General features: G+C 47.7%; 1 protein-coding gene across 7 annotated transcripts; it reads left to right on the forward strand.

Moving 5' to 3' along the window:
- Positions 1–26457: 26457 nt before the first annotated feature.
- On the forward strand, positions 26458–100902 carry Zbtb40 (zinc finger and BTB domain containing 40). Of its 7 annotated transcripts, XM_052715822.1 has the most exons (20): positions 26459–26635; positions 58058–58194; positions 58733–59459; positions 60092–60225; positions 70379–70541; positions 71098–71240; positions 75443–75635; positions 75862–75945; positions 77275–77411; positions 78980–79181; positions 79698–79831; positions 82266–82434; positions 82747–83211; positions 83890–84096; positions 86698–86862; positions 89883–90097; positions 93274–93436; positions 94076–94162; positions 95479–95705; positions 97277–100902. In XM_052715822.1, exons 3-20 carry the CDS (start codon positions 58796–58798, stop codon positions 97469–97471), a joined length of 3747 nt encoding a protein of 1248 aa, XP_052571782.1. In that variant the 5' UTR covers positions 26459–26635; positions 58058–58194; positions 58733–58795; the 3' UTR covers positions 97472–100902. The 7 variants fall into 7 exon arrangements, with proteins under 7 accessions (XP_052571786.1, XP_052571782.1, XP_052571781.1 ...); XM_052715821.1 differs by lacking the exon at positions 58058–58194; XM_052715823.1 differs by lacking the exon at positions 58058–58194 and having other exon boundaries at positions 95479–95660.
- The last annotated feature ends 24369 nt before the right edge of the window (positions 100903–125271 follow it).

Genomic DNA, 125271 nt, shown 5'->3' on the forward strand with positions numbered 1-125271 from the left:
CTCCTGAATCCTTCCTAGCAAATAGACAGCGAGTGCAGAGTCTGTCATGGAAAGGGGGTCCTAGGTTCAAACTCTCAAGCTGTGTCTGTGTCTGCTGGAGAGAAGCCCACCCCCACCCCCAGGAAGAGACAGAGACTAAAGCTGTGTAGGAGGCTGGAGAGGAGCAGGTAGGGGCTGTGCAGGATCCTGGCAGGGCTCTGACGCCACTAGTCGTGGTTCCGGCCTGGATGCCTCCCAGGATGCCTGTGTTCAGCATTCACGCAACACTGGCTAAGGTTTTTATTTTGTTTTTGGCAGGGTCTCATGTACCTTTGGCCAAATTCTGATCCTCCTAACTCTGTCTCCTAACTGCTTGGATTATAGGTGTGTAACACTATGTCAACTCTAAAGTGTGTGTGTGTGTGTGTGTGTGTTGCACGTGTGCCGTGGTGTATGTGTGGAGGTCAGAGAACAGATTTTTGGAGTCAGCTCTCTTCTTCCACCCTGGGAGCCGGGATCAAATCCAGGCCAGCAAGCTTACCCAGCAAGCACTTTTACCTGCTGGGCCATCTCGCCAGCCCCAGACTTCTAATAACTGGGCCAGCTTCAGAAATGCGAGGTCACAGACACCACTGAAATGAAAGTGAAGCCCCTGAGGCCTGCTGCCTCTCATTGGCCACAGAATCTCACAACATCTGGCACACAGCAGGGGCTCAATAAATATCAGCGGAATGAATGTACAGTCGATGGGAAGATGGCCGACAGAAGGGGTCGTACAAATTAGGTTGATTACAGGGAGTGAGCTGGACAGAAAACTGTCTGCGATGGAGAGATGTGTGTACACCTCTTCACAGAGTGACGCATTCCTGATCTCAAGCAGACATGGACTGAGAGCAAGTTCTCTACTCCAGACACTGCTCCTGACATTCGGATAACGTGGTGAGCAGAGGAGACAAGGCCCCTGCTCTCAAGGGACTGACGTTCCCACCTGGGGAGGTGGATCATAAACAGATAGAGTCACACAGTGTGACATAAGGGGTGCTGTGAAGAGAAGAGAAGCGAGCCGGGGGTGGAGGGGATGGCCTAGCTGGTGAAGCACCTGCTGTAGAAGCCTGAGGACCTGAGGTCGGACCCCCAGTGCCCACATAAAAGGACGGCTGTGGTGTGCTGTGGGATGTTCTGTATGGCAAATGTGTTGCTGATTAGTCAATAAATAAAATACTGATTGGCCATTGGCTAGGCAGGAAGTGTAGGCGGGACAAGGAGGAGAATAAAGCTGGGAAGTGGAAGGCTGAGTCAGAGAGACGCTGCCAGCCGCCACGATGAGAAACAGAATGTGAAGATACCGGTAAGCCACGAGCCATGTGGCAAGGTATAGATTAATGGAAATGGATTAATTTAAGCTGTAAGAACAGTTAGCAAGAAGCCTGCCACGGCCATACAGTTTGTAACCAGTATAAGTCTCTGTGTTTACTTGGTCGGGTCTGAGTGGCTGTGGGACTGGCGGGTGACAGAGATTTGTCCTGACTGTGGGCCAGGCAGGAAAACTCTAGCTACAAATGGCGTCCAACGTGGTGGCAAGAGTTTCCACCTAAAACCTGAGAAAAGATTCTAAAACGGAGCTAAAAACAGTTCCTAATTGTCTCTCTCAAATGAGCGGCAGCTGCTGGTTTGAGCTACTGGTGGGTTCCTAGCATGCATGCTCGACCTGCCTATGGCGGGAATGAGGCCTTTGCAAGTGGCACTTTGAGCTGCATGGTGGATTTAGCCTTTGCTGGTGCAGAGCAAAAGGGGAGGTTTCTGGGCTACACGCTGCTTGGCTAAAAGCATAGACCCCCGATAGCTCCCAGAGCTGGCCGTAAACCATGGCCATGTTGGGAAGCTGAGGTGGGTGGAGCCAGCAGCCACAGCTGCTGCAGTTTAAGGCAATAGATTCACAATAAGACAGATTCAGATGTAATAGTTTACAATGTGTGTAAAAGATACGTAGGCTTGAAAGAGACAAAAAAGATGATATATAGAGTTATAGAAACAAATACATAGTTTTAAAAAATAAAGTCTTTAAAGAGACAGTAAAGGTAGTATGAAATATAAGCCATGTAAAAATGGATATTACACAGAGAATCTGCATTGTGTTGTCTTTGGGACTTGTAACTGCAGAAAAACATTTGATTGTAAAAGCTGTTGAGTTATGCCAAAATGTATATTTTAAAGGTACCTTGACTTCAAAATTTGAATATAAGGATATGTTACTTTGGAAAGGAGACTCTGCTTTTGTTCCCACAGAAAGCAAGAGGCTATGGATTTGTTCAAGATTAAGATACATCAGGTTTGACCAGCCAAGACCCCCTGAAAGGTCTCCGATGACACCATGGCCCAGATGACCCAACATCCGGAATGGTTTCAAGGCAACTGGCTCAGATGATACACCCTCATGGACTATTCTATAATTCTAAAATTTTCTTTGTATCCCCATAAGATACAGCGCCCCCCTCCAGCAGGAAGTAGTAAGAGAAGCTACGCCCAAATTCCCAAATTACATGTAATTTTACTTTGTTAAGGTTAAAACCTTCCTTTTTGAAAAAAAAAATGGGGGAAGTGCTGTGGGATGTTCTGTATGGCAAATGTGTTGCTGATTGGTCAATAAATAAATCACTGATTGGCCCGTGGCCAGGCAGGAAGTGTAGGCGGGACAAGGAGGAGAATAAAGCTGGGAAGTGGAAGGCTGAGTCAGAGAGACGCTGCCAGCCGCCACGATGAGAAACAGAATGTGAAGATACCGGTAAGCCACGAGCCATGTGGCAAGGTATAGATTAATGGAAATGGATTAATTTAAGCTGTAAGAACAGTTAGCAAGAAGCCTGCCACGGCCATACAGTTTGTAACCAGTATAAGTCTCTGTGTTTACTTGGTCGGGTCTGAGTGGCTGTGGGACTGGCGGGTGACAGAGATTTGTCCTGACTGTGGGCCAGGCAGGAAAACTCTAGCTACAGTGGTGAGTGCCTGCCTTCCTAGTGCTGGAAGGGGGCGGGGCAGGAGGAGCCCTGACACTTACTGGCCAGCCAGTCTAGCCAAACCGGCAGGTTTCAGGTTCATCAAGAAACCCTGTTTCAAAAAATATATAGTGGAGAGATATTGAGAAAGACACCCAGTGCTGACCTCTCACACAGACACACACACACAGACACACACACACACACACACGGAGAAAAAGAAAAAGAGAATGGAACAGGCTAAAATGGGTGGTGGGGCCATGGAGATGCTGTTATAGATGGTTAAAAGCCTCTCCAGAAGATGGTATTCAAGCCCGGTGTGGTGGCACCCACCCATAATCCAAGGACTTGGGAGACTGAGGCTAGAGGATTCAGAGTCCTAGGCCTGCCTGGAAGACAAAGTGAGATCCTAGCTTAAAAAAAATAAAAATGACATTGGGGCTGGAGGTGTAGCTCAGTGGTGGAGCACTTTTCTGGCATGTGCGAGGCCCTGGGCTCAAGCCCTGACACCCCAAAATAAAAAACGATGACATTCGAGCAGAGACATGAAGGAAGCCATGCAGATATCTGAGGCAGGAGATTTCCTCCACACTTGAAAGGAGCGCGAAGGCATTTCATCCGGTACCCAGGCCTCAAATTCAATCGGCTGAAACAAAATAAAGGCTCTTTGAGGAGCAGACCTGAAAGCGGAACAGAAATACACTCCACATGAAAGGCAAACCTTTGCTTAATCTGTTTTCGCTGCTATTGAAATCTTAAGTGCCTCCTTTATGGCAGATGGCTCAAACCTGCCGGGGAAAGCGATGCTTTAGAAATACAGCTCCAAATGAAAAACAAAACAACACTGAAGACGTCCATGATAATGGCCTTGCACAAAATAACTGGAGATTGTGAGCGCTCCGCTTGATGAGATTAAACAGTTGGAGGCAAATGATGCGGAGCCCTGTAGAGGAAAATATTCAGATAAATCATTGCAAGGGTCCCAAGTGGAAACACAACCCACTCAGAGATGTTCTTTTGTGGGGGAATAATCTGCTCATTCAGGAAATATTAGCTGGGCACAGTAGTGAATGCCTGTAATACCAGCACCTGCGATGCTGAGGCAGGAGGATTATGAGTTCCAGGTCAGTCTGGACTCCACGGCAAGACGCTCTCTCAGAAAAGGAACTATTATTGAGCAACCAGGTGTCTGCAACACTCCATGTTTGCTGACCTGAGAGTGTGAGGATGTGACTCAGTTAGTGGAGTGCACGCCCAGCATTCATGGGGCCCTGGTTCTGTCCTCAGCACTGGGTATGGTAGTGTGTGTCTGCAATTCCAGGGCTGGGGAGGTCAGAGCTAAAGGATCAGAAGATCAAGGTCATCCTCTGCTACACAGTGAGTTGGGCCTCTGCATGTAGCCTGGACTACCTGAGATCCTAGCTCAAAAAGATTAAAAAAAGAAAGATGAATGGAACTCATATCTGCTCTTACAAGGTTTCAGTCTGGTCCAGGCTTATCATTTGATTTAGTATTTTATTCTTCAATTTCATCTTGGACTATTTGTCTTTTATTTCCAGCCCCATCTCTCTTATCCCATAAGCATGATTGTCAGGCTCTCTGTCATTTTTGTCTATGCTTACAAATGCATTTACACTTTAAGCACACATAGCTACTTAGCTAAACAACTTACACACATTGTCTCATGTGTGTTTAGTGAACATAACTGAGATTTGGCTGTATTGGCCGTTCTCTGTCTTTGAGGTATGCTGATGTTGACTGGTGTGGATTTAGTCTTTTGGACAGTGACACTGAATTCTTCAGTCATGCAATTATGTTTTATTGAATAATTATCTAATGAAGAACATTGAAGCTGTATCCAAGTGTCTTGGTGTAACAATGCTGGGACTTATTTCTGTGAGTTTAGGTCAGATGTTTCCCTAAGGTTGGAACACAGCTGTCATCTCTGATATAAAAGTGGTCCATGACACTAGACAGCATGTCACCACACTGCTTTCCAAACTGGCTGGACCAATTTTCGCCCCTCACAGCAGTGCATTGTTTCAGCTCGTTTTCTCCCTGTGACAGGAACAGCTTGATCAGGGAAAGGTTTGTTTGGGTTCATGGTTTCAGAGGGATTGCAGCTTGTCTCAAAGGGGAAGCCACAACAGCAGATATGATTTGCTCTGTGGCAGCAGGAGCATGGGGAGGTGGTGTGGATCAGGAAGCTGAGAATGGGATGCAAAGCAGGGCCAGTGTCTTAGTTAGAGTTAATATTGCTGTGATGAAACACCACAACCAAAAGCAACTTGAAGAGGGAAGGGTTTATTTGGCTTACTCTTACACACCACTGTTCATCATCAAAGGAAGCTAGAAAAGTAACTCAAGCAAGGCAGGAAGCTGCCTCCAGGTTGATGCAGAGACCATGGAGGAGTGCTGCTTACTGGCTTGCTCTCCATTCAGGCTGATTTCTTTTTTTTTTTTTTTTTTTTTTTTTTGGTTTTTTCGAGACAGGGTTTCTCTGTGTAGCTTTGCGCCTTTCCTGGAACTCACTTGGTAGTCCAGGCTGGCCTCGAACTCACAGAGATCCGCCTGGCTCTGCCTCCCGAGTGCTGGGATTAAAGGCGTGCGCCACCACCGCCCGGCCAGGCTGATTTCTTATAGAACCCAGGACCACCAGCCCAGGGGTGGTCCTACCCACAATGGACTGGGCCCTCCCTCATCAATCATTAATTAAGAAAATGCCCTAAAGACTTGCCAGAAGCTTGATATTATGAAGGCATTTTCTCAACTGAGGTTCCCTCTTCTCAGATGACTATAGCTTGTGCCAAGCTGACATGAAACGAGCCAGCACAGAAAGTCTATGACCCTTAAAGACCCATCTCTGGTGACACCTCCACCAGCCAGACCCTACCTCATATAGGTCCCACAGCCTCCCCAAACAGTGTCACTAGCTTGTGTCCTTACACATGGCAGGAGGGAGGGCTGTCACACTCACACCATAACATTCCACCCCAGTGCATAGCCATTGCACAATGCAAAGTGCATGCTCCCCAATTTAAAAAGTCCCCATGGTCCTAGGAGTCCCAACACCACTCAAAAGCTCACAGACACTTCCGAGAGCTAAGGCAAACTTTTAGCTGTGAGCCTCTGCAGTGCAGATCCTGAGAGACCAGCTCCCACGACCAGCTCAGGGTAATAAAAGGAATGCTCAGAGTAGCAAGGGAAATATTTTTATCTGAGGGTATTTAGGAGTAAGTTTTAGCCTATCTATGACTGGTGAAATGAAGAAACACATATGCTTTCTGTTGTTAAGAGTCTCTGACTCTTTCTGTCTCCACACAGCTACGTATCTCCACAATGCTGCACACAGCTACTTATCTTTACATACATACATCTTTTCACATGGCTACACATCTTTCTTTTACATACATTTCTCTTCAACATCTCTTTTCTATACAGCTTCATCTTCTTGCCTCCATACAGTTACAAATCTTCACACAGCCACAGCTAAACACCTCATTTACATAGCTCTCTCCCCAGACAGCACTTTACACAGTTCCTAGGCACAGCTCCTCTATGTAGCAGCAGCTCTTTCACTCGGCTCGCTCTCTCACACACACTCACTCATACATCTTTCTTTTACATTATTCACTCACTCTTTACTCACTCACTCTTTCACCCACTCACTCACACTTCCCTCATGCTTCTTCATCTTTCACTACACGCGCGCACGCGTGCACGCACACACACACACACACACACACACACACACACACACACACACACACACACACTCACATTCTGCAGCAGCTCTCACAGAGCTCTACACAGCTGTCTCTCCACACTACTGCTGCTGCTCTCACAGCCAAACTCTGGACAATTAAAAGTTACATTTTCCGGGCCCTACCCGTTCTCACAACACAAGACAAGTCACGTAGTTTCTTTTAGGCTAGTAATGTGGAATTGACCCATGCACGTAGCTCTGAGTTGGTGAGGGGTCCCAGACAGTAACCAATTGGCTGGACTTGAGCAGTCAGGGTATGTGCAGAAAGAGAGGTGCTGCAGGGAACCATACCTCAGTGTAAACTGCCTGGCTTGACTTAGCAATAAACAACATCTGGGAATTAGTCTTTGTGTATTTTCTGCAGGGGCAGTTTAGTCTGTTTTGGACTTGTTCTAAGGTCTTTACAAAATGTGTAAAAGGCTGTCTTTGAGACTGAGAATCCTGTTAATTTCCTGTGTCAGTAAAGAAGAATATCCTGGTATTCTTTCTATACATCAGAATTATACAGCTTAAACAGGAATCATAACCTGACCATCCACAACTGTAAGTATGCCCAAAGATGTAAAACACACTACCAATGGACTGTGGAAGGACCCCCACAGCTGTTCTTTATAGGGAGGCATAGCACTGGCACCTGAGAAAGTTACAGACAGAAAACAACCAGTCATTTGCAGTCAATAACCCCATGGCTTTGCCAAGTAGGGCCCCCCAAGAGGGAATACTGTGTCTGGTGGGGTGACTTGCCAAACACTAGCTGTCACTTGCTGTATACTCCCATGGCCCTCGGCACCCCTGTAAAAATTTAAAACTTTCCCAATGTACAATGGCACAGAGTAAACATTTCCACACCAGCAGTGAGGACTGAGAAACAACTCATGTAGCCAAAGTTGGTCATGAACTCTTGATCCTTCTGCCTCATCTTTCAAGTGCTGGGATTATAGGTGTGGACCACAACATCTGGCTGCAGTAAATTTTGGAGGATATTTTTGAGCGGGGGGGCTGTTTTTGAAACAGGGTCTCACTATGTATCCCTGACTGACCTCAGACTCACTGTAAAGATCAGGCTGGACTCAAACTCACTGAGATCCACCTACCTCTGCCTCCTGAGCATTGAATTTAAAAGGATATATCACTATACCCAGCTCCACTGTAGGCTTTTCTTAAAAATATCTATCTATCTATCTATCTATCTATCTATCTATCTATCTATCTATCTATCTATTTATTTTATGTATATGAGTGCTCTATAGACTTTATGACAGAAGAGAGCATCAGATCCCACTAGAGATGGTTGTGAGCCACCATGTGGTTGCTGGGAATTGAACTCAGGACCTCTGGAAGAACAGCCAGTGCTCTTAACCACTGAGCCATCTCTTTAGCCCCATGGGTTTTTGATAGAGAGAATGTATCAGGGTAAGAAAGCTACTTTAACCACAACTTGATGTTTTTCCTGTATCTGTTATAATTTTTCTCTAAAGAATCTTGGTAGATTTATCTGATTCTAAATAAACCCTGCTGTGATTTTTAATTGTGAATTTCCCATTTGTAGTTATAGGCTGGTTTATAACAGCCTTCACATACTGTACTGTACCTATTTAGTTATAATTTTAACTAAATTTAACAATCCATTGGGAGACTCTCTCCTTTATTCTTTGCAAAAACTTTGAAGAAATAGAAATGAGCCACTCTATAAAAGTTTGGTAGAATTTGCCTGCAAAATCTCCCTGGCCTGGTAACATTTTGATTAGGGGTGGGGATGGTTACTGACTATGCTTGAATTGAAATAGTGGCTAAAATTTAATACCCACTCAATAATTAAATTATTGAATGAGTGAAGAAAAGAATGTTTTATTCCACTTTTTTGCCTTGTACTAACTTTGGCATTGTACAATTCCCCCCCAAAGAATGTAGCCATTGTTTTAGATTTTCACAAAATGTTGGCACACTTCGTTCCTAACATGGGCAGCTGCCTCTCCTGAAGTTATTCCCACACCCTCCATCTTTCTTTACTCAGTCACACATTTCAGGGGAGACTTTGGCCCACCCAGTCCTGGAGAGGACCCCAGATTCAGCTTCTGTGGAAATGGTGGCCTCAGTGACAGGCTTAGATGTGAGTGTCAGATCCAAGGAAGCAGAAGACACGTGAAGGGGACGGATTTTGAAGAAAGGGGATTTTCTCTTAATTTTTATTTATTTTTGATTCTATGACAAAATAGGAAACCAGAAAAAAAAAAAGAGTCCCTTTTCTGGTAGTGACCATAGCTGTGATGATGTGAAGTCTGGAGCGCCTAGAGCCGTCTCATGTCTTAGAAGAGACCCGGTGTGCAAATTAAGACAAGACACTGAAGCCGGGCGGTGGTGGCACACGCCTTTAATCCCAGCACTCGGGAGGCAGAGCCAGGTGGATCTCTGTGAGTTCAAAGCCAGCCTGGTCTACAGAGCGAGTTCCAGGACAGGCTCCAAAGCTACACATAGAAACCCTGTCTCAAAAAAAAAAAAAAAAAAAAACCCAAAAAACAAAAAAAAAACTGAAGATGGAAAGAAACTTGGCTTTGATGACTTTAACACAAGTTCTTGAATTACATTACTTTGGAGCCTCTTGTTACCAGAGGGGGAAAAAGACTATTTTTAAAATTTAGTTTAGGTTAATTTCTATTTCTTCTTCTTCTCCTCCTCCTCCTCCTTCTTCTCCCTCTTCTCCTTATTTTTCCTCGTCCTCGTCATCATATCATCATGATCATCCCCATCATCTGTAGCTCAGAGCATCCTGCTGCAGCAAAGCTCTTGCTGTTGTGTACAAATGGTTTTATAGCAGCTACCTATTCCTTTTATTTTTTAAATGTATCTATACAGTGTGTGCTGTGTGTGAGCAGGTGCTGCAGGAGCCAGAGTCAGGTCCCTTGGAGCTGGAGCCACAGGAGTTTGGGTGTTGGGACTCAGCTGAGCCTTCTACAAGAGCAGATGTGCTCTTAACTGCTGAGCCACCTCTCCGGCCCCATCCTGTGCTTTATTTGCTCTCCCTTTGTCAATAAGTGGCATTCCTCCATGATCTCTGCATCAGTTCCTGTTTCCAGGTTCCTGCCTTGAATGTCTGTCCTGGCTTCTCCCAGTGATGAACTGGGAGAACCTGCAAGATGTAACATGCTCTTCACTTCTCTCTTAGTTAGGGTTTCTATTGCTGTGAAGAGACACCATAACCATGGCAACTCTTATAAAGGAAAATATTTAATTGTGGTGGCTTGCTTATGGTTCAGAGGTTCAGTCCATTATCATCATGGTGGGACATGGCAGCATGCAGGCAGACATGGTGATGGAGAGGTAGCTGAGAGTTCTACTTCTTGAAGACAGCAGAACTGTATCACTGGGCATGGCTTGAGCATATATGAGAGCTCAAAGCTGGTCTCCATAGTGACATACTTCCTCCAACAAGACCACACCTATTCCAACAAGGTCACACATCGCATTAGTGCAAAAATGCATTCAGTCCAACTTCAAAAGTCCCCATAGTCTATAACAGTCTCAAACTTATTTAAAAGTTTAAAGTTCAAAGTCTCTTCTGAGATTCATGCAATCTCTTAACTGTAATCCTCTATTAAATTAAAATAAAAAGCAGATCACATACTTCTAACATATAATGGCATGGAATATTCTTTACCATTCTAAAACATAGGGAAGGGAGCATAGTGAGGAAATACTGGACCAAAGTAATAGGTTTTCTGTCCCCCGATAATAGGTTTCTCCACCCACACAGTAGCCAGATCAAACTAAACTGAAAAAGTCTAACAATGGGTTTATTTGAGCAAAGCAACTCCAGGGCAGATTCTCCAGTCCCAAAGATTGAGGCCAGAGAAGCCATACGCCTGAACTAAAGCAGGAAGCTTATATAGGTTGTAGGCAAGGGCTGATGATGTGTCTGCCACAAGCTAGGTTTGTGCTCAAGTATAGCCAAAAGCTGACCACTTTAGGCAGGGCCTTGGGTGGCTGGCAACTTCGGGGAGGAAGTTGCCATAGCCACCAAGAATGCCGAACTGGGCTTTTTGGTGCCTTTCCTTTGTTCAGAGACTCTCTGAGTGGACAGGGTTTGGAGAGACAGGAATGGAGCTTCTCAGACCATGCAGGAGTGAGCTGGAGGTTCCAACCCAACACAAAGTAAGGCTGAAAAGCAGTGGGTAAACTCCAAACCCTGCATCTCATGTCTGATGTCAAAACGCTCTTCAGATCTCCAAGTCCTTTCAGCTTTGTTGACTGCAACCACTTCTTTCTCTTGGGCTGGTTCCACTCCCTGTTAGCATCTCTCCTCGGCAGGTATCCCATGGCTCTGGTGCCTACAACATCTTGGGGTCTCAAAGGCAGTCCAGGCTTCACTTTCGCAGCTTCAAGCAATGGTCCCTTTAGGCCTCCGTTCAGGAACACCTGACACATGCCTGGCCACAGAGGTTTTCCTTGGTCACAGATGGAGATTCCATAATAATGTCTTTTTTCTATCCTTGACCCTAAAGCCAGAACCATGTGGCCAAAGCTGCCAAGCTCTGCTGCTTACTGAGGCTGGAACATGGCCCCCCTTTTCAACTACATTTTCACCAGCTTTCTGGTTTTGATGGTTCCCTTCACTGCCTGAGCTTGGCTGTTCTGAAACTGGATCTGGAGAACAGACTGGTCTCAAACTCAGAGATCCCCCAGCTTCTGCCTTCCAAGAGCTGCGATTAAAGGCATGCACCACCACACCTGGCTTAAAGCTTTTCTTTAATTTTTTTTCACAAGTTGGAAACTTAGCTGGGTAGGATCTTGCCTGAGGTCACCACTCTCTTTATTCCATTTCTTTTTCTGTTTATTTCCTTGAACACAGGACTTAGCTTCATCCACTTCCTGGTGTTTCTTTTCTCCTCAAATTTCACATTTTGTTTTTTCCTTGCTCAGCTTGCTCCTTTTTATTATAAATCTTCATTACAGTTAACACTAATAACCACATGACCAAGTCTATACTAGGCTGTTTTGACATTTCCTCTGCCAACAGAATTAATTCAAAACTCTTCACTTTAGCCTCAGGCAGACTTTTCAGACAAGGGCGAAAAGTAGCCACATTCTTCACCAAAATACCACAAGACCGGTTTCTAGACCACACACTAACATTCTTCCCTCTGGCACCTCTTGAGCCAGGCCCACAGTTCATCAAATCACCCTCAGCACCACTGTCTTCCATGCTCCTACTAGTCTGGCCCATTAAGCAGCACTTAAAGCATTCAACTGCTTTTCTAATCTATAGTCCCAAGGTCCACATTCCTTCAAACAAAAGCATGGTCAGGCCTGTCACAACAATACCCCGGTCCCTGGTACCAACTTCTGCCTTAGTTAGGGTTTCTATTGCTTGAAGAACCAAAACACCCCCATTTCAAGCAATCCCCTTACCCTAGCTTGAAATAGGCCTGAGTTTCGAAATTCTCAGAGCTGCTGACATAGGTCCCAGGAACTAAAAAGTACAAAGTCAGGATGTTTGAAGGACTATCTGGTAGCAACTGATTAACCACAGAATGCCCCAGTGCCGGAGGTAGTCTATAAAGTTTGACAAACAACCGGTCAAAACTGCAAAGTAAGATAACACAGCCGGGTGATGGTGGCGCATGCCTTTAATCCCAGCACTTGGGAGGCAGAGCCAGGTGGATCTCTGTGAGTTCGAGGCCAGCCTGGGCTACCAAGTGAGTTCCAGGAAAGGCGCAAAGGTACACAGAGAAACCCTGTCTCGAAAAAAAAAAAAAAAAAAGATAACACAGAAATTTTGGAAAGCCCCTAAAACTTGAGCCAGTCCATACTAGCACCCCTAACTGATGTAACCTTGTGTTTTTTGCCTTTAAAAACTGAGTTTGCAGAGGGGTGGGCACCCCCTCTAGCCTCCACTGCATTGGTGTGCTCGATGAGGTCCCCACTGCACTGTTTGAATCACTCCAATAAACCTTGCTTTTGCATTTTGGTGAGTTCATGTCATTTTGGTGAGTTCGTGTCTCTGGTGGTCTCTTTGGGGGTCTCTCACCCAAGGCACAATATTGCTGTGAAGAGATACCATGACCACTGCAACTTTTATAAAGGGAAACATTTAATTGGGGTGGCTCTCTTACAATTCAGAGATTTAGTCCATTATCATCATGATGGGGAAGCAAGGCAGCATGCAGGTAGACATAGTGCTAGAGAAGGAGCTGAGAGTTCTTACATCTTGACTCACAGGCTACAGGAAATGGTCTGTCTTACTGCATGTGGCTTGAGCACATATGAGACCTCAAAGCCTGCTCCACAGTGACACACTTCCTCCAACAAGACCATACCCTACTCCAACAAGGCCACGCCTCCCATTGGTGCCACTGCCTTTGGGGGCCATTTTCTTTAAGCCACCACACCTCCACAAGCTGCTTTGGGTCATAGTGTTTTATCACAGCAGTGGAAAATAAACTAAACATCCACTGAAGCATTCTTTCATCAACAGACCTTTCTTTCAAAAACAACTCTATTAATCCTGTTTATTGCCCCTCCTCCATAACTGATAATGCCTTTAATTATACTGTTTACTATCTTCAATTCACTATGCTTTTCACTTCCTTTTAAAATTGACACATAAAAAGTGTATCATCTTATGTAGTATTTCTACCTTGTCTTTTTCTTTTATGCTTTTTTGAAACAAAGTCTGATCATGTAGCCCAGGCTGGCCTGGAACCCTCTGCAACCCTCCTGTCTTTACCTCCTGGCTTCTAAGAAATGCATTCAAAGGTATAATTTCCCCTATAAGAAAGGGCAGTGGTGGCACACGCCTTTAATCCCAGCACTCAGGAGGCAGAGCCAGGCGGATCTCTGTGAGTTCGAAGCCAGCCTGGTCTACAGAGCGAGATCCAGGACAGGCACCAAAACTACACAGAGAAACCCTGTCTCAAAAAACAAAACAAAACCAAACAAACAAAAAGCCTTGGTAACATTTTACTGTTTTCCGTGCATCTCTATCTTAGATATTAATTTTCCCATGACACCATCCTTGCCCCAGGGATTAGAGGCCTGACTCTGAGTTTCCAGACCCAGGCAGCTTTTAATTATTGATTCCTGCCTGACTTAGCTAATTGCTCAGAACTCTTCAACTCTTAGGAATTCCTTCATTCTTCTAGGGCTCAGTATGTGATCCCCCTCTGCAAATTTTGGGGATAGTCAGAGCTCTGGGCTCCTGTGGTTGGGGACAGTCAGGGCTCTGGGCTCCTGTGATTGAGGATAATCAGGGCTCTGGGCTCCTGTGATTGGGGACAGTCAGGGCTCTGGGCTCCTGAGACAGGGGACAGTCAGGGCTCTGGGCTCCTATAATTGGGGACAGTCAGGGCTCTGGGCTCCTGTGATTGGGGATAGTCAGGGCTCTAGGCTTGGGGTGAGTTTTTGTTTTTAATCTATTAGTTTATTTGGAGTGCTCAAACGCTCCATGCCTTTGCTTTTGCTCCCTGTCAGTTTCTGAGAGGAGGTGTTCCCATCTGTAGCTCCCTCTGCAAGTTCACCTCCCTTGCTGTGGAGGCCCACCAGTAGTCTAAGGTATTACTACTTTGGACCATCAGGCTCACCTGTGTTATCACAGCACCCTGTGTCCTCGGAGAAACCATTTTTTTAACCCTTTTTGAAAAAACTGTGCAATCCTTTGGGTTCATTTGGATGCATTGTCATGCTAGATTTCTCTTTGTTTTTATTTACTTGATATATATTTCTCATTGTATTTTTAATGCACCAAATAATATATGTTCACATGATTCAAACTTACAATAACATGGTAAGCTTTGATAAAGAGGACTTAACAGGTAGGGTAACCAGGTTTAGTAACTGTAGTAAGTGTTAGTAACAGCTCGTGAAGATGATGCTGAATGTCCTCCAAAGAAGGAAATGATACACTGTCACTTCATAGATAGGAGATAGATATGCTAGCTATCCTGATATAAGTATTATTCATACATATTGAAATATTGCACTAGACCCCATAAACATGTAAAATTGCTATATATCCATGTATCCACTTAAAGAAAGCCCAAAATAGCCGGGCGGTGGTGGCGCACGCCTTTAATCCCAGCACTCGGGAGGCAGAGCCAGGCGGATCTCTATGAGTTCGAGGCCAGCCTGGTCTCCAAAGCGAGTTCCAGGAAAGGCGCAAAGCTACACAGAGAAACCCTGTCTCGAAAAACCAAAAAAAAAAAAAAAAAAAAAAAAAAAAAAAGAAAGCCCAAAATAATACTAAAAACTATGCTGGAAGGGGCTGGAGAGATGGCATAGTAGTTAGAGCACTTGCTGCTCTTGCAGAGGACCTGGATTCTGTTCTCAGCACCCATATGGCTGTTCACATCCATTTATAACTCCAGTTCCAGGGGATCTGATGTCCTCTTTAGCCTCCAAGGACACCAGGCACATACATGATGCACAGACATACATGCAGGCAAACACTGAAACACATAAAAATAAACAAACTTACAAAAACCTCTTTCCCCCTATCTGACAGGCCTTTTTCTAGTTTCCTGACTTTCCCCTACTCATTTGCACATAAATGCACATGTAACAGTTCAAAGCTAGTATCTGCACAAAAGAGAGAACATAAGGTTTGTCTTTCTGAGGCTGGTTACCTATTAATGTAGTTCCCAGTTCCATCTATTTCCCTGCAATTTCATAATTGCAGGTTTTCTTTATTACTGAATGAAATTCCAGTGTGTGTGTGTGTGTGTGTGTGTGTGTGTGTGTGTGTGTGTGTGTGTGTCACATTTTCCTTATCAGTCCACCAGCTAGTGGACAGCTAGGCTGCTTCTATTTCCTTGTGAAAACAGCATGAATGAGTAGGATAGGCACACGTCTCTGAGGTAAGACCAGTCTTCTCTACACTGTCCTGAGACACTGAGCCTGAAGTACCTCTTGTTTTATAAGTCAAAGGCCTAAGGCAGCCTGGCCTTGAACAAGCCCGACAGCTCCACTTTCCCTACAGCTTGTGCATAATTTGGGTCTCAGAGTCATCTTTTGGCAAATAGTTCAAGCCTTTTCATTATTATTATATCTGTTATGGTGACCTTTGATGACTGACCTTTTAATGCTGCTATTTTAATTGTTTGGTGTTGCTATGGACCATGCCCAGAAAAGATAATGTGCTGAACCAAGGAATTTATGTGTCATCTGACTTCTCTATCCAAATACACTTGTTACTCCACTCTCTCTCCCCTCCAGCTTTCTTATTCACTAAGACAACACTGAAATCAGACCAAGTCATAACCCTATGTGGCCTCTAAGTGTTTAAGTCCAAGAAACAGCGAGAACTATGGCAGGCCAAATGTGGGCTTCTTGCCTTAGTACCTCAACTTGTATGAAGGAAATTATTAACACAACAACCCCTTCAGTAAGCAAGGAATAACAACAACAAAAAAGGCAGAAAACCTCACTGTTGATACAGAGGAATGTTTAATGGTCAGAGAAGTAACAACTTTCTCCAGAGCAGAGATGCAACAGACGTCTCTGTTGGGAAACTGTCTTAGCAGAGTGGAGCAGAGCTGAGCTGTGATGGCTCTCTTGGAGTGGAGCAGGATTGCTACATTCCTGCAGGGAAACTATCCCCCACTGGAACACAGCTAGAGGTATAGCCTAGCTCCGACAATCAGGATACCTTTCCCTTCAGAGCAGTAACACTTATAATGTAGAGACATCCTGTCTCACAAAGACAACAAGAAATATATATCTAACCAAAGAAGTGAAGTATTTCTACGACAAAAATTCAAGTTATTGAAAAAAATCACAGAAGATAGATACTAGATAATGGAAAAATATCCCATATTCCAGAATTGGCAGAATTAATATTGAAATAGCTATAACCAAAACCAATACACAGAATTAATGCAATACTTATCAAAATTCCCATGTCATATCTCACAGGTTTAGAAAAATTAATGTAGGAATTCAAATGGAACCACAAAATACCACAAATAGCCAAAGCAATCCTAAGGAGAAAGAATAATGCTGGGTGTAATTATACTACAGAGCTATAGTGATAAAGACAGACTGGCATAAAAATAAAAGAAGAGCTGGGTGATGGTGGCACACACCTTTAATCTCTACGTTTGAGAGGCAGAGGCTGAGTTCAAGGCCAGCCTGGTCTACAGAGCAAGTTCCATGACAGTCAGGGCTACACAGAGAAACCCTGTCTCAGACCAAAAAAAAAAAAAAAAAAAAAAAGATGAAGAGGAGAAGAAGAAAGGAAAGAAAGGAAGACCAATGGGACAGAATAGAGGCCCTGGAAATAAAATGGCAAATTCCCACCTAATTCATAACAAAGGCGGTAAAAACATACTTTGAAAAAAGATGCCCTGTTCAACCGAGGGCGCTGACAGAATGGATGTTGCCTGCAGGAGAATAAATTAGATTCTATTACCTTGTACAAAAACCAGTTCAAAGGCCGGGCGGTGGTGGCGCACGCCTTTAATCCCAGCACTCGGGAGGCAGAGCCAGGCGGATCTCTGTGAGTTCGAGGCCAGCCTGGGCTACCAAGTGAGTTCCAGGAAAGGCGCACAGCTACACAGAGAAACCCTGTCTCGAAATACCAAAAAAAAAAAAAAAAACCAGTTCAAAATAGATCAAAGACCTTAACCTAAAACTAGAAACATTGAAACTTATGGTAGAAAACACAATAGAGTACCCTTCAAGATACTGGGGTAGGCATAAACCATTTATTTGGTTTTTTGTCTGTTTTTGTTTTGTTTTGTTTTTTGGTTTTGTTTTTTTTGGGGTTTTTTTTTTTTTTTTTTTGGAGAGAGAGGGCTCCTCTCTGTAGCCCTGGCTGTCCTGGAACTCACTCTGTAGACCAGGCTGGCCTCGAACTTAAGATTAACCTGTCTCTGCCTCCTGAGTGCTGGGATAAAGGCATCAGCATGACAAGAACTTTTAAAATAGAACACCAACAGCACAGGCAGTAACCCCAGTATCAACAGATACACAAGTTTAAAAGTTTCTGTACAGAAATGGACACAAACAGCAGAGTTAACAGAAGCCCACAGAATAGGAGGAAATCTTAACTAGCTATACTTCAGGTGAGGGCTAAGGTGTAGAATTTACAAAGAATGCAGAAATTAAATACCAAGGTTGTATAAAACCGCCAATCAACACACGGGCAAGTGAACGAGAGAGAGAGAGAGAGAGAGAGAGAGAGAGAGAGAGAGAGAGAGAGAGAGAGAGAGAGGGAGAGAGGGAGGGAGGGAGGGAGGGAGGAAGGAAGGAAGGAAGGAAGGAAGGAAGGAAGGAAGGAAGGAAGGAAGGCAAATGGCTAACAGCTATTTTTAAAAGTATTCAATGCTGGATGGTTGGTGGCTCATGTCTTTAATCCCAGCACTCAGGAGGCAGAGGCAGGCAGATCTCATAGTTCAAGGACAGCCTGGTCTACAAAGTGAGTTCCAGGACAGCCAGAGCTACACAGAGAAACCCTGTCTCAAAAGAAAAAGGTGTTCAATATCCCTAGCCCCCAAGGAAAATGCAAATTAAGACTACTACTGTGAGACACCACCCCATTCTATCAGCATGGCTGTCATCAATAAATCTGATGACAAATGTTGGAGAAAACGTGGAAAGAATTGGAACCAACAGTTGTCCATCCGCACCCAGTGCGGGGTGTTTACACACCAACCCCACAGCTCCCCAGAGTTTTCTTGAGTGCGAGCAGCAGGAAATATTAGAGGATTTATATTGTGGAGATAAACAGATAGAAAATAAAGGACAGCCTCAAGAGGGCCTGGAACCTATTCCAACGGCTCTGACTGGCTCTGCCCTAGGGTATTTATAGAGACGCCAAGGGGTGGAGCAAAAGACCCCCTCCCTGCCCCCAGCATAGCCAAGTGCAGACCATCCCAGACACCTGCACTCAGGCCCATGGTCCAATCATCCTCTCTATGAGGACCTGCTGGGTAAAGCCAAGGGGAACCTGAAAACGGGCTCCCACAACCCAGATGAACGGATAAAGGGAATTTTGTACATATGTAAAAACGGGACACTTCTTAGCGCTAAAGAAAATGAAGTGAAAAACTTGGCAGGAAAATGGATGGGCTTGAATGTAAGATATTAAGCAAGATCACACAACCTCAGAAATAAACCACATGTCCTCATGTGTGGAATCTAGCCGTTAATACATGCATATGTGTAAGCAAATGCACATGCCGGTGCAGTATAACTTGAAGGGAATAAGAAATGAATAGAAGGAGATGAGGAAGAACCGGATGCAGGTAACGGACAGCGGTTATGAAGGAGGAGATAAAGACAACTGCTTTCCTAGTTCTAACTCCTAGAGTTTTTTGGTTTGGGTTTTAGTGGAGGATAAGAACATAAAATATATTTGACTCCAAATGTGGAAAATTTAAGGTGAAGTTCCACATCTGCTCTGAATGCCTACTCTAACTGTATAGATGTTCACTGAGTTGTATAGACTTTGGGTCTGGTTAATTGTGGTATGTGATGTTTTTATTTATTTGCAAGGATTTTTATAATAAAGTTTATAAACATAATTTTAAAAAGGATTATAAGAAATCTCTCCTCTGCTTGTTTGTAGGTACAGAATAAGCCTTGATGAGTGCACATCTGTTTTCAATGTGATTTACTGACTATTTTAAACCCTCTGTTGAAAGAAAAAAAAGACTCCTTTCAAAATACTGCTATTGGCAATGTATCTAGTTATGCAGGAGCTCTGTTGGAGACATATAATTAGATTAATGCTGTTTTGGTGTATATGTTGAAACGTTGGGCTATGATGTAATTCAGGCCCTTGTAAGTCAATCAGCTCACTGAAGGTCACTCTTTTAGAGTTACTATTGCTGTGATGAAACACCATGACCAAAAGAAACTTGGGGAGGAAAGGGTTTATTTTACTCATAGTTCTGTCTACCAATTCATCATGAAAATCAGTGAAGGCAGGAAATTAAGCAGGGCAAGAACCTGGAGGCAGAAGCTAATGCAGAGGGCATGGAGGGGTGCTACTAACTAGCTTGCTCATCATGGCTTGCCAATCACGGCTTGCTCAGCCTACTTTCTTACAGAACTCAAGACTGCCAGCCCAGGGGTAGCATCACCCACAATGGGTTTGGCCCTCACTCATCAATCACTAATTAAGAAAATACCCTACAGGCTTGCCTAAAGCCCAATCTTATTGAGGCATTTTCTTAGTTGAGGTTCCTTCCTCTCAGATGACTTTAGCTGTGTCAAGTTGACATCAAACTAGCCAGGTCAGTCACCATTGTCTTGTTCTAAAAAATTGCCAGTCACCCCAAGCGTCAGCAACTATCACCCTGATCAGTCCAGCAGCCATCAACACCAGGGCAAAACCCTACACTAGCAAAAAGATTATACTTTGAGTTGGAAGGTAGAGCTTGGAGCATGTGCTTGCTGCCTTGTTCCATCCCCAGCAACCCCTCCCCAGACAGATATATCACTGAAGGCTCAGATGATAAAAGAGATTTTAAACAATCTCTCTCCATGGGGGTTGGGGGAGAGAGAGAGAGAGAGAGAGAGAGAGAGAGAGAGAGAGAGAGAGAGAGTCTGTGAACTCGTGTACATGCCTGTGATGTTGGACATCAAATTGGAGGTAAAATCCACAGGCACTGATGACTGGTGGAAGGCTAGAAGGAGAAACGTTGAAGAGAATGGCGGATGGTGCTCATCATCTCTGAGCTGAAGGGAAGAAACAGGCTTGAGGGGAAAACCATCACTTGGGTTTGGGGTGAGACGAACATGAATTTCAGGGTCTGTGCTCTGTGTCAGCAGAGACACTGATTCAAGCGTTCTGAATGCAAGAGTGCCTTTGGCCTTGGGCCCAACAGTGACACTGAATTCATTTATAATGTATCACAGCAGGCGCAGGGCTCAAGAAGTGCTCCAGGCTGGGCATCGCAGCGAGAGCAAGACGATCGCCCTTTTGTCTTTTGTCTTCTAGGCCAGATGAGCAGCAGCTGACCTTTCTGAGGTATTTGGCAAATTCCAACAGCAGCACCATTTGGGACTGAGGTGGCCACTGGGCGTGATCTGAAGACTAGGCTTCCCAAGGACTGAAGACAAGGAAGGAGAAACTAACACTTGAAAAGGAAGGAAGGGGGACTTGAAGCCCCGATACCTGCTCAAACTAACACAAAGCACGTGTGCAGCCTGCAGCAGACTTTGATTCCACAAATAACACCACTGCCTTGGGGAGCAGCAGAGCCAGCTGACCCGACAGCAGCTGCATGGGAAACGCTATTTAAAGACTCAGCTTTTGCAGCGCAGGGCTCTGGGCTTGGGATTTGATTGGAAGGCAGCAACGCCGAGGAAGGGACCAGATTTGGGGAAAACATCAGCAGGTGGTTGGCTGCTGTGAACCCTGAATATGTCCAATGAGCTCATTTTAGTAAAATGATGTCTCTCCACCTCTCTCTGAGTAAATTAAGTATGTTGGTTCATGGAAAGTGCTTAGAATAATGCCCAGCACACAGCGATCAGTGGATAGAGGCTGTCATCAATTGTCATTATTATCTCCACAGCCACCTACTAATGTGAATATGTCCAGAGATGGAGAGATGCTCAGCTCTAATGGCAGGGTACAGCTAAGTGGCGGGATTTACAATCACTGGCCTCCTACTATCTCTGTGTTTTCCTGTAACCTTCCTATTCCTTACAGTGAACACATTCATTACATAAAAAATAAGTTAACATGCAGGGTTGAAGGATGTGCAGACTCTAAAGTCAGACCTCCTGGCTTAAGACTCAATTCCTTGAATTTGTGTGTTTGTAGGCAAATTATTTTCTTTCTTTGAGTCAGTTTCCTCTTTTTTAAAAAAGATTTAGCCGGGCGGTGGTGGCGCACGCCTTTAATCCCAGCACTCGGGAGGCAGAGCCAGGCGGATCTCTGTGAGTTCGAGGCCAGCCTGGGCTACCAAGTGAGTTCCAGGAAAGGCGCAAAGCTACACAGAGAAACCCTGTCTCGAAAAACCAAAAAAACAAAAAAAAAAAAATTAAAAAAGATTTATTTTTATTATGTGTCTATGTGTGTGTTGGGAGGCGGGGTATGTGCCCATGAGTACAGGTGCCCACAGAGGCCAGAAGAGGGCGTCATATTCCTTGGAGCTGGAGTTATAGGCGGTTGTGAAATGCCTGATATAAGTACTGGGAACCAAACTCAAGTCCTCTTCAAGAGCCATAATTGTTCTTGACTGCTGAGCTATCTTTCCAGCCTCACAATACTAAGATCATTGAGTGGTTACAGTTCAATGAGATACTCTGGACACTGTGTGGCATGGCATGTGGCAGGGAGGCGTAAAGAGATAAATGGCAAAAGCTCTCATTAGCAGTGAAATGCTGTGGCTGCTTTATCTCCCAGTTCAGTGTCCTTGGTATGTGTTCGGCACTGTGGAAATGGCAGCTTTTCATTTTGTTCATTTTTTGGTGATGGGGATCAAACAGGGCCACTTGAATAATAATCGAGTGCTCTAGCACTGACCTACATTCCTGAGACTCCACAGTGGATGGATGAACTGGAACCATCTCGGGTATCTTCCACAGGGTATCTTACATAGGGGTCTTACATAGGGCAGTGGTCCCAGAACCAACTCTATTAAGGTAGACAGAGTTGAAAAGTCCCTAAGTGACCTTCCTATCAAGGTCAAGCTTCTGCCAAAGGGAAGGCTCATGTTATTTTTACAAAAGCTGTTGCCACTCTCTGAGAAAGTGAGCCTACTGTATTAGAAGGTCCAGATACTGTTTTCTTATTCTTCCCTGGGGCAATCAGCCAGAAGGCTGGTGCAGTATACTCTCTAATGCTAGGCTTCCTCCATTCTCCACCCTTCTCCTTCCTGAGACAGGGTCCTCCTACGTTACCATACTGCCTCAAACCCCTGGGCTCAAGTGACCCAACTGCCTCAACCTTTTGAGTAGCTATGACTACAGACATGCGCCACTGTGCCCAGTCAGAGTTTTGCTGTTTTGAAATATAGGCTTACATGTAAGGGACTGTTCACCTGCAGATTGTCAAAAAGAGGTGCTTATCCCTATAACACCAAAATCAATTGCTAGAACGCCAATCCCCTATGCTTGTTTCCTCTATGATCAAACTAAAAAGGAACACTTTTCTCCCTTTCTGCATTGGGCAGCAGTCAATGCAGAGATGCAGAACTGGTCAAAGTGCTGGGAATAAGTGTCTACTGAACATTACATCAGACACACCTGCATCAACCCAGCCTCCAAAGCTCAGGGAACACCTCCAAAGAGAGATGGAAAGAATGTAAAAGCAAGAGGGTGTGTGTGTGTGTGTGTGTGTGTGTGTGTGTGTGTGTGTGTGTGTGTGTTCTGCCTACATGTACGCTGTGTTTAGGACATGACATGGCCATTGCACCCATGAAGTCATGGTTTCCTGCACAAGATCAAGCCAAAAAGATTAGTCTGGATTCCATCAGGCAGCACTAATTGGACTCAGCGGGTTACAAAATTTTTTTTAAAAGTCATGAAGGTTGGAGGGGGACTTTTTGAGGAGTGTCCAGAGGAGTAGGGGGTTGTTGGGGCACATATGGTCAAGACATTTGTTTATATCTACGAAATTGCCAAAGAACAAGCAAAAGATATTCTTCAAAATGTTTCATATGAGTATGGTTGGAACTAGAAATATTTTGGATTTCAGATTTTGGAATATTTGCCATACATATGAGAAATCATGGGGACTGGCTCAGAAAGTCATGAGTACTTCATGTACACCTTACATACATAGGCTGAAAGCTATATATAATCAGATTGTCAGTGTACCCGTTTGTATATATGTGTGTGTATGGGTGTTTCACCTGCATGTATGTCTGTGCATCATGTGGGTACCTGGTGCCTGAGGAGCTAGAAGGGGACATCAGATCCCCTGGGACAGGAGTTACAGTTGATTATAAGCCACCTTGTGGGTGCTGGAAATTGAATCCAGGTCCTCTGGAAGAGCAGCCAGGGCTCTTAACCACTCAACCATTGCTCTCTAGACCTTTCACCTATTTTAACTGCAATCTGCCACAGATTTGATGTGGAATTTTCTACCCATTATGTTGTATTACACTGGAAAGTCTTCTGAGTTTGAAGCATTTTGGATTTCAGACTCTTGAATTAGGGATACTCAATGTAAAACTTCAAGTAAATGTTACTGGGAAACTTGCAGGTAAGGCTCTGTGTGTGTGTGTGTGTGTGTGTGTGTGTGTGTGTACCAGGGAAGGCATTTCCTGTTACTCTAATTGAGGGTGTGTGGTTTTCAAGACGAGGTTTCTCTGTGTAGCCCTGGCTGTCCTGTAACTTGCTTTTTAGACCAGGTTGGCCCCAAACTCACAGAGATCTGCTTGCCTCTGCCTCCTGAGTGCTGGCATTAAAGGTGTGTGCCACCACTCCCAGCTATTATTCTAATTTTTTTTTTTTTTTTTTTTTTTTTTTTGGTTTTTCGAGACAGGGTTTCTCTGTGTAGCTTTGCGCCTTTCCTGGAACTCACTTGGTAGCCCAGGCTGGCCTCGAACTCACAGAGATCCGCCTGGCTCTGCCTCCCGAGTGCTGGGATTAAAGGCGTGTGCCACCACCGCCCGGCCTATTCTAATTTTTATTATTGATGTATGATGTGTATCTATGTGCGAGCACAGTGCACATATGTGGAGGTCAGAGGATAACTCTAGAGTTGGTTCTCTCTTTCTTTCCCCATGGGTTCTGGTGATTGATCTCAGGTTAGGCTTCTGACAAGAGCTTTTATTCACTGCCCCATCTCACTAGCCATGTAGTCTTTTTTATTACATGTATATTATTTATTTGTATATGGGTAGACATGTGCCACAGCATGTGTGGAGGTCAGAGGACAATCTGTGGGAGTCTGTTATTTTCTTTCAGCATGTGGGGTCCTGGGGATGGAACTCAGGTCATCAGCCTTGGTGACAAGCGACTTTACCTGCTGAAACATTTTGCCTGATCCCATGTATTCCTTTTAAAATAAGAAAAAAACTTTTTAAAATCCTATTCTTGGGATTGGGAGATGCAGCTCAGTGGTAGAGCCGCTGACTACCAAGAGCACTGTCATAGGTGTTTACTAAACCCAACAGGTCTACATTGTGGGGCTCCTGCTGTAAGTGAGCCCAAGATGCTGGGTGTGGGGGATCAGAAGTCACAGCAGCTGTAGGTGAAGCTCTAAAGGCTACACACGTGCTAAGTCTGATGCTGAAGGTGATTAGTGACCTGTGAGGATAACAGTGAGAGTGACTCAAAAGGTGACTAAGTACCAGGCAGGGGGCCTGTTAAATACTGGTTTAACTGTGGCAACAGCCGAGTGATGACAGTGAAAACAACTGTGACAACTGGTGTGATGTTTAGCTTTGTCAACTTGACACAACCTAGACTCATCTGCGAAGAATGTCTCACTAGTGGATTCTGTGTGTGTGTGTGTGTGTGTGTGTGTGTGTGTGTGTGTGTGTGTGTGTGTGTGTGTGCGGGTGTCTTGAGTCAACCAATGCCAGAAGACCCAGTCCACTGTGGTCAGCACCACTCCCCAGATGCGGGGTCCTGAAATGTGTGAGAAATCCAACTGAGCACAAGAGAATAAGCATGTGTGCATTCACTTCTCTCTGCTCTTGACCGTGGATGTGATGCGACTAGCTGTCCGAAGTCCTTATCCTGATCTGGCTTCTCTGGACTAACTTGCAATTGTAAACTGAAATAAATCTTTCTCTCCTTGCTCCTCCTCCTCCTCCTCCTCCTCCTCCTCCTCCTCCTCCTCCTCCTCCACCTCCTCCTCCACCTCCTCCTCCACCTCCTCCTCCTCCTCCACCTCCTTCTTCTTACTATGTAGCCCTGGCTCTCCTGGAACTCCTTCTGTAGACCAAGCTGGCCTCAGATTCACAGAGATGTGCCTGCTTCTGCCTCCAAAGCACTGGGATTAAAGGGTGGGCCACCAAGTCTGACTCACTATGTTGCTTTTTGTCAGGGTATTTTATCACAACGGAAATGAACTAGAACAGCTGGCTAGAGTGCTCTAATGAGCCGAACTGTTCGAAGTTTATGGGCCTGGCAGTGGGTGCAAACCGCACAGTGACAGTGAATACGACAGGCCAGGTGACCGCAGCAATTTGAGTGACAGCTCTGATCCATTAAAACGGCACTGCATTGAGTCAGGCTGACGGCGACAGTGCTGGGGACCCCTGAATATTGTTACTGCTGATGGACTGCTGTAATCACCGAGGGAGCTCGACACTGCAACGAGAAGCTTGGATCTGGGCGTCGGTAGTGGGCACAAAAAGGTGATGTGACGTGGGGACAGTATTCATGGGCCAGCGCCAACGGGACTTCTAATGTTAAGTGAAGCCGACACCCAAACGTTTGACCGCCAGGACGCCCGGATCGGGGTTCTAAACGAGCGTGTGCTGCTATGAGCAAAACGAGAGAGAACACGGGTAAAAGGATCGCTGCGAACACTCACGCCAAGCCCAGTCCAGAAATTAGTCCCGCCCCGCACGTGACCGTGTTTGTTGTTATGACCACGGAAAGAAACCTTTGCTGTCTCCTCGCCGCTAACCTCAGAGTTGCCTGGGGTAAGCGGCGACTACACCATGTAAACTTCTCCCTGGGAACTGGGCGCAGGTCAGAGGTCAAGAACAGACTACTCGCCAGCTTGTCCTGAGAGCCTACCATTGGTGGCGAGTGCTCACGTGACGCAGGCACCGCCTTCTCGCGAGACCGCCCCCAGCACGTGACTATAGCGAGAGCACATCCGGGCCTCTGCCCTCAGCGTCCCCGGCCCCAAGATGGCTACCTTTTGGCGTCTCTGGCGCTGTTGAATGGAGAAAGCTTTATTGTTCCCTTCGGGCAGGAGTGTTCGTGTCCTCTATGGCGCTGTCAATAAAGAACGGCAGTTTGAATCGGTACTGAACAGGTAACCATAGAAACGGCGCTGGGACTCCGCGTGGAGACCCCTGTTGCGGCGGAGGCCCGAGAGACTCCCTGAGCGAGGGGCACCCCGGGACCCTTGCGCACTGCGGGCTACGTACGTGGCGAGCTCCGTGGGGGCTCGCGTCGGTCACAGCCGCCGCTGTTCTCTGGACGTGGCCCGGGGAATGGCCCTCACCCCGGGCGTAGTCTCGGTCGTGGTCACCTGCGGGCGGACACGGGACCCCTGCCTGGCAACTGCGGGCTTTATTACCCAGCTCCCTGCGACGCGCCAGCCGACACCCGCACTCCCAGGGATCCCTCCCCGTCCCTGCTCTCAGCTTTGGTTTACTGCGAGACAAGGATGGTTTATCCGTTTTAAAATAGTTGTGGGGAAATAGAAGTCATATGAAATAAAACTTCAGCTCCCAGAAGTGAAGTTGCACCGAGACGCAGCCATGTTCATTGTTTATGTGTTGTCTGGCCGCCTCCCTGCCGCGGGGCGGGGGAGTGCTCGCAATTGCTTGGCTTCTACTCGGCTTTGATGGAAAGGCCCATAAAGCCGGAGTCATTTCTCTCTGGCGCTTTATAGAAGTTTGCCAACCCTGGCCCGAGGCACAAGTAGACTGATCTAGTGTTCAATTGACACAGTACCCTGGCTTCCATGACATGGTCAAGCTAGTAGTTTCTCATACTTTGCAATGTTACCATCTGCCCAGTGCGTGCAGTAGACCATCTACTTTATGTTTATATATAGCGTTGCAAATATTTTTCTTTTGCAAAAGAAGTGAAGTGTGATTAAGCTGTTTTAGGGTGTACTAGGTTATAGGGCTGGCAATTTGAGCCTGTCACTGGAAACCCCCTGTTGCCTAGGTCAGATTGCCTCAGACTGTTAAATTTTCTCCCTCTGGGAGTGTTATTCCTTGGAATTGTATCCAAATCTTGCTATGGGTTGTAGCTGTTTAAGCAATCTCAAAGTGCAAATTTTTGGTACGTGGCATAAATTATACCCACTGGTCATGGTGACATGGTTCTTCTGTGACGGTATTTCCCAACTTGTGTTTTGTTTGTTGAAACTTGGTCTCATGTAGCCCAGGCTGCCCTGGAACTATAGCCAAGGTTGGCCTTGAGCTCCTGATCCTCCTGCCTCTTCCTCCCAAGTGCTGAGATTACAGGCATGTGCCCCCTTCCCAGCCCCCTCACACATTTAACAGTTGTTTTTTGTTTTGTTTGTTTGTTTTAACACCTCAGGTTGCATAAGTGAGTTTAATCAGTAGTTCACTTCTACTGTGTGCAGATATAATATATTCCTGGAAATGTATTAGTGCACAAGATAACCATGACCTCTGTCTCTGTGGAATTTAAATTCTTCAGCGGGCTTGGGTGATAGACAGGTACACAGAAATAATTTTTCCTCCCTCTTTTGAAACAGGGTCTTGCTGTGCAGTCCAGGCTCACCTTTAACTGAGATCATCTTGCCTTAGCTTCCAAATGCTGGAACTATAGTTGTACATTTGCCTATCTGACAAAAATAATTTCAAACACCTATCTCGTAGCATCATAGCAATAAAATACTCATTGAGCGTTTCTTTGTGCCAGATACTGGCACTAAAGCTTAATATGAACTGTCACTTAGTTTTGACACAGATAGTGTTAGGATTAACATTTCCCCAGGGGAGAGATGGCCAGTTTACATGGCTTATGCATAGGGAGCATGGAGCTGAAGTAAACAGATCATGCCATGCTGTGTTCCATCTGCTGTCTTTCCTGCCAGCTTGTGAGGTCCACAAGAGTAATGCCACATCTTACTTTTGGGGCCTCAGCTGCTAGCCAGTGCCACAACTTGGTTTTCAGGAAAATAGTAAATATACAAATCTTGAACACCCATTGAGCAAATATTTGAAATTTGTTCTACACCAAGAGCGCTGGTAGAGCTGGGTGGCTTGGCACATTGCAGAGTTTTTGTCTCTTCTTACAGTGGGGCCTCCTCAAAAATCATTGCTTATTGAAGAAGAGAAAGTATCTTAATAGGTCCCGAGTTTTCTTTCCGAGATAGGGTCTTCTTGGTCTTGAACTGGTAATGTAGCCTATCCTCTTGCCCTAGTGTGGAGTGCTGGGGTACAGTGTGCTTACTATTGGATGTAATTATATTTAATTGGAAAGACTAACCCAAATTTTACCCCAGATGTATTAAATAATAGTGAAAATTCAGACATGTTACAAGCAAAGTGAGGGGCAAGAGGATGTGGTTTTCTGTCTTTTGGGGAGAGGAGGAGATAGATTTCTCTAGTGTTTAAGGGCATAGAGGGCAGCTTTCCCAAGTGGAACTTAATTGTTCTTTTAAATTATTTAAAAATTATAGTGTGTGTGTGTGTGTGTGTGTGTGTGTGTGTGTGTGTGTGTGTGTGTTGGGGGAGGAGAGTGTGGATGGGTGTAGGTGCCTGGATGCTGTAGTGTGATTGTGAAAGGAAGAAGACAATCTACAGGAGTTGGTTTTCTCCTACCACCATGTGGTTCCACCATGAGGGATTGAAGTCAGGTCACAGACTTGGCAGTGGGTACCTTTAGTCCACTGAGCCATTCCACCGACCCAGAGTTAAGTTTTTAAAACCAAGCTATACAATTATCTACACAGAAAGTTTTTCATCATTTTAGTGCTTTAAGCTTAGAACTGTTAGTGTTCTTCCATCAGAGATACCTGCATTTTGGGGGCATTGGGAATGGAACTGAGGTCTGCCCCACACCCAACATGTGCTCGGAGCCTGAGCTGCACCTTCAGCCCCAGTATCTGCACTTTCTTAAGGCTTTTTGAGGAAATGCTGGGTGGTGACTCTAGGGTGTGTTTGCAGTTGGTTGTGGGTTTCCTTTCTATGTCTTTTTAATAGTAGCATCCTTTAAGCCAAGTGTGGTGGCACACACCTTTAATCTGTGCATTCAGAAGGCAGAGGAGGGTGGATCTCTGTGAAGTCTGATGCCAGCCCACAAAAAAAGCAAGAATCATGAGGCTCTGTCTCAAAGAACAAAAGCATAGCATCTTTACCGTGGTGTGGAATACTTGAAAACACCTTTTGAATAGATGTGAATGGAGCAAGAGCATGAGAAACTATAGGCCATGCTCAATCGATGGGATGCTGGAGCTGTCAGATGGAAGGATGGATGACAAGTTTACTTTATGCTGTATGCAGTAACCATGTTAGGCATGTCATCAGAAGATGTCATCCAGGCCAGCAAATGGAGCTGGGAGCTGGCCACAGAGTGGCATGTTAATGCAGTATTGAACTGCAAGCCCAGAATTAAATTGCTATTTTGGGTTAGGGTGGGACCTTTCCATCTGAGCTTTGCTGTTTCTACTTTGTGATTTGGGTCTGTTGGGTTCCAGTAAAGAGTAGGTGGTAACGCCAGCTTTGAAGCATGGTATGAAACTGCAGGAGGAGCCAGGGCATACCAATTTGTTTTTCAATCTATTTTATTTCAGTTCAGAGCATCAGTGCAGACGGCAGCCCAGGAAAACAAGCTGCACTTTGGCAACACTCAGCTGCGTTTACAGATTGAGGAAGACTGAGGGTAACCCAAGAGCGGCTTGTTTTCCTGGGCTGTCCGTCTGAGATGATGCTCTGAACTGAAGGAGAATAGATTGAAAAACAAATTGGTATGCCCTGTTGCTTCATTCTCAGTACCCACGTTACCCCTCCCCAGCACACCTGGGGGAAGGCACTGGCCCCTGAGCCGTTCTCAGCCCTCAGCCCTGTGAGCATTTTGATTTTTCTGAGGAAATTGAATTGGGGTATGTACTTTTCTGAACTTCCAATAGCTTACCTTCCAAAGCCATCATCTGGATAATGTGGAGATGCAAGCTACTAACCACCCAGGAAGGAATTAAATATTAAGGACATTTAAGTTCAGAGATGAAGCTGTCATTTTCTTTACTCTGTGCAGAGGGTACAGTATTTCATTCACAGAGAGCACACAGTGTGAGGCCCTGGCAGCCCTCCAGGGAACAGAGGGCAAGGAAAGAAAGAGATTTTCCTTCTGTTTCCCTGACATTCCTAAACTTGGATCCTCAAAACCTTGACACCAAGTAACTCATTTCCTTACGCAGAGTAACTGGAGTGTAGATGATCCGTGAAAAACCGACATTGTTAATCTCCAGGGGAATGTTGACTCCCGATGGATCTATGAATCCTTTGAAGATGCCTACAAATCCTCGAGAATGCCATTCTTCCAGGAGAAGAGCCCATCACTTTAATCAGATCTCAGAGTCCTTGACCCCTCAAAAGGAGCATAGCTGATAATGAATGTCATATGTAACACCAGACTGAAGCCATGCAGTCGGTCACTGTACAGATCTGGGCCCTTGACCTGGGTTTTCAAAGTCCTTTTTTAGGTTTTGTTTCTCGTATGAAGTGGTCAGACATAATGGATAAACTTAAGAACATGCTTCAAAACGCCTTGTGAATGTTAGTGCTTTACAGAAGACTAATGAGATATGGATGGTGTCTCTTAGCGACCTTGTTAACACATCTGCCTGCCTGCCTGCATTGGATGGATTCAAGTGGCACAGGTTGGCCTTGAGTTCCCTGTGTCAACAAGGATGACCTTGAAATTCCTGATTCTCTTGCCTTTTCATTCCCAAGTACTAGGCTTACTGGAATGGGCCACCAAACTCAAATTGTTTCTTCTTTCTTAAATATTTGGTGTCTTTCTTTTCAGTGCCAGGGATTAAAATCAGAACCTTGCACATGCTCACCATGCACCCTATCACACAGCTTCATCACTGCTGCTAATTTTGTATTTAGATTGACCTGGTGTGATTTTTTTTTAATGTGTACACCATGGTGGTTGATTGTGTATTACATTGTATCACCTTGCAAAATGGTAAAGTCTAGTTGGGCTGCCTCTTTGGGTCAGCAGGAGATGGTGGTAGCAGCTGCTTTTCTGTTGGTCTCTGCTCCCCTTTCTCCCTCTCTGGTTAAAGCTACTATGACCTATGTGCTGGATGTTGCAACAGCCTTGTAGCATGTAATCAGATGCTCCATAGCTACCCTTTAAGCGTATTTCATCCCATGACGTTGCCCCCTCAAAGGCCCTTCTATTGTCTGTTTCCACCATTTCCTGTTCAGTACTTAGCACTCTGTCCTGTATTTAGGAAGCAGTCAGTATCCACCCACTAAATAGATGAACACACTAGAAAAGGGGAAATGAAAGAGGGTAACAGTGAGAGGCCTGGGAAGGTCTGCTGCTTCTACACCCAGGTACACCTCTATCTGCAGCTACTGGTGTCCAGAAATATCATAGCAGAATAGAAACTACTGTTGTTGAACACACACAAAGTGCCATGCACTGAACTAGGTGTTTTACATAACTGTGTAACTGTGTGCCCCTCATAGCCACTAGGCGTTGGATACTGTTAGCCCTACCCCCCCCCCCCCCCCCCCGCTTTGGTATATTCGCCTGAATATGGAGCTTTCACATATTTTATTTAGATTTTCACGTTTTCTGATTCTAACCAAAAGTGGAAGCCAGTGAGTACAGGTTTACTCAAGATGAGTAGGGTCATTCAAGTTTGCTCCAGTAAAAGTGTGCAGCCTGTGAGCCAATCCTCATTTCAAAGAAAATGCTGTACAGTAGCCCCTTGTCCATTGTACAAAATGACTTCAGCTTTTAGCTCTTTGGTACTGATTATTTGAGCATTTTGTTTTTGAGAATTTCATACACAAGTCCTATGTTTACATCATTTCCATGCCACAATCTCCCCTTTCCTGTTCTTCCCATGTCACCTGACTACCTCTCAACTTCATGACCTCTGAAATGTTATTGTTACATATATGTGCATATAAATAAATGCCACCTACTGAGTCCATTTGGTGGTGTTTGTATGTGTCTGCTTTTACAATTTAAACTCCCAATTGTTAGTCTTGTTTTTAAAATTATTACTATTGTGGTGGTACTAGGGCCCTTTGGACATGCTAGGAAGTGCCCTACCACTGATCTAGAGTCTTCCAACTTCTCCCAGCGCCCAGTTCAAAAAACTATGAAGAAAAATTCCCAGTGTATTAATTTGAGGATAAGGCACCGAGCTCCTTCTTAGGCTTGGGAAAGCACATGTTGAAGGCTCCGTACGAGAACTGCAAAGCTAAACTAGGCTTAGTTCTGTGTAAGGCCTCCCTCTTCAGATGTTCAGCTTCACTTGTCCTGGGAAAGGCCGAAGGGAGGGAGACGGGGGTGGGGGTGGGGGGTGGGGTGCTGTCCTCAGCCTGGCTGTATTCTCAGCTTTGGCAAGAGCCTCCCATCCAGAATGCTTCTCGATGCTGTCTGCAGCCAGCAGCCCTTATCATGCTTCACCGCCTCTGTGCGCTCTGCCTGCTCTGGCTCCTCCCTCTGGTTCTATTAGAGCATTGGTAATGATTGATTTCACAGGGCTGCCCCTGTGCTGAGTGCCTGGCTCCTAGCCTGATGTCACGAAGTCACGAAGGTAGTGACTTTAAAGTAAGTGACAGTGAAATTTGCTCCCTTAGCCCGTAGGTTTGGCATGGCACTGCAACTTTGGAGTGTTTCTCTGAGGGCCTGGCAGTCATTAAGTGTGACCACCCTGGACACAAGCTGCTCATTCAGCTGGCCCTCTGCTGTCAGTTGCCCTCAGTTCCAGGCAGGTTAAAACCAGAGGGAGACTTCTGAAGGTCAAAGTCCAGACGGTGAAGTAATTGGCCCCCAGAGTTCTGGGTTTCTTTCCTGGGCTGCAGCATGATGAGGATGAAATTTTCTGTGTTTCTCTTTGAACATTTTTGAGCAAATAACGATGGAATCCCACAGGCTCTTTGCCAGAGTTAAAGGCAGTGGAGAAGCTACACTTTTGCATTTTTTTTTTTGTTAGTTCCTTAAGATAACCCTCTTGTTATACTCCCTTGTGGTGGACTGGGGGAAAGCTCGAGATAAAAGCAATTCCCAATTCTTCAAAGACAAAGGAAGAAGTCACCAGCACAGGAGAGGAGAATGACGTGGCTCTGTGGATCTCACACAGAGGGTACTGAGGGCTGAATGATCTGAGCATTGCGGTAGGACATGGTGCAGAAAGACAGGCGTCTGGAGTCGCTCTGTGCTTCTGTTCTTCTTTACAAAGGTGGAAGAAAAGGCAGAGAGAGGACTCTTCTTCCCAGCTGGGCCATGAGTTTCCTGAGAGCAAAGTATCTTGTCGATGTAGTGCCAGGCATCAAGAAGGGCACTGGCCTGGGCTCAGCAGAGCTCTGCTGGGTGCACAGGCATACCCCATTCACAGCCACTTCTGGGAAACTGGGCATGGGCTGTATGGAATACCCGAGAGATAGCAAGTCATAAAGAGAAGAGTTTGGGCTCTTTGTCTGGAGGTTTGGGGCTCCTGGATTGGTCCTGATTGGGGCCTGTGGTGAGGCTAAGAGCACTCGGAGGAACAGAGTTGTCTATCCCCTCTAGATATACCCCAGTGCCCAGACTTCCCATATACCCCACCTTTTAAATTTTCACCACCTCTCACTAGCTCTGTTCTGAAGTATAAGCCTTCAGCTTGTGAACCAGTGAGAGCATTTAAGGTCCACACTGTGTCAGGGCTTCACACAGCAGAGAATAGGCAGGTTTTACTCTATTCTCAGTCTCATTGGTGCTGGGGATGGAATCCGGGGCCTCAGGCATGTCAGATGAGTGCTGTGCACAGGAGTTTCACACCGCTTCCTGCTGTTATTTAAAGCCACCTTGTTTATTGTGTGTGTACTGTACCTTTGAGCAGCGGCAAGCTGTCCAGTTGTGAGAAGACTAAATGCCAAGGTTCATAGAATTTGAGGTCCTCAGGCTAGGACCTTATAATTTTCTGGGAACAGTTTCATCTCTGGCATCAGACAGTGTGGGTCATTTACTGACTGGCACTCACTGACTTGGTTATTTGGGCAAATCCCTTCATCTTGCCAGGCCTCCACTTCCTCAGTGGAAAGAGGTTAATATTAGTAACCGACTCACTGGTTTTGAAGAGATTGTGTAAGGCCACTTGTATACGATACTTGCCACCATGCTTAGGGCACGAGAAATGCTTGATACATGTTACCTGCTATAGATGGGTCCCTATGGTAACCTCACAACTGTCTTCATCTTTCCAGATTGTTTTCCTCATTGCTTACCATTTAGAATATACAGTTGGCCCTGTTTGCCAATGGGTTTCTCATCCATGGATTCAGTCAACCTTGCATTGACAATATTTGGGGAAGAAGACAGCTGTTTACATAGCATTTGCATCTTTAAGAGATGAAAACTTACAGAAGAATGTGCATGGATTATTTGGAGTTCTGCACAATGTTCTGTGGGCTTTGGGCATCCAAAGGCTTTGATAACTGTAGGTGTCTAGAATCAATACAGATGGGCAGCAAGGAGCAGCTATTACTGTGAATTCAATGTAGACTTAGGGCTGGGATGAGTGTTTACACTCAGTATTAATACTCTGGGTTTAATCCCCAGCTCCAGTTGACCATCAATGAGGAATGGTAGGTATCCACAGGATGTCCTGGACCAATTACTGTGAGATGCAGCTGCACATGTAAGATAGGAAACAGGAAGGGTCTTCCTAGACTTCTATCATTAAGGAACTGCAAGATGAAACACTCAGCTGTGAAATGTGAGAACTGGGCCAGGGTCACCTGAGAACTTCCTCCTTCCCGTTATATGCTGGGTTTTGTATGAAATTTCTCAGATCATAGCCTGGTGCTTCTATGAGAGGCCTCACGTTATTCTGCGTCTCCCTTTCCTAGCTGTCTTTCATCCCAAATCAGCTGTGTTAGATGAGCAGCAGGACTGTATCAAGTCTTTGCTCTCAAGAGCCATTATATAATATCTGACACCTATATCAAAGATAAAAATATAACTTAAAAATGATGATGCACAGTAATAAAAACAAACATTTCAGCAGGAGAACTTTTATATTCTCTCCTTGAAGCAGTGTCCTGTGCTGGGCAATACCAACTCACTCTGATGAGTGTCTGTGAGGCTACTGGAGCTGCTAATGTGTATCAACTTACAACACCTCATGAGGCAAGCCCTGATGTCATCCCCATTTTACTGAGGAGGAAACTGAGTTCCCACGAATAATCAACCTGCTTCAAGTCTTAGCTCATTAAGGGGCCAAGCTGGTGTTCACCCCTGGGCCACTATGTCTAGAGAGCACACTCCAGACCTTTACTGTTGAGTGCACAGCCTCTGGAATCACAGTGCTTAGTGGGGTACTGGGTCCCTGCCAGAGTGCTTTCATTTGTACATTAGATGGGGATTTGGAATTTAGAGCTTGGCCCTGTGTTAAATGTGTAGTCCAGATGTATTCCCTGCCGAAGAAAGATGTATTCAGATAATCAAGTTATGAGAACTTGTAAGTCATCCAGGTTTTCAGGTCAGAGCAAAAGGCCTATCAGTGACAAAGCCGAGGGTCTTTTGTACACCTAAGAGGCTGGATTTGAAAGCATTAAAGCAGTGATTGCTTGTTGAGACTCTTGACTGCAAGATGGAAAAGTTGGCATTAAGTATAATGCAGTCACAATCCCCAGTCGCTCATTAGGCGGCTGTGCTGCTCAGGGGATTTTGCAGTGGAGTCTGTGAAGAGTAATCTTGGATGAACTGGATCAGAGCAGCGTGCCCAGAAAGGCACCTAAGTCCTGCAGAGCCTCCTTCTGTTGTAATAGGCCTGCAGAATCGCTTGTTTCTATGAGTTAGTCAGACCATAAGAGGCGAGGAGCAGTTTGCTCTGCTATTTTAATGTTTTTGCGTCGTTGTCTTTTGTAGAACGCCTCAAGAAGAGTTTCATTAGAAATTGAGAGAATCTGAGAAAAGCAATTAGTTGCCTAGGGTGGTTGTTAGAGGCGAGAGAGGAATCAGGTGTCTGCTCCCAGCTTGGAGTTGTGGAAACCAGCCTTCCCAGTGATCCTTAATTTTCTTTTAAAAAATTTAAATAGTTTTAAAGATTTATTTTTAATTGTATGCATATGTGAAGGTTAGTGTATATTTGTGCAGGTGCCAGGGGAGGCCAGAGGCATCAGATCCCCTGGAACTGGAGTTACAGGAGGTTGTGAGCTACCGTCTTCTGGAAGGGCAGAAGTGCTCTTAAGCACTGAGCCATCTCTCCAGCCCCCTTTTCTCCGTCTCTGTTTCCTTGAGGATCTGAGGAGGTGATGCTGATGATGGTGACTAGCAGCTGTTTGATTGATTGGCAGTCAGTGTGTTAGCTGTGCTCACCCAACCTTTCAGTAGCCCTGTTTGGGAGGTGAGGAAACAGCCACATAGACTCCACAATTTGTAACATAGTTTGTTTTTCAATTGGAATTCACACCACACTGAGTAGTAAGCCACACCTGGGGAGAGAAAACTCCTTCCCCTAGAAAACGATGCGGTTGGGCATCTGTGGGTAATGTAAGGAATTTGGGACTTCTCTTTCCCTACACAGTGTGGGCCTAAGCCCCACCCTACACTTAAGGAAATTCCACTCTGGCATAGTGGCTTGTTTACTACAATTGGTATGTAGTAGTAGTGTAAATGCTTAGTGCTTGGACTGTGTTGGAGAAGTCCCTGACTTTGAAGCCATCCACACAGGCTTACTTGGGTTTCTAAAGTTTTTAATATTTTAAAAGACGAATTCTCATGTATCCTAGACTAACCTCACAAACTGTGTGTCCAAGGACAACTTTGAACTTCTGATCCTCCTGCTTCTGCTTCTTGAGTTCTGACTTCATGTTTATAGGTATGTACCACCATACCTGTTTCTATGGTGCTGGGGCTAGAATCCAGGGCTTCGGGCATGCTAGGCACACGCTCTATCAACTGAACCACACCCCTAGGCCCTGGGGTTCTATTTTTTAAATTCCCTGACTATATAGTACATATTTGAGCTGGAGGTAAGGCTCCGTGGTAGAGAACTTGCCTAGCATATATACACACACATGCTTTTAAAGTACACCTACACTTAGATTCCATCAGATACTGATTGTTTTCCATTTAGTAGATAGAGAACATTTTTCCAAACTGGGCATGGTGGTGCATGCTTGTAATGCTAACACTTTCAAAGTGAAACAGGAAGATCGGGAGTTGGAAGGCAGCCCAGGCTACATGAAACCCTGTGTTTGTGTGCACACCCATGTGCACATACTGGGTGTGGTGGCACATGACTTTTAATTCCAGCACTCAGAAGGCAGAGGCAGACAGATCTCTGTGAATTTGAGGCAGCCTGGTCTACATAACAAGGTCCAGGCTAGCTAGGGCTACACAATGAGACCTTGTCTTAAAAAATTAAAAAGACAAAAAAAAAAAAAAAAGGCATCTTCCTCACACTATTAAAAAATCTTGAAGTGTCTAATTTTTTTCAGAAAATTTATTTAAATATAATTTATTAAAATTAACTTATTAGCAGCCGGGCAGGGGTGGCGCACGCCTTTAATCCCAGCACTCGGGAGGCAGAGCCAGGCGGATCTCTGTGAGTTCGAGGCCAGCCCGGCCTACCAAGTGAGTCCCAGGAAAGGCGCAAAGCTACACAAAGAAACCCTGTCTCGAAAAACAAAACAAAACAAAAAAATTAACTTATTAGATCTAATTTGTTTAGATGTAATCCAGTTTAAATTGTACGGTTAAATGTCTGTAACCATTACTGGCTAATTTCAGGACCTCTTTTAGATCACTTCAAAACAGTCCTATTGCAGACACTCTTCACTTCCTCCCTGCAGGCTGTAGTAACCACTCACCCTTTTGCAGGCTCTGTGAGTTTGCCTTCTGTGGACATTCTCACGCAGTATGTAGCATGTGGTAAGCATGCACTTCTTTTTGTGGCTGAAGGTTATTCTGTGTTGTAGATGTGTGTTGTGCTGATGTGTGTGCATTCGGTTGTTGGCACTGTCTGCTGGGTTTAATGTTCCAGTTCATACCACTGTACAAGTTTCTGTGTGGATGTGTTTTCAGCATGTATACCAGCAATGGAATTGCTGGGTCATTTGGTGTTTAACTGTTTTCTTGAGACAAAGTCTCACTATGTGCCCGAGCCTCCTGAGTGGTGGATTATAGGTGTGCACCATTACATCTGGTGAGTGTGGTTAGCTTTTTGAGGAACTTCCACGTGGTTTCCCAGGGCTGCTGCACCATCCACATGCTCATCCGCACTTCTGTAGGCTTCCAGCCCCGCTACATGCTCAGCAGCACTGTGTTTTCTCTCCTTGTCTGCTTCCTTACAGCCTGGCTTGCATCCTTTCCTGTGCTTATTGGCTGTTTGGCCTGTCCAATCCTTTGCTCACTTTTGGTTGGCTTATTGGTCCTTTTGTTGTTGTGAAAGCTAATTCTGCTATGCTGTCCTTTTCATATCGATGATTTCTAAGTAATGTTTTTTTGAGTTACCTTTTTACTTTCAAAATGATGCCTTTTGATACGGAAGAGTTGGTTGTTTTGTTTGTGAGATCTTATGTAGCCTAGGCTGCCTTGAACTCCTGATCCTCCTGTCCCCACCTCGCAGGTGCGCAGATCATAGGTGTGTGCCAGCCATGCCTGGCTCTGAAAAGATAAGATGACATGATATCCAAGTTCTCTGTTGTCTATGGTTACTTGTCCTTTGGTTTCATAGAGAACTTTGTCCAATGCTGAGTGTTGAGCCCAGGCCTTTAACACACTAGTCAAGCAAGCATATTCCTGATGAACTATACCCTAGCCAACAGCCTGTTTGAATGATTCCCTAATATGGCACTATACCATGTTTACTTAAAAATCTCTCTTGTATTGTTTTTTGTTTGTTTGCTTGTTTGTTTGTTTGTTTGGAGACAGGGTTTCTCTGTGTAGCTTTGGAGCCTTTCCTGAAACTCACGCTATAGCCCAGACTGGCCTTAAACAGAGATCCGCCTACCTCTGCCTGGGATCAAAGACATGCACCACCACTGCCCAGCTAAATCTTTTGTATTTTAAGTATTCAGAGTTTTTGTATTTGTATTTGTTGTTGTTGTTGTTCATCATTAATACTATTGCTTTGAATACAGTGCTGGTAAACATTTCACTTGCTTTTTCTGCATTGACGGAATTCTAGAATGGATCTAAAGGACGTATGCTTTCTTTCTGTTAGGGATTACTTATTTTCTGTAATTATATAATTGATATGTGAATTCATTTTGGTAAAACAGTCAAGCAGTGGCACAAGAAAATACATTGTTCTCCACCCCCAAATATTCCTATCTTGTCAAAGGGTATTTTTCTAGGTCTAGATGAGCAGGTAGGTTCCACATGACTTGCCAGTATGTACTTCCTTGGCCTCATGAGTGCCCAGCTCATTGTTCCCTCTTTTGCATCAACATGCTGGCATTTTTTTTAATATAATGTGAGCATCTAAGCTGGGGTGGTCCATTGCCTAAAATCCCAGCTCTGAGAGGTAGAGGAACAAGGGACACAAGTTCATGGTTAGCCTTGGCTGTATAGCAAGTTTGAAGACAGCCTGGGCTACATGAGACACACACTCTCTTTAATGCTTACTGGGTGTTTAGTGTTGACAGCACTGTTAAGATGCTAAGTTCAGTAATTAAAGAGACTTACCCAGGTCATGGAGTTTTCCAAGGAAGTTTATCAGTGAGTCCTGGGTCATAAAACTCCTTCCCAATTAAATATTATCATTGAAAAATATTCCTGATTTAATTGTCTCCAAATTGTATTCATGTTCTTAATTTTTTTTTTAATGTGTGTGGATGTTTTGCCTGCATGTATGTTTATGCATCATTTGCATGCCTGGTGCCCACAGAGGCCAGAGAGGGCATCAGGAACTAGAGTTACAGATGGTTGTGAGTTGCCATGTGGGTACTAGGAATAGAACTTATGTCCTGTGGAAGAGTAGCGAGTGCTCTTAACTACTGAGCCATCTTTCCAGCCCCAATGGTTGGTATTTTAATCATAGTCAAAGAAGGAGTAAAAAACGTGCTGTGTACCATGTCCAGTTCTATGACACAGAGCCCTCCCTGCTGAGGGCCTCTGTTGGGTGTTTTAGTTTTGGCCCAAATACAAACATAAGATCCAGAAACCGGGATCCTGATTCTGGCCCTAGCATTACTTAGTGACATACATGAGTGACTTGGGCAGGCCACTTAATTTCTGTCCGTCCCTTCATCCATGAATGGATATGGTTGAGTCATGTAGTCTCTAAGCATAATCTAATTGCACAGTTTTCTGAATTTCATTTCTTAGTTTTTGACGGGATCCTGCTGGGTAGCCCATGCTGACATCTGACTCACCATCCTTCTGCCTTCTGTGTGCTGAGGTTGCAGGCACACCTACCTTTCATCACCTTCTTATAAAGGATCATTTCATGGTGGTATACGTTGATGAATTAATTTCCAAGTTTTAATCTGGTGATGAATGACAGGAAGGTAGGCCAAGTAGTTTGTGAATGAGGCATGTGGAGAAAGCCAGGGAGGAGTGGGGATGAGGGGCGAGTCTGTTGCAGCCAATGTGTGGTTGGCAACATGAAAGGGAACAGGCTGAAGGCGAGTTTGAAGTGAGTTGGGAGCTTCCTTGGGCTTAGGCAACTTGGAAGAGGGAGAGATCAGATCTGCAACAGATAGATGCTCAGAGCAAAAGAAAGGCTTTGGCCAAAGTCAGTGAGGGTCCTTGCATTCTGATGGAGCCATCAAAACCTCAACTCATGGCCAGTGCTCAACAGAGTTCTGTGTATACCTATCACAGGAGAGACCAGGCTGCAGAAGAGTATGGGACCTCAGTGGCGGAAAGAACAAGACACTGTCATTTGGCATTGCACCTTGATCCTAAAACTTGCCTGCTGAATTTGGAGCCAGGCATTTATTTAATGACCAAGGTGATTTACAGGGTTTTCTCTAAATGTCAGTTCCATATAGCCAGCTTCCTTTTGTTCTCATCTGTGATCTGTAAAGGGCTTTCTGATGTTTTCTGCTCCGGCTATCTTTTCCCAGATAACTGCAAAGAATAAGCATAGCTCACATTATGAATTGATTCTCTGATTTATATTGAGTTATTTATGTTTCTGAAGTCCAGCCAACTGTGAGACTGCAAGGTTAGGGTTAATGTATCTGCAAGGCTGAAAGCCAAGTCAGACCTTTTGGTAAATTAAGTTCAAGCCATCTGGGGAAGTTTCTTGGCAGCCAGCTAGCTGGTCTGTGCCAGGAGCACTTTCCTAGACGCATAGTGTCACTCAGTCTCTAGCAAAGTGCAGTAAGGCTCCTCAAATGGGCACTGCCATCAGGCCAGCTAGCACTTTATCTCTCCTGGGAGAGGCTTGGGGAGCCCTGGCAACCAGAGAAACTGAGGCTGTAAATGAGAGCAGGGAGCCAGGAACTGAGAGGGAAGCTTAGTGGAAAGGCACTGAGTGTGTGAGCCTGGTGACTTGAGCTCCATCCCATACACCATATGTTCTATCTAGCTCACTTTCTGTTGCTGTTCTAAAACACACTGACCAAAAGCAGCTAAGGAAGAAAGGGTTCACTTCAGTGTACAGTCTGTCATTGAGAGAAAGCAGTGGAGGAACTTGAAAACTTGAGTTTTCAAGTGCAGAAACTTGACAGCAGAAACCATGGAGGAGCACTGCTTGCTGGCTTGTACACAGGTTCATGCTTAGCTAGCCTCCTTGTATATAGCCCAGGATCAGCTACCTGGGGAATGGTGCCGCCCACAGTGGGCCAGACTCTCCTACATCAACCAGCAATCAAGACAGTTCCCCACAGAAATGCTCATCAGCCAATCTGATCTGGGCAATTTTCTGAGACCCTTTTCCCAGGTTACTCTAGGCTGTGACAGTTAACTAGGATATCACATAAAGCTAAAAGGAAAGAACTGACTCCAGAGTTATCCTCTGACTTCCACATGTATGCTGTAACATATCTCCACTCTTCAATAATAAATAATTTTTTTAAGGGCAAGGAGCCAAAGATCTGCATTTGAACTGTGCCTAACATTAATGACTCCTGTGTAGTCTTGGGCAAGTTCTCTTGCTGGATACCAATTTCCTCCACTGTAAAATGGAGATAGTGAGCTTTCTATCTGATGGGGATGTTAGGGGAATTAAACAGGGGGTAGAAAATGCTTAGCATGCACCAGACGTTTGTCCTGTGCTTGTGGCATTGGCATTTGAAAGTAAAGGATATGGAAAAGGGCAGGTCTAGTGCTGCAGGCCGCAGGAATATATCATAAGAACTCAGCTGGTTATGGCAAAGTCACTACCTGGAGGGATCAGGGAATTCCTCCAGAGGAAGCCAAATCCCAAGGAGTTTTTGGTGTTACTTGGCTTGTTATATATCAGCTGTCTTCTGTTATGAAAATCATGTGTGCCTTCATAGTTTTCCCAATTGACTTTTCCCTAAGAAGGGCTAACAGTGTGGACTGATCACTCTCTGGACATACACATTCCAGGTATTTGGAGAACAGCCTCAGGAAAGGCTTTCTCTGGAATCAGATATCTCCCTTGGCCACTTTCAAGGACTAACAGTAATAACAGTCCACATGCAAGTCTCCTGATTTAAGGTAAATTCCACAAGGAGACACCACCTAGGTCAGGTGGACGTTAAGTAATAGCTTTACACAATTCAGCTCGGACCCCCCTTTCTTACAGCCTTACTAACTTTATAGACTGCTAACTCCTTACCTAACCACTTCTAGGAATATTTAGATAACCTCCTGCACTGACAGCTATGCTCAGCCAGAATCCCAGTTCAAGCCTCCCTGTAATTATCATCATTAGCAGCATCCGGCCAGGTCCATCCCCAGATGGAGGAGAGTACTTTATCAGAGATACCTCTGTATTCTCTAAGAACAGACTTAACCATCCAGGCTACCTGTTTGAGAAGGCCTGGCGGATGTGCCAATTAAGCCTTACTTCCTCCTTTCCCAATCCTTACCTCCAGTTCCAGATCTCCCTTTAACTATCACCAGAGGCATCTAGCTGTACACAGGTTGCCTGGCGACTGAGCACACTTTCCCCCACCCTGCAGAAAAACGGCAGATAGCTTGGACAGATAGGAGCCACAGGAAAAAAGAAGACAGTTTTATTTTCTCCCATTGACCTAGCAACTTATAGATTCTTAACATTTTCTACCAATCACGTTTAAGACTATAGTTGAGCACATAAGAACCCTCTTCTTAGATATTACCTGAATTCAGCCTTTAGTTAATTCATTTCCCCATTGGTCACTTCCCTTTGGGGTTGCAAATGATAATTAATGGTTATTGCTTCTCAATGTGATTCTTATCACCCCTCCGTTTGACCCTGGAAGCCTGGCTCTTATATACCAGGACTTCCGGGGCACGGGGAGACGGAGAAGAGAAAAGAGAATGGAAGAACTAGACGGGTAAGAACTTGAGAGGAACAAACTGAGATGGGGAAGAACTAGATTGAAGGGCTAAAAGAGAGGACTAGAGGAACGAGATGGAAGATGAGGAAGAGCCAGATGGGAAAAAACAAGATGAGGAAGAACAAGATGAGAGAGAAGGAGATGATAGAGGAGCTGATAGGGGAACGAACTAGACGGATGAGAACCTAGAAGGGACAGAACTAGATGAAGGAATTAAGATAGAACCTAGAGGGGACAGTAGATAAATATAGAGAAATCAGGCAAGAAAGGAGCTAGACATGAGAGCAGAATAGAAGCTGTGTAGAGAGAGAACTATCACAGAATAATAAAGTGTATGAACTAAGGAGTTTCGTGTACATAGATTCATTTCTTCTCATCAAAGATTAATTATCAGCTGGTTGTAGATTTTTCCTAGACCCTGGGAGGGGACTATCAAGGGGCTGGACCCTCATAGTCCCCGATAGTCTAGTGGGCTGGCCAAAAATGATGTTTTAATTGCCTCCTGCTCACCACCTTGATGAGAAGGGGTTCCTGTCTTAGGAGTCTGGGGTTAGCCCTACACAGAAAGCCTGATAGTTAGAGGGCGAGAACAGTGTGCAGTGTGCAGGAGCCCAGTGAGCACCAAGTGCATGTGGGAGGCAGCCTTTGTAGAGCTCAGAAGATGTGACTGGCTTCTTCAGCTGCTTTTGGGGAAGCTGAAACCCACTACGAGGGACAGCTAGGAGCTGCATGTGGTCTCTGATAGGAAAATTGTTCTGCTGAGTGACCTGGAGCTGAGTGGGGAGAGGGACTGGGGTTAGGTCCTTTGAAGCCTTCCAATAGTGCCAAATTCCAAGGCAGCATACGATATTGAGTTTTAATTTTTGACACCACAAAAGAGAATAGTGGTCTTGAATGCTATTGAGGGCAGCTTCCAGGCTCTGTCTAGTAGGCTGCTGAGAAGTTGAGTTGTGTGGAGGAAGACAGTTGTGTTGTGTTTAGAAAAGAAATGCCACAGTAGGTCATGTATAGTGGCATGAGCCAAAATCTGTTCACTGTACTCAGTTCTGCATATATTTATGGCTTGAGTGTGCCATCCGTGACTCGTCAGAAGCCTAACCAGGTCCCGGTGACTGCTTCTTCACCTTAGGTAAGGAGCAGTTTGCCCTGAAAGTGAACCTTGTTGGGTCTAGATTAGCAGCAGTCGGGGAAGTGCAAGTGTCTTGGAAGACCAGGTTGTTGGGATGCGGGCCAGAGGCACTTGAGTTGGTGCCAAGAGGCTATGGAGCTGTTGGCCTCAGACTGGTCTGGCTGTAGAATTCTCGATATTCTCTAGATTATTCCCAGAGATGCTAGAGTGTTGTGGCTCTTCTTGTTTTGACTGGAGCCAATGCAAAAGGGAGGGGTGTATGGATGACTTGTAACTCTATAGACATGAAATGTGGCTTTAACATAGTTGAAAAGAATTAGACATGAACGGATGTGACTTGAAGTTAGGCCGTGACAGACAGTACCTGGCTTCTCCACAGCATCTGTGTCACCCAGAGCTATTAGAAATGCAGCATCTCGGGCTTCACACTAGAACTTCTGGGGCAGAATTTCCATTGATAAGATCCCAGTGTGATTCTTGGGCACACTAAAGCCTGGGAAGTTGCTCTGGTGGATGAGAGGACTTGAGTTTCAAGTCAGACAGATGGGATGAGACATTCACTGCCTGTACTGAGTGCCTGTGCCCTTGGGCTGTTACTTAACATCTTCACTGTCAAGGCCTTCTTGTGAATGAAGTTTAATGCCTTACTGGGTTGTTAGTGTTAAAGAGCTCAAGAAGTGCTTAGAATCGTAGTATGGTACATCATTATGGTGGCTATTAGTGATTCTTTGAAAAGTGACAGCCTCATATAAACTGGTAGAATCTGAAAAAGGAAGACTAGGCTGTTGTTAATCCTGACAGGAGGCATGACTTGGCAATTTAGAAAAATTGGCCACCAGATATAGTGGCACTGTGTTGTATAACAAGAACCTGTTTTAAGAAAACAAGTCCTGGGACTGTTGCTCAGTGGTACAGCATTTGCTTAGTTAGCACCCAGAATGCCCTTAGTTTGATCCCTTAAAACCTCAACAAAGTTTCAAGAGACCACATGAGAATAGGAAGAAGCAAAGTGCTAGAGAGGCCCACAGAAATCCACAAAGATACCCACACAACAGACTGCTGGCAATGGTCGAGAGACAGCCCGATCTGACCTACTCTGGTGATGGGATGGCCAAACACCCTAATTGTTGTGCTAGAAACCTCATCCAACTACTGAGGGATCTGGATGCAGAGATCCATGACTAGGCCCCGGGTGGATCTCTGGGAGACCAATTAGCGAGAATGAGGAGGGTTTATATGAGCGAGAATTGTTGAGACCAAGGTTGGATAAAGCACAGGGACAAATAGCCAAATGAATGGAAACACATGAACTATGAACCAATGGTTGAGGGGTCACCAACTGGATCAGGCCCTCTGAATGGGTGAGACAGTTGATTGGCTTGATCTGTTTGGAAGGCATTCAGGCAGTGGGACCAGATCTTGTGCTCATTGCATGAGTTGGCTGTTTGAAACCTGGGGCCTATGCAGGATTGTTTGGCTCGGCCTGGGAGGAGGGGACTAGACCTACCTGGACTGAGTCTACCAGGTTGACCTCAGTCTGTGGGGAAGGCTTTGCCCTGGAGGAGATGGGAATGGGGGGGATGTTGGGGGGAAGGTGAGGGGGACGGGAGGGGGGGAGAACAAGGGAATCTGTGGCTGATATGTAGAACTGAATTGTATTGCAAAATAAATTAAAATAAAAAAAAAACCCTAAAAAAAAAAAAAAAAAACCTCAACAAAGGAATAAATGGAGAATGAAAGGGAAGAGAAAGATGCGGTCTTCCTGAGCTGCTGGGCGGTAGATACGGTGGGTTCCCAGACCAGTCTTCTGGAGGAGACTAGAGGTGCTTCATTAAGTAACCAGTAATTGACAGCTCAGTTCCTGGGAGGAGAATTGCCTGCAGAGAGGTGGATGGCTAACCACTGTGTCCCTGCATTGTAGAGCACATAAGCATGGCTTGCGTGTTGAGGCCTGGACTTAAGTCAGAACTTAGCCCTAATTTATTAGCTCTTTGATCCTTTCACAGGGTATTTAATATCTCAGTGCCTTAGTTTGCATCTGCACACAAGGGTAGATGGGATTGTGAGCTGTAAATCCCAGTACATAAGCAAGCTGTGTTTCTGGGTTTCTCCTTGCTCAGACATAGCCTCCCAAATATCTGAAGGTGTGTGCTATGCCTGGGTCAGCCCTTAGACCCTTCCATGCTAGAATTCTCTGGAACTGTTCTAGCTGCTTGGAATTCCCAGTGACCTTTACAAAGGACCAGTGACCCATTGAGCTGTCAAAGAAGGCTAGCATTTGGGGCAGAGTGATGATGGTAACATTAGAAACAGTTCCACGTGAGAGACACAACCATGAACCTTGGAGTAGCCCAGGGGAATCTGCATTCCTTACACTGCAGCTCTGCCTACCAGGCACTCAGTGTTCGAGAAGATACCAAATGACAGCTGCTTTTGAACTTGAGAAATCCAGGCCTGCTGAAAGCTACAGTTACCCTTTTCTAACCCCTCCAATCCTCCTCGCGTTCTCAGAAATAATTGCCAGGGCTTCTCTTTTAACTCGGCTGATTCCTCAGATACCGTACATTTTAAAGCATCTTTTCGTGTGGAGCAGTCCCCCATTTCTTGTCTCTGAGTGTGTGATCTTTGCTCTCATTACGTTGAGAGAACCAGTTACTTCACCTGGCTCTGGTTGTTTGTGAGATACTAAATAGCCACAGGGTGAAGGCAGACTAGGATCAGAGAGCAGCTCAGCCTCTCAGGACCTCAGTCTCCTCCCTCAAAAAGGAGGAGATAGGACTAAGGTCATCTGGTCGTGTGACAGGAGTACGTGACAGATAAAGTAATGAACTCCTGCACCGTGAAAGCAACGGAAAGGGCTCTCCAAGGTCCCTCAGCTCTCTGGCTACCACAGACCCAGGCAGTGAGACAGAAGGCGAGATTGCAGAGGAGACAGGAATTACCACCAGAGACGAGAACACAAGAGGCAGAAATAGTAGGGGACCCAAACTGACGATCCTTGACCAAGAATTAGGATTGCTTTTCTCTCCTGCAGTAGAAATCCGGCCTTTGGGCACCTGTAGCTGGCTGCTGGTAGACAATGTAGCTAGGAGCAGGTCATCCATCCTTGCTGCTGGTCTCTCTCCTGGATCCACTCATCCCACCTCTCACTCCTAATGCTCTGACTCAGTTTCACTTTTCCTATTCTGGGGGCTCTGTTCTCTAAACACAGGTGCCCTTTCCTCTGCTCTGTACCTGGCCACACCCACTGCGCTGTTGTCACATGGGGTATTGGAGACCTCTGTCACTGGTGCAGTGCCATGGGATCCCTTCAAGAAATGGGTCCAAGTGTCTCTTCTGGCTAGCATGCCTGACCTTTGCCCTCACCTGCTGAGGTTATACTGAAGTGGTAATCGCAGCTCCAACCTTTTCCCTTTCCTTCCTGCTCAGCAGGGCCATGCCCGTCCATTCTCTCCTTCCCTTCCCCTCTCTGGTCTCTTAGAGACTGAACCCGTTTGAGAGTTCTCTTTCAGTTTTTCCGGGGCTGGGTGGACCACGTGCTCCCTGTGGACAAGGGTCTTCGTTTATATTCCTCTTGGCTCCCACTCAGCACCTAGCGGTGTGCCAAGTAGATAGTGGTGTGTGAGCTGCTGCCCTGAGACTCATGGGAAAGTAAGTGCAGGAGATCTGGTGCTCTGCTCTCTGGTAGTGGCAGCAAAGGCCTTCACTAGTGCCTTGTCAGGGAGCTTGCCTGCGGCTGTGGAAGCAGAACTTTTTCAGTTCCACAGTGTGTGTGGACATTGGAGTCTTCAGTGTTCCTTCCGTCTGCGTTCTTTAAAGAGCTGTCACCTTCCCTCCAAACCGTGACTTTGTTCCCACTTCCCTTCTCGGGTTTGTGTTCCTTGGAACCTAAGGAACCCGAGACTTCCAAATCTTTTTTGGAAGGAGTCAGGATAGAAATTTAAATAAATACTCTTTGTGCCTCTTTTAGAAAGCTGGCCTAGTTTTCTACTTTGTGTTGAATTCCCATTTGTGTTTTGGGTCATTATACAGCACTTGGTTCAGCCAATTAAGTTTCTTCTGTCTGCTGTCTTTATTCTGAGTCAGTATAGCCTTTTCTTGAGGCTTTAATAGTGCTCCTTTGAGGAGCATCCTTCTTTTTGGAGTTCTTTCTTGTTGCTTAAACGTTTTCCCCATGGGACCTTTGACAATTTCCCCAGCCTAGCAATTTCTGCAAGTGCTTTGTAACATGCTTTATATTGCTCCTGTGTCAATCTTCAAGACTTAGAGATTTCAACACTCGGTGATCTGTTGTAAGTTTTTTTACCTCCCAAACCACACTGTGGTGAGTGTTCTATTCCCTCTCCGTGGGACTTCCTGCGAAGGGAGTTAGGCTAAAACAGAAAAGCATGTTGGCAGCTGTGGCCAGTGTAGCTTAGCCTCTGGACTTTCTGTTGCTCCCTCCCCCAAGTCACATCTGTATGGCTGTCACATGCATTTACTTAGTAACAGAATTCTGTAGCAGAAAGTGTTCTGCAAAGGTTGTATAGTTTGTATAATTTGTTTCTCAAGTGTAGCTTAGCGAGCTCTGGGCTTTCTGTAGCCCACTTTCCCAAAGTGGTCTGCAAAGGCTGTATAGTTAGTTTCTTTAAAGACAGATGCTTAAGTCAGAAATTTAGTTTCACAGCCTCTCTTGGAAGTAAAAATAGCTAATTCATTAATGTTTACTATACACAACACTATTTTAAGCGTACACACACACACACACACACACACACACACACACACGACACTATTTTAAGTGCAAACACAGAGACACATACATGCATGCACACACACAATATAGTTTTTAAAAGTTCAAGCAGAGGAGCCCTACTTCTTGACAAGAAAATTGTCATCTGTTTACTTATTATGATTACTAATGCTTAAAGATTATTGCTTCCATCTTAATTTGTTTCTGTTTGGTACACTTCCCTTGCTCTCCTTTTCCTCCACTCACTGCTTTTTTCCTTATTCTTTCTTATACCTCTGTTTTGTAAATTCCTCCTTTCTTTGTGTCCATTGTTAAGGGATCAGAGCAAGGGTCTCATGCATGCCAGGCAAGGGACTACCCTGTCACTGAGCTGTCCCTAGCCTTGACTTTTGTTTCCTTATGTTCTTACCTGTCACCATGTATGCTTAACAGGCCAACATTATTTGGGGCATCTTCTGACTTACAGAAAATGAGTCTAGTCTCACTTCTCTTAGCTTCTGTGATGCTGATCTTTAATTCCTAGAGTCATTGGTTGGTGTCTGAAACCACACCCCTCGGACTGGCTTTGAACTCAGAGCTCTGCTTCAGCCCTCCAAGTAGCTGGGATTACAGGTGTACACCATCATTGATCACCATTAGTGATTTTAAGTATTCTGTGTTTGACAGATTGGGGTGGGGGTGGGGCGGTGGGACAGGGTTGAGATGGACAGGGTCTCACTGTGTGGCCCTGACTGGTCTGGAATTTGATTTATAGACCAGGCTAGCTGTGAATGCACAGAGATCCACCTGTCTCTGCCTCCTGAGTGCTGGGATTAAAAGCATGCATCACCATGCCCAGCCTGTATTTGATGAAATTTGGCAGATTTGCTCGTAAAACCCAACTCACGTGGTGGGGGTGGGGATAATTCAGTGATAGAGTACTTGTTTATCTAGCCTTGTGAGGCTCTGACTTCCAAACCTGGCACTCTAAAAGAGAAAACAGTAGGAATTACCACTGCCCAAAAAAGTATGGAGAGCATCTGCATTCTGCCAGAGTTCTCCCATGTTCCTCATTCTGTCTCTTTCTGTGCCCAGCAACAGCTTCCTGATGCCACCACCTGATTTTATCAGCTTTGCCTACATGTGCATCTTGTATGCAGGACTATCTAGTCAGATACTCTTTTGTGTCTGCTTTCTCTGGCAGTTTCTTTAAAGTGCATCCATGATGTTGTGTAGACAGGAGTCTCTCCTTCATCAGTATAAATTGTGCGGTGTCTCAAATAGTTGTATATATGAACCAACAAAAGAGGTTCCAGTTCTCAGTACTCCCATCGTTTCTTATTTAGCTGAGCTGGGAGCTTTGTGCTTTCTTTGCTGCTGCTGTTTCTCTTACCCTGTCTCTTCTCTCTAGCTCATTTTCCCTCACAGTGGCTCTGTCACTGACAGTCTCCTAGTCTCACACTCGGAGGCTCATCTCAGGTGGCACTTGATCGTCTTGTGCATGCTTGGTTTATAGGCCAGTCCCTGGAGGTGAGAACACTGCTTCTCCATTTCTTTTGACACCATTGCCATGATTGGGAAGTCAGTAACGTGTCTGCCATTCCCAGGATGCCTTTTGCTTAAATTCTTTGTCTGTGTTAATAATTCTAAAGACATATGTCTATCTGTAATTTTATTTATTTGTTTGTTTATTTAGGGAGGTTGTTCATGTCCATGTATGTTCTTAGAAGTGTGGCAGAAGCGAAGGAGTGTTGTGGGCGTCCTGCTCTGTCACTGGATGACTTATTCCCTTGAGACAGGGTCTCTCTCATTGAATCTGGAGCTTGCCGTTTGGGCTAGAGTAACAGAATTTGCCTGTCTCTGCCTGCTCCCCACCTCTCAACGCTGGCATCATAGGCACACATGACCATGGCCAGCTTGTACATGAGTGCTGGGGATTCAAACTCAGATCCCCGTGCTTGTACAGCATTCACTGTGATGCACTGGGCCATCTTCCCAGCTCTGTCTTTAGTTTTAGAAAATTCTCAGAAACGGTATATTTTCTTACATGTTCTCAGCATGTCTCTATCTAGAATGCCCACCAGATGCCTGTCAGGCTTGGTATTCCGTCTTCTATAGTCTCAGCTTTCCCCTTCTGTTTCTGTCTTTTTAGTTCTACTGTCTGTAGTGAGCAGTTGTCTCAGACTTCTCTTAAGGTGAGTACCTTTCTCTTCAGCTCTGTCTAATCTGTCGAGCAGTGAATGGATTTCTGTGACTAGCTCCCTTTTCCCCCCTTTCTCTCTCTCTCTCTCTCTCTCTCTCTCTCTCTCTCTCTCTCTCTCTCTCTCTCTCTCTCTCTCTCTCTCTCTCTCTCTCTCTCTCCCCCTCTGTGTGTGTGGTCTTGACCGATATATAATACTCTTTGATATGTTTGTAACCTGTGCTCACGGTATTGCCTGCTGTCTCGCCCTGCTGGTTTGGTTTTTATTTTTAATCACTATTGGGTATTGAAGTTCTGCCCATGTCTGTGTCTCGATGACAGGACGTTTTCCTGTCTGGTGGCCTGTCTTCCATGGTGTACACCTTCCATTTCTGCTTACCTATTCTCTCAGACTTGGACATTTCAAATGCCTCTTGTCTCTCTGCTACCACAGACAGTACTCAGTGAGTGCTGTTTCCTAATGGGCCTGTATGTGTGCACCGGAGAATGTTTCCCAGTCTGCAAGGCATATGTGTGCTGCCTGTCTCCTGAACTCTTGACCAAACCGCCTTCCCCGAACAGCTGTATGGATTACATACCCCCAGTGATAGCCTAAACCCAGGTTCTGCTACAGTTTCTATTTGACTGTGAAGAAATTGAGCAACTTCTCTGGACCTTAGTGTTCTCATCACTAAAGAGGATAGTATTAGTATATGCTTCAAAGAAGTGACGGTGTCAGGGTCTGCCTCCTTAGGTGTTATGAGAATAAAATGAGTTAATCAACAAAATGATCATTATTTTGTAACAGCACCATCACTGCCTGTGAGCCCCTTTGCTTGCCCGCCTCTGCGGAGTTCAACTTTTTTCTCTAAGATTATAGGAATTCGTTTTATTTTCTAGTTATAAATTCCTTGATGCCTTTAAACTTTACAGATGTTATCTCCCGTTTGTAAATCTTTGTAGAGAGCTCTGTTGATATCTATACACTCAAAATATGAGCCTCCTGTTTCTTTCAGGGCACTATTTAAGAAGTCTTTTCTTAACCCCCACTTCAAAGGTCCCGTCTGAAACTTTCTTCTGTTGCTCTGCATCCAGTTGCCTTCTCCACATGGTCTGTGGTGGCAAGCGTCCTTCCTGGGTTTTTCTGTTTCTCTGTGTGAGTCTCTTTGCTTTGGATTATGAAAGTTTCTCAGTATCTTCTGATGCATACCAGAGACAAGTTTTTGTGGTAATTTATCAGATTGGGATTCCTGTAAGACACAGAATGCTTGCTGTGCCTGTGTGGCATGGGTCTGTGTGTGGTTCTCTGCATCAGGTCTAGATGACTAGCCGCTGCTGTCTACTTCCTGGTGCTCAGCATGACTGTAGCATGGGGGTTGAGCCTAGGCCTGGGCTTCACACGGGGTCTCAGTTCCCCTCCCTGTCTTCTGCCTGCTGGAAGTCACATCTCTTGCCTGCATTACTGCAGCGTCCTTCAAGTGCAGGGCCTGTACATGAGCTTGAATCCCCCGCAGGGCCGCTGGTCTCGACTCTCACTTACTATCCTAGCTTTGATTTTGACGTCTCTTTCATTTTCAGGTGCCTGGGGAATTTTTTTTTTTAAACTTGACTATGTATTTTAAAAGCATCTTTGTGGGTTTTATCTGTGTGTCTGTAGTGGTAGAAAAGATGACTTTATATCACCTCAGTGTGCTGTTTTGCCAAAGGTCTATTCTGAAATTAGCATCCCTGTTAGTTTTAGTATTTTTTTAAACTTTTAATATTGTTCGCTTATACATTCATTGAGTAGCCCTTGCCTGCCCTTGACTGTTCTTGGCCATAACTACCTTCATTCTCTGTTTATTGTTCAAGTTTATGACATTGCTAGTATCTGTGTAATGCACTGGCTGCTCTTCTAAAGGACCCAGGTTCAATTCCCATCACCCACAAGGTGGCTCACAGTGGTCTATAACTCCAGTTCCATAAAAGTCAACACTCTTCTGGCCTCCGTGGGCACTGCAGGCATATGGTGCACTTACATACATGCAGGCAAAACACCCATATAAATAATATAAATACAAATAAAAATCTTTGTTACTCTTTTTAAAAGAGATTCTGCCCAACTGTTTATTCATAATCAACTTATTACATTATTATTTCTTCTTGTTAATAAAAATATTAAATAGTTTGCCACAAGATCCCATTGGCAATGATTATTTCAATTTCTGCAACTTTTTTCTTTTGCTACAAGTACCATGAGATAGGTACAAATTCTCATGCTGTTCACGCCGCTGCCTGCTGTCATGGGTCACTCAGCCCTAGGGACTGTTCGTGCATTTAGAAACACACAGGACTTTTCTCCTCTGTAGCTTTTGTGCAGCCCTGCTGGCCTGTCAGTTGATATGTAGACTTGGGTAATCCCTACCTGCTCACTGCTGGGGTTGCAGGCATGCACCACCACAGACAGCCATGCACAGACACCCATGCACATAGGTGTTAAGATAGCGTGAACTCAAATGGTAGGGCTAAATGCTTACTATTGGCCAACTTCTCTGAAGAAACTGAAACAATTGTGAATTAACAAATGCCAACCATCATGACACCGATGAGGTACGGAATGGCTAGAAGTGGAAACAAAGTCTACAGTCTCTTGGAAATGACTTTGTAACCTTTTTTTTTTTTTTTAAAGATTTACTCTGTGTACGAGTATTTTGCCAGTGTCTGTGTCTTTGTGCCTTGTTTGTATCTGATGTCTGTGGAGACCAGGAGAGGGTGTCATACCTCTGGGACTGGAGTTACAGGTGGGTATAAGTCACCCTAGAGTGCTGGTGGAGCTCCAGGAGGGAGAACTCTGGCAAGTGAGAAGAGTGCCCTGTGACTGTGCCCTGTGCCCTGGGTCCTCAGCCTTGGTCAGTTCATCAGTCAGGGATCAGGTTTCCCTGACACAGGCTTGTTCCAGGGGGGCTTTTGCACTGGGCCTCTGATCCTGGTAATCTGTGTCTGCCTGGCACCCAGCTTAGGGAGACAGTGATCTCTGCTCTAATCAAGGCTTTTCTGTCATTCAGCTTTTTAATTATTGTGAGGACCGTGGTGCCTTATAAGCCCTTCAGTGCACAGTGGAGGCTGGACTCCAAATATGTTTGTTTCTGCTTTTATGTGTCCGTTTCAGATATCAGAAAAAAAATAAAACTAGTGGTGGGTAAAAAGAGAATCAGCTATGATTGTTTAAGAAAGACAGCTACTGTTTCTCTCTCTTCTTTTTAAACAGAGGTTTCTCTACCCTTCTTACTTTCTGGAGATGCTACAATTTTATCATCACTATAGAATCCAAACCCAAACCTGAACTGTGCCCTCACTACTGGTCTCCTTCAGTGTCATCTGGACCTTCCTGTCACTGATCTGCTTACCACGCTAGGGGCCTGGGGTGATGTTTCTCTCTTCCTTCATGCCCTTCAGTTCCTAAATCACTTGGACTCTCCTCTTTGTGTCTCTACCTCTGGTGAAGACCCTCACTGGTTTGTTTGAATCTCCTTTGATGAAAGAGTCTGCCTTTAAAGTTATCTTCCTTAAATTCTGTAGAAACACTACTGATGCCAGTCATGGTGGCATACATCTTTAGTCCCAGTGCTTGGGAAGCAGAGGCAGGCGGATCTCTGTGAGGTCAAGGCCAGCCTGGTCTACAGAGTGAGTTCCAGGACAACCAAGGTTACACAAGAAACCCTGTCTTGAAAAACCAAAAAAGAAAAGAAAAGCATTACTAAAATAACATATTTAAAGTACATCCTTGACCATGTGACCTTCTACTACAAATCTCTTTAGTGGCTCCTCTTTGCCTTTAAGAGAAAACCCAAGTTCTTTGAAGTGGCCTCGTCATCACTCTGTGCCTCTCCAGACCCATATCTTGACTCTCCCAGCCCCCTGCTTTATATTCTAACACCACTGATTTTTTTTATAACCCTCCTCTACCCCAATGTTCCTCCTGCAAGCTGCCCTGCACACACTGTCTTAGCCCCCAACCCTTCCTACTTCCTCATTTTTTAAGATGCAGGTCAGGGAGCTGGGGAGATGGCTCAGTGTGTAAACGTGCTTGCCATACAACGTGAGGACCTGAGTTTAAATCTCTAGAACTTACATAAAAGTTGAATGTGTAGCACATCTATACTCCAAATACTTCTATGGGGAGATTGAAGGTGGAGACAGTAGAATACCCAGAAACTCATGGGCCAAGTAAGCTGATGTCTGCATTCACACACATGAATATACATATACGTCGCATGTACACACACACACACATACACACACGCGTCAATACTCTTCCTCCAAGTTTTACTCCAACTTCTGGACTCCTCTGTCCAAAATTAGGTTGTTACATGCATATTGCAAATCCCTATCATTATATTTCCCTCTAATTGGTGTTTTATTCTGCCAGGTCACCAGCAATATGTATGCTAGGCAGCATTCTAAGCGCTGAGAGACAGCAGGTGGTAAAGAGCCTCTCCCAGTAAAGCTTGGGCATTACCTAGGAGACAGGTGAGGCACAACCAGAGCACCACACACCAGTGGGTGATGCGTGATAGGTGAAAGCAGGGCAGGGTGAGGCGAGGGCGGTGACACCGACCAAGTGCTCTTACCTGGGAATGTTCCAGACACAGAATATTTTGGATATATTGGTTTTTGGAACATCTGCCTATGGAGACTTAAGGATAGATCCCTAAATATAAACATGGTATTCAAATAAATAAATAAACACAGTAATCATTCTTGTTTCTTACACAGTAGCCTGAAGCCCATTGCACACAGAGTATTGTTAGTACACTTGAGTGTTGACTTTTGAACCTGTCACATGAGGTCAGCTGTGGATTTTTTTTTTTCTAATGCATTGGTGTTTTGCCTGCATGTATGTCTGTGTGAAGGTGTCGGGTCCGCTAGAACAGATAGTTTCAATCCCTCCATGTGGGTGCTGGGAATTGAACCTGGGTTCTCTGGAAGAGCAGTCAGTGGCCTTAACTACTGAGCCATCTCTCCAGCCTAGCTGTGGAATTTTTCATCTGTGATATCATGTTGGTACCGTTTCTGGTTTGCAGCCAGGAATGGTAGCACACACCTATAGGCCAATATCCCTATAATCTCTATAGTTTAGGAGCCAGAGGCAGGAAGACCATGAGTTCCAGACCAGCTTGGGCTACATAAAAAAAGACACTGTCTCATAGAAGGAAAAGAAAGAATGAAATAGTTTCTGATTCTGAAGCATTTCAGATTACAAATGTCCCACCTGTGTGGCCCTTGAGCAGTGTGCTGGTGGAGGTGAGAGAGCCAGCCTGGCAGGAATGTGAGGAACCCTATGGCTGAAGTGTACTCCGTGTGCTCCTAGGTCAGCGAGGAAGGCAGTGCACTCAGAGCTGAGGGCGGAGGAGCAGAATGTAGAGGAGGTTAGACAGCCAGTGACAGCTGGGTTATGAAGGGCTGGTGCAGTTCACTGTAAGAACCTTGACTTTGATCTGACACTGAAGCCATTTAAGGCATCTGTAAAAAGAAATGCCAGGCTCTAACTGTGTGCTAAATAGATCACTCTGGCTGTTGAATAGAAGGTAGGGCAGGCAGAGGCATGGAGATCAGCTATACGATTTTTGTAGGAATTTCGATAAATGGGAATGGTGGCTTCAACCGGCCATGAAGGAATGAGAGGTGCTGGGATTTGTATATATTGCAGGTAGAGCCAGTGGGGTTTTGAAGGATTAGATCTAGTTTATGAGGAAACACAGGCATCAGGATTAACTATAGATTTTTGTTTGTTCATTTGTTTTATTGTATGTGTATGAGCATTTGGTCTGCATGTATGTCTGTGTACCACATGCATGCCTGATAGCCTTGGAGGCCAAAAGAGGAAACCAGATTCCCTGGAACTGGTGTTATAGATAGTTATAGACATAGGTGCTGGGACTAGAACCTGGGTCTTCTAGAAGAACAGCCAGTACTCTTAACTACTGAGCCATTTCTCTAGCCATTTCTCTAGGGTTTTGGTGTGAGCAGTTAGGATAGGATTTCTGGGAAGTGGGGAAGATGGCAGGGAGCTTTGGAGACATAAAGTTTCAAACGCCTTTTAGGTTTCCAATTGGAGACATTGAAAAGGAACACCGGGAAGCTGGTACACCAGCTGTTGGAAGTATACACCAGAATTTAGAGGAGGCTGGAGCTGGAGAGGTGATGAGGATGCCCAGCGTAGGAAACGGGAGCCTGGCCCGTGAGTCAGTGGGAGCATGAACCAAATGACAAATGTGTCCAAGGGGAGGGTCAGGATCCCTGCCCAGTGCTGTGACAGCTTGAGTACTGGGACGCTATATTTCCAGTTTGTGTCTGTGTCTGTTCCTCCTGCTGGCCAGCACTTCTAGGGGGCAGACGTGGCATACAAGAGAGTAATTACAGCTTCCAGATCAGCCTGTAATGATGACAGGCCCTTCCATAGCTGGTTTTCCCTCAGCTACTCTGTGGAAGAGGGAAGGAAAGATGACTCTAAGTCACCATGAGGAGCAAGTGAGACCATGCATGCAGGACACTAAGCACAGTCCCTGCCTCTAACTAATCACATAGAATTATTTATAATTATTGCTAACTCAGGAGTCCTGGTGCCCTGCCCCTCCCTGTTGAGCAACACTGAATGAATGAAGTGGACGCTGTTATTGAATGAGTGAGTGAATTGTCCTTTGGCTTGTTGAGCAGCTCCCACTAGACCTTTCCTGAATGCCTGTTTGTTTGACACAGTTCTTTGTGGGTCTCTCTAGGGCTGAACCTCGCTAGGTGGAGTCTGGAGAGAGAGAGGAAGGAGTCGAGGGCGGATCTACACCATGGAACTCCCCAACTACAGCCAGCAGCTGCTGCTGCAGCTCTACGCCCTGTGCAAGGAGCAGCGCTTCTGTGATTGCACCATTTCCATTGGCAACATCTACTTCAGGGCCCACAAGCTCGTCCTGGCAGCGGCCAGCCTCCTGTTTAAAACCTTACTGGACAGCACAGATGCCATCTCCATCGATGCATCTGTGGTGAGCCCCGAGGAGTTTGCCCTCTTGCTAGAAATGACATACACTGGCAAGCTCCCCATGGGCAAACACAACTTCTCCAAGATCATCTCCTTAGCAGATAGCCTGCAGATGTTTGATGTGGCTGTTGGTTGTAAAAATCTTCTGACCAACCTTGTAAACTGCTCTGTCCAGGGGCAGGTGGTAAGGGATATCTCAGTGCTGTCCTCAGAGGCAGGTGGCAAGGAATCAGAGAAACCTCAAGTAGAAGTCATTTCTTCTGAAGGTCCTGGGGAGCCCTCTTCTTCCCTGGAAGTTTCTACCATGCCAGCAGGCCCCGAGAAAGCCAAGACCCAGGAGATGAATTCAGATCCTCCTGTTGTTCAGGTGGCTGCAGAAGTCACAGGGGTGACTCTTCACACAGCTGGAGTTTGTTCCCTTTCCCCTGCTGGACAGATCCCAAGTGAGGCAAAGGAAGCCAACACAGAAACAGGTAACAGTTGTTTGATTTTGTGTTTCATTTCATTTATAAATTTATATTTAATTGAATTCCAGACTTCTATTGCCAATTACAGTATTTGATGGTTTTTAGTTTTTGAAATTCATTGTTTTGTTGTTGTTTGTTATTTTGAGGCAAAGTCCCTATGTGGAGCCCCAGTTGGCTTGGAACTCACCATGTAGAGCAGGTTGACCTCTAACTCATGGCAATCCTCCTGCCTTTGCCTCCCAAGTGCTGGGATTACAGGTATGCATCAGCACGCCCTGCAGATGCTTTGTTTCACTGGTAGTTTGCCAAACGTCACCATTAGGTAGGAAACCACAATTTACTGCAGCCCATACTGGGATCTTGTTTTTAAAATGCCTGGTGTTTGGTATTGAAAGCTGAAGTGAGCACAGAGCAGAGAGGCAATACTAAGACAGCAGTGTTCTGCTTCCTAGAGCACCCCAGGATCGTCACCAGAAAGATGATGTGTGCAGAAAAAAGCCTCGAAATGCTGACATCCTGCTTATCCATCATGTGCTAGGTGGGGCAGTCTGGGACTGACGGTTCTCCTCAACTGAAATTGCTCTTTCATCATTTCAAGTAATAAAGCCCTGTTTTGTTTCACCCTGCTCTTTATTCAGAGTGTGAGAGGAAGCAGGACCAGCTGAATTTCCTGCTAGAACATGAAAGTGTCTTCTCAAATGCAGTCTTGCTTACCCAGGACACACTGAAAAGACTGGAAGAATGCCCAGAGATTAAAGGCTCTCAGAAGCAGGTAGGTGTCTCTAGTTCAACATCTCAGGAATCCAAGTTAGTATCCCTCACAGGGTGGAAATAGAAAAATGCAAAACACACAGGGTTTCACTTTCCCTAATGAAATGGCCTCCCTTCTTTCCCAAAAGAAGGGTCTTGAAAGACTGCTAAGCAGTATATTTCCAAAAGGAAGTTGTATCTTGATCACCATGAGAGTCCAACTTTTTAATCAGTTTTTTTGTTTTGTTTTGAGACAGGGCCTTGCTCTGTAACCCAGACTGGTCTTGAACATCTTCCTGCTTCAGCCTCTAAGTGCTGGAATTCCAGGTTTGCACCATGGTGCCTTGTACCAAGCTTTCTTTTAGGCCACCAACCAACCCCCTAATCATGACATAGAGACTTATTATTAGTTATGAATACTCAGCCTTAGCCTAGGCTCATTTCTTGCTAGCTCTTATAACTTAATTTAACCTATTTCTTATAAATGGAGATGGAATTTTCTTGTCTCAACCTTCTGGTCCCAAATAAACACACAAAAGCTTGTATTAATTACAAAATGTTTGGCCAGTAGCTCGGCCTTATTACTAACTAGCTCTTACATTTAAATTAACCCATTTCTATTAGTCTATCTATTGCCACATGGCTCAGGGCTTTACCTGTCCACTAGCATTGTGCTTCTTGGGCAGCTTGCTGGCATCTCTCCTGACTCTGCCCTCCTTCTTCCCATCATTCTCAGTTTGGCTTTTCCACCTAACTTCCTGCCCAGTTACCAGCCTGTCAGCTTTTTATTAACCAATGAGCATAATCCACAGCAGTTTCTCTTCATCTATGTTTGCCTCTGGGCTTTTTAACTTTCTTTCTTTCTGTATGTCTTACCTTGCTGCTTTTTGTGTCTGGCTGGCTGGCCCCAGGCATCTCCCTCTCTTTCTCCCTCATTCTCTTCTCCTGAGCCTAGATTCCTCCTTCTACTTATTCTCTCTGCTCACCAGCCCTGCCTATACCTCTTCTGCCTAGCTATTGGCCGTTTAGCTGTTTTTTTAAACCAATCAAGTGCCTTAGGCAGGCAAGGTAAAACAGCAACATATTTTTACATAATTAAACAAATGCAGCATAAACAAATGTAACACATATTTACATAGTTTAATATTCCACAACAAGGTAGTCTCAGATAACCCCAGATCAGAGAGGTAGACAACAGACACTCAGAACATGTACAAAGATATTTAGTAGAAGCACACAGCAAATGGTATCATATGAGGAATACAGTGGCCCTTTTGAATATTAAAAACACAATGATAGGCATTTGTTTAGTAATGTTGTGCTAAGGTTGATACATAACTTATCTCATTTAATCCTCACCGAAAGTATGGGTCTATTTTTTGTCTTGTTTTATGGTTGAAAATACAAAGAGGTGAAATAGCTTGACTAAGACACAGAGCACGTAAGACTCAGAGCCAGAACAAAAACCCAAGGATTCTGACTTTATGTCTGGGCCTGAGGATAGAGCATAGGGCCTACCTTGTGGCTGTAAAGTAAGTACTGTACTGCTGAGTACACCCTCAGCTCTAATTCTGACATTAGAGAACTGCACAGTGAGTTATCCTGATTCCAGCAGGGCAAAAGTGACCCATATGTGTAAACACGTTAGAAATCTCCTGCCAGGAAGCTGCCAGATGGTTGTCATGCTGTTTCTTAGCTGCCCTTTTCTGTTTTCCGTAAGGTAACTGAGACCCATCCCCACCTGTGCTCTGCACACCTGACCCTGCAGATTCACTCCACAGGCACTTAGAATCCCACCTGCTACCTCTGGGGAACCCGCTGAGAGCCCGGCAGGGGGCCTCCAGCAGGCTGACAGTCTGTTGGGGAGTGGTAGAGTGAGGATCCTTTGCTGCTTGCTGTAGGCTTGTTGACTGCTAATTCTGTCAGGAAATGCCACCCAGCATTTCCTTGTTTTCCTGGCTCATTGTAGGTTACATTTTAGAAAACAAATTCAAGATTTAGTCGTAAGTCTCTGCCTTGAGAGTAATACTTTTTACAAGACTGGGTCACCCTGATGTCTCTCCGGGGTCTCAGTCATAAATCCCCGCCACCCTTTGTCTGATTGCTCTGAAGGGCGGTATGGCTTTATATTGTTGGCACTTGCGTGTTCTCTTCGCAGCTCAACCCATCGTTTTGTCTTGGCTTGTTACCATGAAAACTTCTAGACACACTTCCTCCTTTCCTCCCTCAGGGCTTTCTCCACTTCCCTTGGCCAGCACTCCTTAGACCAGCAGTGCTCAGATTAGTAATACTCGTGTTTATTTGAACTGTGTCTCCGCCCCTTTTGGATAACACTGTACCTAAAAGTGTCCATTGCAGGAGCCAGAGAAATAGCCCAGTGGTTGAGAGTACTCATGCTTTTGCAGAGGATCTGGGTTCACTTCCCAGCACCCACATGGAGGTTCACAACCATTCATAACTCTAGCCTCTGTGGACACTATGCACAAACACAGTGTGCATACATACATGCAGGTAGAACACTCATACACATAAAAGAAAAATAAATTGCAAAAAATATATCTTTATGTGGGTCTGTTGGACACTTCCTTTTTTCTTTCTTTCCTTTCTAATTCTTGTTCTAATCTTCTAATGGCAGTAACTTTAACAGTGCTTTAGAAGAGCTCTGAGTCACTGCTGGTGATCATTACAGGCTTATGTTATTTCTTCCTCGATTTTAGAGGTCAGAGTATCAGCTTTAAAAATCACTTGGTGGCTGTACTTTAAACTGCCTATAATACATCTTTTGACTTCAGAAAGCAAAAGGAAATAGTCTTTAAGAACATAAGATTAAATTAAATATAAGAGTGGAGGATGTAGCTCACGGTAGAAGTCTTGCGTAGTAAGCACAAGGCCCTGGATTTGATCCCCATCACTGCAAAAAAAAAAAAATGAATTACTGGGTTAGGTTTAGGGTTGGGGAGCCATCTTGTTCCAGGCTCTCCTGCTCTCGTTCCTTTCAGCGAGCTCTAGAGAGGCGTGCTTGGCTGCAGTGCACTGTACACTTGAAATGCACAATTTCACAAGTTTTCGTGCATGTCCAGAAACCATTATCACAGTCAAGGTGGACATGCAGCACCCCAAACCTTCTCATGGCCTTTGGTAATCCATCCCTCCATTCACCTATCCCTTTAATCAAGCTTCAACCTTTTCTATTCACAACCTGTTTTTGCTTGAGAAATTTTATGTGACCCTGGGTATACAGGTATATAAAACAGATATGCAAATCCAACATTTTCTGATAATAAATCATCAAGAAATTTATTTTTTTTTTTTTTTTTTTTTTTTTTGATTTATTTATTTATTATGTATACAGCATGTATGACTGCAGGCCAGAAGAGGGCACCAGATCTCATCACAAGTGGTTGTGAGCCACCATGTGGTTGCTGGGAATTGAACTCAGGACCTCTGGAAGAGCAGTCAGTGCTCTTAACCTCTGAGCCATCTCTCCAGCCCCAAGAAATTTATTTTAAGATAATTCTTTGGTATACATATAATTTCATCACTTATTACACACAAAAGCAGATTTGCATACTAATGAGATGGATATCTATTTTTATGTGAAGCATTAAATCTTGGCTGAATATTTGATGCTACAGGATGCAGAGAGCATCTTCAGCATTTTCCGAGTTGATGAATACTTGGGCTTCCCAGTCGTGACTGCAGAGTGCTGCTTCATACAAAATGGCACAAGTTATGTTTCAGGCCATTTCAGAAGTGATGTAAAAGTCTGTTCTAATCCCAAGTCAAAATTCATTTAACCTTTTTTTAAAAAATAAAATACAAGTTAGCAATTTAAACAGCACCTTGAAAAATCAAGCATTCTAGTACAGCACAACCCCAAATGCACTAATTCAATACTCATGTTCTAGAAGTGGTGCTAGAAAAATATTCCAAATCTTTGTTTTCCATAAACCATCTGTATCTGTAAGCAGAAAACGTGGTGAGAGCAGTAAAAGCCCGGTAGTTCCTAGAAGCAGGAGTCTTGACTGGTCGCTGAGGTGCTTGAAGGACCCTTGGTGGCACCGCCTGGCAGGCCAGTGTGTGCGGAACAAATTGTATACAATGTATGTTCAGAACCAAGGCTCCAGTGAGGTCCACTGTCAGACCGAGGTCTGAGCACTGCCAGGAACCCCACAGATTATTACCCCTTTGATTTTAACTTGGATTTTTTTTTTACTGTTGCATGGTCAGAAACATTTTATTGCCAAATCTTTTGTAATACTGCCTCCCCTCCCCTACCACACACAGTTTTCTGATCCCAGTTGGGCCTGGCTCTGGGTAACCACTGATTGGCCTTCTGTCAATTTAGATTAGTTTGTGTTTTCTAGAGTATCACATAGATGGAGTCTGGGGGGTCAGTTTCCTTCTTTGTTGAGATCTGTCCATGCTATTATATGTTCATTCCTTCTTCTGGCTGGGTTGCTCCATTGCAAGCCTAATAGTTTATTTGCCTGGCTTGACTACTTCCTTTTGACCTTGAGCAACCTAGTCTTTGTAAGGCTTGGTTTCTTATTTTATAAAATGGGAATGTCACCAGTACCACCTTGTAGGGTCATCATGACATAATTAGGATTATTTATGTGGTATTCTCTACAAGATGCCAGGTACACCGCAGGAGCTCAGTAGGTAGCAACTGCTGCCTTGGTTTGTAATTATTTCGGTGCTTGTTGGCCTCAGCAGCCTCAATGCCCCCTTTCACCGAGTGCCTCATAGTGTCCTAGTACTGTGTGCTTCACTCGGACACACGGGGTTTATGTGACCCTAGGCTTCATCTATCGGGCACGTTTTCAGAGAGATACCAAGCTTTTGAGTGGAAGTAGCTTCCTGAATTGCAGGGGTGGAGTCTCAGACAAAGTCCTTGGTCTCTAGAACAATAATGTGTCCTGTGTGGTCTGGAGTTCTGGTTAAGATGTGAGCCTCCAGAGTCTGGTCATGGTAGAGCTTGGGAATCTGCCTTTAACAGCGTCCTCAATGGGCTGCCATCTTGGTGTCTGTGGGCCGTGAACCATATTTTGAGAAGCACTGCTGAAGTTAATGGCCTCAAGACTACTATAGTAGTAAGTGGTGGCAGAGGACATGATGCCTGAGTCCTAAAAGGCTATAGATAGTGGTTCTCAACCTTCCTAATACTGTGACCCTTTAATACAGTTCTTCATGTTGTAGTGACCCCCAACTATAAAATTATTTCGTTGCTACTTCATAACTAATTTGCTACTCTTACAAATCCTAATGTAAATGTCTGTGGTTTTCAATGGTCTTAGGCAACCCCTGTGACAGGGGTTCCGACCCACAGGTTGAGAACTGCTGCAGAGAGTACCCATTTTCTGCAAGTGTCGCTCTGCTTGCCTTTGATTCAGCAGATGTTCAGTGAGCAACTGCTGTGAACCAGGCAACCCTGACCCTGTGACTACAGAGTATTCATCCTTCCAGAGTATAGCCAGCTCCTGGTGGGGCCCTGCTGGAAGATTTCTGTGAGGAGAGTATTCAAGAACTAGTCCTTGGAGTAGCATATTTTAAGCTCCAGCACAACTGTAGGGTTTGGCTTTTCTCATTGGCATTGCTGGTTTTCCTGTTCTTACATTTTTAGCTCCCAGGGAACTTTGAATGTTATTGGGCTAATCATCATGATGTAACTTGACACTATTAAAAATACTCCCACTGTGTGTGCCATTTGAGGCCTGCTGCCACTGGTGAGTGGCACCAGATTCTGGTTGAAACACACAGATGCAAGGTGTACAGATGACCTGGACTGAGTTCAGGGAGAACTTGGGCTCCTGGTGTCCTGATATGTTTATCTCCCAAGCTACCTGATGAAAGGTGGCAAAGCCATTCCCTAAGCAATGATTGCTGAAACAGAGAGGCAGGGCGCTGGAACCCAGAGAATCTCCACAGCCAGAACTGATCACAACAGGTCTCCTGGGGCTGGGGTGCGGGAGCATCTCCTGCCAGACTGTGCACTGTAACCGCCACTACCATTAAAGAAAGCAAGTGGTAAAACCTGTTTCAAGCCAGCCCATACTTTCTTTCAGTTTGTGCTGTAACTTTTAATTGTCTTCTTCCTTTATCCCTGGCAACTCTCTGCTTTTAGTTAATTGTGTATATAGCAAAGCAATCTTTGTCAGGAGTAAGAAGCTAACTTCTCCACTATTGGATTTCTGGACTGTCTTATTTCACTTTCAAATCTGACGTCCTAGGAAGACCCCCAGAGCTGGAGACCAGGGAGCATTCTCTCTCCTTCAGCTGCATCTCAGAGGCAGCTGGTGTCCTGCTCTGAGTCTGATGTTCTCGGCAGTGGCACTGCTTTGCCTTGTGGTATGGTGCGGCTTTTTGTCGTAAGGACAGTGCTCACTGGCTGGACTAACCCTCTCAGAGCAAGTAACCGGCAATCAGTTCACAGGTCTACAAGAGGGGAAAGTCAGTTGGTGTTTTCCAGATCACCTCTGTACATCAAGTCTAGGCCACACAGCTAGAGCTCTAGGAAGACTTGCAGTTGTAGCAAAAGGTTCAGTTAAACTTGGTGTGAGCACTGTGTACTGGTCTCCGAAGTAAGGATGGTGTGCATATTACCTGTGTCCTACTCAGTGTTCAGTGACTGGTTCTGGTAGGTCCGGGGGCATCCAGTGCAGATGGATTTAATGTATCCAGTGTTTCATTCAGACTACTCTGCTTGCTGCCCTGTGACCTTTGGTAAGTTCCTTAGCCTATCCAGTGCTCATCTAGAATAGCAGAAGGAATGCATCCTGGGATAGTGTGAGGATTAAAGAAGACAGCAAGTCTACACTCTGTCCAGGATGGTGTGGAACTATTATTTATGGTCTGTATTGTTTCTTTTTTTTTTTTTATTTTTGGTGCCAGGGATCGAGCAGGGCCTGATGTATGCTAAACAGAGCTACACCCCAGCCCCATCTTTATCATTATTGCTGTCCCCTGGCCCTTAGCATGGAAGGGAGGGCCTGGCTGTCACCCAGACAAATGTGAAGGTCCTAGGCAGAAGCAGTTGATAAGTACATAAATCCAATGAAAAGGCTTGAGTGAAGGGACAGATTCGATGCTTTTCCTGGGTTGTAGAAGGAGGACTGGCTGCCTCATCTTTTAATGTGTATACCTATATTTCACTCGGTAATTTTGACTACTTGTGTGAACATGTGTTGACGTGGATTTACTAAAGTACCTTTAACCCCTTAAGAGTCAAAGAAGTTGTAGTGTTTGGTTGAAGAACTTGGCCCCAGTGACAAGACTGTATTTTACTTGGGATCTTGGAGTTACGTCACACGGTAGCAGCTCTGCACAATATATGGCACCCTCTCGGCACCCCTGTCTGGGCAGAGTGCTGTTGCAGAAGGGGGCCTGCTACACTACAGAACGCCTGCAGCCTGGAGTGCCAGCTCTGATGTGGATGCCCAGTCGGTGCTGGAGTGAAGAGCAGGGCTGTCCAGGCAGCTGACGGTTCCCTCCTGCCCTCCCATCAGCCCGCTCCTGCTTCTCCTCCCAGGTGGTCACCCAGCACCACTGCTGAGCAATGAAGTTAACAAATGTTTTCATTTCACTGCTGAGTAGTTCTGCAGAGGCAGAGACAGCAGACGAGAGCACTTCAGAAGCCACTGTTGGCGGAAGCTCCATTCCCCTCAGCTCAGATGATAATGCCAGCCACAGTCGATACCCAGAGAGAGTGTGGACTAGTGAGAAAGCCGTCGGTGAACAAAGGAAACAGCCTGGCCTGGGGTGGAATAAGATGGCTGTGTGATCTCAGTAAGAAAGGAAGGAAGGAAGAAAAGGAAAACAGGAAGCGGTGTGTTTACTGAGGGTGTTAGGAGTGAGGAGTGACGCTGAGCTACCTCTTCCACTGCACCATTCAGCAGCCTGGAAACAGCAGTACTTATTCCCACAGATTCTGCAGGTCAGGAGTTCAGGTGGAACCTGCCTGGTCCCTGACTTAAGTCTCAGAAGGCTGTGCAGCTGGGGTGTCAGCCAGCTACTGCTGTCTCGAGGCTCAGCTCCCCAGAACCTTAGTGAGTTCCAGAAGGTGTGCTTTTATACTACACTCTGCTGCAATTGAACCCGATCCTTCTTCCCAAGGATCTCTTCCCTAGGGCAGTTCAATCATGGTGACTGGCATCTCCCAGAACAAGGCAGAGAGGGACAGCAGGTGAGCAGAGCAAGCCCATGCTTCCCCTGTCTCTTACATACACACATGTGCTCATGGGCCAGACAGAAAAGCATAGTAACCTAACTCCCAAAGGCTTATCCCATTGCTTCTGCCATAGACTCTTCTTGAGAAGTAAGTCATGAGGCTCAGCCCAAGGGTGTAGATATCTGGAGGCCGAAGTCTTGGGAGCTGTTTTGCATGTTGTTGACCCCAGAATCCCTACTGCTATCAGTGAAGGGTGTGCTAAGAGATGGTAGACCAATAACAAAAAGCGTGAGAAGTTGAATTAGTTTGGCCAAAGGGGATTTAAGCATTCACCTGATGTCTTTATTTCTTGTTCATTGTTTTTACAGTAGACAATATGCTACCTAAGGTTAATGGAAATTATTTCTAAAATATTTATGTAGATTTTTTTTAATGTGTGTGCACCTGTATAGATGTAGTTTGTGTTCAGGTGCCTGCAGAAGCCAGAAGAGAAGGGTATCAGATCCTCTAGAACTGTAGTTATAGGTGGTTGTGAACGTCCCAACATGGGTGCTGGAGCCTGAACTCTGGTCCTCTCTGTAAGAGCAGCAAGTGCTCTTAGTCATGGAAGTGTAGATTATTAAACTAGGTTTTTGTCCACGGTTACTTTTGAAGGAGACCAAAACCATAAGAAACCCCTTTTAAAGGTTAATATAAAAGTATACATGCAACTGTATGAAGGAATTATGTTTTGGTAACTTCAAGTTTTCAAAATAAATTTTTGTTAAAATAGAAATATTAACTCTACCTTCCATTGGTCTTCCTCCCATTTACATAAGAGATGTCCTGTCAGATCAAAGAAAGGCATGTTAATTTTGTTTATTTTGCTACTGGGATTGCTGATACTTTCCTGTGATCTGAAATATTCAAGGTTGTGGTCCTGAGACCTGGAGTCTAAGGCATATCTAGAAGAGTAGTGTGGCTCTGGATCAGAAGAGGCCTAGATATTGGACTCTCTTTACAGGATTGTCAGGGAAAGAAGCAAGGGTTGGCAGGAGGCTGGGGCCAGCCAGGCTGTGTAACAATTCCCAGTCTCCTCAAAATAATGTTTTAGATCCTGCTGTGGTTATGGATTTGGGAGAAAGCTGAAAGGGGCTGACCACAAAGATGGGTTTTTAACCATAGTACTTCAGGATCCCTGATGTCAGGAAACCTTGGCACCAAGGTGGAGTGATGCCTAATGCTATTGGAAGGTCAGCACGAGGCAAGAGGCAGGACAGGCTGTGTGTGAGTATTGCTTCCAGAGGAAACTTTGACACTTCCCTGTCTAGAGCAGGAGCAGCCCTTACCATGGGGTAATTAATATGTGAATCATGTTCTCTGACAGCTGGCACCTATAAGCCAACACATTGTTAGCCTCATTACAGAATATATCTAAAGGTAATAAGGCCCATGTCTTTCTAAATAGTCTATCATTCAGAATGTAAATGACTTAAAGTGTTCTTTTTTCCTAACTCCCAAGATTTTAATTGCATTCTCAAACAGTAAAATGACAGTTCATTCAATTTGAAATTCAGATATCTTTGCCTGGGAAATATCCAGTGTCTTAAGATTCAGAAAGGTCTAATTAGGCAAGAAGTGCATTGCATTCGTTAGACATATACTGCACACCTACTATGTGGCGGGCTGTGCTTCTTGCTGAGGCTGTAGAGTCCTGGGAGCATGATTGCTGCCTTCCCAAAAGTCCCCAAGGAGAAAGCGGTCATGAAACAGTTACAGCATGTGTGTCCAGTACAGGGAGGACCAGCAGGGAGGAAGTGGGCCTGTGAGGTCCTGAAGGAAGGCTTAGGGGATGGGAGTGGGTGCCCTGGCAGTTGAGCTGGTTGGGTTGCTGTACTTACAAGCTGGTGCAGTGGGTGAAGGGCTGAGGGAGAGGTGTGAGGTCAAGTCGTCAGAGCCCTTACACCATAGGTGTAGTTCTTGTGGGTAATTAGTCTCTCTTTCTCTCTGGGCACTTGGTTCACAGACCATAATGGGATGTCTCAAGGATGAAGGAGGAGGCTCAGTATTCCAGAGAATCCTGGACAAAGTGCACGATGGGAGCCTAGATGTGCAGGTGGTCTTGTCTCTGATGAGACTGTACCAGGAGTCCACACCTGCAGAGAAGGTGTCTCAGCTTCAGCCAGAAGGTAGGAGGGCATTCTGGCCACCTGGGTGACCCAGCTTTTAGAGTTCCAGCCAGTGATGTGTATCGTTGGTGGCTTTCATGTAGGTTCTTGTGCCATCCCAAAAGCTGCATGTTAAATATGTACAGTCTCCATGTGAGTCTCCGTTTCAGCCCTAGTTATCTGGGCTGGCACCTCAGCAAACTGGGGCTACTGTCACTGTCCTCATGCCTTTCAAAGAGCCAAATGTCCAAAGCAGTGCCTCAAGTGACTGGTTCGCTGCCAGCACTTAAAGCTGAAGTTGCTCTCATTTGGGTTAGGTACAAAGCAGTGGCCTTGCCTACCAGAAGTTAACCTCTGGCTGCCTCTGAAGCTTTGTATTTCGACAGATAAATGAAACATTTTTCCTTTCATAGAGTTTAAACAGAATAATAAAGTATTTTCCTCTCCAAAAGTGATTCTGCATTCAGGTGCACCGAAGCACTTTACTATTCTGTTAGATCTCTCTCGACAGACCACACTGTCATTTTCTTCAAATTGACTAGCTTCTCTTGTGTGTCTCTAATTCTTTCTCCCCCAGGGAGCGCAGGGGAGGGAAAGACCTTGTCTGTTCTGTTACTGGAACACAAAGAGGACCTGATCCAGTGTGTAACACAGCTCAGACCTATTGTGGAGTTCCTGGAAACAGCCAAGGAGGAATTCCTGCCTGTCTCCGAAAAAAGGGTAACTGTGTCAAGCCTCTGCCCCCTTCTGAACTTCTGCAGAGCGTGTTCCTGGCACCTTTGCTGCATGAAGTGCTTTCTGCCTTGTGATGTTTTGATACCTTCTGCGTAGTAATCACCTTGGCTGATTGGAGGTTCCTGTCGCATGCTCCTTTCCATTTCTTGCCATAGCTCTGCAGCACGTGGCCACTGGGCAGGTGGATGGGCAGATGACACTACTACTGCTGCTGTGACTCTGACTTCACGGGACACCGTTGTAGCAAGAGTTGAATGTCGTGGCACATTTGTAATTGTGATTCTTTTCGTATTTACAGAAGGGATACATGGTTAATATGTAGATACACAAGAAAACAAGCAAAAGTAAATTTGTAAAAAACCGAGAGGCTCCTGCTAGCAGCATGTGCTTCCCTTTGTCTCCTTGGAGTCCTGGATGAGGCAGTACAAACTCGTGGCTCTTCTCTGCTACCACACATCTCTGTCTGCACTAAGGGACGGGGGAGCATTATATCCTAATGGGCATCCCATGACTCATTCACTCTTTATTCTTGGGCATTTGTTGCCACTACTTTGTCTTATAAATGATGTTGTAGAGGACATCCTTGCAGGCAAAGCTCTGCAGACTTCTCAATATTATTTCCTTAGGGTAATTTTTAAATGGAATTTTAGAATAGAGTGTAAAAGTCTTTGTGGACATTGTCAAATTGCCCTTCAGGAAGGTCATAGCAGTTTATTCTCCCAACAGCTAGCTGCTAAAACCCTCATAAAACTGCTGGCATGACTTCTTAGGGCAACTAGATAACTGTATTTGTTGGTGTTATCGATTTCAACTTTGTGCTAAAAATATGTCTATCTAGAAGGAAGGGTGGGGAGAGAGATGGCATTACTTCTTAAAACTGAGAGAATGACTTAGATGCTCAGGAGAGATGGTTTCCAAACCATTGGTGTGATAGCACTGGGTTCATAGTGGTCTGGGTCCTAGATTCCATCTGCCTGAGCCATCTTAGGTTGACTATCCAGGCAGACAGACAGTTGGGGGAAGCTTCTAATCTCAAAAATGTATTTTAGAAATTGATGTTTTAAAGTTTTGTAAAATTCATAGACAGTGCTAATATGGTGGGAATGAGCTTGTGTTTTCCTCCTGAGGTTTCAGATTAGGTGTAATCTTAGGCACTCAGTTTCAGTAAGTTGCTTATTGCACCAGAAGCCTCTGATTCCCTGTTGAGAGATTTCATTCGATTATTCCTCCCAGCTCTTTCCTGATGAGCTAGGCTGAAAGTGGCCTTTGAGCTGTTCCATTATCTTGTAAAACAGCACTTAGAGGTGGAACCAGCCCCAGCCCTAAGCTCTGCTGCAGGATAGACCACACTGTCATTTTCTTCTGTCACTTTCGGTTTACTTGATGAAAAAGGCTGGGCAGAACTTAAATTAGTTGCAAATCACAGCAACACTTCTTAAGCTGGGGTCATACAGCTTCAGCAGCTGCTCCTAGAAGACTCAGAAGCCCAGCCAAGCCGACTCCAGAAGTGAATGTTGAGTCCATGGCCACAGTGTCATGGCACCGTGGGGAAGGAACAGAACTTCTTTTATGAAATTATGCTTTTCATGCTTTATCTGTAAAAGCCTTGAGTTCTTTCTATGAAAAAATGAGAAAGAAAAATTTCTTACTTCAGGGCAATTGCTATAGTTGCCTTTTGCTTGCTGCATATGACCTGCTAAGTGATGTACTAAAGACTTCTGCTGTTCCTAAATTTTCCTTCTGAGCAGCTCTATAACCTCATGGACAGAGACCATCCTCCTAAGAACTGGGAGCTTGAGGAGGCTGAGGCTCTGCTGAGCTCACCTGGGCTCTGCTGGGCCTGAGCACACTGAGAGCATCCTTACCACTGTGCAGATGGCTTGTTGGTAATGGCAGCATGCTTCTGAAGGAGCATGTGTGTCCTTAGCAGTCACACCGGGCTCTGTAAGCAGCAGCCTCATCTCACAGGATCCTCAGAAGAACAGTTCAGGAGTTGGTGCAGTTATCATCCTTTGCAGGTGGGGAAAACGAGCTTCCAAGAATCATGTAACTTGTCCGAAGTCACACAGCATGACTAGCTAGAACTGGGGTACAAACTGAGTCAGTCTGGCCATAAGAGCCATCCCTGAGCTGCTTCGTTGGGCATCAGAAAGCTGCTTAAGAGTAAAGGGTTGGTGCTGAAGTCACTACAGGTTTTTAAATACAGGCTCTTAAATTTTAAATTATGATTTTCTTAGTCGATATCTACCATATATTAGACTTTATCCAAAGAAAAATGACTAACAGGGAATATGACAACTTATCATATATATATATACATATATATATATATATATGTGTGTGTATATATATATATATTCCTTTCATATGTAGAAAGCCAATTTGGTTTTAAAGCTCAATTTGTTATTTTATAACAGAGCTAATTTGATAATGGCAGCTGCTGGCATGCTTCTGTGACTAATCTGCTTGACTATCTCCTGAGAGCAGACATTTCCCAGAGGAAGGCTCACAGCTCAGTTGCTGTGGATCCATGGACCAAATACATTGAAATAATCTGCTCTCTTAATTCTGTAAGAGTCATACTATGCATATTGCACTGTGGTCCATCAAGAAATAGTTCTGTGCCAGGGTGTGGTGGCGCACACTTTTAATCCAGCACGTGGGAGGCAGAGGCAGGTAGATCTCTGTGAGTTTGAGGCCAGCCTGGTCTGCAAGGTCTAGGACAGCCAGGGCTGTTACACAGAGAAACCTTTGTAGTGATATATTGTATACCCTGATAAACTTGCCTGAGGTAAGAACTAGTAGCTGGCTGTTCTGTTTCTCTGATCCTCAGGCAAGTTTATTAGGGCACACAATATAGCACTACAGATCCTGTCTCGAAAGAAAAGAAATAGTTCTGTGGCAGTAGGAAAATGTCTGTCATGTGTTTAATTGTTCAGCATATTTTCTAGAGCCTTGTGACCCTTTTGTTCAGAAAACCCATTGACAAACCAAGAAAGATCAAGGGAAATTGACTGTTGAGTCGTGAGTGGAGCTGAAATGTGTGGCCATTGAGAGGCTGGGGAGATGGGTTGGTGGGTAAGAGAGCTGAATGAGCGTGAGGACCTGAGTGTGGATCCCAGCACCCGTGTACTAAATAGGCAGAGTCACCATGTGTGCCTGTAGGTGGGGGTGCTGGGGCTGAGGCAGAGAGAGATCACTGGGGCTGGCAGGCCAAGATCTGAGTTCAGTGAAAGACCCTAGTCTCAAGGGAATAAGGTAAAAGTTGATAGAACAGGACACCCAGGTCTTCCTCTGGCCTTTGCATGTACAGAGCATAGGAGTGTGTGTGTGTGTGTGTGTGTGTGTGTGTGTGTGCCCGCGTGCACAGCACAGAAGTACAGGCATGTATACACACAAACCCACAAAGCCTAGGAGCACACACTGTAACCTCAATGCTCAGGAGGTTGAAGCAGGAGAATTTCCCTGAGTTTGAGGCCAAACTGTGTTGTAGAGTAAGTACCAGGACAGACAGGACAGCCATAGTAAGACCTGGTCTCTACAAACAAAAGATTTTACAAGAAAATAATCTGAAAGAACACTTTATTGTTTTGTAACCAGAGACTAAAGTTTTTTTAGTATTCAAATAGAGTAGAAGTCCATAAACAGAATTGAATGTGGAACAGAGATAGTGTTAAGTGTTTAACAGTGTTGAGCACTGGCCTGTTTCTCAGTCTTGGTGTCTCAAGCAGAAAGGATCCAAAGAGCTGGTCAGATGTGCACTGCTTCCTGGACTATACCAGCCAAGTGTGAAGGGCTTTCAGCTGGCTGTGCTGGTGCACACCTGTTCCTCTAGCACTTGAGAGGCTGAAGCAGGAGGATTGCCATGAGTTCAAGGCAAGCCTGGGCTATATAACAAATACTAGACCAGTCCTGTTTCTAAAAAAGGTTTTCAGACAGTGCAAGCTGTTGGAAGCAAAGGACTTACTGCTGGGGAAGAGTTTCATAGAGCTATTTGTTTGGAGAATGTTTGAGATTAAAAAAAAAAAACAAACAGAAAAAGGGACTCTGACAAAAAGTAGTGCTGGAGACCAGCTGGGGAGGGCTTGGAGAGGGCATCTGGTAAGGCTCTCTTGCTGGCTTTCTGGCAGCGTTCGATCCATTTTGAATTGCAGTAACAGTGTCTGCCTGATTGCATGCCCCTGCAGGTGATTCTGAACTGCTGTGAGGGCAGAACACCCAAGGAGACGATAGAGAAGCTGTTGCACAGAATGGCTGAAGAGAAGACCCTGCCTGCGGAGAGCCTGGTAAAACTCCTCCAGGCTGTGAGGACGGCGTTCCCAAACCTGGGCCTCCTGCTGGAGAATTTGCAGAAAGTAGCGGAGTCGCCTGGTACTGCAGGTACGAGTTAATTGTTCAGTCTCTGGACAGGAGCGCTTGTACAGAAAATCACAGTTTAAAGCTCCCTCCTGGCCCCATGCTGGGAAGAAGAGCTGTGTTAAGGAATGGTGTTGCATTGCGAAGCAAGCTCGCTGTCAGATCAGTTGGAATCTGAGGACTCTTCTTCATTAAGCTCCCTCCTAGGATCTCTATGGTTCAGGCTTATTAATGGACCCTCCTCCCACAGGGCTAGCCAGGGTCACCTGTGAAACTGAACGGAGGACAGAGGGGCCCAGGAGGCTGTGCATCCCAGCAGACTGTGTGGGTGAATGTGAGTGGCTAATTCAAATCCTGATTGCCCCCTTCCCAGCTGTGTGCTCCAATCCCCAGGTAGCCAGCCCCCTTGGTGTCCCTCAGCTTGGGGGAGGGAGCTCGTTTCCTTTCTTAGCCCAGCTGGAACTACTTTGCCCCATGCCAGAGCATATAGGACCAAGATGGCTTTCTGGGAAACAGGAGGGCTTTTCTCCAGCTTATAGTGATTTATATATACATATACACAAAGTGGGACAGTTCCCACAAATGAAGAAAATCAGCTATTGCTTTACCCCCCCCCCCCCCCCCCCCCCCGCTCCCAAGTCCTTTACTGTTGACACTGAGATGTGTGCTCATGTTTATAGATTACCTTACCTTTTAGTTGTATGATTGCCCACTTAACAATAGCAAAAGAGTCTCTTGCATTTCTGAAAATTCCAATCTTTTTTGAAGGACGTATACTTTTCTATCACACAGATGTGCATGTTATGTTACACATGCCCTGATTTGGGCTGATGTGGTATAACGGGAAGCCTGGAAGTCATGGTGCCATTTTGTGGCTGTTTGACCTTAAGCATGCAGCTTCACTTTATGAACCTCATAGTCCCTGGAATGGGTGTAAGAGTTGTACCTGTCATATTCATTTTTGTGGCCATTGTGAAATGACACCAGTAAACATTTAGTAAAGTGCCTGGCACATAGTGGACTCTCAGCACATATTAGAGACTGTCTCCACAGTCAGTATCATCACCATGGCCCACCATGGCTCCACCATGGCTCCACCATGGCAATGGTTCTTTGCCTTTAGGGGTTTTTTTTGTTATTGTTGTTTTGTTTTGTTTTGTTTTGGCTTAGTTTCCAGAAGTGGATTTACTGGGTCAAAGAGGAAAATAAAAACGTAACTATTTATAAACTAAGGGATTTAGTTTTGTGTGGATTTCCTGTATTTTCTTTACCTTTAAGGAAATCTGACTTAAGAAGTAGCTAACAGATGGGCTCAGAGGGCATCTGAACAGCCTGGACTGGTGGCGGGTGGTATTTGGGATCACCATATGGATCCTTTACCCTGGGCATTGTGAGGACGACCCCCTGAATCTGTACGTCAGAGCCTCTTGCAAGTGCAGCCTCCTCATTACCCGCCTGCTGAGCATCCCTGGCTTCTACCAGGCACTGGTCTGTTTCAACAACCCTGAAGCACAGGTGGTTCTGTGTAGACCAGAGGAGACCTGGATGCTGTGTGTGCAGCCCGGGGCTAGCCGCGGGCCTCTGCTCTGCGGCACAAACAGCCCTCAGCTGCTGTTCTCCCAAACTTGTCTGTGGCCTTACCGTTGTACTGCTCTCCTTCCAGCCCTCCCTAGCCCTGAGGACTATGGTGCTGAGCTGTTGAGAAAGTACCACGAAAACCTGTCTGAGGTTCTCACAGACAACCAGGTGCTGCTGAAGATGATCTCACATGTGAAGAGCTTAGCCCCTGGAGACAGAGAGGTGAGCGGGAGGGAGGGAGGGGAAATATGGCTATGTATACACACACATTTGCATTTTCTATAAATACATATGCACCACTATCTTGAGAAATGCCAAGAAGGAGAACTAGAAGGTGACTTGTTTTCTAAGGGTAAGTGCCAAATAGAACAGTTGCAGTTTTTTCTTTCTTTCTTTTTTTTTTTCTTTTACAAGATCATATCCACTTTGCTACAAGTCAGTTTTACTTAAATCAGGACTGTCCAACAAAAACACTGAACCATTCATGATCTGCTGAATTTTGGTGTATGAATTAAATTATGGTATACCTTAAAAGCCATGAGTCATTGGTTTTATAATAAATAAGGCAGTGGAATTACTCATTAGTAGTCTTCTTAAGCTAAGCAATTAGGTCTGCTCTTTCTCCCTTCTTCTTAATTCCAGCGAAGATCATTTTTGTTCCAGGGATGTACTTTTTGGGTGTCCTCTCCCTGGGGAATCCCTTTCTTCTTGCTGGCATCTGTGTCCGACCATCCAGCGGCCACACCTGTCTTCCTCCCAAACAGACATGGAGGTTTGGTCCAGTTTTATGCTTGCCTCCCCTTTCCACAGTGTGGCACTGTGATCGCTTCCGGGTGATCAACACCACAATTACTATGACCCGAAGACGGACATCCCGCTCTCTCACAGTTTCTTTTTTTTAAAGTTTTGTTTATTTAGTTTGTAGAGTGGACAACTTTCTCTCAGTTCTCTCCTATCAGGTGAGTTCTAGGAATCAAACTGAGCTCATTAGACATGGTGGCCAGGGCCATTACTCCCTCAGCCATCTCAGTGGCCTAAAGAGTTGTAGTTCTGTATTTTTTGTTTGTTTGTTTGTTTTTTTGTTTTTCGAGACAGGGTTTCTCTGTGTAGCTTTGCGCCTTTCCTGGAACTCACTTGGTAGTCCAGGCTGGCCTCGAACTCACAGAGATCCGCCTGGCTCTGCCTCCCGAGTGCTGGGATTAAAGGCGTGCGCCACCACCGCCCGGCGTAGTTCTGTATTTTGCATTGCATAGTTCTATAGTAATAAAGAAAAGCATTCATGAAAAGGAACAAAGAACTTCATCACAAATAAGAACTCTGTCAGTAGCCAGGTTTGGCAGTGCGCACCTATAATCCCATTGCCAAGGAGAAGAGGATTATGAGTTCAAGGCCAGCCTGGGATGCACAGTGAAATCCTGCCTATAAACCAAACCACACACACACACAGAGAGAGAGAGAGAGAGAGAGAGAGAGAGAGAGAGAGAGAGAGAGAGAGAGAGAGAGAGAGACTGACTTTGAGCTATAATTATTTTGTGTGTGTATATACACACACCCAGGGCCTCGTGTATGTTAAGCTTTCTACTACTAGGCTGTGTCCCTGACTCCATACCCCAGCCCCTATACACAGAGTAAATGTGATTATAAAAGCCTCCCAGGTTGAAAGAGGTGAAAGTTGCAAAGACCTCCACTCCCTGAACACCTTCTCCCGAACCCGGCACCGAGACTTGACTGTCCCGCCTGCCACCAGCTCAGGACCAGTCCCTCACTCACGTTTCTGTTGCATCTTGAAGGTTATGGAGACACTCGTGAAACAGGACTCTGGCTCAGGGGGCTTCAGTTCCCTGATGTCAGCAGCTCTGGAAAGGCAAACTCTCTCTGCAACAGCTGTTTGGCAGCTGCTGCTAGTGGCTCAAGAGGCCCAGACCTGCCCACTGAACCTGCTCTTGGAAGAAGTAGGAAGGGAGCCTGGCGCCGGGGCTTTCTTCCGGGCAGGTGAGTTGTCCGCCCTCTGCCACCGTGTTGCCCCGACAAAGACAACTGTTGACTCCTGGGAAACAAGAAGGCTCCCTTACAGTTGCCATCTGTGTCCCTCCCCTCAGGAGCAGTGGCATGTAAGTTCCCATGTTCTCCTACACAGTGGGGTGATCATAGGTGACCAAGGTGCTTTGTGTGTGAGGAAAGCAAGAAGAAAGATTTTGAGCGTGTTCAGGAAAGTGGTGTTTGAGGAGCTAGCTAGAGAGTCGTAATTCAAACATGGCACAGCATCCATGTGCATGTAGACATCGGTGGTAAGACACACAAAGACAAGGAAACTGTTGGGGGATGTGGGTGCTGACAAGCCCTTATTCATTATTATGCGCTGGCTACAGTGGCTGGCTACTCTCTTCACTCCTAGCCCAAATGAAGCGACAGATGCCATGTGTTGTCTTGGTGAAGAGTGGAGTTGAGAGGTGAGGGAGAAAATGATGCCCGTGGTTTGGCTGAGTATCTGGCCTCCCTTTCTTTCAGTGACTGCCCCAGAGAGCATTGTCTTGGAAACAATCCTGAGGCATAGCAGGCTGGTCACAGAGGCCGTCCAGCAGATGATGGAGCTCAAGCACTTCTCTTCAGAGGATGAGCGTCTGGCTGAGATTGTGAAAGAGGTGGGGAGTGGAGGAGTGGGTAAAGGACTGTGATTATCGAGTTCTGTAGAACTTGCAGGGTCGATGCCTGGAGCCATCTTGGTTCTCTGCGTATGCCTACTGCATACCTGCTGCTCCACCAGCTCTGCAGAACACTGTGCCAGGCTTTTCCTTTGGGGCCATCAACCAGCTCCCAAATCATGACGTGGAGACTTATTTTTAGTTATGAGTGCTCGGCCTAGCTTATGCTCAGTGCTAGCTAGCTCTTTTATCTTAATCTGTTTCTCTCTATCTGCCTTTGCCTCAGGGCCTTTTACCTTCTTTCCTTGTGTGTCTGCTGGCCCCAGGCGTCTCCCTTCTTTCTCCCTTGTTCTCTTCTTCCTCTTCCTCCTTTTTGAGCCTAGATTTCTTCTCTCCTGCCTAGCTATTGGCTGTTCAACTTTTTATTAGACCAGCCAGGTACTTTAGGCAGGCATGGTGAAATAAATGCAACACATCTTTACATAATTAAACAAATGCAGCATAAACAAATGTAACACACCTTCACACACTTAAACTAATATTCCACCGCATAAACAAATGTAACACATCTTTGCCTAGTTGAAATAATATTCCACAACAGAACACCTTTGTTCTTTAGCTTTCCAGCCCTAAGTGGCAAGTGATGACATCTGCCTTTACAGAAGAGTTCAGGCTTTCACAGTTGTTTCCAGTCTTGGAAACTGGTGAGTAAGTGGTTTGTGTTTCCGGTCTAGGACACTGGCGATAAGCGGTGAAGCCGGAATTTGAATGAAGCCAGTAATACAACCCCAGCGAACACATCTTCCAACTGCCGTAGCTTAGAATAGCTGGAGAAATGGTGACTCTTTCTCTACCATGTTCTCAGAAGCAGCTGGTCTCAGATGAAGGAAGTTGGTCTTATTGCATGTTTTCTTCTGGCTTCTTGAAAGAGCCAAGATAAACATAGATAGAACAAAGCTTTACCCATATGGGGCAGCAAATAATGCCAGCTCATTTTCGGTGAGACATCTCACAATGTGACCAGCATCCCAGAATCTAGGTGGGGGCTAAGGAAGACTCAGAGATATCCAGACTTGGCTATGTACATCTCCAACAGGGGAGGATAATAAAGAACATAAAATTAAACCACAGATGTACCTGGAGTGTCCTTTTGATCCACATAGACAAGGGCAGGTTTCTAACCATCCCCACTGGTGACAGCCCCGCCTCAGTCTGCCTCTCAGACGGGAAGAAGGCGGCACACGCTCCTGCAGAGCTCCAGAGGCAAGGCTCATCTGCCTGTCTCTCTCCAGAGTGCTGTGCACTTCAGAGCTGGGGCCTCTGCCGTTGATCGCTTTAGCCTCACTAATTAGTCTCCTGCCTGCCTCCAGGGGCATCAGGGTTATTTAGATAGACCTGAAAAGAGCAGAAATAAAATACCTTCTGAAGTGAAAGTTCCATGTGGCCATCTGTGGATGGTCTCACTTCATTTTCTCAGTGTGCTGACTCTCTGCCCACAGCTCTAACATTCTGAAAGAGGACAGCTTTGAAATCATATTCCTGGCCTCTTTAAAGCCCCTATTTGAACTTGCTTTAAAACGCTGAGTTTCTTATGAAAGAAAATGATGTTTAAAAGGGTACATCTAAGTGTCTAAAAATATGAAGCCACTCTCTATGCAGAATTACTTCTAGATGTGGAGACAATTATATATTATGAAAAATTATCCTGATCTCTACAGAAGCAGCCGCTGCCAAATGCTATAGACACACACACACAAGCTTCCTGTGCTCACTTCTAGAATCCTATATCCTGCTCCCCCCAGGCTTCCCATGCTGAGATCTAGAATCCTATACCCTGCTCCACTCCAGGCTTCCTGTGTTCAGATCTAGAATCCTATACCCTGCCACCACCACCCACCCACCACCCACCCCCCGCTCTAGGCTTCCCATGCTCAGATCTAAAATCCTATACCTTGCGCCTCCCCCAGGCTTCCCATGCTCGGATCTAGAATCCTATACCCTGCCCCCCCCCCAGGCTTCCCATGCTCAGGTCTAGAATCCTATACCCTGCCCCCTCCAGGCTTCCCATGCTCACAGATCTAGAATCCTATACCCTGCCCCCTCCAGGCTTCCCATGCTCAGTTCTAGAAAGGCTTCTTGAGAGGTGCCAGGTGCTAAGAAGACAGTCCTGCAGGAAACACTCATGCCCCATTGTTCCTCAGTTTGCACGTCTGTCTTGATATGTACTTCCCTGGTTTGCACTTTGCTAATTTTCTTGTCCTTTGAAAAACAGGGCTCCTCATATGTCTCAAGGAGAAACATAAACTACCTAGAGAGCTCCGTGTCTTCTATAATTCATATCACATCACCCCACCCTCCACCCCCGACCCCCTGGTATTGAGGAACATAGGGAAACTCTGATGTTAACACAGCTCTGTCTCTGGTTTTCATTTAGATGCTGAGCATATCCTCTGAGACAGTGAGTCCTGAAGTGGCCCTGAGAGCAGTGCTGAGCAAGGGCATGGAGAAATCTGTCTCGGCCACTGCACTCTGTCACCTCCTGTGTAGTGTCCACAAGTCTTTCTCTGGCCTGCAACCCCTCATGCAGGAATTGGCACATGGTGGTAAGGAACAGGGGTTGGGGCCTGCTAGACCCCAGGGCACTTTCTATATTGAGTAGAAGAAACAGTGGTTGATGTAAGAGGTTGTTGTATCTCAAGATATTTACTCCCTTTATGTGCCCTTGGTACCTAACAGCCAGGAGCGCAGGTGTGATATGATGCTATTTGTGTTTAGTGGGAAGTAAAGATGACAGCAATATTACTTCTGAGTTTCCTGAGCATCCACATAATCCAGTCTCCTCTAAGAGTGTGTTAGAAAAGTTGCAAAGCATAATAGAAGCTGAGCCCTAGAGCCACGAGTGTTCTCCTGTGCAGGGTTTCTTACCAAGGAAAATGGAGAGGAGAGTCTGTTCATGGTGAGTGATAGGTTTCACTCTGGAGCCAAGGACAAAGAGGAGAAAACAGCCAATGCAGCCAGAGAAGACTGCCAGCCGACAGAACAAAAGGATCGGGGGGAACCTGAGTCTGTGCCAGAGCAACAGGAGAAAGACACTTCTGCCTCCCCGGACTCTGCCAAGAAGAGCTTCATCTGCAAAGCCTGTGACAAGAGCTTCCATTTCTACTGTCGTCTGAAGGTGCACATGAAGCGCTGCCGGGTGGCCAAGAGCAAACAGGTGCAGTGTAAGGACAGCAGTGAGACCAAGGACTCGGAGAAGGGGCTGCAGAAGCACCAGCCGGAGACCCACGGCACGGCGGGAGAGCCTGACGCCCCCAAGAAGAAGAAGAAGCGGCTGCCTGTGGCATGCGACCTCTGCGGAAGAGAGTTTGCTCACGCCTCAGGTATGTCAGAAGGCAGTCGTGGAGGACAGTGGCTGCAGATGTTGTAGCTTGGGTTCCAGCCTGGCCCTGTGTGTGTGCCACGAGCATGGATGGCTTCAGCTCTTGGACAGGTTCATAGAGGCATGGCGGTATCTGAGAAGAACATAAGCACTGGGGTCGGCCCCCAGAGCATTGCTCTCCCAACTGTTGGGGAGGTCCCTCACCCCACTCTCTGCACTGTGAGGAAGTTTAAAGACAGAAGAACTAAACACCTAGCACCACACACTGGCGATTGTAATTGTAGCCAGATGTTTGACGTCTGGTTTGTTGGTGCCCACATCCCATTTACTTATTGATAAGAAACTTACTGATACGGAAACCCTAAGGTATTAAGTCGGAATCATTTTCCCTTGTCCTTGATGTCTGGTAAACCTAATGAAACATGAAAGTGAGAGGAGTGAATGGGGAAGGTCAGCTAAAAATCTCTATGTCAGATTCAACCAGGAGTGAGACTAAGGTGACTGGGGAGCAGGGGGTGGACTAGTGGGCATTGAGTGGCATGGCAGGCCGTGCTGAGGCTCGGGTGGCCTGGCATGTGGCTCAAGCATGAGCCTGGCGAATGCAGCATGTTTGGACATGCTCCTGCTGTGTTCCTAACTGACTGATGGTGTTTCGTCTGGGCCTGGTACCCCTACCTAGGCATGCAGTACCACAAGCTGACCGAGCACTTCGACGAGAAACCTTTCTCCTGTGAAGAATGTGGGGCCAAGTTTGCAGCCAACTCCACCCTAAAGAACCACTTGCGCCTTCACACCGGGGACCGCCCGTTCATGTGCAAGCACTGCCTCATGACCTTCACTCAGGCCTCAGCCCTGGCTTACCACACCAAGAAGAAGCACTCGGAAGGTGAGGGCACCCTTCCTTTTGTGCAGAGTGCCACTGGGGGAGCTAAAACCATTTGGCCTTAGGCAGGCACAATAGTTGGGGAAGTAAAGGCAGAAGTAACCATGTATGCACAGGCAGCAGAAAGCTTTCCAGGAGGGCTTCTGAAGAGTCGGCTAGAGCAGCAGCAGGACTTTGTGGTCGGTATTTACATACAGCGGGGAATTGTTTGCACTTGCAATAGTGTTGAGGCAACAGAAAGAGCTGATGGAGTACTTCTGTGGCTGGGCCATGCTAAGTGCCAGGTGACTGGCCTGGAACCCTTGTGCCCTTGTACCTGCCAGCCTGAGGGCTGGGAGGGGTAGAGATGGGGGGAGCACTATCAGTGCATCACAAGGTAGCATCCCAGGATGGTGGAGGAGACTGTAGTGGGGACCAGTCCAATGCTGGGTCAGGGAAGGGCTCAGAGCTCCCAGGTATGAGTAGCCATGCCTCCGTCCACTCCTCTGCTCAACACTGCAGTGGCTTTTCATCTGCAGTGGGAGTCTGCCAGGCGACCCTGACTCAGCCCCTGGCGCCACTCTGACAGCTCTTCTCATCGCTCCTGTTCATCTGCTGCATGCCTTAGTTTCCCTGCCAGGCCTCAGGCCCCCCAGGCACTTCCTCCAGGATTGTTTCCTTTCTGGGGGCCTCTCCCTTCAGAGGTCTCTGCTCCTCTTCCCTCCTCCAGGCCTTCCCTCCCACACCTTCTTGTGATGGTTCTTTGGCCCCCTAGTGGAAACTGCTCTCAGCCTGTTTTGTTGTTGTTGTTGTCTGTTTGTTTGTTTGTTTTCACTTTTCTCTGCATGCTTACCATGTGACGGGCATTGGCACCATAATCCATTCACCCTAGTGTCCCATTAGAGCGCAGGTCTGTGATGACAGAGTTGCCAGTCTTTCAAGGGAACTTAGAACAGTGCATGGCAACAAAGAGCCCTCAAGAAACACTTGCTTGTCAGGCAGTGGTGGCTCATGCCTTTAATCCCAGAAGCAGAGGTAGGTAGATCCCTAAGTTCAAGGACAGCCAGGGCTATACAGAGAAACCCTGTCTTGAAAAACCAAACAAACAAAAAAGAAAGAAACACTTACTGGTGAATGGCTTTCTTGAGTGCTATTCCAGATATAGATGATTTGTGAACATGCTTGCCCTGCTCTTGTGGCACTTACATTTCAAAGGGCAAGATAAATAGCAAATGTGTGATAGGAATGGAGAGGGTAGTTGTTGCTATGGTGGAAACTAAGGCTGGGGAGCAATGGGGAAGGACAGGGCTGGGTGTGCTGTTCACACCATCAGTGATGGCCTCAGAGAGATGCGCAATCCAGCCAGAGGGACATCTGGAAGAAGCGCACACCTCTCCTCAGTGCAAGTGAGCTTCGGGTGGACCACAGAGAGCTGGGAGCAGAATCATGAGGGGCCCTCCTAAGAGGCAGTGTGCAGAGAGGGGAGTTGAGGGCTAAGACTTGCAGGGTTTTCTCTTCTGTCCTCATGAATTACCAAAAATAATAGCTTGAGATAACACGTGTTGTTACCACCAGGGAGTTAGAAGTTATTTTTAGAAGGGTCCTGAGTGCTGAAGCGAAGGTTTCATCTGGGATGGTTTCATCGGGAGACTCAGTTCCTGACACTCCTTGGCTCTAGGCCACATCACTCCAGCCTCTGCACCTATTGCAGGCCTCCTCCTTAGACTCTGTGTCTGTCCTCCCTCTTATCTGGGATGCCCCTAGGCCACCTGGATAGGATAGTGTAGTGTCTCATCTCAAGACGCATGACTCAGTCACAGAAGTGACTTTTAAGGTGACAGTAACAGATTCTTGCTACAAGAAGCCACCAAAGAGTTTGGATCAGAGTGATGATAGGCTGGGATTCATACTGTACATATGTGTTTGTATGCATGTGTGTACATGTATAAAAATCTTACTCAAAGCCTGGTCAGTAAAAAAACAAGAACAAGGCCATTGCTCTAGCTGACGTGGGACCTAGCACTGGCCTTGCGGATCTGGAACCCTCCTCCCCAGCAGCTGTTTCCTGGCCTGAGAGGCTTGCTCCTCACCTGTTTCTAACTCTGGTTACGTTCTCGTGCGCATGGGAAATTGAAGGAATCGAGGGCCGTGTGCTGACTGAGTGGGTCTCTGGAAGACTTTGTCCCCTCTGAATCCCTAGCTCATCTTTGTAGTAGTGGGAATCCATGCTAGATTGTTCTCCTGTGAGATGGGTCTCCCATAACCTAGGCTGTGTTTTGCAAGAACACACTGTGTTTTGTAAGATCTAACTCACGTTTCTGGACAGCAGGACTTACTCTGGTGGAAGTAGAGTGGACTCTTCCTCTCCGTGGAAACCTGATAAACAAGCAGGTTCTCCTGGAGACAAGAGCTTTGTTCCCCGTCCAGTCGTGCTCACCCACTGTGTGATGGTTATGTTTGTGAGGTGCATGCATTTGATGAGGTGCCTCAGACTTACCCAGCATTGCCTGAGGTAAAGTCACCTCCCAGTGACATTTCTCTAGTGTGTGCTTTAGAGTGGGTTCTGTTTGCAGAAGTGCCATCCGTGTTCAGTGCTTGTTCTTACACGCTCATGTGCGTTTGCAGGGAAAATGTATGCATGCCAGTACTGTGATGCTGTGTTCGCCCAATCCATCGAGCTGTCCCGGCATGTGAGGACCCACACCGGGGACAAGCCGTATGTCTGCAGGGACTGTGGAAAGGGCTTCCGGCAAGCCAATGGCCTCTCCATCCACCTGCACACCTTTCACAGTACGTACTGCAATTGCAGCGTCAGACACCGCAGGCCATGCTTGGCACTCAGGAGGCCTGTGGCAGTGCTAACAGGGCAATCCCTGCACCAGAGCTGGGCCCCCCCATTCCGGGCCCTATCCTCCCAATGTTGTCAAACCCTCAGCCCCTCAGTTCCTCCTTAGCATATCTCTGTATATGTCCTGCTTCTCTGTCCAGCCTGTCTCTTTAGCTCACCTCACAGTGTTTGGCTGGCAGAAGCAAATTATGTTGGAAGGAGAGAGTGTCTTCCCTGTCAGGCTCCCAGGACACTGCACTGGAACAATTCCATCAATTCATCCAGCTTCCGTTTTCTACCCGCCCCCTCTCCACATTCATCCTGTTTTTATCCCTGCTTTTTCTAAAGAAGCAAGCCTGGCTCTTTCTGAGTTAATGTTCACTGTGCTAGGCAGTGCTACCATGTTCCCTCCAAACGCAGTGCCATTGGCTTTCACTGAGTTATCTGGGGCTGCCCCAGCTGCCTGCCTCTCTCTCTCTCTCTCTCTCTCTCTCTCTCTCTCTCTCTCTCTCTCTCTCTCACACACACACACACACACACACACACACACACACACACACACACACACACACACACCAGGAAACACTGTTGGGTGATTGGCTCGTCATTTTTTTCATCCTCCTTTCCTGTAACCATATACATACCCTGGAATTAGCATATATAGTCAACACAACACAGCAGGTAGACTGAGAACACATACTCTGAAATTGGTCACATGACTTTAGACTCGAAGTTTGACCCTTCCACATTCATTTCTTTGCCCTGCTAAGCCTTCTCTGCCCCTTCCAAACTGGAATAAATAGTAATAGTAATGCCACCACCTTGGCTTGTCACAAAAACTAAATGCGATTGTCTTAGTCAGTGTTCTGTTGTGGTAAAGAGACACCATGAAGTCTAGGTCATCATCGTCATGGTGGGAAGCATGGTGGCATGCAGACGTGGTGCTGGAGAGGAGCTGAGCGTTCTTCATCCAGATCCACAGGCAACTTGGCTTAAGCATTTGAAACCCCCTAAAGCCCACCCCCAGTGACACACTTCTCTGACAGGGCCACACCTAGTCCAACAGGGCCACACTTCCTAATCCCTGTCAAGTAGTGCCACTCCCTAATGACCAAGCATCCAAATATATGAGGCTATGGGAGCCATTCCTGTTCAAACCACCCCAGAGATACCACATGGAAAGGACTAAATTCTTTGCCTGACACAGAAATGCTCACTAAATGCCAGAGACTGGTGTTATGGGTGATAAGCACATCCTTGTTGAGTACCATATGCCACCTCAGAGTGTGTGTTTCTTGCATGCTCTCATCTGCCTGCCCCCACTTTCTTTCTCACACCAGTGTCTGGCTGTGGGCACAGTGTCTCACAGCATATGCTCTCTGTAAACATGTCCACATCTCTTGTCAGCCACCCATCGAGGACTTTGCCAGAGCTCCTATGTGCCTAGCATGTGTGAGGACTCCTGGGTCATGTACCCCCGAGGAGTTAGCAAGACTGTCCAGAACTCGATCACAGTGGCCCTCCAGATGAGTGGGGTTTGGCCCAGACCCAGTGCCACACTTCCGATGTCTTCTCAACCTCGAGAAATGATGTTCTGCTTTAGTCTTCTTTTCACAGCAGTAGGAGAATTAGTGAGGGGGACCCTTAATCTTCACACTCAATCTTTCATAACCTGGAGCCCGCTGGCATACCCTGGAGCCCGCTGGCATACCCTGGAGCTCACTGGTATACCCTGGAGCCTGCTGGCATACCCTGGAGCTCACTGGCATACCCTGGAGCTCACTGGTATACCCTGGAGCCCACTGGCATACCATAAAGTGCACCATTCACACAAGCTCAGCATTTAGGCCCCACTTTCGCCTGACCACAGCATTGCTCATAGAAACTGTCAAAAGTGTCTTCAAACACAGTGCAAACCTGGCCTTTCCATGGGGAAACTAGCCTGTGGTTCTGAAGGCTGCTGTGGGCAGGATTGCTGATTTAAGCAGAGTCACTATATATACAGGTGGAGCTTATGGCTTGGACCTTTCTTGTGGACAGAGGATTTTATTATCAAAATATTTTGCTTTCAGTTGCTTTAAGAAAAGATTGATGTTTTCTGTCATCTAGATGGCAAGTGTCCATCAGCAGTAGCTCCTTTTTTTTGTGTGTGTGTGTGTGTTTTCGTGACAGGGTTTCTCTGTGTAGCTTTGGAGCCTGTCCTGGATCTTACTCTGTAGACCAGGTTGGCCTCAAACTCACAGAGATCCGCCTGGCTCGGCCTCCCGAGTGCTGGGATTAAAGGTGTATACCACCACCACCTGGCAGTAGTTTCATATTTTTGAGTTCCCACTGAGGATGTATAGGTGAGACCTTTTCCCAATTAGATCCTTGAGCAAGGTATTAGTTGACCTCTAAACCTTGATTTTCCTAATCTTAAAGAAAGACTCACACTAGACCCTCCAGGCTGTGAGGGAGCTAACATGAATAAAATTCCTGAACACACCTGCCCAGTGTTCACCGGGAGTCTGTGCAAAGGCTTTACTGTTGGGTCTCAAGTGGGGACCAAAAAAGTGTCCCCTACTGCCACTGGCAGGAGACACTGCGACACTCTAGAGGTGTGTTGGGAAGGTCTACTGGGAAGTGGAAGGCAGGCCTGTCACTGCAGACAGGAGGAAAAAGCATGGCACTCCCTGTAAAGTAGACCCAGGATTGGGGGTGGGAGGAGGGTTTGACATGTAAGCAGGAAGCAAGCGGTGGAGGTGAGCAGTTTGACACTGCACAGGTGGTGAGTCCAATGGCTTGGAGGAGTCCCGCCTCCTCGGGGAAAGGGAGTAGAGCCAGAGTGTTGCCACACTGACTTGGAGTCCTTGGACTCTGGCCCCACAGGAAGTCTGAACAGCCTTCCATCTTGCTGTATGAGACAGTGGCATTTCACTGACTGCTGCTTGTGCTGTTGTCTCCCTCTGCCCCTCCCTCCCATGGATGCCCTGCCTGGAAGCAGACATAGAAGATCCTTATGACTGCAAGAAATGCAAGATGAGCTTCCCCACACTGCAAGATCACCGGAAGCATATCCACGAGGTGCATTCCAAGGAGTACCACCCCTGCCCCACATGTGGGAAGATCTTCAGCGCCCCTTCCATGCTGGAGCGGCACATGGTGACCCATGTTGGAGGGAAGCCCTTTAGCTGTGGGATCTGCAACAAGGCCTATCAGGTGACCCTGGCCACTAGGAGCATGCCCTCATCCCTGCCTACTCCCCATTGGCGTTTGCCTACATGTTGTCCGAGCTTGTCTCCAGGATGTGACAAACAGTTTGATTCTGAGAAAACCTGGCAGTGTACTGCGTGAACACACACTTAGCATCCATGAGGCCCTGGGTTACACCCCGAGCAGGCTAGTCAGATTTTTCTTTGGACTGCCAGCTTGCAAATGACATAGAGACTTATTATTAATTATGAAAGCTTGGTCTTAGCTTAGGCTTTTTTCTAACTAGCTCTTACAATTTAATTAACCTCTTTCTACTAATCCACATTCTGTCACGTTGCTTGGTTACCTTCCTGTCTTATATGTCTTATTTGTTCCATTGGCATCTCCTGCATGCCTCAGTTACCTCCTTATACTTCCTCTCTCTGCCCAGAAGTCCCACCTATACCTCCTGCCTAGCTATTGTCCATCCAGCTCTTTATTATACTAATCACAGCAATATATCTTCATACAGTGCACAAATATCCCACAACATTTCCCCCTTTTTGTCTAAACAGAAAGGAAAAGTTTTAACTCTAACATAGTAAAGCTATATACAATTAGAACAATTATCAGGTACTATAAGTTTGATTGTTATAGATGACTAACACTAACCTGTCTTTCTTTATTATCCTAAATAGCTTTCAAGGACTAAAGCTTTACATTTTTAAATGGGCTATATAGGTACAATACCTTAAACAAGAGTAGAAACATGTACACAGTATAACAAAAATAACCTTAAATATACAAAAATCTATACCAATGTAAAATATTTAAGACTAGTAGTTGTTCAAAAGTAGACTCAACAATCGACCATTTTATCCCATAATTTTTATACTATATTCTCCCTTTTTCCCTTCAGAAAGAGATCCCTGAATCTAATCTCATTCATTCAGCTTTTTTCCTGACCATGACCAATGACAACTTGTAACCAACCCCTCAAACGATAACCAACATCCATAACCCATGGAATTACCAAAAACTACCCACCCTCTGGGAATGTGGGCATCATGTTCTCTAGACTGCTTCCTTTTGTCTGGGAGCAATAGCATCTTTAGGGGACCCGAGAAAACTGGGATAATGGTCAAGTCCTGAGAGAGCTACCTATATTATTTCTTGTTTAGTCTCTGTGTAATGGGAAAGTATAGAACTTATCTGAAATCTTGGCTGGATAGTCTGTGTGGCTGGACCATCTCAGCTAGCAGCTTTGAAGTTGTTCTGGATGCAGAATTTTGAGGAAATTGTAACAGAGGCATTTTGAGAGGCTAGATCACCTGGGCTACTTGTCATTGTTTGTGTCTGGTTCTTTTTTTCTGAAGACACATAAACTTTTAAAGGTAACATATATATCTACATTAACACAAGTATGGAATATGTAGTGTGCACAAGTCAGTTAAAGTTTTTTGTTTTATGTTTGAGTAAGAAAAAGGCATCTGTAGACTTTATAAGTTTGTTTGGACTGTATAACCAAACCTCTATTCATGCCATATGAAAGGATGGCATGTAATAATAAGTCATGAGGACTCTGTAGCCAACAAGATTTATCATGTCTAATCCAGTCTCAGAGCTGTTCCCATAGTAGAGGGGTCAGCATATATATCATTTGTCCTATAGTCTTTATTATTATTATTATTTTATGTCTGTAGCCAAGATTTTCAGGAAGTCTCCCCCAATTATATCTGATCTTCATTAATTTTGAAGGAACCCATAGCTTTTTGTTTACTGTGGAAACAAAAAATACAACCTTTCCCCCAACACAGCACATTTTCTGATTTCCATTCTGAAGTTAAGACATTCTTAAAATATATAGGTTGGTTTAATATAGCAGTTTCCATAATCCAGTGTCTCTCAGTAGCTATTTTTTTTGTTCATTAGCATTTTAAAAGTTCAAAGTCAACAAAGCATCATATAGGATGCAGATACCCTGTGTATTTTCCATCTTTATGTGGCTTATTCTTTTTATATCACTTTACTCTCTCTTTAAAGACCTCACTTTGTTATTTTTAAACTATATACCCATTTTCTTTTCTTTCTTTAGCATCTAAGCACATTTTTACACATTTGTATCTGTTCAGAGGTTTTCCTGGTCTGGACCTGACTGTACTAAGTGCCTGCAGCCGCACACTTGCAGCAGTCTCTAATTTGTGAGCCAAACCTTAAACTGCTAAGCAGCGCACCTCTGTTATCGCCTCCTACTTCCTCTCTCTGCCCAGAAGTCCCACCTATACCTCCTGACTAGCTATTGGCTGGTCAGCTCTTTATTAAACCAATCACAGCAATATATCTTCACAGCAGACATTCTCTGAGGAGTCCTGGTCAGAATGATGCTGAGAGGAAGTGTTAGCTGGCAGAAGGTCCCAGCCTCATTGTGTGAGTGTTGGTTTCCCCTTGGGTGCTCATGTCCTATGGACAGTTGACTCTGAGCATGAAGAACATGCAGAGTGAAACCTTACCCAGGGTTGCTATGCTTATTGTAGTCACTGCTTGCTGTTTGCCTCAGGAAAGGGCTCCGGATCTGTGTGTAGTTAAAGTGAAATGGCACAGAGGTCCAGAAATAAACCATACCTGTCAGAAACTGGTCATAGAGAACCAGTCCTGGCTTGTGACTAAGGTTTAGACCGAGCAACCACTGTTTTAGCTATGGAAGGCTCGCTCTGTGCCAGACCTCATGCTGTGATGGGGAGTAAGACTGGGTATGGTCCCTAGGAGCCCAAGGATTTGTAGAGTGATGCTCCTGGTGCACTTTTAGAGCTGGAGCCAGAGAGGGATGCAGCTTCTGGCTCTGCTCCAGCAGGTCACTGTCCACACCCTGGGCCTTGGCAGCACTGAGGTCCAGCCTAGCATGCTGAACACATAAATGCTCCAGTCAGGCCAGACTTTGGTTTTAGTCTGACTGTTTGCTGATGTGTTCCTAGACAAATCCCTAACCCTTCTTTGTGGCAGTCTGCCTCAATGGGAGGATCCTCACATCCCCTCAAGCTTGTGTGAGTGAGGACTTACCGGAGGGTCCACTGAGTTCTGCCTGTAGTGACCTCTTCACTAACATCAGCCTCCAGGGGCCTGATTCTAGATCCATGAGCTTGTCTCAGAACTTTCTGTCATTGTTGAAACTTTCTAGGACCTAACATTTGCCAAATGCCTTGCAGCAATTGTCTGGTCTGTGGTACCACAATCGGACCCACCACCCGGATGTGTTTGCTGCCCAGAACCATCGGTCACCCAAGTTCTCATCACTGCAGTGCAGCTCCTGTGACAAGACCTTTTCCAGCACCATCGAACACAAGAAGCACATCAAAGCAGAGCATGCAGGTGACTCTGGTGCAGCTGGGGGTGGAGGGACCCATGTCCTCTGTCCAGGCACTGTGGTGATTGCCTCCGCTCTGCCCTGGCTCACCTGTCCATCAGGAGCTGTAGTTTAAGTGGCAGCGGTTCTCAAGCCCCTATGCAGAGAGCAGTGTAAGCTCCAACCAGCCTCGGGACACCCAGCCAGCTCCTGGAAAGGGTGTCGGCTTTCATGGCAGATGGGTCCAGGTGGGAATCTTGGCTCTAGCACTTAGCAGCTGCATGACCTTGGCAGGTGACATCTCTTCTCTGAGTCTGTTTTCTTCTCTTCAGAATGGAAGTTATTAATACCTCCCTTGCAGGTACATTTGGGGATAATCACAGCAGCTGTCAGTTACAGAGCATTTCCTATGTGCAGGGCACCAGCCAAGCGCTCTGTATATTTTGTCATTTAATTCTCACAGCCCCCTTTGCATCCACACAGTCTGGACCAGATCAGTGCTCTTTACCAGTAGGTTCCACAGGTCTCTACAGGCACGGGTTCCTAACACTTGGCAGGTGCTGTGTGGGATGTGGGTCCTTGCCCCCCCAGGCCTGTCCCCTCCAGCTGTAGCTGAGCCCTCCTTTATCCTTTCCACCAGCACTCCTTTCCTTTCACACTCACAGATCTGAAGTTCCATGAGTGTGACCAGTGCAAGGAACTCTTCCCCACACCAGCTCTGCTGCAGGTTCACGTCAAATGCCAGCATTCAGGTCAGTGGCCCTTCGGTGTGTCCCTGAGCTCAACAGTGGGGTGTGAGTCTTGGCTCCACCATTCACAGCTCCATAGCCCAGCCTGAGTCTTTTTACTGACTTGTGCCTCCATTTCATCTGGAAGATGGCACGTTAGTACCAACCTTGTATGAAGCCATGAAGACTTCAGGCCTGGCCCCGGTAAGCAGCCCTTTGTGAGAGCCATGACTGTCCCCGGTACTGTATCTCATCAAATATCAATTGAACCATTTTTAAAGAAACATCAAGAAGAAAAGTGCTGCCAACAAAGCTGTGCTTTTTTATCATTAGAATTTGTAGGCTATTCAAAGTAGTCAATCTCTTTTCCTTTGTTTTCGTTTTCGTTTTTGTTTTGTTTCGTTGTTGTTGCTTTTGTTTTTCAAGACATAGTTTCTCTGTGTAACAACTCTGGCTGTCCTGGAACTTGTTCTGTAGACCAGGCTGGCCTCACACTCACAGAGATCTGCCTGCCTCAGCCCCCTGAGATTTGGGATTAAAGGTGTGTGCCACCACCTGGCAGTCTGTAGTCTTAATTGATACCAACTTTTTATCATGTCACTTACTCAAGTACATACATAGAAAGGAAAACCTAAGAAATAAATTCAGGGAAGACTCTCTGGTCCCTTTTCCAGTGTTACTCTGTCACCAGAGCATTGATCCGGGGCACAGCCTGTGGGGTTCTGTCAAAGGATAGGAAGCCGTTGGTTTGGTGCCCTGAACCCTTACAAAATCGGGCTGCCTTGGTCCCAGCCTTGGACTGTAGCCAGTACTTCATTTGCCTTCTTCCTCTTAGACCACTGGGTCCCCGGGAGGTAAAAGTGGGCTGCATCCTCTTTAGAGATGTTCTCCTACGCCACAGACTCTGGTCCTGCAAGCTTTGATGTTTGTGCATGCACAGTTGTTGATAATGCACCCAACTGCAGTCCAGCCTGCAGCGGTCAGGTGCCATCCATCCCATTCAGAAGTCTTCAGGTGCACTTCCTGAGGCTGAGAATATAGCTCAGTGATAGGCTTCTTGCCTAGCATATGAAGGCTGCAAGTTCAATTCCCTGCATAGAAAAAACTGCTCCTTGGATTGAGGAAATGTAGTCCCATTGGCAGGCTGTCTGCTGCACATGGCACTGTGACCTGAGGGTCCTAGCCTGCTCTGTATGTGCAGTTTCGTAAGGAGGATGTACGAGCTTTAGGTCCTGTGAGCCTGCCTTACTCCCCCATCCTCACTGTGCCTCCTTCGACCTCCCCTGCTCTCAGCCATCTTTCCCTTGCAGCCGGATGATGTCTTCTGCCTCCTCCTTCAGGGTCGCAGCCATTCCGGTGCTTGTACTGCGCGGCTACTTTCCGCTTTCCTGGAGCGCTGCAGCACCATGTCACCACAGAGCACTTCAAGCAGTCGGAGAGCACCTTCCCCTGCGAGCTCTGTGGCGAGCTCTTCACCTCCCAGGCCCAGCTTGACAGCCACTTGGAGTCTGAGCACCCAAAGGTAACGGGCACTGAGACCCAGGCAGCTGCTTCTCAGACGGTGCAGGTGAGTCTGGGGCCAGTGGATGAACAGAACGTGAACGCAGAGTCCTGAGGGCTCCTCTATGGCTCTCGGTCCCGGCACCCAGTCCCACTCTGTGGGGCTCTCACAGGTCCTTTATGTGATGCCCTCCTGATCTTAGCGTCTCTCAGCTGCCTGTCAGACAACAGGAAATTCTAGTCTGTTGGTGGCCCCGAGGTGGAGGGAGCCTGGAACGGGAATTTGCCAAGGTGGAACAGCAGTTTCTCTTTCAGCTCACACGTTCTCCACCTTCTGAAAAGCACTGTCTGGAGGGTTGTCAAGAAACCCTGGAGAAGGCTGGCTGTACTCTGTGGGTCAAGGACCATGGGTAGACCCCCTGGCTGGTTACAGTACACATTTGTGTAAGCCTGTGCCTTCACTTACCTGCTGAAAAGTCTGCCTCTTGATATGAGAAGGCCACGCTTGAGCCAGCCTCTGTTTCCCTGCTGCTTCCTACTCTCCCACCTTCTCCAGAGGCAGCAGAAAGGAGAAGCAGCTGGCTTCTGGCAGCTGTCAGTGGTTCCTAGAGAAGTAGGGGTAGGGTTGTGTACTCACGGAGATTTCTCTGCCCGGCTGTCACACTGTCCAGGTGGAAGCCAGTCTTGTTTTGCAGCCTCTGGGAGCAGTGAAGTCAGGTGGGCAGGCTTCCCTTGTCATCCCACCTTGAGCTACTCTGCTTCTGTCTTGCCTAGAAACAAGGCTTCTAGACAGGGTGTCTTGCAGGTGGGAGAAGACGCCAATCCTAGAAGAAAGAAAGGCAGCTTCCTTTACAGTTTAGTTTACAGCAGTACTACTGGACCAGATACCTGGTGACTGGCCACCAGTTATCCTCACAACCCTGCCACAGAGCTGAGCCTGCCTTCCTCCCCAGTGCCCACTCTCTACCCCTAGCTGGTCCTCCAGAGCCAGGTGGCCATGCCCTTGGAACACACTGCCTTAGAAATGTCAAGGCATCAAGCTGTCAGTATCATCTTGGAGGTGCAGCAGGAACCACAGAAGAGCTGGGAAGGCCATTGTTAACAGAGTGTGCAGGTTTGCAGGGGCAGCCGTGGCCTGTGGAGGGGACAGGAGCCTATGCCTGCCCCACCAGCCACTGAGCCAAGTGCCTGAAGTGAGTGGGAGAAGCCACAGTTGAGCCAGTTTCTTACCACAAAGACTTTCATCCTCACGGGGCCCAAGCTCTTGGTGGAGTACTCTTGTTCCTTGGAGCTCTTGCCTGGCACTTACTCTGCAATGCCATCCCTGAGACAGGAAAAGCCAGTGCATGCCACTGCGCCAGTGTTCACTGGGGTGTAATCACAGAGTCCATGCACCCCAAGGTGGCGTACTGAGCGAAATTATAGCAATTTAGTGCACAGAGTTATTTAAATTGTCTGCCTGCCTCTCTTTTGCATCGCTGGTGTATGAAACTTCCCTCTTCCCATTAGGTGTAAGTAATTGCTCTCCTCAGGTGAAAACATAAATATCATCATTACAGCATGAGACGGGAACCATGTAAATTCTGGGGAGCTCACTGTGGACACTGCCCAGAGCAGCCTTCCTGTCTTTCCTTTCAGGTGATCCAAGCTCCAGAGCCAGCGGCCCCAGCTGAGCAGGTGATCACTTTAGAGGAGACTCAGCTTGCTGGCTCACAGGTGTTTGTGACTTTGCCAGATTCACAGACCTCTCAGAACAGCTCTGAGCTTGTAGCAGTGACGGTGGAGGATTTGCTGGATGGTACCGTCACCCTGATCTGTGGTGAGGCCAAGTGAATGACTGCTCCCTCCAGTAGAGGGGGACTGTACTGTACCAGAGAGGAAGCTCGTGGCCTGCCTGCCTCTGCTCTAGCTGCTGTCCCAAGTGCTGAGCTGCTTGGCTCAGCTCCACCCTGGTGCTCTCACTTGGAAATCAGAGGCTTCGTCGTCATCTTCCGAGGATCCAGTGTCTGAGACATCCACTCTGACGCCAGCACTACCGCCTTGGTGGCAGACAGCCTCAATCCTCCAGGCTGCAGCTCAGGCCTAGATTCCATCTACCCCCAGGGAAGTCTGGCTTCTGAAATCAGAGTCCGAAGGATTAGTGGATGAGAGCTGGTGGCCAGGGTGGCCGAGGAGATACAGCATGCTGGGTACCCTCTGAAGCAGGGGGGTTGCCCTCAGAAGCAGAGTCTGAGCCCACAAAGGGCCTACAGACACCACCAGTGCCTCTGCCAGTAAAGCACCAACACAGCCTCCAGGGACCCCAGCTTGGCAGCCTGCCCTTCCCCACTTCCCCCATCCATCCTCCCCTCTGCTCAGGTGCCCCTCAGAGTTTAGCTGTAAAGCAGGTGGCGGTGTTAATGTACAGGAAGTCCTCATTGTTCTTCTGGATCCCTCCTGCTCTGCCCCTCCCAAAACAAAGCTTTGGAGCATTGCTGCTGGGAGGCAGCTTCATGTGAGGGCGTCCAGCTGTGTCTGCCTTCCTGGACGTTCTTCACTGCATTCCTTATGCAGAGCTTCCCTGGGATCCCCAGCCTTCCACACCTTCCAGTAATCGAGGCTGAAACATCTCCTCAGCCCAGAGACCTCTTGCTGGCTTCCTCTGGAGCATGTGATGGCCTGATGAACCAGCTCCTGGGGGCAGGCCTGTGCCTGCATGTGGTGGATGAGAAGCATCCGAGGTGGCCTCTGCTTCTGCCACTGGCCCACATGCCTGGTGGGTGGCCTGCTCTCTGGGCTTCCCCTGGCTGCATGCTTACTGCAGATTGGTGCTCCGTTCAAGTCTTGAGTGTCTCAGAGCCTTTTATCTTTAGTTCCTGAAGTACAATCTGGTAATTGATGGCTTGTGGAATCTGGTGGAAAGTGCAATTAGATGGATGTTGGTTCCTGCTGCTTAGAGAGAAGGTCTTGCATTGATCTTCCTTTCCTAGAAGCCCAAAGATAGACGTGGGCTATTCCAGCTTTTGCCCATCTGCCAGGGCTCCCTGCCACCTAGTGTGGCTTGACTCCCTACAGAGGTCACTTACCTTTAAGCCACCTGCTGTCTGAGAGAAGCCCCCACCATGTGCAGGGATGAGGGTCCAGTCTGGTCATAGTCGAGATGCATTACCACGTCCCTGCACCTGGCTCACTGTGGAGGACAGCAGTGTTCAAGGGCTGCCCTTTGCCCTCAGCTCAGCACAGGCAGCCCTGCTGAGTTTCCAGGCTGGATTCCAGCTTTGGCCAGCCTATCCCGATCAAGCCCACCCTCCTCACTGTATATGCTGGTTGCTTGAATTTATCAGCTAGCAAATCTTTCCCTTTCTAAAGTAAATGGTTCTCAAAGCCAGTCAGCCTCAGAAACCGAACACTGACCAGAAGATGGTGCTCAAACATCAAGGCTTCACCTCCCTGGAAGCTCAGCATTCCCACACTGTGCCCGGCCTGCTGCCTTTCAGACCTGTGGCAGCCGGCCAGGGGAGCTCTTGATCTGTAAGTGGTGTGATGGTACCCTGGTCCCTCCGCATCAAGTAACCCACTGAAAGACAGTGAAACGGCACATGCTTCCCGGCTCTGTCTGGATCAGCACCTCACGAGCCGTGTGGTGGAGTTAGGAAGCATTATCAGCGTCACCACTGATAAGTGTCTCTTCCTGACAAAAGGCAAAATAATACATCGCTGAGGGCATGTGAGGAAAAGTCAGCCTGAACGCAAAGAGCTAGAAGTCAGAGACCTGAGTGTCACATCCTTCCCAGCCTGAGAAACCCAGTCTCGGTTTCCTGGGGACCCAGGTGGTGCTCAGGCACGTGCTCCCTCAGTCACCAGATGTAGTCTGCTGTACTGTAAAGAGCTGTAGGGCAGGTGGGCTTGCTGCCCATCTTGGATGCACAGCTCCGGAGCACACGCTGCTGGAAGCATTGCAGCGCTGGATCTCACAGGAGCACGGAGAGTACGTCCCCGTCCTCAGTGGTGTGCTGTGACGGGTGGCCTCCGAAGAAGCCTGGGGAAAGTCTGCCGCTGCCGCCCCAGCGGCCTGACCTACTGCAGGGGCATTGTCAATGGGCCTCCTTAGTTCACATTGCTTTTACAACGGAAGTGTGGTGCCGTTTGCTTCATCCCCATGAACGTTGCCTGCCTAGCCCTAGGGCTGCAGCTAGAGGAGTCTCCAGCTTCCTTGAAGTTTGTGTATTTGAACAGTGGGCCCCAGTCCTCCCCGGAGATCCTGATCCAGTCACTGAAGAGGGGAAGGTAGATGCCAAGCTGAAGTCTGGTTGGTCAGTCACCAGTGCATGGTGACTGAAGAGCAGAGACCGCTGTGAGCAGGTGAGACTTGCTGTCCAATGCACGAGCGTTTGGGCCAGTGCAATAGACAAAGGTCTTTCTCAGCTGTTTTATAAGGCTGGACTCTGTCTCTAAAGCTCTATGTGGGAAAAGCTTTGAGTTCAGTCAGTACCCAAGCTTAGGCTCTAGGCCTGCGTGTTGTGCTGGCCATTCCAAGGAAACCTCTGGCCCATGCCGACTGCAGGGGGATACCTCAGCCTTGTCCCTAGGGCCTGAGTTCCGATGGTCAGGGCTGCGGGATGAGATAGGGACAGAGAGATGCCAAATAAGGAAAAAGGATCTCTGTTCTCTTGGGGATGGGAGGGTGTGCCTTTAAATTTCATGTGCCTGAGAACCTGCACTGACAAAAGATAGAGACACTGACGGCCTCACTCAGAGCAGGCTAGTGCTTCTAGGGGACAGGAGGATTCCTTTGGGAACTAGAAAGTTGACCGGTGGCAGTGACACTGGTTTGCTCTCCCAGCCCAGCCTGGTTCTGTAGGGCCCTGTGTGTCCCAGCAGACACTTGGGAGCCTAGAAGAAAAGTGAAAGACTTGGGGCCCAGGGACTCAGAGGCAGGTTAATAGTTTTGTTGCTGTGGAAACATTGGGGCACTGAGGACTTATGCTAAAAACTCAGAAAGAAACTCAAACTTATTCCAGTCTGACTGGGCCTATGAAAGGGAGGAGAGTGGTAGGTACATTCTTTGGGGACTGTTGTTGAGGAAATCGTTCTTTGGGCTAATTTACATGGCCTCCAAATTGTGAAATTGGTCATGATTTCCCTCAGCAAGGCCAATGATGTTTGTTTCCATCCATGAGCAGGACAACCAGCCCCATGAGAAGCTGTGTAAACTGGATTGCAAACTGGAACTCTGCTCAACAGGCACTGTGGATAGAAATAAAGTGTGGACTTTGGAAGCAAAATACTTTGTGGTACATGTATTTCAGGAGACCGGTGTTGTGGACCCTTTTTCTTTTTGGTTCTGGGCAAAGGGCATGGTGTCCTCAGACCATGTGTACCTTTCGGCCACGCTTGTGGCCAGGGGGATAACTCTGATCAGGTGGGGTTTCATTCTAAGTCCTCTTTCCAAAGGAGCAGTGTGGGCCCCATTTCAGAGCATGGGATCTGGTGTCCACCTGAGTTGTCCTGCAGTGTCCTACCTGCAGGGCCCCGGGGGACACCTGCTCAGCTCCTTCCTGGCCTTCCAGCAGTAAGAAGGGGGATGGTGGCTACTCTCAGGGCTGGGGGACAAGTTAAGTACAGGTTTACCCACAGGCCGGCCTCCTGTGTTCTCTGATACGAGGAGAATCTTTTCTTCCCCCATCCTTGTCTCCCCGTCCCGGAATCCCTTGAGACCCTGACGACATCCACTGCTTTCATTTATGGATCGAATCTCAGTGGCCCCTGAAGCGCCAAGTGTGCAGCAGTGACTAAAGTAAGCAGAGCTGGAGATGTCACGTTGCTGTCAGCTGACAGGGGCAAGAGGTGGTGCTCGAGGGACTAGAGTTGAGGGAGGCCTGCTGCATCTTCGAACTGAGCTTGGCCGCAAGGCTAGGAAGGCAAGACTAGCTGAGGCTCTGCACTCACTTCTGGAACAGCCTTGGGGCACAAAGATGGATGTGTTCAGAACCCACAGACACCCTTCTGTCCACATGAGGTTTTCGCAGAGATACCAGAGCTGGCCAGGTCTCGTCTAGGGCAGTAGTCCTGAGTGTCTGCACTGCTGTGAGATCTAACTGAAGCATGTCCTTGGGCCCTGGAGGAAGGGGAATACAGAGGGGCCTGGCCTGGGATGGTTTGAACAGAGGTAGGAAATGGGCTGAGGGATCCCTGGTGAGCCAGTAGTCTTCTGCCTGGATGAGGGTCGCTGGCTGAGAGAGGCGGCACAACACAGGGGAGAAATGGAAATGGGAGCCCCCCACCCCTTACTAAGAAGATGACCTTGGACAGGCCTTTCCTAAGAGTGATTGTGAACAGTTATTAACATTTTAAAGTACCTGAGTGCAGAGCTTCCCGAATGGTTGTCGCTGTTTGTGATAGGTTCCAGGGGAATGAGTGAGGGCCAAGGACTGGAGAGGAGCAGAGCCCTGTGTAACCCAAGGGAGGCTAAGAACAGGGCCTCTAGGCTGCACTGCAGTAAGCCTGGAGCTTCCCTAGGACAAACAGGCTCCTGGAGTCCTCTGCAGCACAGCCGAAGGGTCACACCAGAGTAAAGGCACCGGACCAAGTCTGGTGAGCGTGGCTAAGCTCCCAGCTGCTCGGCTGCATCTTCAGCCTACTGTTCATTGTCTCTCTGTGAGCCTGTGATCATGGATGTCCTTGGGTGGAAAAAAGACAAGCAGACTAGTGTGATGATATGAGCCTTATAATCCCAGCCTTCCTAGGAAGAAACAGGCAGATTGTCAGTTAGAAGCCTGCCTGGACCACAGAGCAACTGGAGGTCAGCTGTGGCTACTTGGCAAGATCTTACCTCAAACAAACAAACAAACAAACAAATTCCGGCCGAGGTAGCTCGCTCCTTAACCCCAGCACTCAGGAGTATCTCTGAGTTCTGAGTTTGAGACCAGCCAGCTACATAATGAGACCCTGTCTCAAAACACAAAGAGGAAAATGGGAGGTAATGAGGTACTGGGGGGATATCACCACTATGGCTTGGGGGAGCCTAGAACTCAAGGATTCTCTGAGAAGAGGCATCTAGGATGTGCAGACACCATGCTCCCCTGTCTCTGCATCTCTTGGCTCCCTCGCTAAGTGCTATCAGAACATAAGTCCCACATCAACTATGGCGTGTGTGTCTGCAGAACTGGTCATGGACAGTATACTCACTGGGCGCTTAGGTGTTGCTTGCCGCTGGAGATGGAGCTCAGCCCAGGCACACTGTGTTGAGCAGGGATAGGGCTTGTGCCCCCATGTCCTGCGGGAAATGTTTCCCACGGGTGGCACGTACTATAATTCTATCCGTTCCTCCCTGCTCTCAGCACATCTGCAGCTTGGCCTGGGGCGAGTGCTGCTGGAGTCCCACGGAGGTGGGATTTGCCCGGCTTTCCTCCCCAGCTGCCGCCGCCGCACAGTGGAAACTCCTGGCAGCAGAAGTTAGATTTTGCCGCAGTTCTGCAGCTCCATCCCTGCTGGACTCTGAGCCTTGAGGAAGGAACCAAACCTGACAAACTGTTTCTCTAGGAACAAAGGGGACCCATACTCTGCTTGCTGCCTTTTCCCCAGCTCTGCTTCACATCTCTGGCAAGGCTGCTCCCATAAATACCTGTGGGAGAGGCTGTGGGAACATCCTCCTTTCTTTGTCCTCCGAGATGAGATTAGCAGAAGGCTGAGCAAGCTAGCCTGAGCTCCCCAGCTGCTCTGATCAAACAGCATGCCTGCCATTCTTCTTGCACCGGGTTCCCCCAGCGCAGGCCAGGGACAGCTGATCAAACACATCCGGACAAGGTCAGTCCAGGGACCCGCAGGCCTTTCCAGGAGAGATTTCGTAGTCCTGCCATCAGGAGGGTCTGATAAAAATGGACTGGGTGGGGAAGAGCCCTGGGCACGGGGCCCAGCAGCTTTTCATCCTGTGCAGGATAGAAGTGCCTGATCCAGGCAACGTCAGGACAGAAGCGGACCCTCAAGGCCAGCATTGGAGCTGCCTCAGAGCCCAGGGGCTGCAGCTAAGGAACAGGGTGGCTGTGTTCATGTCCCTGTGGCATGTGGGGAGAAAGTTGTAAAATGGCGCGCAGGTGAGCTTGGATCCGTGAGAATATGAGATTGTCACAGGGTGACTTCAGGCCTCCCTCACCAATTGTGACCCCTTCAAGGGCAAAGATGACAGTAACCTTGCTCAAGTGCACACGTGCAAGCATTTAGGCAGTTAGTCTGGCCCGCCAGGGGTCTGACCACATGGCTCTGTTAGACCAGGGATCCTGGGAGTGACTGATCCCACACACATGCACTGGACATCTGGGATGAGGCTGAAAAGATGCATGGCTTCTGTGCCTGGGAAACTTCCACTAGTTAGCTGGAAGGGACCACACACCAGACACGCACGAGCTCGAGAATACCATGCCAGCCTAGACTAAAGCCGTAAGAGCTACAGATGGGTAGTTTTCATTTATTTGTCTTGGGGAGGTGCTTGTTTTTTGTTTGTTTGTTTGTTTTTTTAAGAAATACTCTCATTGTTGTCTGGGGAGATAACCCAGCAGGGTGTTTGCCGTGCAAACATGAACGTGAGTTCAGATCCTCAGCCCTTATGTTATCTCAGTGCCAGGGAGGTGGAAATAGGATCCTGGGGCTTGGTGCCTAGCTTGTATATAGCCAATCTGAGCACCAGGTTCAGTGAGTGACCTGTCTTAAACGGCGGAGAAGTGACTAAGGAAGACACCAACATTGACCCCTGACCTTCACATGTACACACATACATGTGATACGTGTGTACCCGCACACAAAAATATTCTCATCATTAGTAATTGGTGTTAAGTGCTTACCACACAATGGATACTGGACCTTTTAAGATTCCCATTACAGGGGTCTGTGATTTAGCTCAGTGGTAGAGCGCTTGCCTAGCAAACACAATGTCCTGGGTTCAGTCCTCAGCTCCAAAAAAAAAAAAAAAAAGATTTCCTATTACATAAAATCCAAGTGCACACTGTGCTATAGAGGCTAACGCCCCCAGGTGACTGATGGGGAAACCAGAGAAGTCACGGTGGCCGTGAGCGCAGCTAAAACTTGAACCCAGCTGTCTGACCTGAGATGGTTTGTAACCTTTTTCTGTTTCCTGCTTACTGTCTGGTCATCCAGGTAAGTGCCAGATCCCCGACTCCATTCTCCTTCACAGGCAGTGTACTGTCCCAGCATTCCCTGCAAGCAGGCTCTCCTTTCCCTCCTGGTCCTGCACTTGAGACGCAGTACGGCACTGTATTCAGCTAACAGTGACCTGTCCCTGTTTTGGATCCCTGAACCCCTTGTAGCTTCACCAGTATTCAGTTGACACCCACCAGCTCAGCCAAGCCTCCCCTGGAAGGCAGCGCAGTCACAGACCCTTCCAGGACTCCGTGTGGGTATCTGCTCAGCGCAGTGTGCGGCACACTGGGGACCTTCCTACTGAGCAACTTAGGGGGAAGGTTCTCCGGCTTCCCCTCTCACCTTGGGCTCCTAAAGCAAAACGTTTCCCATGGCAACATCCATCCCGCCAGAGTGTCAGATCTGAAGAAGACACTAAGAAAGCATCAGGGCAGAGCCAGCTTTGGAGTTACTCAGATCTGGGCTCCAGTCCCTGCACTGTCCTTCATTGGGTGTCCCTTTGGTTGTGCCGTCTTGTCCTGATGGTCTTGTCTGTAAGCTGGGGTAATGAACACTCGTGGAGTAACAGACGGACAGTCACATGTGAAAGGCTCTGGCATAGTCACTGGTGTGCCGTCAGTGCTCAGAGACCATAGTAACCGGTCACGTAATGAGTCGGGCTCTGAGACTCCGCACGTGCTGCCAGCGCTCAGGTGGGATGGGACTGGAGGAAAAGGTAAGAAGCAGTATCGGAGGGCAAGGCCTGGTCCCAGCTGTCTGACTCTCCCTACTTCCCTGGTGCCAGGCCCATGGCTGGCACTCTGGAAACTTCTGAAGTGTATGTGCAGGGATAGCAGAGGCCACTGGGCAGGTAGGTGCCTTGGGCCAGTACTCCTGCAGGGACACCTCTTACGTGGGCCAAACAGGTCATCTCATCTATGCATTGTCCGTATTTCTGTCCCCACCAGAAGACTCACGGCTCTGTGGCAGGTAGAGCTCAGAAGAGAGTGTGGCCAAGGGTCAACAAGGCACCCTCGGTTGTGGGTGGGCGGTACAGATGTGAAGTCGAGCCTCACTTCCCGCTAGCACTCCGCTGTTTCACACGGTTCACGTGTGTGTTCTGTTCATCCTCACAATATGGACATTCAGATCCCCCCCCCCCCCCCCCCCCGCCCTGCAGTGAATGGATGCCTCATTCTCCAGCTAGCTGGAGTCCGGCTTCCCTGACTCCAGACTCAGGCTGTCATCGTGCTGTCCCTCTGTCTGTCCTGGCCCCCTTATTTCAGGGCACTTCTGGTCGTTTACTCTTTGATCTTGGTGTCAGTGCTCTTGAGGTTGGGAGGACATGGCATTGTTTTGGGAAGGCAGATCACTGTGTCACAGGAGAAGACAGTAGCAGACCAGCAGTCACGACAGCTGCTTCCCAAGGAAAAGTGATGGCATGCATCACAGCAGGGTACAGTGATGGGGGCACCGTTTGTTCCCTTCCAATGTAAGCATCCCCAGTGCGGGCACCACGTCTGTGCTCAGGCCCCTGGATCAGCAGTGTCCCATGGGACTCCATGACAATGGGATCAGTCTACCGTGTCATTCAGTATGGAAATCACTAGGCCCACATGGCTGATAGTACTTGAAATCTGGTGCAACCGAGGGACCTGATTTTCATTTCCATCTCAGCATCAGATGCAGCTTGTCGTGGCTGTCACTGAACAACAGAGAACTAGGCTCAGGGACAAGGACCACAAGTGGCAGAGCCCACCTCCCAGCCCAGCTCTGCCATCCAGTCTCAAAGCCCGTGACAATCCCACTGGTGACCAGGTCAGGAAGGGGAGGCACCTAATTTGGGTGGCACTGGCTGAATGGGTGGCATCAGCTCAGCTGCGAGCTTCAGAAGACAGTGTCAGCACTGAGGCTGTCCCCTGCCCTGAGGTCCCCTAGGAAATGGATCCCAGCTCTGCCTTCATCATCGTCCTCATCCAGAGGGACCAAATGGATCGATCCTCAGAACACTGGGAAAGGAGCTTGCTTAAGGTCATTCAGCTTTCAGAGTCGTACTGGTGTCAATGGAGAATCCCATATTTTCCATCCTATTTATCCCCAGTGGTAGACCATGGCTGAAGAGAAATGAGGAGGCCAAGGAGGCAGCCAGGAGGCTCTCCCTCACACAGCTTTAAGAAGGCTCCATTGCACAGAGGATCTGCACATGAGCTATGCACCACCACCATGTGATGCACCCCATCTATGCCAACACTTCTTTGCCTAGTGACACCACTTGCAGTATGAGGAAGGAGTGAGATTTTGTGCCCGGGGCCAGTGTGCAGTGAAGGTCTTTCTAGGTTTTGTGCTGTGCGTACAGTACTTCTGCAGCCTCGTGGCCCCACACTCGGGAGGTGGAAGACGAGCTCTGTCCTCAGACGTGGAGGGATTGTGTTCTTTTTTAGGCCAAGATGCCAGACAAGGGCTGAGAACAGTTCCAAAGGGGCCTCCCCTCCATAGGTGGGGCCTTGTAACCACTTAGCTGGCCTGGAAGAAGGACGTTTTCCAAAGTGGGAAGAGTCCTGCCCAGCACAGCAGGGTGTAAGGACATTTCCTGCCTGCTGCATGAAGCCATGCTTCCTTGTCTGGGCTCTGATGCCCATGAGTGATAGGAGACTCTTGCTAGGAGATTTCTGTTGACCTACAGCTGTGGCCTCAGTGCCAGCTGTGAGAGGCAGGACTGAGCACTGAGGAGTATTCAGTGCTTCCAGATGTTGAGGCTTCTAGGCCACACCTGCCTGGCTAGTTGACCCCAGAGCGCTTCCTCATCCTATCACTCAGGAGGCCTGAGAAGGGAGCTGCCTCCTCAACATTCACACAAGCCTTTCTTGGGGTTCAAACCTAGGGAGTAAGGATAGTCACTGCACTTCAAACACCAGGGTATGCCCCAGACATGTGCACATTCCCAGAGCCACTGACCCAGCGGTGGCCACCCACACCCACTGCCTGCCTTTTCACCCAGCTTCTCCCTGCCCTGCACAACCCATCCAAATGCCTGCACTCTAGATAGCTACCCCTCGCCAGGCTGCTCCCTGGACTCCACCGACAGCATGCAAAACACAATATTAAGCTCATGGTCATTTACGTTAATATTTGGGGTTTGGGTTTTTTTTATTTTTTGGTGGTAAAATATATGTAAGCATAAAAATCCACCACCTCATTTTAAGTAAAAAGTTGAGCAGTTTCAGGCATAGTCCCACCATGCCCCTCACTAACAGGCTGTTTCCAGCCTTCCACATTACAGCCCTGTACCCATGAAACATTTTCATCACCCCAAAAGAAGCTTCCTGTCCATCAGCAGTCAGCCCTCCCCCACTGCCCTGCTGCCACCGGTTCACTATGACTGTCACTCACCAAACTCTCAGAAGAAGGTCTGTGTGGTGTTTCTGTCATCTCGATGCTCTGTAGAGCCTGTGATGAGTGATTAAGAGTGCATGCGGCTGGGACTATGGCTCAGCATGGGCAAGGTCCTGGGTTCCATCCTAAGACTGCAGCTCTGCATCTGTGAGGTCCCCAGCACTAAAGCAGCAGTAGAGCAGAGAGGGACAGTGTCATACCTTTGGCTGCAGGAGCCCAGCACTGCACCCTAGCACACCCGTCACACATCTCCAGTCAGCCCACAAGGATTTACTGAGCACTTACTGTGGCCTGATGGCAGTCATGGCTCTGGGGTAACCACAGTGAAAAGATCAGGCTGCAGCCCGTGCTGTGGGGCTCTCATGTTAATAGAACAGACAGATAAGGAATGAGGAGTGTGCTTGGTGGTGGTTAAGCACCTGGGAGAAGAATTGAAATGGGGAAGGACATGTAGGCAGGTGTCAGGCAGTGTGTACCATTTTAGACGGTGTTTTAGTCTGTTTCCTGTTGTTACAACAGAATGCCTGAGCCTGGGGACTTCATAAAGAAATGAGATTTATAACCCCGGCATGGTGTGATCCCAGCACCAAGGGAGGCAAAGGCAGAAGGATCATAAATTCAAGGCTAGCCTGGGTTACACATCAAGTCCCAGGTTAGCCAGGGCTTCACAGTGAGACACTGTCTCATTAATACCAAAATAAAAATAAAAGGCAGGAAATGTTTTGTTTTGTTTTGTTTTGTTTTGTTTGTTTTTGAGACAAGGTCTCTACATAGCCATGGCTGTCCTGAAACTCACTCTGTAGACCAGGCTGGCCTAGAACTCACAGAGATCAACCTGCCTCTGTCTCCCAAGTGCTGGGACTAAAGGCATGTGCAAAACATGCCCAGCTGAAATTTACTTAATGTACGCCTCTGGAAGCAGAAAGTCGGTGGCTTACCTGTGTGTCCTCTGGTGAGTGAGGCCCCCAAGGCTGCATCACTTACAGGGCAGACAAAGGGGGAGTGAGCCAGCCAAATGCAGAGACAAGCCTGTGGTGTGACCTTGACTTCTAACCACTGCTCACTTAGAACTGACTCATCCTGTGAGGCCAGAGTTAATACCTTCCAAGGGCAGCATCCCATCACCTGATTCCCTTCCTCCAAAGCATCCCACTGGGGCCCAGGCTCCCTGCATGTGATCTTTTGGATGACACATTCAAACTATCCCAGCCATGGCAGTGAGTGTAATCAAGATGAGCCTTGCTGACAAAAGGATTCAAGTGAAAGTCCTGGTGGCCTCCGGGGAGTGACCACACAAATCTCTTAGAACGTTTCTGGCGGAGGCAGCAGCTAGTGCAGAGACCTGGAGGCAGGAATGTTTGTGTGGAATATTGAAGTGGTCGCTGTGGCCAGGGCAGAGTAGGCAAACTGCAGACCAGTTGGTGGATAAAGCTAGGTAAGTCACAAGGGCTCTGGCTACACGGGAGCTTGTGGGTCATCTTACAGGTGTGGCCAGAGAAGGGTTTTGAGCAGAAGCACTGGGCAGTGTGGAGAACAAACAGAAGGAAAAGAGTGGGTGCTGGGGGTTAGTAAAGGGCTCTTCAGTCTCCTCACAGCAGTGCTGTGTACAAGGAATGAAGACTCTGAGGCGAGCGAGCGAGGAAAATGATGGGTGGCGGAGGAAAGCAAGCAGATTTGCTGGTGGGTTCTTGGACTCGGGATCTCAGAGAAAGGAGAAGAGTCCAGGATGGCTGCCCAGGGTTTGGGGGTTGTGGGAGAACCTGGAGAAAGGCATGTTTTGGGGAGAGAGAAGGAATGTACTGGGTGCTTGCAGTCTGGGATGCCTGTTTACTATTACAGAACATGCTGGCCGGTGTTCCTCTGCTGTCTCCTGTCTGGCACCTGGCATCACAGAAACCCCCTTGGAGACCCTAGATGCAGCTCTGACTTACCACCTCAGTGTGGGGAAGAGACAGGGGTCAGTTTGCCCTCCAGTTTATCCGTCCATCCATCCATCATCCATCTGCTCTCCTAATATGACCTGTCTAACCTGAGTCAGACCTAGCCAATCGATTCAGCAGGGAGCAAGTACTGGCCTGACCTCCCCACTCCAGGGGCTCTCACTCCAGTTACAGACTCCCCAACCTCCCCTTCCAGCTTCTGCTCCCACCCCCAGGTCTCCGATGTCCAGGTTCCTCCAGTAAAATGTGGCTCAGACTGTCTCCGGGAGCCCCAGGAACCCAGCCCTCCAGTAGCTTCACAAGATCAGTATGGCTGCCTTAATCTTCCAAGCTCGGAGAGGGCTCTGTGTCAGCACCTTGTGCCATCCTAGAATGCACAGCTGACCAGCAAAATGTGCCCTGACATCAATTTTGCCATCTACAAAGTTCCTTGGAGAAGTGATTAGCCTTGGCGAGGCAATCCCACCAGCCCAGCATGTGTGCTCAGGACCAGGGCGGCTTGGGTTGGGGTGTGCATCCTCAAGGGGGTGATAATGAGCTACTGAGCTGGAAAACCTTGCTTCCTGTTAGAAAGCACAGAGATACACAAGGTGTACAAGCTGCATACACAGACATACAGTCCATCAATAGTATGAAACTTTTATTAGGAAAAAATTCCTATAAAGGATCATTGGGGAATAACACCAAAAATAAGATGGGGCAGCCCAGGCCAAGGGAAGGAGGACTGGGTCAAGGCTGGGAAAACAGTGGCCAATCCTGGTGCTGGGGATAAAGATGAGCAAGCTCGGGGACACTGCCCTTGCGCCCACAATCTAGTGAGGGGCATGCAAGATCAGGCAACATGACGCCCTGTGGCCAGAGCCACCAGGCCAGGGACCAGGAGAGGAGAGGCTGGGCTTCAAGGTTCCATGGACTGGGCGGCACTGTAGGCCAGCACACTGACGCTTACGTAGGCTGCTCCCTTTGCACAGGTAGGATAAGGAGGCCAAGAGGCTCAGCTCAGGGTAAATCCTTGCCTGTTGTTCCTCAACAGCAGATAGTGTTCTTGTAGCTACCTGATTTAATGTCAAAATTCCAGTACTGAATATGGGGGTGGGTGCCTAGTGTCCCCAGACAGGCCATTTCCCTCTCAGATTGGGCTTGGCCATCTCTGAATTGAGAGGCAAACACAGCCCCCTTCACCCCACCCATCACCGCCACCTGTTTCACCCGACTATTGACTGGAGGAGCCCATGGAAACCAAAGATCACAGCCTAGGGATAAGTGAGTCCACGCATGTGAGGGAGAGATTCTGCTCCCTTCTATCGGTGAGGAGGTAGGCACAGGTAAGTTAATCACTTGTCAAAAGTCACCCAGGTAGGACTGAGCCAGGGTTTTAGCCCAGTGACTGAAAGCAGGCACAGAAACTAAGAATACGGGTGTGTGGTGGTGGGGTGATATGTGACAGGGGGGCAGGCACCCACAGATTTCCTGTGCCTGACTTCCCTATGGGTGGCCTGGCTGTCTGTCCAAGGGCCGCCATCTTGCTCTCCCAGAGCTGTTAAGAAGCATGGCACGTACTAAGGAATTGGGCTGGGGCGGCTGGAGGCCCTGGAGACCCGCAGCAGGGAAGGGGGAGCCCAGGCGGCCAGAGCTGTCTTCACAGGTCTTTCAGCTGTCAGATCCGACACTGGACACAGATCTGACCACACAGAGGCCTGATACGGACCCCTGTGGCACCCAGGATGAGGTCCTGGCAGCTTCACTGACCAGTCAGGCTCCCCCGAGACTTGACCTCTTCCAGTCCCCCAGCCCCATCACTCTGCCCTCCCCTCATCCTTCACTCAGAGTACCTCACCCCCATGTCTGCTGCCCTAGTTCTGGCCAAAGAGAATCTGCTCTGCTCTGGGAGCCTCCAGGGCTCCCCGTGTGGAAACATGACCCCTCAGCTTTTTTTTGGGGGGGGGGTCTCTTTTGTGCAGCATCTGGTCCTGGAACCTGGGCTCTGCTGCCTTTGTCTGTGCCCATCTTTCCAGCTGCCAGTCAGAAGTGGTCTCTAGGGGTAAAGTGACTGCCACCACCCCCATAGTAAATCCACCATCCCATTCAACACCGAAGCAACCAAGCTGGGAAATGACTTGCCTAAGGCATACTCCGAGGTGGCACTGGATAAAGCCCCAGAAATCAGGCTTTGGAGCCTCGGTTCTGCCAGCACAGCCGTGATGGACCCCCTAAGCTACAGTCCAGGACCCAGATGCTACTCCGCTGCTGTCACCTTCAAGGACAGCGTGCCTTCCTGCCCCACAGGGCAGCTCATATTCTCCTTCCTTCGACATGCCTTTTCTTTCTCTCTGAGCCTTAACATTTTAGGTCTGTCCCCACCATGGGGACAGCCCCTCCAGGGTAGGGACATGGCCAGCTGTTCTCGCGGCTGGGAGTCCACAGCTGGACTGGTGCAGGTGCCCAGGAAATGCTTGCTGAGTGAATTCCCTTTACCACGTAGCCAGCCACATCTGTCACCGCTTGATCCCCTTAGCCATCCTCTGAGCAGGCAGCATATGGTTTCAGGTGAAGAAGTAGGGACCCACAAAGGCTGGCCCAGGGCTAGTAAGTGGCAGACTCAGGTGGCCAGGTTGGCCTGATCTCCAGGCTCACACTCAGACATCCTGCCACAAAAGAGGGTCCTGCACCCACTACCATGGCCTTGCCAAGGTCACTCAGCCAGCTCTGCCTCAAGACACTGTCTTTCTTCTTTGCGGGGGTGGGGGGGGGGGGGCCTTCAGCTGAGTCCCCAGGGCCCAGGCACGGAGCCGCTAATATCTTCAGGACTTCATTCTTGTCTTCTAGTCAGCCATGGGAGGGCTCTGCAGACACCATAATCCGCTGCAGTTCAGCTTGACCGGTCCCCCCAGCCCCCTGCGGCTTTTGAAATGAGCGCACTCCTTCCGGGCTGTGGTGTCATGAATTCTCTGGCCCTGTCTTTGATGAGGCCTCCGGCTGGGGTCAGGATCTTCTGACAGCCTTGGCAGGAGCCTTTTCAAGCTCCTAATCCACCTGGCAGGTGTTTGAACTCTGGGAAATTATGCCTTCAAATCTTGTCCTAATGAAAACTCAGCCAGCACTTGCTAGAGGTGGGGGGGGGGGGGGGAGGGTGAAAACCAACTACTGGTCTTGTCCTAGCTCTGTCCCCAAGACCCTTGCTCGGGTCAGTGTTCCAAGCACTCCTTTCTGGCTCCTGAACCTGGGGAAAGTTTCTTCCTTCTGGCTTCAGTCTCCCTACTCTCTTTCTCTCTCTCTCTCTCTCTCTCTCTCTCTCTCTCTCTCTCTCTCTCTCTCTCTCTCTCTCTCTGTGTGTGTGTGTGTGTGTGTGTGTGTGTGTGTGTCTGTGTGTGTGTGTGTGTGTGATAAATAGCTCCTGTCTGTAAACTGCCCAGTCAAAGGGGTCAGGGCATCAGATGAAGGTCAGGACAGCTCTCAGCAGGACAGTGACACAGACACATCACCTCTGATCTTGGGAGCAGCCATGGGCTAAGTAAGAGAGGCTGGGCAGCAGCACACAGGCATCCCCATGCCTTCTGAATGAGACCTGTCTTGGGTCCTCTGGGCACAGAGCAGCTATTCAGCAAATGCATGCTGGCTGTGTGGGCATCTCTGTGTCTCTGCACAGTCTCTGCATTCCCTCCGTTCGCCATGGGTGTCCCCTGCCATTGGCTCCCAAGTCTTCCTGTCTCTCTGGATCTCTGCTCTTCTTCAGTCTGTCTGCCTTCTCTCTCTCTCTCTCTCTCTCTCTCTCTCTCTCTCTCTCTCTCTCTCTCTCTCTCTCTCTCGTTTTCCCTCTGGAGCTAATCATCCCTCCCCCACATACTTTGGTGTCTCTTGGTCTCTGTTGCTACCCCCAGGGCCCCCAGTCTCACCCCTATTCTCTTTTCCAGTCGTCAGGACCAACTCCTCCTCCTCCTCCTCCTCCTCCTCCTCCTCCTCCCCCTCCTCCCCCTCCGTCTCCCTCTCTCTCAGTTATTATGTCCCCTCCTAGTCACTTGTTTATCCCTCTCCTCCCCTAGCTTCAATGGGCTTCTCACAGATTCCCTCTCCTCCCTAGGAAGGCGGCGGGCGCCCGGCAATGGAGAAGCCCCATGGATGACAGCCGAGCCTGCGCATCCCTCGGAGCTGTCACCAAGGAAATCACACACCACCGCCTGAAATTCAAATTAGAGTTTTGCTGAAGCTGCTAAAACTCATCAAATACTATCTTTGAAGTCCCCTAGCAAGCTGGCCACTGCTCTTAAATGAGTCCCCGTGGGAAACAAGCCCTGGGCTGAGGCTCTGGGCAGCAGGCAGGGTCACCAGGAGAGGGAGGCCCCTCTTCCTGACCGTACCCGCTGGCCACATCCACAGAACAGGCTCAGTGAGTTAGCCACCAGCCTCACCCAGGCACAGCTCCACTGCTGGGGCCTCACACCTCTCCCACAGATGGGGGACAGGAAGCAGCAAGGAGATGGGAGGCACCCCGGTCCTGCCCTTAGAGCCTTTGCCCGAGGGTGAGGTCTGAGTGGGCACTCTGGGGTCAGATTTGGCTTCTGGGTTGTCTTTGTACCTCTGCTGCTCTGTGACCCAGGACCACTGACGTCGCCCCTCTAGGCCTCTTCTGCGTAGAGTATGGACTCCCAAGGCATGGTGAGGATAAATTCATTATGACCTGACTAACCCCCAGCCCATGGCAGCTGCTCCATTAGGGATCATTAGCAGACTGGTAACAATAGCAGAGCACATGGTCATCAGTAACAGCTAGCCGATCCTAAGCCCTAGGCATTGTTTCGGGAGATGATGTCATGGCATGATCTCCATTTCACCAGTGGGCTGACTAAAGGTACGTGACTTCTAGTTCTTATCCCACATGCCTGCCCTGCCCACAGCTTCAGAGCCACCACCAGTGGCCCCAAGGCCAGGTCTGGTTTTCAGTTACTTCCTGCACCGCAGTGTCCCCTGGAAATGTCCACCTGCCTCTTTTAAGGTCACAGATCCTGCTGTCAGTGCTTCCTGACAGGGTGGCTCCGTACTTGGAGGTATCTGGAATCCATCTCTGCCAGACCAGGCTGCCCCTCCGCCATTACCTGGCCTCTGCCAGACGAATCTTTCTGCTGTGAAAAGCCTTCTGGGTTTTGGTCTTATTACCAACTACCATCAGGCCCAGACGAAGGGGCGATTTTCTACTTGTGGACTTCAAAATAGAAGTCCTTGACACTCTCTTCCTGTCATCTGTGACACATGACCCCCGGAAAGGACAGAAAGTATGAGCTTCCAAGGCCTTTAGGAGCAAGAGAAAAGATACTGTTTAGAAAAGGTGTCCAAGAGGGAATGAAGGACCTCTGATGGCACTAGAGATATCCCCACATCACTTCAAGAGAAAGGCGGTATGGCCTGACTTGGCTGTGCCACCATGATCAGTCTGACAAGACAGGACGTTCCAAAGGTTGGGGAAACCCTGAGGACACACCTGGTCTGGGTGAGGAGGTACAGGAGGCTTTAGATTTGGGGGACAGAGCTACACTATGTAGCCCAGGCTAGCCCTGAACTTACCACCCTGCTTCCACCTCCTGTGTGATGGGATTACAGGAGTATGGCGCCATGCCCTCCTCAGGGACTCTTTTGGAGACTTGAAACTTTGTGTGGTTTGAGGCTGAATTCAATAAATAGGGGGAAGCAGGGGGAGGTGGGGAGAGAGAGAACACACCAGCTTAGAGAAAGGCCACAGCAGCCAGGGAAAGGAAAGTTCAGGGTGGCCGTTGCAGGCACAGGAGTGGTGAGACACACAGCCAGAGAGAGGAGAAGAGCCAGAGTCCATCACAGACCTGCTGGGGAACAGTGCAGCTGAAGACACCTTCCTTCAAGCACCCCCTCCCCCTCCCCCACCCCCACCCCGCCACCCCAGCGCAGCATTCCCTGGTACCTCCACGGGCCTCATGTCTAGTGCTGAGTGAGCAGAGATGTTGGCATGAGATGACTCAACAGGGATGCCAGGCAGGTGCTGAAGCCACTGCCAGGCTGCAGCAAGCACTGCCCACCAACACCCAGGACTCCATTCCAGACAAAGCCACAGAACGCCCTAAGGCAGGGCAGGAGAGACCCTTTTCCCTTAGCCAAGGTTGGAACCTGGAGCCCAGAGTCCCCATCCGGGCTTCGCAGCTCCATCAACAGGACTTGACAGATTTCCAGTTTCTCCAGACTGCTCCTTGATGGCCAGGGCACCTAGCTCATCTCTTCCAGTGCCTGGTATTAGGCTACACATCTGGAGGGTGGGTTGAGGGACAAGGAGGTGTGATGTTAATCAAGTAGCATGTGACCCACAGCCTTTTTAGAAGGACACAGAGGACAAGTGAGTGCTGCAAACATGTATCAAATGTGGCCTGGAAGAGGGTGCGGACTGGAGGACGGTCTGAGGCCTGGCGCTCCCCCTTGAAGGGTCTGCTCGCCCTCCTCTTACCCTTCTGTTCCGCCCCCCTGAGCTGCAGCAGGGTATGCTCGTGCTCAGCTACGTGTGCTTGTGTCGAGCAGGCGCGGCTACAAGCGCCGCAGGTGGATTTCAGGGCCGCTAAAGCTCCGTGCTTAATGGCTGCAGCTACAGCGGTCACGGCTGTCACCCAGGATTTCATGGGTTCGTTTACATCTTTAGCATCGTCCTTCTCTGACGACTTCATCATGCCCAGCCCCCAGCCCCTTCCCCTAGTGGGGAAGAGGCAGGGCCTGAGCTCAGCCCCTGTGGGGCTTACAAGCTGTTCTGGGGACAGCAAACAGAGCATGCCCAAACCCAGTGCCGGGTCTGGGTGGGCTCCAGGATTGGAGCACTTCTCAGACTGCCCACGGTGGCACAGAGCTAGCCAGCGGCAGGCATGGCAGGCCAAGAGGCCGGATGTGAAGTGAGGACGTGAAGATCCAAGATGAGCAGGAAGTCAGGACTACTGGAAGCTCAGACATGAGGGTGATGTGTGGCAAGAGGGCTGGGTAAGTCGGAGACCTTGGGTTCCCCCCTTATGTGGGCACATCACCCCTCCTCTCTTGGCAAGAGCAGTTCTTATGGCCTCTAGTTTAGGTGGGTAAAAAATGAGCAAGTATCCCCGTGGTCAGTGCTGGGGTGGAATTCGCCATCCCAGCAAACAGCACCGTTAGCTGGCTTTGAGAGCACCCTGCTGTGATGGCAGATGGCTTAAGGGGTATGTGATGGGGGTGGGTTCACTCTACCCACCACTGGGGCTTTGGTTCAGGAAAGGCATCAAGGAAGAGGTGAGGTGATGTCCAAGCTGACACCTGCATAGGTCCATGGGAGGCAGAAAGAGCCACACATGTCGGGCCCAGAGCCAGCGAGATGTGGGGTGAACTACAGGGACAAGCCACACCACAGACATGGAAGGTCTTTTCCTGGGTCGGGGCATTGCTGCAGCTGAGAAGCAGGGGGATGCCCTGCTTTGGGAAAGCACCCTGGTCAGGGGTAGAGTCAGAAAAACTCCTGAAGCTGTGGCCAGGAGACAAGAGGCAACAGTTCAACAGGGTTGGATGTGGTCACTGGTCTCTGGAGACCAGCGAGTCCCAGGGTTCCTGGGGAGGAGACCCCGTGCTGAACCCTTGCCCAGGAAGCCACAAAGCAGCATGTAGGCTGATCTCTGTCCTCTGTGATACTCCTCCACAGCCAGAGATGAAGCTGTCATAGTCTCAGGGAGCTCCCCATGGAGACACTGTGTCACCATGGGCCTGTCACCGCCTCCCCCAGCCAGCCCCTTCCTAGGCTTTCACTAGAAGCTGTCTGTCAGCCCTGCCTGGGTCCAAGCTCAGTGGCAGCAAGGGCGGGCAGGAGCTGCTTTCCTTCCCTCAAGGGTGACCTTGAGTTGTAGATTAGCTTAGTAGGCATTAGGCCACCCCAGACACAGGGACCTCTGGCTGGGCCCTTGAGGCCCTGGCTCTTCAGAGGGGAGGGCTAGCCCTGGTTCTCCATTATCCCCACTGTACATGTTTGCAGCTGGGGCCATTCCAAATTAAAATGGCGTCTCAAAAACTGAGCCATTAATGGGTCTCTAGCTTCCAAGTTATCCCAAGAAATCCATCTCGGGGGACTCCTTTGGCTGATGGGGCATACGCAGGGCTGGCATCTCAGGCCCACATCTCAGCCTACCTACTTCCAGATCCTCAGCAGGTCACTTTCCCACCGTGAATTTCCAGGGAGCCTAATAGAAATGGTCTGGGACCCTTGCAGCCTCGGGTCAAGGCCAAGAGTGTACAGGGACATTGCAAAGCCCCCAGCCACTATGAGCACCTCACCAATGACAGCTCCTTCCAGCTGTGTGTCCCCCTGCACCACTGGGGGTTCACCATGCCACACTCTAGTCCTCCTGCTCGGGGGAGCTGGCATGCATACATGCCAACAGACTGACCTCTCTGTCTGCCGTGGCTCCATGGGTCATCTCCTCTCTCTGGTTCTGAGGTCACTGCCTCTGCCCCCACATGCACAGTGTCTTTGCACATTCTTTCCTTTGGACCATTCCTGTCTCGCCGTCATGAATTGGTGACGAGTCGGCCTGTCCTGTCCAGTCTCCCCGCCATCACACTAGCAGTGTCCCAAGGGGTGTCTGTGTGCCCTACAGTAGCCCCGGGCTGTCAGGCCCTGAAGAACACAGGAGACGGAATGAAATGCAAGAGGAGTTGGGGTCCTTGCCTGTGTAACAAATGGATGGGGGAGGGGAAGCTGTCCCCAGGGAGCCCTGGGCTGCCACAGCAGTGACTAATGACTGGTGCTGGCCACTAGCACCACAGGGCAAGGGAGGGCAGAACTTCCTCCACACGGCTGCTGAGGTGAGGGCCTGGATGGGAGCAGCTGGCAGGGTGGAGGCTGGTACCACATGGACCTGGCTATGATTCTGGCATTTGAGCTTTCCAGAAATGACATGCCACCACCCCTCTGTCCGACCCTCACAATGAAAAGTAGGCTCAGGTCATCAGGTTGCTTAGCATCCAAGTCTGGGTCCTACCTCCTTGGTCCCCTCCTCAGCTAGTCCTGAGTCTAAAGAGATGCCACCACCATCCATCCATCCAGCAAGGCCCTATCACTAGACACTGGCCTCCTGGCTTTGCCCCTCATCATTATCTGTCTGTCTGTCTGTCTGTCTGTCTCTCTCTCTCTCTCTGGAAGCCATCACAACACACAATGAGCTGCTCCCAGCTGTCAGAATGCCATGTGGGCTCCCCTCCCAACAAGGCAGGGTGACAGGAAGGTTATCTTTTAATATCAGGGTTATGAACAATCTCTTTCTGCTGATGAGCCCTGGTCTGCTCCCTTCTGATCCCTGAGGAAGGTCTTGAGATAGGGAGGGAAAAGCAGAGACAGGGAAGTGAGACATGTGGGCCTACTATGTGCTGGGTGTCTTTTAATCTTCATAAACTTAAAGGCCGGGTGGTAGTGTCCTCATTTTACAAACCAGGACAAAAGCCCAGAGAAGTGGTGTCCTCCCAAAGCCACACAGCAAGGGCTATGTCTGGAGTGGGTCTGAGGCCAGAACACATGCTCTTTTCAGCCTGCCAACAAATCTCGACCTCTCCAGCTGCTGCCCAGGAGTCCATGCCCTGGCTCTGCTCCAGGCAACCTGCTCTGCTCCATGCCTGCAGGGAGGTCAGGCCCAGCTGTGGTCTCTGGACTCAGCAACAGCACCCTACCCCTTCCCTGTGGTCTCTCAGCATGGGCCTCTCCACAGGCTATATGAGCTGTTCTACTTTCCCCTGGCAGGCTAGGAGTGAGGGGACAGCCAGCAAGCCCAGTAGTCCATAAATCAATAGCCTGAACCTCCATGGAGTCAGCTCTCTCCAGGGCCTCCATGACCCTTATCTAGAACTTCTGCACTCTCCTAGTACTCCAGCTCCCCTCCCCCACTTCCTGGAGACCTCATGGCTAAGTGCTCCCACTGTGGAGCCAGGCAGATCTGAGCCTGCCACTTAACATCTGTGACATCTTGGACAAGTTATGTCACCCCCCTCCCCACCCGGTTCTCATTTCTATAGAGATAATGCAGATAAGAATAGAACTCACTTCAAAGGGCTGCTATTAAGATTAATAAGAACAGTGCATGAGCTGTCACATGATTCCAGATGTGGAAAGTCCTCAGTAGCTCCCCCCACCCCCTGGCTGCACAGAGCCCCAGATAGGCAGTTGAGCGATTTGCCTGAAGTCACAGGGTCACCTGGTGCCTGAGCTGCACTGGCAGGTCTGTCTCAAGTCTCAGAGTGAGCCGTGGCCAAACGGCACCAGGCATTTATGATAGGAGACCCCTCCATCTTGAGGTCCAGTAAGAACAGAAGGGCAGGTCTGTCTCAAGTCTCAGAGCGAGCCGTGGCCAAACGGCACCAGGCATTTATGATAGGAGACCCCTCCATCTTGAGGTCCAGTAAGAACAGAAGGGCAGGTCTGTCTCAAGTCTCAGAGCGAGCCGTGGCCAAACGGCACCAGGCATTTATGATAGGAGACCCCTCCGTCTTGAGGTCCAGTAAGAACAGAAGGGGGGGTGTTGGGCCAACCCAGGAGGGGTTACTTCACACAGTCAGAACTCCCAGTGGAGCTCAGGACCAATGGAAATGGCTAAGACAAGCCCTGAGATGAGCTGTTGGCACAGAGCTCCTGGACTGGTCTGCAGGAGCCCTACAGGGTGGACCTCTATCAGCACAGAACAGCTGACTCTGGAAGGGCTCTAATGAGATGAAGGTACGGGTCTGGATGACTGTGATCTTGGGCAGTGAGTAGTAGCCGGAGGGCCCAGAGAGTATGCCCAGATCTAGAGATACAACACAGAAATAGCATGGTAATGGGGGCTAGAGGCAGCAGAGGTGAAATGGGGGCACAGTGGTGGTCCAGATCCATTTGGTCTCTCATCACAAGGTGTGAGTGAGTGATGAGAGACCAAGTTCAGGTTCCTGGCTTGTGTAGCTTGGAGAGGACCAGAGGTATCAGCCATTGGCATGTGGCACTGAGGATGGAGGAGGCTGTAACGGATCACAGGGAGAGGAGAGCTGAGCAGAGGAGGAGGGGCTGGGGTGAGAGCTGAACACAGGGAGGACAGACCTTCCATCCACACTGCTGGGAGGGAGGACGGGGAGAAGGCAGTGGGACAGCGGAAAGGGGTCAAGCATATTTTGGTTGGCTCGTCTTGCTGTTGTTTTGTTTTGACATGAAAGTCTTGAACTTGAAGGATGGAGCAGCTGAGGCCCTTCCCTGCTTGGACATCTTTCTGATCCACTCTGTGCTCGTCAGTGGTTCCCACCATAGAAGTGATTGATTGTGCATAAACAGGAAGAAGCAATTAGTCTGTGCATGCCCAGCCATTAATAAACCTCTTATGTATTTATAACGACACCTCTCTTACCCTCCAACCTGAAGACCAATATCCTAAGAACAAACATCTTTGGAAAAGCCTGGGATAAGAAGGGGAGGCCTGCAAACAGCCTTGGCTCCCCAACTCCACTCCCTGGAAGTCCCTTGCTTGGACCCCACAGACTCCTGATTTACATGTAATTCTAACAGCAGTGACGGTCACAAAAGCCTGCAGTGAATCAGAAACCACAATTTAGGAGGAGATTCTGCAGCAGAGGCAACTGCCAGCCTGTGAGGAGGAGAGAGCAAAGCCACCCAGGGTCACCCAGCTGAAGGACAAGTCAGTCCACCCACTCCAGTGTCCCTGAGGGCACCTGTCTTAGACTGCCCACCCCCCATGCAGTGGCTCAGACTAGCTTATCTCTGGATCAGTTTCCATGTAAAGCCAAGGATTCTTTGTTCATAGGGTGACTCTGAGCCACCAAAAAAAAAAAAAAAAAAAAAAAAAAAGAACTAAATTACATGCAACATTTATGCTTAAAAGGGACTTTAAAAATATGTATTTTTAAATTGTAAATTTGGCTTTATGTTTTGGTGCCGATAGATCCTGTAATACCCCCTTATGTGGGAGGGAGTTTGGTGCTCGCCTGTTCATCGGCTTCATGGTTCCACCACATCTCAGCATAAGCAGAAGCTGGGTCTGTGTGGCCCATTAGCTTCGACCAGACCTGGCACCACTCAGAGAGGGACTCAAACACAACTGCCGATTCACGATTTGAATTGGCTTGTTGTTTTGTTTTGAAGCATGGTCTCATGTAGCCCAGGCTGGCTCATATTCATTATGTAGCCTAAGATGACCTTGAACCCCTGATCCTCTTGGCGTCACTTCCCAGAGGCTGGGATTACAGGTCTGTGCCTGCCTGCCTGGCTGAATTGGTGAACAGATTCATTAGTTAATATTCCATCCCAGGCAGGATCCAGTCTATACATCTATCTTTATATGTTGTTTCACTAGTTCATTTTACTTTTTAATGTGATATTGGAAAAAAGAAGTTCGAATTATATGTGGCATCCATTGCCTTAGGCACTCTTACCTGGACTCGGGTAGAGAGCTGAAGCTTGAGTCTCCTGCAGACAGCAGGAGGGACTTTAGTTATATGCAGGGTCGCCTCCTCTCTAGCCTTGTATTCTTCAAGGGCAAGGTCACATTTTGTTACAGAGGGCTAGGCACCCTCCCAGAGGAGGGCCAATGCCAGGCTCCTCCATGCCCTTTGCAACGCTATAAAAACAACCCAGGTGGCACATTCCAAAGTGGAAACTGAGGCCCAAGGAAGCTGCATGGTCTCACACTGAGAATACGAGCTCTTCTAGATCCCAGGCTCCTCCCAGATGTGGAGGAGGAGACTGGCATGCAAATTATGGAGTGCCACCCTTTCCAGCCCTGCCCTGGTGAACAGGGCCTGAGATGGGTCCAGGAGGACTGGCCCAGAGGTTGCCCCAGTTCAGCCAGGCTTCTAGCCTCCCCACCTTGACCTGCCTGCTCTGCACATCAAGGTTTCACTGTGCTGGAAGAGGGGAGCTAGTGCTCAGCTCTCCTCTCCAAGGCTTCTGGAAGCCACACTTGGTCATTCAACAATTATACGTATGCATCAGGGAGATCCTATGCATCAGGAAGATCCTATGTATCAGGAAGATCCTATGCATCAGGAAGATCCTATGCATCAGGAAGATCCTATGCATCAGGAAGATCCTATGCAGACTCGGCCCTCCTGGAGGAGGAGAAGGGACTCAGCTGTCAGATCACACATATGCCAGATCTTCCCCCCTCCCGCCACACACACACACACACACACACACACACACACACACACACACACACACACACACGTCTTTCTCAGAGCTCTGTGATTCCTTCCCAGTCACTGGCCCTCTCCAGCCTCCCACTGTCCTGTGTCAGGGTAAGAGCCTCGCTGCAGGGATTCAGTGAGGAGAGTGTAGGGTCTGAGTGTACTCAGTGACTGGAAGACCCCGCCCCTAGCACATCTATGGCCCTCCCAGTACCCAATGGCTGCTCCACCACCCAGGTGTCATTTGCCCAGGACCCTGCTGGAGCACATTTAATGGCTTCTCCCTCCTTCCACTGCCTTCGGATACCCAGGACCACAGAGGCTTGGGAGGAGAGACTCCTAGGAGAAGGCCCACCTGAGCACTTCTCAGGGGCTCTTGTGTCCCAGGGCAGGCTAAGGAGGACTCTGGGCATGAAGCAGATTCTGACTAAGAATGACCCTGGCACCCTCCTAGTGCCTCAAGTGTCCCCAGCTGTCCCTGGTTCCTCATTTGCATAGTGAGCAAAGCCATCTCTGCCTCACCACCACCTGGGGATGCAAACCCCAGACCCTAGCAATGCCACCCCACCAGCAAGGGTTTCCTGTAGCTGGCACTAGGGTGGAGGGGGGTCCCAAAAAGCTGTGACTGAGACCTGCATAGTACTGATACCCCAGGGGCAACTTCCTAGGTGTGGCTCTTCCATCAGAGGAGTGGTCCCATGTCCTGCAGGCTAAGGCTGTCCCTGCTCACAAGGTTGCTCGCCCTTGGGGTTTACAAGAGCACCTTAACTTCTGGCTTTCAAAGTCAAGAAACCAATTCCAAAATACACCTGCTTTTGAAAAGGCACAAAACCTGGCTCATGTGGCCATTGGCCCTGAGCTGGAGCTAGACACTCTCCCAGCTAGGACCATAAGGATGCGTGCCTATCTCACATGGGTACTTGAGTTCATCTCCCTAGGTCCAGTCAAATTTGCCTCTTCTATCCCACCCACCTTGGCAATCTCCAGCTTAATATCTGCTTGAATGTCTCTGGTAACAGGAGGCTCACTACATTTTTGAGACAGTTCAACCTGCTAGAAAGAGTTCTGAAATGGAACTGCCCCGCCCCTTCCGTGATAAAGATGCAGAGAAAGAAAAAAAAAAAAAACGGCCTTGGAGCCAAACAGTCTGGAGCCCTCTCTAGCATCTAGCTGGGGAACCTAAGGCTCATGATAGTCTTTCTGGGCGTTAGTTGCCTTCCCAGCTCCTCCTGCCGGACTATGTAGGGCTTAAACTAGAGCATTTTATAATGCCCGGAAATAAGGGGCTAACAGCATGAGGCATGTATGTGTTCCCCAAGTGGTCTTTGTCATTCTGTGTGACCTCGGAAGAGGGTTGTGCCAATCAGGAACTTGTGGGTCTCATCCTCAGTGGCACTCACACTTGGGACTGGCCTCCAGAGGCTGCTCAGAGTGCTGAACGGTGGTGGCGGGTCCTCCCCGAGGGACATTGCCCCACCCACCCACCCTCAGCCTGCAGCCCTCCCAGGATGGATGGGGGGTGTTAGGGGAATCAGGTAAGGGAGAAGTAGGGAGTGAACTTTAGCCACTGCCAGCTTGGGCTGTGTGCCCTTAAAGGATGCTGGGAGCTTACCTGGACCCTTTCACTTAACTCTCACCACAGCCCTGGGGCATAGGCACAGTGATCCGTGCTTTGCTCAGCGAGGGTAACAAACTGGCCTGAGGCCACACAGCCAGGATGCCCAGCATGCGGAGCTCTCTGGAGCATCGATCTGTATGACTTCCCTGAACCTCGGTGGCCGCCTAGTCCCGGAGGTGAGAGAGGCAGAGAGGTGTGTAAACTGCAAGTGCCTCTGAGTTGTCTATGGGCCCAGGAACTAGAAGCATGCACGCGCGGTCCCCTGCGAGGTATTGCTGGGGCAGGAGTGAGAGAGCCGGCGATGCGTCCGTCCGGTCCCGCGTGCGTCCTCCGGGACATCCCCAGGCCCGCCTAGGTCGCGAGGCCTTCCTGCGCGCGGTGCGGTCCACGAGTGGTGTGGGGCC

The sequence above is a fragment of the Peromyscus californicus genome, unplaced genomic scaffold, assembly GCF_007827085.1.
Source record: "Peromyscus californicus insignis strain IS unplaced genomic scaffold, ASM782708v3 Scaffold_5__1_contigs__length_169319896, whole genome shotgun sequence".
NCBI classification, from domain to species: domain Eukaryota; kingdom Metazoa; phylum Chordata; class Mammalia; order Rodentia; family Cricetidae; genus Peromyscus; species Peromyscus californicus.

Bases quoted from the DNA above. Each gene is read 5' to 3' on its own strand.
- Zbtb40 (XM_052715822.1), top strand. From the start codon at position 58,796: ATGGAACTCCCCAACTACAGCCAGCAGCTGCTGCTGCAGCTCTACGCC. The intron at 71,241-75,442 runs GTAACTGTGTCA...ATGCCCCTGCAG, and splicing joins TGCCTGTCTCCGAAAAAAGG to GTGATTCTGAACTGCTGTGA. The intron at 75,946-77,274 runs GTGAGTGGCTAA...CTCTCCTTCCAG, and splicing joins AGCAGACTGTGTGGGTGAAT to CCCTCCCTAGCCCTGAGGAC.